Consider the following 144,179-nt stretch of genomic DNA (forward strand, 5'->3'; position numbering starts at 1 on the left):
ACGGACGCCCTAACCACTGGGCCAAAGTCCGTTTCCCCATTCTTTTTTTTTTTAAGATTTATTTATTTCTCCTTTCCCCCTCATTGTTTGTGCTTGCTGTCTGCTCTTTGTATGTTTGTTGTGTGCTCATCTTCTTTTTTTAAGGAGGCACTGGGAACCAAACGTAGGACCTCCCATGTAGGAGGGAGGTGCCCAATTGCTTGAGCCACCTCTGCTCCTTACTTGTTGTGTCTCTTATTGTGTCTCCTCATTGGGTCATCTTGTTGAGCTCCCCATACCAGCCTGTCGAGTCAGCTTGCTGTCTTTTTTATTTTTAAGATTTTTTTTTTAAGATTTATTTATTTAGTTAATTAATTCCCCCCCTCCCCCGGTTGTCTGTTCTCTGTGTCTATTTGCTGCGTCTTGTTTCTTTGTCCGCTTCTGTTGTCGTCAGCAGCACAGAAGTGTGGGCGGCGCCATTCCTGGGCAGGCTGCACTTTCTTTTGTGCTGGGCGGCTCTCCTTACAGGGTGCACTCCTTGCGCGTGGGGCTGCCCTACGCGGGGGACACCCCTGCGTGGCAGGGCACTCCTTGCGCGCATCAGCACTGCGCATGGGCCAGCTCCACACGAGTCAAGGAGGCCCGGGGTTTGAACCACGGACCTCCCATGTGGTAGACGGACGCCCTAACCACTGGGCCAAGTCCGTTTCCAAGCTTGCTGTCTTGCTCATCTTCTTTTAGGAGGTAAAAGGAACCGAATCCGGGGCCTCCCGTGTGGTAGGCAGGTGCCCAACTGCTTGAGCCACATCTGCTTCCCTCATCATCATTCCTGCGCCAGCTGTCACCCACCTGCTCTATTTGCCTTGGTTCTGTCTGCTTCATGGCCCTTCCATCCACAGATCTCATGCAGCTTGTAGAGTTATTTTTTTACTATCCCTACAGGAATTGTGGTTTCTACCATGATGGCTATTCATCAGTTTGCTTCCATAATTACTATAATCATTGATGAAAATTGGAGGCATAATTTTCCTTAAAAGTTTGATCCCTTCCCAACATCCACTTCCTCCCTTTATCTCAAGTAAAACAAAGATTCCAATTTTAGACTAATAAAGAATTTTCAGAGAGGGTGTGGAAACCTAAGAGAAATTCTCTCTTAATAGCTATGTTTATAAAGTTTCCCCAAATGCAACTGATAATGTATTTTTTTCCAGTAATGCAAAACATTTGATAGAATAAAAGATACAGACATGTGAAGTTAAAATATGACTATATAATGAACAATAATGAAAATGGTTAAATATTTATTTTGCTCTTAAATTATTATAAAATTAAAAAAATGTAAAAGACACCTAAAAGATGTTCTTTTTCAGATTTTTTTCTCTGAGTTAAATACCTTCCCTGTAAAAATTAAGTCCTTTTTGCAAATGGACTGCTAATGTTACATCCCAATAGGGGGCACTAAAACACTGTTTTTTAATATTATTAAAGTTATTTTTTGCAAGTGGACTTCTAATGTTACATACCAGAGGGGGACAAGAAAATATTGTTTTTAAACATTATTAAAAATACTTGCAACAGAGCAAAAAAGGACTTTTGGGCAACTTTTCTTTTGCCCCTTCACATTTATCAGAAAATGATCAAGAATACTGGTCCATGGAGAGAAACACAGTTCAGTTTGAGGATCAAAACTAACAAACAGTGCCATAATCTAAGTTTGCAGAGGCAGGGATCATTTTCTGTCTAAAAACCCAGCATGCCAGCGATTTTTAGTATTAGTGAATGTCATAGGGACACGAACTTTCAAGCTTGCTCTCTCTGATGCTCCATAACAACAATGGGCAACCATGCACGGAAAGACTTCAAGCGGAAATCAATGGCAACACTCAATTGCATAGGTCTGCTATACATTTTGTTGATCTGGAAAATGTAGTGTCTTTTCTTAAAGATTTTTTTTAATTTCTCCCCACCCCCTCATTGTTTACACTCACTCTGTTCTTTGTTGGTTCTCTATTTCAGGAGACACCAGGACCCAAACCCAGGGCCTCCAATGTGGGAGGGAAACACCTAATCACCTGAGCCTCCTCCACTCTCTGATTTGTTGTGTCTCTCATTATGTTTTCCTCATGTCTGTTGTGTCATCTTGTGTCAGCTTGCTGCACCTGCCTGTTGCATCAGCACCGTCTTGCTTGTCTTCTTCAGAAGGCACCAGGAACTGATCCTGAGACCTCCCATATGGTAGGCAGGAGCTCACTCACTTGAGCCACATTTGCTTTTCACATAATTTTAAAATTCAAGATTGTAGCAACTTTCAGACCAATCACAATTTCAGCATGAACTATTTAGCCATCCCCTTAAGGAGTGGCCAGATGGAGCTCTGTTCCAGGAAGGCCAGCTTAGTGCTCCAGGGAAGCCAGCTCTATGTTCCAGGAAGGCCAGCTCAGTGCACCAGGGAGGCCAGCTCTATACTCCAGGAAAGGTAGCTCAATGTTTCAGGGGAGACAGCTCAGTGCTGCAGAGAAAACAGCTCAGTGGTCCAGGGAAGCCAGCTCTATGTCCCAGGAAGACCAGCTCAATGCTCCAAGGAGGACAGCTCTTTTTTCCAGGAAGGCCAGCTCAGTGCTCCAGGGAAGACAGCTCAGTACTCCAGGGAGGCCAGCTCAGTGCTGCAGGGAGGACAACCATATTTTCCAGGAAGACCCCATCTATACTGCAGGAAGGCCAGTTCAATGCTCCAGAGAAGACAGCTCAGTGCTCCAGGGAAGACGGCTCCATGTTCCAGGAAGACCACATCTATACTCCAGGAAATCCAGTTCAGTGCTCCAGAGAAGACAGCTCAGTGCTCCAGGAAGGCTTGCACAGCTATGGAACATCTTACCCCAGCATGCACCATGGGGAACAGCGAGCTGGACACTGGAATCGCACTACAGGCGGCTGGATGTGGGTGAGGAAATGGCTTTGGTTCTGCAGGCCACATGGGACTGCCACATGCTCTAGCCTATGTCCATCCCCTAATGGGAAGAACCAACTATGGACCATGAATTGGTGATCCTTGCCTTGAATCCTATAAGCTGACTTTCCTGGTTTCAATAGTTCCCCTCAGAGATGCTTCTTCTAAACAGAACCCTCTTTCTAAGCGTGATGTTCCCAAGGGCTCTCCAGAAGCCTCAGGAAGGCTGAAGAGAAGAGCTAGGTGAGGGAAGACCCCCTTCTCCTCCATGCTGTGGTTTACTGAGGCAGGGGACAAGGGGTCTGTGTGGGTTGGTGGCTGGGGGCTGTCACACACTGCAGATACATGGACAAACTGGCAGGGGTGAGGCCCTTGAGGAAGAAGGCTTTGGGGACTCCTAATAGCAAGGCTCCTGACTATCCTAGCAAGGAAGCTTGGCTCCAGAGAGGCCCTTGACAGCCTCAGCACCCGCAGCTGGTCCTGCCTGGGGCCATCTTGATGCAACAATCACACCTGGCCCCAAGAGCACCCTGGGGAGGGGCTGGATAGGGATTTTATCATGCCCATTACCTCCAGGAGGCGAAAGGGGCAGAGCTTGAATTTTACCTTCTGTTCTAGTGCTCCTCCCACCTCTTTGCCCTGAAGTATGTTAGGTTGGTTTGGTGGTTAGCCTACTCATCAGTGAGCTGATTGCATGGATGGACGGTTACGTCTACAATCAACTGAGGAGATTGTCACCAGCCATGAGTGAGATCTCATCCCATCAGCTGAAGGCCTTTAAGGGAAAAGTAGTCTCAGTATTCAGAGAGAGAATTCCCAGCTCTCTGTCTGAGAGCCAGTGTTCTGGGAGCTCATCAAGGACCTGCATGGGAGTCCCTGGCTTGCAGACTGTCCTGCGAAATGTGGACTTGTGCATCCCCACAGTTCCATGAGACAATTTTATAAAATCTCAGACTATTTACAGATATCTCTTGTTGGTTCTGTTTTCCTTAGAAACTCTGACTAATAGAGTTGGTGAGGTAGGGGGTAACAGGTATTTGATCTATTCATTTAAAAAGCAGCAGAAGGAAACGGATGTGGCACAACCAAATGGGTGGCTGTCTACCATACAGGAAGTCCAGGGTTCGATGTCCAGGGCCTCCTGGTGAGGGCAAGCTGGCCCACACAGCGAGCTGGCCCATGCAGAGTGCCGGCCCACGCAGAGTGCTGGCCCACGCAGGAATGCGGCCCCACACAGGAGTGCTGCCCTGCATGGGAATGCCACCCTGCATGGGAAAGCCGCCCCACACTGGAGTGCTGGCCGACACAGAGAGCTGGCACAGCAAGATGATGCAACAAGAGACACAGAGTAGAGAAAATAAGAAGACATAGCAGAACAGGGAGAGGAGGTGGCACAAGAGAGTAATTGCCTCTCTCCTCCTCCAAAAGGTCCCAGGATTGGTTCCCAGAGACAACTAAAGAGAATGCAAGCAGACACCAAAGAACACACAGCAAATGGACACAGAAAGCAGACAACAGGGAGAATGGGGGAGGGTGGGATAAATAAAAATAAATCTTAAAAAATAAAAAATAAAAAAAATTAAAAAGCAGCAAAAGCAGCAGGATTTCCTGTTTGAGAGTGGGGAAAAAAAAACCTCCATAGAACAAATGTAGCTGTGCCATTGGGCAAGTTACTGAGCCTCTGTGTGCTTGGATCTCTTCACCTGTGTCTCTCCCACAGGGTTTAGACAGCAAAGTGCTTAGACTATTACCTGACTCAACTTGAAGCTGCCAGTGCTTTCATAAGCTAAACTTCTGAAATGAGTCTACTAACTTTATTTTTAACTGCTTTTTTAAAAAAGATTTATTTTTTATTTCTCTCCCCTTCCCCCCCCCTCCAGTTGTCTGCTCTCTGTGTCCATTTGCTGTGTGTTCTTTTGTGTCTACTTGTATCAGCGGCACCCAGAGTTCTCGTTTTGTTGCCTCATCTTGCTGCATCAGCTTTCCATGTGTGCGACACCATTCCTGGGTGGGCTGCACTTTTTTTCATGCAGGGCAACTCTCCTTACGGGGCGCACTCCTTGCGTGTGGGGCTCCCCTATGCGGGGACACCCCTACGTGGTATGGTACTCCTTGCGCACATCACCACTGCACGTGGGCCATCTCATCACACTAGTCAGGGGGCCCTGGGTTTGAACCTTGGACCTCCCATGTGGTAGGCGGATGTCCTATCTGTTGGGCCAAATCCACTTCCTTTAACTGCTTTTTAATCACCTACGGAGAGGATCAAAAACAATATCAGGATTTAAAAATTTTTTTTTAGTAACACTTTTTAAAATTAAAGTTAATAGATGACATAGAATATTACATTAGATTTTAAAGTTTTTATAGCACAATTTTGGATATACTTTCAATATCAAAGATATAAAATTCTCACATCACTTCCATGTATTTTGTCTTAAAATTCTTAGTTGCATGGCATGAATAGGCAGTAAACATTCCCGAGATATTGGACCTGTTCTGAACTCTTGTTGTGCAGACAGGTGAAGATCACACACATTATTTCTGAATTCACTGAGGCTGTTTGGACTTTGGCAACCACTATGCAAGACACGTTAACATGAAAAGGCAGCAGCATGAGTTAGCACAAATACCAGAGATTTAGAAATCGTGTGTTTACCTAAATTAGAGTAATTCATATAGCAACAAAATCCTACCCACAAACTTGTACCAATGTCAAAGAAGAAACATTTCATCCCGGTTTCAAAGCACTTTAACCCATTATACTAATCCTCACAATTGCTCTTTGAGGTATGTGGGTGGCAAGTCATACCAAGACACAAACTCAAAATGCAGAATAAATTGAACACCACCTAAGGAATAGAAGAGCAACTTGCGGCTCATGCTTTGTTGGTTTTTGCTTTTCCTGGAGGATCCGTGTGAGGTGTCACTTTGTCCTGTTTGCACGTGGGCCAGCAGCAGGGTGCGTGGTAAAGCGCCTGTGCGCTGAAGGAGGCCCGCACTGTCTGTTTTCCACCCACTTGCGCCCTGGCTGGCGCGACGAGGAGGACGGACACCGGTGCACAACGCGCAGACATTACCTGTCTTTCTCCACTCCACTTTCCCAGGCCTCTGCCAGGCTTCGAATATGACCTTGTCTACAATTACAACTGAAAATCAAGTCAAGTATCAGAAATATCAATGTTTGAAAGAAAAGAGGTATTTTTGGGTGGTTAACTGATCTTGAATTACTTTGGTTATCATGCAAAAGTTGGCATTAACATTGACTAGAGCTCAGGCTAATGTTCCACGGGTCATGGAAACTAGAATATCTCCTGGAGGTGGGAAAGCACCGGGGACTGATTTGCCTTTTGTGATTCATTGGCCATTTAAACTCTTCCTGGCTGAAAGGAAAGGAGCCACAGATAAGCTCTTCCTACCATTGGTAGAGGCCTGCATTTCTTTAGAGTGAGGCCAAAGAAAAGAGAACACAACCTAACTCTTGGTTTTTTATGAAAATAGGAGACACAGGGGCATTATCTCAACCCATTCTCACAGTAGTTTCTCCACAGGTGCTTTAAACGTATTTGTAATATTGCATGCTTTCTTGGTGGGTGTGGCACTTTTCAATTCATTTCGAAGCAGGCTTCAAAATAGGAGCACAAAATTTTTTTATATTCGTTGTGCCTTGTTTTAAATGTTATGTCCTCATGAAAGTAAATCTTATGGTTTTGACCCCCCACAACCCCAGCAAGCCCAGCAGTAGAGCTGGGCTAGTATTATGGGAATCAGGCCCACCATCTGATTTAAACTATTTGTCCTAATTTAACTTTAAGCTTCTGAAACTCTGGTGATGAAAGGCTTTTAGATAAAGAGCCAACGTTAATCACTTTCTTCGGTAGGGACACAGCTCTAAAGGGCTGGTGAACTTAGTCTGAAGCCAGTGTTAGGACAAGGCCTGCTCGGGAAAGGGTCCAGACAAGCCAACCACACCGGAAAGACTAGTTGCTCCTGCGGCAAGTAGTCTGAGCTGGCTGTTCAAGGAAGCAAGTGCTAATGGCTTGAAATCCCCCACCTCATTAGTGTTATACAAATGCTAACAGCAGCATTATTATTGTTATTTATTTCCTCTCAAGGCTTCTCCATTAACATAAACTGATCTAGCTTCAAACAGAGCTGACTGCTGACAATCTAAAAATGCCGAATATCTTGAAAACATTTGAATTATCTCTAGTTAATTTGTAGTATTTTAGAAAAATCCCAACATTTTATGGAGGAAGAAAATGTAGTGTTACCAGGGTGATTAGCTCTGGACTTGGGCGATGGAAGGAAGGTTCAAGTCTGCTCATAATTAGAGAAGATTCTAAGGTAAAATCTTAGCCTTTTGTGCCTCACTTCATTTTCTGTAAAATGTGAATCATAATAACTCTCTGATGTCATTGGGTGGTTTTGAGGATTGATTCAGATAATAGCTGTAAATCGATGGTCCATAGTTATTATTGAAAAAATATCAGTTTTTATTAACCTTGGGGCATAAAGAAAACTCTTACATGTATACCCAGATTCTGTGTAAAAAATAATTACAGTGTAGAATGGAAAAATAGAACATATACACTCATGTGTATATTTATCTATTCATATAACATCTTCAGAAGTGATTTAAGAAGGGAAAACAGAAGGAAGAGATCTCACCAAGGCTAGTCTTGGATTATAGAGAGTTTTTCCAGATTGGAATCTTCTAGAGCTTGGGAATGCAACCTAGCTGTCAAATGTTCTGTTTTCAGTTTGTGCTTCAGAATTAAATTATTTAAATACATATGGCATCATATGAAACAAATCAGTTTATTTCCTCCAGGATTGTATCAGTGATTGGCTAATTAGAAATTTCATTTTAAACGTTAAACATTAGACTACAGAATATTTCAGTGTGTTTTAAAAGCAGTATTTATCATAAAATAGAAAACGGATATCCCAGAGAAGTACTCACTATTCATCTCTGTTTACTTTCTGGCACATCAGACTTTGCATATGGGTGGGCCCTGTGAGTCAGTGAAATCTGAAATTTGATAAACTCCTACCTCCTGTTTTTACACCATAACTGACAGTCAGTGACCACATGTATCATATTAAAAACACATGTACTCTAACTACTCAGTCATTACCTCTTATTATTGATTGTTATCAGCAAACAGTAAGCAACATAGCTAGTTGCTAGAAAATGCTAAGTGCTTTCTCTTCCTTCTTTCTCTACAGTTGTGCATTCTCAGTCACGGTTGGTTTGTGATCCTATCTGACTCCCTTTCCTTACTGCAATGCCATAGAAATAGGGCACTTGGATTTGAAAAAACCAACGGATTATTGTAAAACAGCAATTCTCATTGCTTAACTTAAACATTCCTGCATATTAGTTTTCCAAGTAAATAAGTAGAAAAAAAATGCCTTGTTAAACTTCCTTTCTGCCAAAAATGTACTGCCATCTGTGTTCTAGATGGCAGCACTTTCTTATTTAATACATATGTCCCTCCTTCCTTTGGAAGCATGTTAAGAGCCTTAATATGACATGAAACAGAAATAAAATACTGAAAACACATTGTGTTTCATACATGAATGCAAGATTCAGATTTTTGACACAAAGAAATGGAATTTCATGGGCTATCCATTACTTTTATGGCAATTCTGTAAGTCTTTAATGTAAGAAAAATGTTTAATCATAATATGCAGGGGAATTGAGAGAGTTATTTTATTGTCTCAAAAATAGTAAAGGACCTAGTGTTTGAAAAGGGTTGAAGGGGAGCAGATGTAGCTCAGTGGTTGAGTGCCTGCTTTCCATGTGTGAGGTCCTGAGTTCAATCCCCAGTTCCTCCTAAAAAATTAAAATAAAATTAAATTAAAAAGTTGAAGTTCATCCCATAGTCTGAAAACCTCCAGTTAGAAAAGGCAAATGTCAGTGTCAGGAAAAGCAATGCAGTAAATGGAAAGAACCCTGCGCTGGGAGTGGGCGTTCTGGTCCCTGCGCTTCACTAAACAGCAGCCTCGGGCAAATCGTGGGCTCTCATCTGTTTTCTTACCTGAAAAATGAGGGGTTTGAGTTAGACGAATAATCACCTGCACTGCACATCTGCCACCCAGATATGGCTAAACCTAACATTTTTAGCTGACAGGACTAACTTCCAAACTTTTAAACATTGTATCACCAGCATTTTCCATGTGCCATTATAAACTATTTGTCAACAACTTTAAGTGACTGCATAAGATTCTACCTTATAGAAATGCCATTGTTTACTTAACCATTCCTGTTCTAATGTTGGTTATTTACATTGTCTAAAAATACATTTTCGTATCCCTGCAGGGACCCAAAAGCTGTCATCTTTCACTAGCACTTCAAGTGAAGGAACAGTTTATTGAAACTGACAAACAACTATGGCTCTCTACAGCAGAATTGAAAATGTAAAGCTAGTTCATGACTTTTCTTCCTGTTTTGATTAGTAGGCAGTCTATTTGTGATAGACAAATGATCTGATGTAGTCTCTGCATACTCTACTTTAAAAATTACTATGCTAACATATACACAACATTCACATAAATTCACAAGGCTGTGCCATCATCAACACCATGTTACCAATACTTTTCCATCACCCCAAACAAAAAGCACAGTACCCATTAAGCATCACTTCACCACTCTCCAGGCCCCCCCCCCATAACCTGTACTTGTATAACCTACTTGTGTCCATTTTGAATAAAGAGCGTGTCAAGCCAGAAGCCTTATCCACCACAGCTCACCCTTCCAAAGCATGTGGATGATGCATTTATTTAGCTTTTGTACCACATCTCAGTTTTTTCGAAATGGTGACAATGAGACTTTTGATTTATTCCTTAGCATTCATTTCTAATATCCATCAAATATTTTTGTGTGTCATTCCTCCAAATAAATATTGTCAATATGCATTATTTTTTAACAAATCAATTTAATTGATACATATTATTAAAATATAAATCCATCCAGAGTGTGCATTTGGTACAGTTGCATAGCTGTGCATTCATCACTTCAGGTATTTCTGGAGCATTTTCATTATTGGTAAAAGGTCAGCTTTCAGACCCCAGGTCCTCTTTGTCAAGCAACAAACTGAGGGTTTCCTTAGGTTGACAGCAGGATCCTAATAATTCAGACAAAATATTGGAAATGGACAACGTGGAGAAAGGCAATGTGAGGTCTAAAGCTAAGTGACACGACTGAAAAATAAGTATTCAAGCTTTTCACTTGTTCATTAAATTGGACTTAAATGAACCATTTTGACAAATAAGAATCTAAACCAGGGATTGGTGTGTTGGTGGTGAGAGAGTAAATGGTCCAGAGGAAAGATCCCTTGGCCTTCCTGTGGAGAAGAATGCAGTAGTTACCCCTAAACACCAGGCAGACAAGGACATCAGCTGGATTGTGCAGGTAAATTCCATTTTTATGCTAACTGCCCTTACATGACACAGAACAATTCTTCCCGGTTTGGCCATATGCACTAATATGCAATAATCATTAGAAAAGGCCTTCAAAGCAAACAGCAACCACAAAAAATACTGAAGGAGAAAAGAAATGAACTTTTCTCTCTTAAGCAGAATTAATGTAGCTTAATTACTTTGCTAACTTCCGGAGAGAGAAAACATTTACATTTTCCACTTAAAAAACAAAACCAGTTCTTTTGTAACTTGTTTTCTTTCATTATCTTACTATCATCTTTTTGTGTCTGCTATCTTGATCTTTAAATGAAAATTTTATTCAGTTCAGTGGAGTTCAAGTAACCAAAATTACTACTGTTCTGTGGCCTAACTGGATGGAAATACACCACAAAGTTAAATGGCTATCTATATATTGGAATTACAAGATATTTGTAACTTTATACTTTTATGGATTTTCCTGAATTAGCTACAATAAGCATGATTGCTGTTATCAACAACAAAAAAGTTATTTAAGATTTTTTCTCACATTGGAAGAATAGGAATCTGGTGTGTAGAGACTATTGATGGGAAAGCAAGAAAGAGAAGCTCTAGGCCCACCACCACCACTCTTTGACTGTGATCTTTGCCAAATTTTTAGTCTTGTGCCTCAGTTTCTCCATCCATAAATTAAAGGGGGTCACTAAGACGATTTCTAAGCTTAATTTCAACCTTAACATTTTGGGTCTATGTGTGAAGAAAATTTAGTTTGATACAACCCTTAGAGTGGATAATATGGTAGTATTAGATCTCTCAAAGTTACTGGCTGGCCCAGCAACCCACTTCTGGAAATCTCTCCTAGAGAAATCCTTGCTGAAATGCAAAAGGACAGTTGTACAAGATTCATTACAGAATTGTGTGGCACCTAAAGATTGGAAACAAGCCAAATGCTCACCAAGATGGGCTTCAGGACATCAGTGCATACACAGAATGCAGGCAGCTATATAGAAGAATGAAGCCTTTAATATACATTTTTATTTTTTTGGAAGAACCTTTCAGAGGCATAGGTTCTGTAGGTTCTCTGTGCCTGCTTCAAGTTTTTAAAAGGATCATACAAAGGGAAACAAAGATATTTAAAGGGAAAAAAAAAGGTAAACGTTAGGCAAGCAGCTGAGCTGACTTCAAGGATCTGGGAAAGCGCGTCCCTCCTCCCACGCAGCAGAGTGGGCCGCTAGGGCATGCTCCGCCTGCAGGGCGCGCCAGCGGCCGGGGGGCGGCCGGCGGCCGGGGGCTGCCTCTGCAGGGTCGCGGCAACCGCTGGAGCAGCAGCAGTTCCAGAGCGATTTGGTTTGGCCTCATTATCTGGGTTACAAGTCCCCCAGAGGCTGGCCAAATTTAATAGTGAGCACCAGGGGAGGGGGTGGAGACCACCCCTATCCCCCTTCCATCTCGCTCACCTCCCCCCCCACCACGCCCCTTGCCTTCGGGATGTTCTAAGAAGTGGAGAATGAAGAAATGAGGGCTTGGAACAGGAAGACAGTGAGGCTGTAAAGGAAGGAATAAATGCTATGTATAGCTCTTTAATCCTTTCAACTTTTGTAAACGTTTAGAGGCCACTTTTTCAATTGAAGAATTAGCTATCAGAGGGTATTTAAAAAAAAAAGGATTTTGGGCAAGATATTTTACATTCAGCTATTTTACCTAAGTGTGCCCACCCCTCTAAACGGAAATGCCTTCTCTACCCTTCCTAAAAAAGGAAAAAGCAAAACAAACAACCTGAAGAGAGAGCTGTTTCTCCTGCTTGCTACCAGGGTCCAGAAGGGGAAATCAGGGTAAGGGGAGGGGAGGCCAAACCCGAGCTGGGCTGGGCAGGACGGCGCCCTCGGCCCTGGCCCGCGCTTCCTGAGGTTTACTACTTGGTACCTCATCCCGTCACTCCGTAAGGGGAAGGACATTCAAACTGCACCCTGAAGAGGGGGTCAGGCGTAAAGTCGCGCGGTTCTCGCTAAATGCTCTGCTCTGCGCGCTCCGCCGGCGCCCCGGCCGGACGTCTGCCTCCCGCCCAGAGGCTCGGGAGCTCCGCAGAGAGCAACAGGTCCGGGGAGCGCCAGCAGCGTCGTGCCGAAACCGAGCTCTCCGCTGCGCCGCCCGGCGCCTTTTCCCATTCCCAGGTCTCCACGCCAAGACTGGCGTGACCCCTACTCCAGAATCGCAGTCTCTCGAGGGACGCGCCGGGCGGGCTCTGCTCGCGGCGTGGACGCGCGCAGCCCGCGCAGGGGCCGGAGGACCTAACAGACCGCAGGGAAAGGACCCGGCTTCCCCGCGCCTCGCGGACGGCCCGCGGAAAGCGCCGGGAGCGAGCGGGGCAGGGTGGCCAGGCCGCCCCCGCCCGCCGCGGCGCCCCGCGAGCCAGGGCGTCCCCCGAGCCCTGCGGTCGGCTCCGTAAGCACGCGGGGAGCAGAGGCCGCGGCTTCACGGGTTCCTCTCCCCGGAGTCGCGGCGCTGGACGGCCAGAGGCGCCCCGCCACGCTCGCGAGCAGCCCCGGAGCCCTCAGCCCCGGAGGACGCCAGCAGGGCCCGAGAAAAACAGCCCGCGCCCCGCCCCGCCCCGGAGGCGGCCCGCCCGCCCCGCCCGCGCCCACTGGCTGCCCGGGCGGCGGCGCCGCGCGCCCATTGGCCGGGCGCGCTGTCAGTCGGGCGGGCGCGCGCGCGCAGCGCGGGGGGGGACGCGCGGGCCCGGTCGCCGGCGGCCGCGGAGTCGCCGCATTCAACAGGCGGCAGCGGCCGGAGCGCGGCGAGCTGCGAGCGCCACCTTCCTGCGCGGACGGCCCGGGCAGCGCCCCGGCCCCGGCCCCGGCGCCCCCGCAGCCCGGCCAGTCTCCGCCCGGCGCCCGCGTCGGCTCCCGCCGCCCCCAGCCCGCGCGCGGGCCCCTCGCCGCGCCCGTCCTCGCTCGCCGCGGCCGGGAGGGCGGGGGTCACCATGGCCGAGGCGCCCCCGGCGGTGGAGACCGACCCGGACTTCGAGCCGCTGCCCCGGCCGCGCTCGTGCACCTGGCCGCTGCCCAGGCCGGAGTTCGGCCAGTGCAGCTCGGCCACCTCGAGCCCCGCGCCGACGGGTCCGTCCGCGAACCCCGACGCCGCGCCCGGCCTGCCCGCGGCCGCGGCCGGCGCCGACTTCATGCGCGGCCTGAGCCTGCTGGAAGAGCGCGGGGACTTCCCGCGGGCGCCCGGCGCCGCGGCGGCCCCCGGGGCGCTGTGCGGGGACTTCCCGGGCCCCGAGGCCGGCTGCCTGCGCCCCGCGCCGCCGCCCCCGCCGGGGCCGCTGCCGCCCGCGCCCGGGGCCCCCGCCGCCGCGGCGCCGCTCGCGGGGCAGCCGCGCAAGAGCAGCTCGTCGCGCCGCAACGCGTGGGGCAACCTGTCCTACGCCGACCTCATCACCAAGGCCATCGAGAGCTCGGCGGAGAAGCGGCTCACGCTGTCGCAGATCTACGAGTGGATGGTCAAGAGCGTGCCCTACTTCAAGGACAAGGGCGACAGCAACAGCTCGGCGGGCTGGAAGGTGAGCGCCGCGGGGCGCGGGCGCGCGGAGGGCCGGGGGTGGGCGTGCCCGCGCGGGGCCAGGCTGGGGAACGGAGGGCAGGGGCTCGTCGGGGAGCCGCGCGCGGAGCAAGCGCGCCGAGAAGCGGCCGCGAGAAAGTTCCCTCTGCGCCCGGGGCCCGCGCGCGCTCCGCGCCGGCTTTCTGCTCCCGGCCCCCGGGGGTGGGGGCGGTGCACCCGCCGCTGCGTGGGGCCGCTCGGCGGAGTCGCTTCCGCCGCGCCCGGCGGGGGAAGGCGCTGTGGGGGGCGCGGGGCTGCAGGTGGGGGCGCGGGGAGGCGCGAGCCCCGGGGCCCGCGTGGGGCCAGCCTCGCGGTTTCCGGAGGCCGGTGGGCGTTTGCTGTGCTTTGATTTTGTCTGAGGGGCCCCGAGTGCCGGGGCCACGCGCCGACCTCCAGGTAGCGCCCCCGGCGCGTGCGGAGGGGCGGCCTCGGCGGGGAGCGCGGGCGCAGGAAGCGGGCGGCGTTAAGGGCCAGCGCGTCCGGCCGCGCGCGGCGCGGGGCCCGCGGCCAGCCCTGTGCCACGCAGGGAAGCGTTCCCGGGCTCGCCTCGCCCGCGGGCTGCGGAGAGGCACGGAGGGCTTCGCTCAGCGTCCACGCGACCAGCGCGAGGGTGCGGGTTCCTTCTCGCGTGCCCGCCCAGCGGCGCCCGCGAGCGCAGAGGCACCCACAGAGGCGAGCAGCAGGGGCTGCGTGGCCGGTGGCCGTGGAGGAGGGCGTCACGTGGGGGCGTGGGGACTCCCGCCTCGGGAAAGGCTCGCGGGGGGGCGGGCGCACCCCTCCCCGAAGTGGCGCGGGGCCTGGGGCGGATTTCCTGCGGGTCGCGGCGTGGTGCGGACTCGAGGCTGACGGTTTCTCGCTGCCGCAGGTGGAGGGTCTGATGTAAATAAAGGCTCTCTAGCGGAACCGCGCGCCTTCCTCCGCGCGGGGGAATGGTCTTGGCGCGCTGGTTACGCAGACGTTGTTCTGCATAAACTGCCATCCCTGTGGTTAATGTGTGTCAAAAAGGTCAAGCTACTCACGACGTGTTGAAGTTTTTGAAGAAGGAGCCAGGATTTACTTTTTTCCCATTTAGGAATTTAGGGTAAAGGTACCACATGTCAAAAACCTCACTACTAGGCATTCCATGCAATTTTACCAAGTGTTCCAAAAGTGGTAGTCTCCTTAGTTTAAGTTAGGCATATACTTTAATCTTATAGATCACAAAATCGGGATCCTCTGCCAAATCCAGTGTTACTTACTTTGAATTTAAGCTCTTCACTGACTTGCTCACCTGCCAGTCCTCCTTGAGCTGTTATAAAACATTTACCACTTAAAAACCCTCGCTCCTTTTTTCCTGCCTTTCAAAGTACAGTGTGTTCTCCACCAGCCTTTCACCTCCTTGGAGATGGATGCCGCCTCCTTCGGCTTGCTGGAGGGCCTTTACTTAAAGGTAGAGCAAGGGATGTTTCCTAGGTATTTTTAGTTTGGCCTCTTTAATGGTGTTCTTTGAAATCATGGATGTTCTTTTAAAATTAGGAATATAACTTAAACTTAAAAGTTTAAAAAAAAATAGGTCCTAAGGTCAAAGCTGAAGACCAACCTCACCTCACAGCAGCCTCCCGGCCGTTTTTTGCTTGTTCCTTGCATGTTGTTTTTTCAAATGCGGTTATAATTGTAAGCTTACCTTTTTCTTTCTTTCTTTCTTTTTTTAACCCAGCGCTGGAAGAATTGTTAAGTGTAGAATTGGGAATCGTCTTCCGTGAATTGGAAAACAGTGGGAGCGCGCAGGGGGAGGCTGGGGGAGCTGGGGAGGTAGCCGGCTGCATTTTCAAATGAGTAAAGGTTTCAGGTGTGATCAGTCAGATTACAGCAAGAGCATTTTCAATTTGAGTAAAAGGGTATTTTAAGAAGAAAAGAGAGAATCCGAACGTTGTAACTCATAACTAGTTTTCTGGGTAGTTTTCATAAAAATGAGTTACTTGTTAAAGCCAAGTTTCACTCTCAGATCTGAAAGCGACTGCTGTTCTGAAGACCCATAAAAGGGAGAAACGTTCATGGGACTTTTAACTTAAAAAAAAAATCCAGTTCTAAAACGCAAATTAACCAAACCCAACTGTTTTAGAACTGAGAAGCGACTACTTTGCAACTAAATATTTCCTGTGATTTACTACTGGGAATTGGACAGAATCTTTAATTAAATGTAGTTTCTTGTGATCTACTTTCTGGGTCCTGCCTGAGATGAAAATCATTTGCATAGGACCAAGCAGTTGAAAAGGTGTTAAAGAGCTTGAAAATGTCACCTCTCATTTCAGGGAGCTCTTTGGACAGCTGAAGCGTTGGTTGTGTTTGTGGGGTTGTGTCCAGCCTGTGGGGGTGTGGTCTGCTCTTCACTTGTGTTAGTGTTTGATAGAAGGGTGCTGTGCAAAGTGCAAACGCAGCCTTTTGGAAAACCTGGCATCTTCTAAACAGTACAATATTTATAACAGTGCAACTTCGTTTCCATGCCCTATTTTCTCACATAGAAAGCTTATTATGGCTGCTTCACTTATTTTAGTTGAGTTGGAAGTAGCTGATTTTTATTTTAATGGCAGTTTTGAGCTGGCTGTTTTATTTTGATGCTTTGGAACACTTAATTTATCTTTAAAAGAGTGCTTTGACAGCAAGACTCAACAGTTACTGAAGAAAATTTTATGTTATTTAATCTATGATATAGCTCAGTTATTCTTTATTCTTGGAATGAAGTTTCTTTAATTTGGTCTGTGTACTGGCAATACATTCTTCTCTTGTTTTAAAATTCCCATACATTCAGTCATTTTAAATTGTAGGTGAGTAATTTAGGCAGCCGTAGAGATCCTGTGATGGGAAGATGGCTGTTTTCCTGCTGCATAATAAGTTTGGATTTACCTTGCTCAGGTCCACTAGAGGACCTGAGGCATCTTTCCTACCTCTCTGCTTGTCACTGAAAATTCTCAAGAGGAAAGGAAACCATTTTATAGTCAGGAAAAATTTCAAATTATGTTTTTAGTGAGGGGAGTATGAGGAAAGAAAATTAAAAATGGGTAAGGGGATAATGCAACCAAATATCTTACTCTGCTAAAGGCTGTATGTTAGATTAGTCTTATGTGACCATGTTTTAGGTCTAAAATATTTTTTTCAGAAATTCAAAAATAGGTGCCAAATCTGAGTAATTTAATTAAGACTCATAAGAATTTTATTTTATTTTTACCTATGATTTTTTGGCAAGTCCTTGGGAGGCCTGGATTTTATTTTGAAAGATACTCAGCTTTTCTTTTTTTTAGTGGCAAATGAGTACTGAAAAGAAAGCATTTTAATTCCTGTATAACTTTAAGAACTTAAAGTTGAGACACCGAAACTGTCAGAGGATTTCACATAGCAGCAAATACCACTGGACTTCACCCACTGCATAGGGGCTCTGCCAAGTGGCCTTTGCAGTGGGGACAAGAGGACAAGACACTCAGTGGTCAGTTAGGTCCCTAATAGCCGTGTCTGCTTCTTCATTTGAGCTCCTGGACTGTAATTCTGTATTAGACTTCCTATGGGAGCAGCTGTTTCTGTTTGCTTGGAATTTTTTGAGGAGCCTGAACATAGTTGCATATTTCTACCCTGGCATCCTGGGAATTTGCCTGGCCATTTTTTTGTCTGTCTGTGCCGTAAGTTTGGGGCTTCCTGGAATCTTCTTGGAAAGCTGTATAATACCCACTTTCCAGTTGTACAGAGTGGAGTGTGGGGTCAGTGCCCTGTGGGTCCATCCCTGGCTCCCTGCAGCTCAAGGTTTGTGTGGCCTTCTTAGCAACAACTTGCAGAGACTCGCCCAAACCACCCAGGCACCTCCCTTGGGTCAGATAACTGCCGCTTCTTGGTACATACAAAATTCTGAAGTTGCTACTATTGTTCTTCAGTTGTGAGACAGAGAGGACAAGATGAACTTGAAAAATTTTGTTTTGGTGTCTAGAGGTGAAGGCTTAGCTTACAGTGGATATGCTCTACACAGACATATGTAAGGGAGGAAGAATTCTTTTTCTTTGCTATTTGCTTATAAGAACTAACCAAAATCTCATCTGTGGCACAGAAATTCTTTATGGAGAATTACCGTTTAATTGTGGCCTTCTAAAGAACAGATGAAACATGAAAATGTATTTTTGTACATTGGGAATTTCATATAGTTCAACCTTTCAAAAAGCATTTTTTTTTCATTAATGTCCCAGTTTATTTAATTCACATGATTGTTTGCCTGCTGTTATCAGTTTGGGTTAAGCACTCACTGCACACATGGAGTCTTGGATTCCCTTAGTCTTGCCACTTGGAAGGCATCTGCCCTGCCTTCCTTTCTCTTCCTCATATAATTTAGATATAAGCTAATAAAAGAAAATAAAACTAGTTTTGATTTAAAGCTGGATACAATTAGAAAGCAAAATCTGCAACCCCTTCGCAGCGTAGTATTCAGTGAATTTTCATCTTAAAGCATTATTTAAATACAATATGTGTCCTTTATTTCAGGCGTATTCATTACAGAGAGAAAGGTCAAGTGAGCCAGTCACCCCCATCCTGGTTTTGTTTTGATGGTCCCTGAAGCTGCAGTCCTCAAGGGTGGGGTACTGAGCGCGGCTGCTAGGCCCCGCACTCTGACCTGCCCCTTGGCCACCCCTCCTAGGAGTCCTCCCACCCGGGCCTCTCCCCACTTCCTCTTCTCCCGTTGGGCCACTGTCCCTGCCCCTTCTGTCCTCGGGTAAGTACTCAGGACAGGTTCTTTCCTGGGTGACTTGTCCCCTCTAGTGCCCTGCTCTAGGACCTGCAGGCCATGGGAGACCCACTGTCACCCCCTGCTCTCGACGAGTTCCCATCTTGAGTTTTCTGGCTGGATTTGTGGTCAGTTGGGGACACCTGCATGTCCTTTTGGGCATACTCTCTTCGTTGGGGTTTGGTCTCCCCGAGTCTGTCTTCCTTCTCACGGTCTCTGGAGATGGTCAGGCTGCAGACCTCAGCCATGGCTGAGTTAGCTCTTCAGGACTAGGCCTCTGTCCTCAGGACTCCGCCGTCTTGAGCCCCTGTGCAGACCTTGCTTGGTCTCCAGGCTCAGGTCAGTTCTACCCACTTCCAGTTCTGGTTCCAGTATTGCAAGCATTTTTGCAAAATGAGTGAATTCCTAATAATCCCTTAATTCATGGTACTGGGTATTTTAGCTTAACTTTAGCATATGCATGTTTCAGTTTCTCAGTTAAATTGCAAATGCTTGAGGAGAGAGACTTCAATTTTCTTCTCCATTTCTTCTTATTTGTGAACCTTTCACAGTACTAAATACATATTTCTTTGTAAATGCTTGTTGACTTGAATTTAAACCTGGATCAAAGCTGGTTGCTTTAGTTGCTCTTGGAACTTAATGAGGTTGTTCACTTCAACAAGAGATATGAGTGATAAATGATGGTTTTATAAGAAAAAACACACTGTGAATGAGGAAAAGGAAAATAGATTCATCCATTTATTTATTTTACAAATATTTCAGTGCATGCTCTGTGTGTGTGAAGAAATAGGTGATGGGGCAAAGCACAGTCTCGTCCCGGGTAGTTCTCCGCTGTGTGCCGTGCTCAGAGGAACTGTGTTGGGTAGGTCATCCAGAAGTGGACAGCGAGTGACCGTGGGCCACCAGCCTGTCTGCTCGGACCAGTGTTAGCAGGAGTAAATTTTATGGAGCAGGTTCCCGCAGGTAAAGTTTAGTGTGCTTTTTGATCATATTCCAAGTTCCTCAACATACATTTGGGGGAAAGAATTCTTCCTTGAAACTTGAGTGTTTTGTGTTTCACCTTTCTGTGCGTTGAGAGTTATGGCAGCCTGCATTTTATAAGAATAAGTAGTTGTCTAACTAAAGAACAGTGATTGCTTTATTTTCAGTTGGTGGCCACAATGTTTTCTTCCACTTGTTTATTGAAGGATGACAGTGCTCAAGCTGTGCAGAGGGGTCCAGAAAGGAACACGGTGCTCGGTGCTCTGTGGAAATACGGCGGAGGACCTTAAGATAAATTAAGTTCTGGGTTGGCCTTTGAGCTGGGTCTTAAATGGCATTTATTCCCCCAAGATCTCATTTTGAAATTTTGAAATGTTCAACATTTAAAAGAATTATATATTGAATACCCACATACCTGTTGTCTAGTTTGAGGTCATTTTATTTTATCATTTTATCATGCTAGCTTTAGTTTCCTTTTCATCAGTCCATGTTAGATTTTAAATTATTTTTTTCTTTTTAGGAGGTATCGGGGATTGAACCCAGGTCCTTATATATGGGAACCAGGTGCTCAGCCACTGAGCTATATCCCCTTCTCAGTGAAAATTAGTTTTTTCGTTTGTTTGTTGTTAGGAGGTACTGGGGGTTGAATCCAGGACCTTGGATATGGGAAGCAGGCATTCTTTGGAGTGATGGATGGGTGATTATGAAGGCATGAAGTATAGGATAACATCTGTTTAGCTGACTAAAGAATGTGGAAACACGCAGGAAGTTTGAAAAGTGAACGTAGGAGGGCCTTTGTTGAACTTTATATATATGGTGAGAGACCAGATTTTTCTATTAAATTGTTTCTTTACTTTTATAATATAAGAAATTAGGAAAATAGAATTATATTTAAAAATTTAAAATGCAACTTCTTAGGAACACATTCCTGTATAAATATAGAGGATCATGGGCTGCAGTTTAAAGCCAGTGGATTGCATTTCATTCTGGCTTGCAGTATTGAGTGATGCAGGAACTAGGTAGCGTAGTTAACTTTATGTCAACTACGCATTTACAAAATTTTTAGCTTTTTGCTTTATTTGTTCCATAAAATTAACTTTCTTGCCTAGTATTCTGAGAGTAGAGTGATTCAAAGATAGATCAGTATTAAATATGATTCCTGTTTTTGCAAAAAGTTAAGAAAGGCTGAAGTTGAAGACCGCAACCTTAAAATATACTTAAGGCAAATGGAAAGTTACATTGGCTTAAAAAGATGCTTTAAAATATAAATGTCAGTTCTATTTTGCTTTAGTTAAATATTAGATATCCTAAATAGTTGTCTCATTGTAATATATCTTTATTTTTTTTTCAAAGATTTATTTATTTACCTATTTCCCTTTCCTCCCCCTACCCTCGCCCAGTTGTCTGCTCTGTATCCATTCTGTGTGTGTGCTTCTGTGACTTCTTCTATTCTTATCAGTGACGCTGAGAATCTTTGTCTCTTTTTGTTGCATCATCTTGTTGTGTCAGCTCTCCGTGTGTGTGACACCATTCCTGGGCAGGTTGTACTTTCTTTTGCGCTGGGCGGCTCTCCTTACGGGGTGCACTCCTTGCGCGTGGGGGCTCCTGTAATATATCTTTATACACTAGCTCAAGTATAAGAATAAAGGAAGATCATAATGAGATGTTTCACTGGCTCCAGAGGAAGTTAATTTTGGATAGGCTGAACCCAAAATTGATGCCAAGCAGATAAACATAACTGAATGTGTTCAGAGTACTTGGGGTAAGTCTATCTCATGATGAGCTAAAAGGGTTATGCAATAAAATCTATATTGCGACATATCAAAAGGGGCAAATACAGGTTGAGTCATCAGTCATTTTAGAAGTAACAACTGTTGAAAAACATAGAAAACTATTTTACTGGTTTATACCTATAGTAGTAGATATTATTTTATTTAGAAGAAACCCTGTTACAGGGAGTGGGACACTTAAAAGAAACTGAACAGCCACTACTGTGAGGTTTTATTTACCAATTGTGTAAGTTACCTTCCACATGGGGAAAATCACTTTCAGAGTACACCAGAATATCACACTTGATTTGATGCTACTGTTGCTAGGCTAAAGTAGTCAAACCAACCAGGAAACAATACAGCATTCTGTTCTGATTTTTTCCCCCACCATTAATGTGTGTACATCAGTGAAGTTCAAAATTATGGCTCATCTTTGATCTTTTCAATCCATAATTAGAGAGTTACTGTTTAAAACATCTTCATCCTTCAACTAGTGTCTCATTGAGGTTCTGATTTTGAGGGGGAGAAGGGTAGGGTCTCCTCTCTTGCGCGGAGGGGGCTCAGCTTGTGACATGTGGGGACAGGTCGTTTCTTCTGGGCAGTCCGTCCCTGCTGGCCTCGGTCCAGTCGTGCTTTCATCCCTGGGGCAGGCGTCTTCTCTGCAGCGCTGTGGCTGGTGGCTCTGCGTGGCTCTGTGTGGCTCGCCCCCGGCTGGGCAGCGCTGCTGCCTGTGGGCCACGCACGGGCCTTTTTGTTGTGACTTGTTTCACCATCACTCACTGGCCCTGGCCCCTCCCCTCGGTCGGGTCTCTGGCAGTGTTGTTCTTCGCGGTTTCAGTTGGGGGCTGATCCGAATGGTCCCTCTGGGACTGTCACAGCTGTGGAGGTCCTGCCCACCTCATTTGCAGAAGAGAAGCTGTGATGAGAGAGGGTTGAAAGGAGGGCAGCATCCTTCCATTTGCTCTCTTTTGTTTGATTAAAAACATTTCTTGTATAAACAGGTTTTTTCCAGTTGCCATTCCTCAAATCTGGAAAATGGGTCATGGTCTTGTGACTCTACTTTTATGATGTTAGAGACTTGATAAGCACCAGAGATGAAGAAGGTCTTTGTTGGCAGCTGCAGCCGTCCGGTCTTGAGGCCGTCTGGTGCTGCCCGTGCAGGCTCCGCCGTTTGCGCAGTTGCAGCTTTGGAAGTAGCCGAATGAGCCTGGAGGGGAGCTTGGTGGTTGCAGCTGTAAAACCACCCTAAGTCAGGAGCATGCCTACACTCTTAAGTCTTGTTTTTTTTGTCCTAGGCAAGGGAGGAGGAGGAGGAAAAATTATTTGGATTAAGTGGGAAGATGAAGAAATCTTCCATGTCCTGAAAAGTTAGCTAGATCTTCAGCTTGGCTCCCACTCCTTTCCTATCAGTTTCCTGTTTTGCATCTAGAGAGTTTTTCCTCCACCATCCCCTGCCCCAGAAGCCTGCCTTGCAGCTGGTAAAGGGAGAACCTTCCGATTGTCTGATCTCTGATGGTGGCAAGGGCGAGGATCTACCCCATATTTTAGATCTGAAAGGAAATGCATTTGGATTTGAAGTCCACATTGGAGAGAGAAATTACAATTGGAAATTTTTTTTCAAAGATTTATTTATTTTACCCCACTCCCTCGTTGTTTGCATTTGCTGTGTTTGCTTGCTTGTGTGCTGATCTTCTTTTCAGGAGGCACCAGGAATCGAACCTTGGACCTCCTGTATGGTAGGCGGGAGCCCAATCACTTGAGCCAAATCTGCTTTCCCTAATTGGAAATATTATGTGTCCTTCAAAGCTTAAAAACAAAATTAGACATAAATAGTTGGGGATGGTGCATGTTAGCAAGCATCAGACACCTCAGACAGTGCTTGCTTGGAAGCAAGGTCAAAGGAAATAGTTTGCATATGGTCTCGCTAGAGGCTCTTATTTTGGCAGATTCTTGCGGTTGTCACAGTCAAAATGAGGATTTTGTTGTACTATTTTGATAGGAAAGAGCTTTTTCCCAGCTATTCTTGTATAATCTTAAGTGTAGGGCTACAGAAGTAACTCACCAGGAAAGGTGCTGTGGTGTCCTGACTCTTGGGCCTTCGTTTGTAAACCGCCGCTTTGTCACACCAGTGAGGGTCCAGCTTTGGCTTCCCACGTCTTCATGGGTTTTGTGTGGGAGATGCCGCTCCCTGGGACGACATCCTGGCCTCTCTGTAGGGTTGGTCTGGGGGGCGGGTAGGTGCTTGCGGAGGTGGCTTGTCTGCTGGGTGTGTGAGCTGGTGTGTCTTTTGGTCTGGATGGGTGTGTTTGCAGACCCTCATGAAATTTGCATGTGATGAATGTGAAGGATTCCTGTGGCAGACCCCCAGGGAGTCTTCTGCAGCCTGGGTGACTGGATTGGTCTCTCTCCTAAAGCCTTTAGAATTTAGTTTTCTCTTTAGTGGCCCACGTGGCATTTGCATACACCCAGCGTGGAAGATTCTTACCCTTTCACTACTCCTTACCTATGTGCCTGAATCTCGGTAGATTGAGCTGTATAAACTTTGTGGAATATAATTAAATATGTAGGGTCTAGCTTTAGATTATATGCATTTGCACTAACGTCACATTATGATATAACAGTAATTGTAAGCAGTGTTAGCATCTGATAGCTTTAAAATTTGGAGGAGGCATGGATTTTATTGCCATTTTGTTTTTTCTACCAGGGATGTTTCTTTATGTTTTGAAATGCCATTTTTTGACACCTTTGATCTTAGTTATATCAAAACATAGTAAAAAAAATTAAGTAAAAGCAAGTAAAGCAGAATCCAGATTACTTTTAAAGTTTTACTTATTTATCCCTCCTTCCCCCCATTGTCTGCTCTCTGTGTCCATTCACTGTGTGTTCTTCTGTGTCTGCTTGTCTTCTCTTTAGGTGGCACTGGTAACCAATCCTGGGACCTTCTGGAGGGGGAGAGAGGCAGGTGCTCAGTCTCTTGAGCCACTTCAGCTCCCTGGTCTGTTGTGTCTCTTATTGTCTCTCTGCTGTGTGTTTTTTGTTGTGTCATCTTGCTGTGCCAGCTCCATGTGGGCCAGCACTCCTGCGTGGGCCAGCTCTCTGCTTGGGCCTGCTTGCGTTCACCAGGAGGCCCTGGGAATCGAGCCCTCTACCTCCCATGTGGTAGATGGGAGCCCAGTCGCTTGAGCCACATTCGCTTCCCAGAATCCCAGGTTATTAAAAAAGTTTTTTAAGGCATGACCATCACAAGCCCCCTCCCAGGCTCCTGGAAGGAGTTCCCAGGCCTGCCCTTCCCGGCCGTTGGGCTGAAATGGTTAGTGACGTTGCCTGCCTCAGAAGTAGATTCTCCTAAGTAGCTTTTCTCTGCAGTTGGAGTGCTAAGGGGTGCCCCTTTGGGTGCTCTTCAGACTCCTGAAGGATGCACCTAAATCAGTACTCACCACTTACTGACATACTAAGCTATGTTCTGAGAAAAAATTGGTTAAATAATGATTTTTGTACCACGTGGTGCTATGGAGCTTGGAAGTGGCCTTGGTTGTGTCCAGTGCACAACCTTAACAGGCCCTCCCTGATTTCCTTGGTGATGAAACATGGCCTGATTTTAACCCCAGCGAGCTGTGGATGGTTAGGGCCCTCTGCTGTCTTTCTGTGACAGTGCTAGCTGAGGAGGAGCAGGGAGGAGGAAGGCCAGGGCGACAGAGTGGAACATTTCAGCTCTGTGGGAAGCTTTGGAGGGAGGACACCCTGGGCTTAGAAATGGGACCTGCCCTACAAGCTTGGGGGTGGCTTGCTGAGGCTATTTCAGGGAAATTTGCTGGAAAGACAATGACACTGACTTTGATTAGGTGAACCGTTGGGTGTGACGGCCCTTTGCACCTCAGCTCCCCTCTTGGCAAGGCGCTGTCTCCTGGTGGCTGCCTTTACTCTGGCCACGCACACGCCAGCAGCTGCCGTCCTGCAGACCTGATTGGGGAACACGCCATGAGCACGTGCCTAGGCTTAAAAATCTTCGAAAGTAATGCCCTTTCCATCTTTGATCAGGTTAAAGCTTTGGGATTTATAGTTACTCGTGGGCTATAAATATATTTTATATTGGTTTGGCCAAATATGGGGCATGATCTTTGACATCCTACTTGGCTATGCCTGGGAATTTAGATGGCATTCTCTCATTTTATTTCCTGTGAGAGTGTGCAGAATATATGTTTTGACCCTTTCAACCAGAAGTAGAAGACAGGAAATAAATAAAATTGTAACACACACAAGGTACTGATGATTTTGTTTCTGCTTGGTGTGGTTTGGGTGGTATGTTTTTTATAGAGGTCTGAGCCTGTGCAAAGCACTAAGAAAATGCTGCAGTCATGCTTTATTTTCATTTACTTGCCTTTATTTTTGGTTGGTTTGACATTTCAGGGTCTTTAAATGATTTGTGTTTAAGTACACATGGCGGAAGGCACCGAAATCTCTGTCGTGTCCTTGGGATTCCCTCCATGGCAGAGAAGGATGACAGAGGAGTTGACGCTGGGCCCTCTCCTCTGGCCCTGTGTTGCTGCCTCTGGCCTCTCCTCTGGCCCTGTGTTGCTGCCACCCACGAAGAGTCTGCAGTTCTGTTTCCTGAATGTAATGAGAACCACCAGTAGATAGCCCTTCTGAATTGTTCAAATTCACATAGCCAACCTGAGATGAATTGGAGCGGAATTGTTGAAGCCACAGTTTTAAAGTCACAGAAGTCAAGTTTTGCTCGAAGCTTTTGCTTGAAGTACTCTTTTTTTCAAAGATTTATTTTTATTTATTTTTCTCCCCTTCCCCGCCCCCCCCATTGTCTGTTCTCTGTGTCTATTTGTATCTTCTTTGTCCGCTTCTGTTGTTGTCAGTTGCACGGGAATCTGTGTTTCTTTTTGTTGGCGTCATCTTGTGTCACCTTTCCGTGTGGTGGCTCCATTCCTGGGCAGGCTGCACTTTCTTTTGCACTGGACGGCTCTCCTTAGAGGGTACACTCCTTGTGCGTGGGGTGGGGCTCCCCTACGCGGGGACACCCCTGCGTGGCAGGGCACTCCTTGAGCGCATCAGCACTGCGCATGGGCCAGCTCCACACGGGTCAAGGAGGCCCGGGGTTTGAACCGTGGACCTCCCGTGTGGTAGACGGATGCCCTAACCACTGGGCCAGGCTTCACCTGCCTCCTCAGATTACTAGGCTTACTTTTGGTTCATGAATTTTCTTATTTCCCACCTGAGGCTTATACTTGGGGTAAACTAGTTGAAAATGTATGTTGTAAGAATCTCTCTGCTCTGTTTATTATTACCCACTAAATGAAGAAAGCCTTCTGGGCTTTTGAGGGCACAAATCTAAATGGCTGATATTAAAAGGACACTTCTTATAGATGGCTCCCTTGCCTGTTTTCTCATCGTTTTTTGCTCATTGTTTGCTTGTTGTCTGTCGTCTTCTTCTTCTTCCTCCCCCTCCCCCTCCTCCTCTTCCCTCCCCCCTCCTTTCTTCTTTCTTCTTTCTTTTCTTCCTTCCTTTCTTTCTGTAGGAGGCACAGGGAACTGAATCTCGGTGCTCCCATGTGGGAAGCAGGTGCCCAGCTGTCCAAGCCACATCTGTTCCCAGGGCGCTTCTTTCATATCACCTCCCTACTTTTTCATCTCTTCTCTGCTCTTTCTCATTTTCAGCTCTTAAAATTTCTCCAATCTGTTAATGTAAATTAGTTTATAATTCCCTATAAAGGTCATGGCTGGTTGCTGGTGGTATTTTTATATTCATTACATCTACTCTCATTAAATTACTAATAAGATTAATCCCATTCAGATGTTTCTGCAAGTAGAGGACTTAATATCTAACAGGTTACCTGTGTAGCAGTTCTCTTAGTGTGTTGACATTCCTATTTGTTTTTAAAGTTTTGGGTTTTGGTTCAAGGACTTTTCAGTTTTATTAAACCTTTTGAAAAAGGATGTATAAAAAATCATGGAGTCTTAGTTTGAACAGATTTAAAAACTATCACCTGATACAGGAGCCCTTGCTTGGCTGTGTGAAGATTTTGTGAATCCACTACCTCCCACATTGCTAAAAAGTTGATTTCCATGGTGAGCTTGGAATCAACTCCCCAAGCCACTCTGACTGCCGGGTTTGGCTCTGAATTTGGGAGCTATGCTAAATTACTTTAGCTTAATTTATCTCCCCCTTTGGATACATGAAGCCAACTATATAAGTCTTATTTTCCCTGCTGACTAGCCCTAACTCTTTAAGCACTTCCTCAGAGGACTTAGCTTCCTGTACCTGAGTATCATCGTCAAAATGCAGAACCTCACACTGAGCCTTCTGTTCTCGATGGGGAAGGACAGGCAGAGTCCACAGTGGAGGTGATGGGCCACCACCCTTCTGGTGCCACATGTGGACTCTATGAGAGAGTTAAGGGAGTACAGGGCCTCGGAAGCTCATGTTGATCCTCCTGTTGGCGGGTCGGTGGTGCAGCTGCTCACACCAGGAGAGTGACCGAGGGAGTGAGCTAAATAGAGGCTGTGGTGTAAATTTCATCCTTTTGAGCTAAAAATCCATAAGTACATGTGTGTATCTTGAAAGACTTTTACACTAACTTAAGTATGTACTGGTAAATAGGTCTGTTGAAATGGGCAGGGGAAGGGAAGGAAACGCCTTCTCTGGTGCCAGGTAGTCTGGATGTATAAATGTGAATTTCCACTAAATCTGCCTCTACCAAATCCATCACCATTTTGTGATATATATACCTGTATTTGACTTTCGGGAGGAGAGAACCACTTTTGTGTGGCAAACTTGTGCAAAAACCCCAAGGTGGAGGATAAGTGATGATAGCCATTTTGTGTTGTGTATATTGTCCACTTTTCTCGTTGAGCTGAAAGTGTCTGGGTGGTTTTCAGGAGTGGTGTTGGACTTTGTCACTACCCATGGGCTGGTTTTGCAGATTCTGAACCCTTCCTGCCCCAGCTGTTCTGGTGCCGAGATCCTCAGTTTTGAGATGGTGGTCTTGGCGGACTTCATGTTCTGAAGTTCTTAATTCTGGTTCCTGATCTGAAGGGTCTGAGGTCGTGGCCGGGGGGAAGGAGTCACAGAAAACTCAGAGTTGTTGGGTTTTGTGCTTTTAACGAAGTGGAAGGGAATGCTGAGCCTGTGTTTTGGGTAAATAATTGTTAGTAGACATTTTTTATGTTTACGGCTATGGAGGTCGGACCCATCAAACAGGGCTTGTGTATAAAGACCTCATTTTATTGCACTTTGCACATATTTCATTTTCTTTTGTTTTCTCCCCCTCCCTCACCCCCTGCCCTGCTCTTTTTTTGCTGTCTGTGTCCATTCGCTGTGTGGTCTTCTGTATCTATTTCTCTTTTTTTGTCTCCTCTTCTTGTTTTTCTCTAGGATTCACTGGGTTTTGATCCTGGGGACCTCTGCTGTGGAGAGAGGTCCTGGAACTTGCTCCACTCAGTGCCTGGTTTCTGTTGTGTCTGCCTTGACTCTCCCGTGTCTCTCTTTGTTGTGTCGTCATCTTGCTGCATGACTCCCTTGTGCGGGCACTGGCTCGCCCTGTGGGCACTCATGGGAGCACTCGGCTCGCTGTGCAGGCACTGGCTCACTGCACAGGCAGGCTTTTATTTTTTTAACCAGGAGGCCCCAGGCAGGGATTGAACCTGGGTACTCCCATGTGGTAGGCAGAAGCCCAATCACAAGCCACATCCACTTCCCCACATAATTGAATTTTCAACACGTTGAAGATCTCTGGCAAGCTTATGTCAAGCAAGTCTTCCAGCGCCATTTTTTCCTACAGCATTGGCTCGTGTTACGACTCTGTCACGTTTTGGTAATTATTGCAATATTTCAGACTTTTTCATTTTTATCTCCATTGTTGTGATTGTCATCATTGATGTTACTATTGTAATTGTTCTGGGGCATCACGAACCATGCACACAGAAGATGGCAAACTTTATCAATATGCTTGTTCTGACTCCTGCGCTGACCGATGCGCCCTTGGGCCTCCCTGTTCCCTGGACACAAGGATATTGAAATCAGACTAATTAACCCTACAATGGCCTGTAGGGGCTCGAGCGAATGGAAGAGTCTTCATAAGGCTATAGCAGCCATAGTTAGTGATTCCTCTGATGGATCTGGACAAAATCAATTGATACCTTTTGGAAAGGATTCAGCATTCCAGATGCCAGTGAGAACATTTGTGATTCATGGGAGGATGTCAAAATACCAACATTCACAGAAATTGGAAGTAGTTGATTCCACCTGTCATGGGAGACTTTGAGGGGTTCAAGACTTCAGTGGAGAAAGTAACTTAAGATGGATGTGTTGGAAACTGCAGGAGTACTAGAACTGGAAGTGGAGCCTGAAGATGTGTCTGAAGTGCTGCCATCCCACGTAAGATGGAATGAAGAGTTGCTTCTTAGGGATGAGCAAAGAAAGTGGTTTCTTAAGATGGAATCTACTCCTGGTGAAGATGCTGTGAACATTGTTGAAATGACAAAAAAGGATTTAGAATATTGCATCAATTTAGTTGATAAAGCAGTGTCAAGGTTCGAGAGGACTAACTCCAATTTTGAAAGAAGTTCTACTGTGGCTCGCATGCCATCAAACAGCATCACATGCTACAGAGAAATCTTTTGTGAAAGGAAGAATCCATTGATGTGACAAACTGCATTGCTATCTTATTTTAAGAAATTGCCACGGCCACCCCAATCTTCAGCAACCACTGCCCTGACCAGTCAGCAGCCATAAAGTTGAGGCAAGACCCTCCACCAGCAAAAAGAGTAGGCCTCACTGAAGGCTCAGATGATGGGTGCAACATCTAGCTGGTTGCAGCAGAGTGCAGTGAGATGCGGCATCTACCTTGTGACAGGGTGCTGCATCCAGCTCGTTGCAGTGGAATGCAGTATCCAGCTCTCTGCACTGGTGTGGCGTCTGCTCATCTTGAGGAGGGGCGGACTGAACCTGGGACCACCCATGTGGTAGGCTGCCACCCATCTGGTTGAGCCACATTTGCTTCCCCCAGTAGCCTTTCGAAAAAGCCCTTCAGCCTACAGTGATTCTTTCTTTTTTGAGTTCCTTTTGCACGTGTTGCCGGTATGAAGCGGTAGCATGTTGGCTTGTTCCTAAGCAAGCGGTTCCCACAGATGGACAGGATTTATGCCATTTTAACCTAGGCTATATGGATAGGGTTATTTTTTTTCTTTTTTTTTTAAAAAAAAAAAAAGATTATTTCTTCCCCCCTCCCCCCCATTGCCCCATTGTCTGCTTTCTCTGTCCATTCGCTGTGTGTTCTTCTGTGACTGCTTTTATCTTATCAGCGACACCGGGAATCTGTGTTTCTTTTTGTTGCATCATCTTGTTGTGTCAGCTCTCTGTGTGTGTGGCACCATTCCTGGGCAGGCTGCACTTTCTTTCGTGATAGGCGGCTCTCCTTACGGGGTGTACTCTTTGCGTGTGAGGCTCCCCCACGCGGGGGACACCCCTGCATGGCAGGGCACTCCTTGCGCGCATCAGCACTGTGCATGGGCCAGCTCCACGTGGGTCAGGAGGCCCTGGGTTTGAACCCTGGACCTCCCATGTGGTAGACGGATGCCCTATCCTTTGGGCCAAGTCCATTTCCCTGGAGAGGGTTATTAACAGTCGTATTAAAATGGGATATCTTCCTACTTAAGTGAAAAGGCTCCTTGGGACAGAAATGCCGCGTTCCTTTCTGTCCAGTGAACCTTAAGCATTGTCACCGAAACCATTTGTGCTTGTTGAACTTACCTGGACCTTTGGCAAGTTAACATCTACGTATAGGCTGCTTTACCTGTAAAATGGGATTTCCACTACATGTGGTAGTTGAGGGCTGAGAGAGTGGGGTTGCCACCTAGAAGCTGATAGCACTGCCTCCCGTTCTGGTACCATTTTCCTTACAGAACTTTTTCAGGAAAAAGGGAGAAAGGGAAAAAAGACCAGCTCTTCCACCTATCTTCTGTACAAAGGACCCTAGGCCAGTGGTTCTCAACTGGGGGAGGCGTTGCGCAGACCTTCTGAATGTCAGGAGACATTTTGGTTGTGGCCACCGTGGGAAGAGGCGAGTGTGCGTCAGCTTCCGGAGCAGGAGGCAGAGGCGGATACTGCTCATGCTCGGTAGGGCCCGGTGTCGGCGCCCCGAGGGCCAGGTCCTGCTCTGCGCACAATTGCCCTGTATTTTTCTGCACTAAAATCTTGTTTTTTTGTTATTTACTGAGTTACTTCAACCTCTTGGAAATAGTTGGAACAAACAAGATAGTTCCTCACTTCAGGATTCCTGTTTTCTTTTTAATCTTCCCCCTCGCGGCTTGCTTGCTGTCTGCTCTCTGTGTCCGTTGCTGCGCTCTTCTGCGTTTTTTGCTTGTCTCCCTTTTTGTTGGGTCACCTTGCTGAGTCAGCACTCCGCTGCGCTTGCGGGGCAGACGGCTCTCCGCAGCGTGTGGGCGAGCCTGCCTTCACAAGGGGTCCCTGTCCCAGGGCCTCCCATATGGTAGACGGGAGCCCAGCTGATTGAGCCACAGCCGCTTCCCGGATTCCTGTCTTTTTATACTGCACCTCACAGTCTCTGGGCTCTTGCTCCCTGGGGTCAGCTTGTCAGAAAGGGAAGTTCTCCCCCAGGCTTTCTTTAACCTTCCACAAAATCCTCTTCCCTTTATATCGGGTAAGCAAGCACTCTTCCCCCAGCCCCAGCTGAGAGAAAGCAAGTAGAAAAGTCCCTTTGGAAGTGAGTTTAAGGAAATCTTTTACTGTTTGGAGTTTTTTTTGTATTGCAGGGTTGAATCCTACAAACTTGAGTGACTCTTTGAATGATTTCTCCTCTTCTTTTGTTTCATCTTCTGACCTTGTCCCCTGTGGCCCTGCTGTGCCCACCCACCACTGCAGCCGGCAGCCCCACATTGCTGTGGGTCCTTAAATAGTGTGTGTGTCAGTAATAAACCTTCTGGCAGCAGAATGGCTTCTGCAGTGAGGATTGTGATTTCTGTCCATGAAAGAGCACCTTCGCCCCAGGCTCTTCAGCTGCTCTCTATCAGCCCTCCTCTCCCTTTCTCTCCAGAGACCCTCTTTGGAGGGTCCCTGCCCATTGCCCACCAGTACAGGCCTGCGGCCTGCCCTCCAGCCACATCCTGCCGCCTACTGCCCAAGTGTAGCCCCTCATCCCTCTGGTTCACAGCTAAGCCCCGGGCCCTGGGCCAGCCTGGCTGGAGACAGACCTCTTACCTCAGGACAGCCCCCAGCGGCCGGGGCTGCTCCTCTCTTCTCCTGGGACAGGACTCAGCCTGGACTGGCAGCTCTCAGCCATGTCCTCCCAGCTGAGGGGAGAATCTGTCCTTTGGTTCCTGACACAGGTGCCCCTTCTCATGGGATTTCGCTTTGGTTGACCCCTCACTCCCTTCCTTGCTGGACTTCACTCTCGAGGGCAGAATTCTGCTTGCTTCTCTTTCTAGGTCCTGGAAATGCCTCACACATAATGGGCATGAAACAGGCATTTTGTGTTTGTTGTCTTTACATCACTTTGCTTTTTGGTATTCCTCTGAAAGTCATTCTTCATGCATTATTATTATTTGCCAGAGGAACTCATCTGGCTTGACATTTTTCTAGTGCAACCATTTGAATTACTAGGTTCTTAAACTGTCCGGTTCATGGTTACTATTATACTAAGCCAACCCAAACCCACCCTTGCTCTTTAGAAAGAGAGCGAACCCTCTACAATAATCCATTCTTCTCTGCTACTGAACCATGCCGGCATAAAAAAATTTCAAGAATGTTTTAAATACAGAAAGTTTAATGTGGGCAGATAGGTCATTGTTAACTAACTAGTGGACTCTTGCTGGTAAAATGTGTATCATAACTTGGAAGTGACTCTAAAATGTGGTGCTTGCAGAGTTTTAGCTTCATCTGTAGCTCGTTAGCCGACAGCCTCCTGACCTGCTCCTGCTTGTGGCCAGTGCTCCCACAGGCCACTTGTTGCCGAGTGTAGCAGTTTGATATGGTTAGGAATTTCAAAAATAGGTATTGGATTATGTTTGTAAACTGGTCTGTACCTGGGCCTGATAGAGTTATGATTAGGGCTTGATTGGGCCACGTCATTAGGGCTTGGAGTCCTGGGCCTTGGTGGGTGGGGGCGCACAGATAAAAGGCAAAGGACAGAGTTGAGGGTTCCTAATGTTGGAATTTTGATGTTGGAGTTTGATGCTGATGTCTTAAGTTGGAGCCCCTGGGAAAGAGAGAGAGCAGTTCACCTGATAGCCTACAGCTGACCTTGTGGAGGAAACAGAGGCGCTGAGCCAGAGGAGCCAGGAAGCCTGAGCCCTGCAGACGTCGGCAGCCATCTTGCTCCAGCATGTGGAAACAGACTGTGGTGAGGGAAGTAACTTATGCTTTATGGCCTGGTATCTGTAAGCTCCTACCCCAAATAAATTCCCTTTATAAAAACGAACCAGTTTCTGGTGTTTCGCATCAGCACTCCTCTGGATACACTGAGAAAGAGCGCACTGGATGGCGAAGGTTTGGGGTTTGGCTTCACCACTGCCACGTGGGCCGTCAGCCTCACTGCTGCTGTGTTCTCACCTGAAGATGCAAGCAATTTTACCTTTGTTGTAGGTTGCTGTGAACACAGTAAAGTAGGAAATGTGTGCTAGCATTCGTGTGGGGCATGGGTTATCAGCGGTAGCTGTTCTGTTACGCCCAAGAAGATGGCATGCGGAGAGCAGACGACGGGCTGACTTGGTGGCTTGCGGCCGAGGTGAGAGTGAGGAGGAGGAAGCTCAGGGCTGGGAGTCGGGCGGCAGCGTGGCGCTCTGCTGCCGAGGCGCCTCGACGGCCGCCTGCCGTGCCGGCCGCTTTTGCCTGAGTCTGAGTGCACCTCATTGCTGCGGTTTCCTTGTGGACTAAACGTGGCTAGTCGTGACTGAGGTGGCTGCCTGCAGCTGGTCAGTGTCAGCGCGTGCCTGCCGTCCTGCACTCCGCGCCAGGTACTGTGCTTGCCGTGTTCTGTGGACGCGTGCGTTCACTCTTAGCTACGGGACTTCATGCGCGGTGGGTGTCGGCAGCACCATGCTGTAGGTCAGGAAATGGAGACCTAGAGAGGCAAGAAGCTTGCCAGGGTCGAATAGCCCTTAAAGCAGCAGATGCTGGACCGAGCCCACTTCTTCCATGAAAGTGTGCTGTGAGTCTGTGGCCTGCCTTTGTTGGGCCCCAGGGGAGGGAAAGCAGGCATGGGTTGCAGCATTAAACTATAAGTTAAGCCTTTAAAAGTTGAATTTAGGTGTTAGAGAAACAATTAAAAATTTTTTTCTCAATACTAAAAGAAGTTGCAGATATTTAGTAGCCTACAGAAAATTGTATCATCTTGACTTCATTCTTTATCTTCTTTCTTTCTTCCTGGAGGAACCAGGAGATAGAATGAATGGCAACCAGTACTTTTCTAAACCTTTTAAATTAATGTGGAGGTAGGCCTGATGGCTTCTAGAACTCTCCTGAGGTTCCACTGTTTCCCCTACATCCAGTATGTTGTCTCGGCAGATGGTGCAGGCTTTATGTATTTAATGGCCTGTAAATTGTAGGTGTTGTGAGTTAGATGTCAATGAATGATGGTAAGTTGAAGTGATTTTCTAGAGGTTTTTTTTTAAATGAGAAATTAGGATCAAAGCTACATTTCTTAATAGTATACTTAGAATGATTTGATTTCTCTTCTGGCTTCTTAGGTTTGTATTCATTTTATTGACTGCTTATATCTAAGTGAGATTTGTTAGCTATACAGCAAAGCAGTTATGTTTGCTTGCATGAAGTTAGGCAGATGTGACCTGGTTGGGTTACTCTGGTATGGTACCCAGTCCACAGCAAGGTTTTCTGGTGTCTTCGGGAAGTTCTGACATGGCTTTACTGTGGAGTAAGTATTGCTGTAAAACTACACAGCATTTGAACTGTTAAGTCTTGGTCCCCTATCAGGTACTTATCCCTGAGTAGACAGTCAGTCCTGGGCTGTAAAATTACTGGTTGAGAGAAAGTGGGCGTGAGGCTCCTTGCGAGGAGTTTCCAGCTGTGAGAGTGAGTCCTTTACTTGCTTCATTATTTTGTAACTTTATTTTTAGGACCCTGGGTGCTTGGTAAAAGGTGTACAACTTGCATTCGTGCCAGTGCCGTGGCTCCAGGGCATTGCTGCTGTGGGAGGTTGAGTTCCCGTGGTTGATTACAGGGAGACTTGTGCCTTCCTCCCTTTGCCATTCAGGAAGTGACTGGGTGGGTAACCTTTTATGCATGAAATTGATAAAGATACCACATTCACATTTTTAATACAACTTTATTGAGCTATAATTCACATACCATACAATACCACCTATTTGTGGTGTACAATTCAGCAATTTTGAGTAGATTCAGAATTGTGCAGCCATCACCACAGTCAGTTTTAGAATATTTTCATCATCCACAAATCATACCCATTAGCAGTCATTTCCCATTTGCCCCACAATCCTCACCCAGCCCTAGACAACTGCTAAACTACTTTCTGTCTCTGCATATTTGCCTGTTCTGGACATTTCATATTAATATAAATGGCATCATACAATATGAACTCTTGTGTGACTGGCTTCTTTCACTTAGTATAATGCATTCAAGATTCATCCATGTTGTAGCATGTATCAGTACTTTCTTTCTTTTTGCCAAATGATATTCCATTGTATTGGTATACCACATCTTATTTATGCATTTGTCAGTTGATGGAATTTGGATCGTTTCCACTTTTTGGCTATTAAGCATAATGCTGCTTTGAGCATTCGTGATAAGTTTTTCTTTGGGCCCATGTTTTCATTTCTCTTGTTTGGGTATATACCTAGGAATGGAATTACTGGATTTTATGATAACTCCTGGGTCATATGGAACTACCAAACTATTTTGCCAAGTGGCTGCACCATTTTACATTCCCATTAGCAGTGTATGGGGGCTCCAATTTCTCCATATCCTTGCCAACACATTATTATCTGTATTTTTTATTATATCCATCCTAGTGAGTGTGAAGTATCTCATTGTGGTTTTGTGTTATGTTTTTCTGCTGGCTAATAACAGTGAACATTTTTTGATGTGCTTATTGGCCATTTGTGTATCATCTTTGAAGAAATGTCCTCAGCTCTTTTGCCTATTTTTTCCGTTGGTTTATTTGTCTGGTAATGTTTTAAGAGTTCGGTATATATTCTAGATGCAAGTCCCTTATCAGATCAAGGATTTATAAATATACCATTCTTTGTGTTGTCTTTTCACTTTCTTGATGGTGTTCTTTGAGCATACAAGCTTTTAATTTTGAAGACGTCCAATGTATCTGGTTTTTTTTTCTTTTCTTTCTTGTGCTTTGGTGTCATATCCAAGGTTGTGACGATTTATGCCTTTGTTTTATAGTTTTTAGTTCTAGCTTTTATAGTTCTAGCTCTTATAGAGTTTTATAGTTCTAGCTCTTGCATTTAGGTCATTTTGAGTTACTTTTTCAAAACATTCATGTTTTAGGGTCTGGTAGCTCTAGCACTTGGTTTGGAGAGTTGGCGCGTAAAACCTTTTGGCAAGCAGCCCTTCCTCACTTTGGCCCCACCGACCACAGGAGCCGGTGGCCTTCTTGGCCCTGCAGCGTTGGCAGCTCCAGAGCAGAGACTTCGGCCGTAATTATTTTTATATTCTCTTTGTGTTTCTCTGTTCACCAAAATGGCTTCATTCTTTCTACTGTCCAGCCCCACAACATGAATTCCTGGCACCTGAGTGGGCCTGGCTAGGACGCGGATGTGGAGTCCGCATGGAGCCTTGCTGCTGGCACCAGCAGCCACTTCTCAAGCTCCGAGAGGAATTCGGTGCGGCACCGGAGGACAGCGTGTCTCCCATTTTACGAAATTAGGAAGGATTTAAACAAAGGGAATGGTGGTGTTACCAAAGCATGCAGCCTACACAGTATTGTAATTCAGGGAAAGCACACATAGCTTCTTCTTGTTTGCCAACAGCCTCAATGACAAGTCTTTCCTGGCTTCCCATTGTTGGCAAATTCCTCTTGGTAGGAACAAATGCAAACACAACCCAGATTGTTCAGGAAGATTCCCCCACCACTTGCACGTGTGTAGACTGTACCCGGGTTTTCTACAATCACATTCTCAGTGTATTTCAGCCCCTTGGTGTGTACACAATCAGTACTCGAATTCCTGAACAAAGTGCCTACGTTGTGGCCCTGGCCTCCTGGCTTAGCTAAGAACATTTTAAACCTCCCTGCCTCGGTTTTTTGAGGTAGAGAGATGGGAGATAACAGATGTCTTTAAGTGGTAGTATTATTTTATTTAGTAAATTAAAAATACTACGTGATGTAATTAAGGGTTCTCATCATCCTACGTGTTAATGGGCTTGCATGACAGACACTGCTTTTTGCAGAGCGGCCCCCTCTGCCCCTTGGTCCTGGTCGCAGAGCAGTGGCACAAGCTGAGCATCTCACCGTCTGCAGATGAGCCGCTGCCCCAGGAGGGCCGTGGGAGCCAACACTCCTGCACTTTACGTGTTTTCACAGAAGCCTTGAGCAGCTCAAAAATCACCTGGCTGCACGTCCTCGTTTCCTCGTTGCCGCTTACTGGATGGGCCCTTCCCCATGTGGTCTCATCGCTTGTAGTTGGCTACTTTAGCGAGGTCGACGCTTGTGCCCTTACGATGTGCAGGGCTGGCCACATGAAGGCAGGCACGTGTTGTAAACATGCAGGGGCACGTCTGTGAGTGGAGGCCTAGGAAGAGGGGCTGCCTCGTGCTGTCGGATGCAGGTGGGGAGGCTCTGGGAAGACGGCTGAGCCTCCAAGGCTCTGTGTGTGTGGAGGTAGTGAGCCTCGACCACGCTTGGCATTATTTCACGTCACATGGTACTTTTTGTTTCCCTCTCGTGGAAGCAGCCTCCTGGTTCCACCTGCCTCTGTGTGTCGCGGGGCGTACCCCACCTCCCAGCTGAGGAAGCAGCGTGCACCTGAGTGAGTGGCCAGGTACTGCTGAGATAGGGCAGGTTGTAGGAGTCCAGATTCCACCATTCCATTCTAGGTAGTCGTGGCCAGAGTGCATTCTGGTTTTGTGGGAGAGAAGGGCGGAGAAGGCAGGCCCCACGTGTTACTGTGCGAGCCCGAAAAGGGACTTGGGAAGGCTGAAGCTTTGAAAGTAACTTTTTAGAAAGCTTTTTACTTTGAAATCTTTTTCAAGGAAAAGCTTTAAGAGTAAAACTACTGTATATCCTTTTACCAATTTTTTAACAGTTCACCATGTTTGCTTTCATTCTGTGTTTGTATAGATACTTGCACATTTTCCCAACCCATTCAGGAGCAGCTTGCATATGTAATGCCACTACTTCAGTGTATATTTTCTAAGAACAAAAATAGTCTCTTCTTCACCCAGAGTACAGCTGCCACCTTCAGGAAGTTTATTCGGTTTTGTCTGTCATGTCCTTAATAGCAGTTTTCTTTTTCTCCTGGGATCTTGCATTGCATTTCAGTGTAACCCTTTGGTTTGGAACAGCCTTCCTTCCTCTTTCATGCCCTTGGCACTTTTGGAGAACACAGGCAGCTCTTTTTATTTGAGCCAGTGGGTTGGGTGAATGACCCCTCTGGGCAGGGAAGGTGACAGGGACGATGGGTGGGGCAGGCCTGCTGCTCTGTTGCTGGAGGCCCAGGTGAGTGGATGCTGCAGGGGAGGGCTTGGCTGGGGTGCAGCTGGGGAGAGGTGACAGGTGCGTCTCATACTCCCTCCCCGGGAGGTTAGAGATGCAGAGGAGAGTGACTGGGACCTGGGAGGGGGCAGGCCCTTCTCAGTTCTCCTGGACACCGGGCGCCTCTGGTGGAAGCTCGACTTAGGAGGTTGTCAGTGCTGACTGGCCTTTCGGGAGTTGTGGGGCCTGTGGTAGATGGATGTTTGTCACCTACTTGAGGGCAGGTGCCAGTGAAGGTGGACCTGAGGTCTCCAGCTTCAGGGAGGAACGTTTCCTGGTCATTGGGCGTGGGGGGTGCCTGGTTTGGGGGAGCCCATGGGCTGGTGTCTGTGCGTGGAAACTGGCCTCTTTCCCCAGCTGAGAGAGCATGTGGAGCCTGCCCTTGACGACAGGTTTTGAAAGGGGTGCTTGTAGAATTTATCCATCTTGCTTCTGTGACTGTTGACAGTCTACCAAGGGCAAGTCCTGAATCTTCTATTCAGAGAGTCAAGGAAGAAAAATTGGGGCTTTTAAATATCATGGAAGTATTTTATAACCCATGCAACTCAAATGCATTGATATTTTCTTTTATAAAGCATGTGTTCTTATAGCAAAGAACATTCATTGCAGAACGTGGGACTGGAGATCTCTCACTGATGGAATGGCTGTAAAATGACATTAGATTTTCAGTTTTACACAACATTTGCCACTTGCATGAAATGGCAGTAACTGCCTTAGATCAGTGGTCCTGCTTGGTTCCTTTATACAACGTTTGTGTGAGTTACCTCCTTTTAAGTTCTGCAGTGTTTTAAGAACACGATTAGTTAAAATAGATCCTACTACCAGAATGTCTGCTGGCTATGATTTGTGCTTCTCTTACTCTTTCTCAGTAGAATATGACATTTAGGAGTTACTCTGTAATGCACACATAGGTGTTTAAGTAGAGACTAGGAAGGTGACCAGGCCTTCCACACCAGTTCCTGGTTCCTGGGTGGGTCCATCACTTAGGTTGTAGCATATATAAAGCAGGAATGGTAGTCCACATTGTCCTGGACTGTGGATCTAAGAGCCTTTGTAAACTGCAAATATTTACACAAATATTATCTCTTCATCTTTCTCCCCTCAGTTTCTTTGGGTTTTATCAAAGCACAGGGAAATAGGAGGACAGGGAGAGGCAGCGTAATGCAAGCACTGAAACTTGAAAATGGTTCTGATCCAAAGCAGCCTGCAGCCTGGCTTCTTGTCACCCTGCAGCTGCTGCCTTCAGAGCTTCCCAAAACGGTGCCTCAGCAGCATTCTGGCTCGGCCTCTGCTGCTGCTTCTGCTCCCTTCTTCCTGACCCGTGTCTGCTGCCCTACGTCGTCCAAGCCTCTGGCATAGCTGCGTGGCTCTTGCAGTTTCATTCCTGTAATGAGGGCTCCTCTGTGTTGTCGCCACTGCTTGCCTCCTAGATTCTCTTCTATTTTTAATCAATTTTATTGACTGTGATAAAACACAGTCTATTCACAGTGAACAATCACTGGTATTTAGTATAATCAGAGTTGTGTATTCATCACTTCAACCAATATAGAGCATTTTCATGACTCCAGTAATAATAGTAATAACCAAAAAAACTCTGCCCCTTAATAATCACCTCTCAATCTCTGTCCTTGCCCTTCTGTGCATAGGTGCTGTTCTGTTTCAATCTTTCTAATTTATTTGTGTTTTGCATAGATGGAGTAAAACCATATATATTGCCTTTTGTCTAGTTTCTTTCACTTAGTATATTTCCTTTTTTTTTTAACCCTTAGTGGAAAATTAACATACTACTGTACACATCTGTCCATAGTTTGCTTTGGTTGTGTTTTTGCCTGATATTAACATCTTGTATCATTAACCTGTATTTGTTCAACTTCAAAGAAGAGCAGTAATATATATGCAATATTGCCCATACTCTTATTTCGCGTGAGGTTTTACTGTGCTCTGCAGTCCCATGTTACATTTTTTAGCTTTCCTTCTAGTAATATACATGATCTTAGGCTTTACCTTTCAACCACTGTCATACCCATATATTAGCACTGCTAGTTACAAACACCATGATATGCTTTCACTATTTCTATGCATTTCCAAAGATTAACGAACAACCTTGTTAGCAGTTCCACCAAGGTTAAACCTCACCTTTCTATTCTCTGACCTCATTCTATATTCTGGTGTCCTGTATTTGAGTTATTTACTCCCTGAGTTTACAGTATATTTAGTTCATAGTAGGGCAGTCATACAGTATTTGTTCTTTTGTGTCTGGTTTGTTTCACTCAACATAGTGTCCTCCAGGTACATCTGTGTTGTCATGTGCTTCATGACTTCATCGAGCTGCATGATCTATCATGTATGTACACCTCAGTTTATGCATTCGTCAGATGGACACCTGGGTTGTTTCCAACTTTTATCAATTGTGAATAATGTTGCTGTGAAATCACTGTGTAGATGTCTGTTCATGTCACTCGCAGTTCTTCTGGGTCTATACCCAGTAGTGGTATTGCCAGGTCCTATGTCAAGTTTATATTCAACCTCTTTAGGAACTGCCAAACAGTTCCTCCACAGTGGCTGTACCATTCAACATTCCACCAGTAGTGAATATGTGTTCCTTCTCTTTACATCCTCTCCAACACTTGTAGTTCTGTCTTTTAAATAGTGACCATTCTGATAGTTGTGATATAATATTTCATTGTAGCTTTGATTTGTGTTTCTCTAATCACTAGTGATGCTGAACATTTTTTCATGTATTTTTTCACCCTTTGTATTTTTGTCTATTCAAGCCTTTTGCCCATTTTCAAATCAGGTTGTTTCTTTTTATTGTTGAGTTGTAGATTCTCTTTATAGCTCATGGATATGAAACCGTTATTGGATATGTGGTTTCCAAATATTTTCTCCCATTGCATTGAGTGCCTTTTCACCCTTTTGACAGAGTCCTTATACAGCAAGGCCATATAACCACTCTCCTCTTCTTTGTGCAAAATTACTTTGCTTTTAATTGAATTTAAGCTACTGGAGATTTGAGTGTTACAGAAAGTTCTGTTTTACATCAGAATTTTCTTATGGGCCACCAAAGTATCCATGATTGGAAATTGTGGGCACTTACTGAGCAGTATGCAGACTTTGCTGGGAAGGTAATCCATCAGCAATGGAAGTTGCAAATGGTCTATAATGATACCATGTTTATTTCATTTTCTTTATATGGAAAAGGGATCCATTGAGTTAGAGATATTTTGGATGCATTTAGTATATAATCATTAATATATTTGTACCATGTCAAATTAGTTTAGGTCAGAAGGAACAACTTCTCAATATGCCACATTCATAGTAGTCATGTGTATTAGTCAGCCAAAGGGGTGCTGCTGCGAAATACCAGACATCTGTTTGCTTTATAAAGGGTGGTTGTTTGGGGTAGAAACGTACTGTTATCAGGCCATAAAGTGTGAGTTACTTCCCTCCCCAAAGTCTGTTGCCACATGTTGGAGCAAGATGGCGGGCGACGTCTGCCAGGGTCCAGCCTCCCTCTTCTCTTCAGGCTCCTGGTCCCAGCTTCTTCCCATGTCAGCTGGAGGCTGGGATGAGCCTCGTCTCTTTCCGGGGGCTCGTTCCTCTCCAGGCTCAGCTGCTCCGCTCTCCACAAGCCCAGCTGTAGACTTTCAGGCGAACATCTTGTCTCTTCCCGGGGCCTCTGCCATGTCTGATGGGGCCTTCTCTCCTTCCTCGCGCAGCTGCTTCTCTGTGGGCTTACTTCCCAGGGCTCCAGCTTTCTCCTCTGTCACGTTGTTTTCTCTGTGAGTCCCTGCCCCCTTTGGGCATCCTGCTGATGTGTCCCAATCAAAGCCTTATTCATTATTTAATCAAGTAGAAAATACAGGCTAATACTCCCAGAGGAACAGACTAGTTTATAAACACAATCCAATTTCTATATTTGGAATTCATAAACAATATCATACTGCTATATCATGATAGTGCTTTTCTTTGCTCTTTTTTCTCTTGCTTGAATCCATATAATTTAAAGTACTAATTTGTATTTCTTTCAATTCCATGTGGTAATTCCATTGTTTTAAAGCTTTAACCAGTTTTGTCTTTACTAATAACCCACTTAATCTGTCACGATAAATAGTACTTCTTAATTGTATTGACTTAAGATTTATCCAGTCAAAACTATATATTACTAGATTTTTTTGTTACTTTCAAAGAGTATTTGAAACCGTGTTTTGCAATTGGTTGGCAAAGAGCTTTAGAACATATACACAAATCCTAATACTGAAAACTGGTATTGCTAAATTTTCTACCGAAAGGATTGCGAACATTCTTAGTTATATACATATCTGTATGTATAACTCTTTTTTTTTTCCAGATTCTACTCAATTTACTCATTTTTAAAAAAATATTACATTCAAAAAATATGAGGTCCCCATTCACCCCCACTGCCCCCACTCCACCACTACCCCCACAGTAACACTCCCCCCTATCATCATGACACATCCATTGCATCTGGTGAGTACATCTCTGGGCATCACTGCACCCCATGGCCTGTGGTCCACACCATAGCCCACACTCTCCCACGTTCCATCTAGTGGGCCATAGGAGGACATACAATGTCCAGCAGTTGTCCCTGGAGCACCACCCAGGACAACTCCAAGTCCTGAAAATGCCTCCACATCTCATCTCTTCCTCCCATTCCCCGCACCCAGCAGCCACCATGGCCACTTTTTTCCACACCAATGTCACATTTTCTCGATTATTAACCACAATAGTTCATGAATAGGATATCAGTAAGTCCACTCTAATCCTTACTGTATTCCTCCTTCCTGTGGACCTTGGAATGGTTGTGTTCATTCACATCTATGTCAAGAGGGGGCTTAGATTCCACATGGATACTGGATGCAATCCTCCAGCTTTCAGTTGTAGGCACTCTAGGCTCCATGGTGTGGTGGTTGACATTCTTCAACTCCATGTTAGCTGAGTGGGGTAAGTCCAATAAATCAGAGTGTAGGAGCTGAAGTCTGTTGAGGCTCAGGGCCTGGCTATCATATTGTCAGTCCAGAGATTCAAATCCCCTAGATATATCTTAAACCCCAGTACCAACTACAATTCCAGTAAAGTAGCATGAAAGGCTTGTGAAAAGAGATCCCAACTGAGTCCAGCTCCATCACGCAGAAACACCAGCTCCCAAGAAGGGCCGACTGACTTGGCAGTGAACCCCATCTGCCATGACCATAGAACCTGTGGGTCTCTTTAGCCCTCAAAAGGACCAGTACCTGAGGTTGTATCTTCTTTATCTGTCTCTGAGACTCTGCTCAGGTGTGCATAAGGGCAATCCTTCAGACAATCTCCAGGCTCTTTTTTAGAGACTCATAGCCATATGAACTCATTTGTCCTTTCCATTTCCCCCTTACTTTAGGTCAAACAGCATTTTTAACTCCTGTTATTATATGTAGACAGGGATATTCTGCTGGTCCGTGTTGAACCTTTAATTCAAGGTCATTTTCTAGTTGCATCATCAGCTGGTACTTGGTAGTGATCCCTCGGTGCCAGGGAGGCTCATCCCCAGGTGTCATGTCCCACACTGCGGGGAAGGCATTGCATTTACATGCTGAGTTTGGCTTCGAGACTGGCCACATTTGAGTAACACGGAGGCTGTCAGGAGGGAACTCTTAGGCACAGTGCTGCTCTAGGCCTTGTTCTTATTTCAGGTGTATAGGCTCACAAGCATAGTCATTAGTATCAGGGACTTGCTGTTGGACCCTCATTCCTTCCTGGTCCTTACTGTTGCACCTGGGGGACTGTCGCTGCTCCCCTAGGGACCACGACAGAGATCAATTATTTTGTTGTTGAAATAATTTCATTGAAAGTTGTAAACATATGTTCCATTGCATGTTTACCAAAAAAGTGATAGAATAGGGAAGTGGGTAATTCCATTCACTTGTAAAACTTCCAGAAAATATTTCAGAGTGGTGTTGAAGAGCTTTAGAATGTATTAAAATCATATGTAGTGCTTCCATCCCTGCCCCCATCCCCACTGCCTGGCTAAGCACCATTTGGTTTAGAATGATTGCTTTCTCTGGCTCTGTGATGCCTCCCCACCCTTTTTAGTCAGGGTACAATTTTTATAACAGGATATGAATTTTATAAGTGACGGGGTATTGTTCTCATTTGGCACAATTTTTAGGTGTTATTAATATAAAGCAAAGCATTGCTGTGGGTTCTGGTAAGTTCTCATGGTGCTCCTGTAGTACAGAGGCTGTCAGCTTTATGAACTTTCTGAGTGATCCGGGCTCTGCAGCAGTTGCAGTTAAGTGTTGCTTTCTGTTGATGGCACTGCCAGGTTGTGATGTGACAGCTCACAGGGGCAGGAACTGGAGACTTGAGACTAGGCAGGTATCCTTTATGAGGGGAGGGCCACCTTGCCCCTGGTCATTGTCTGCCGAGGTGGGGGCTTCTTTGTGGCCTTGAGAACTGGCTTCTGGGTAGGCTGCACTTATGTACCAGCGCCTGCCTTAGTATGGTAGTGAAGAGCTCACCCGGCGCACCTGAGGCAATGTGGACAGGTCCGGGCTCCGTGGGACTTGAATTTCCTGTGATCTGGAAATCCTGGTGAGCGCAGCCTAGGACCACAGCAGCCTTTCAGGGTCTACATGGCTCCCATGGGCGGCACGAAGCTTGCCCTCTGCAGAACTTTCTTAGACTCCCAGCACGTTCCCCTGAGTTTCCCACAACATTTTTTTTGTAACTCTATTGAACTTTCCAGTTTATCTTGTTGATTTTAACCCAGGATTCTAACCTGTCAATGTCATTTAATTGTCGATTTTATCGCTTGTCTTATTTTGGTTCTTGTCAAGAGCATGTTTGGTCATGTGATACACACAGACACACAAGCACAGTAAAAAACACTTGTTGATAACAATAATAACTAATACCCTGCATAGTCTGTAGTCATTTTAAAAATCCTTTCTTTGTAGAGTCTTCCCAATGGATTGATTTTCATGATCATATTTTGATAATTGGAGCAGCGCATCTCAGTATAAAAGTTGTTATTTTTCAAAGACCAGTTACTGTTTTTTTGCTTTTTCTATCTGGTTGAGTTATCTTTTTGGTGCATCATTGCGCAGAGGCCTGCACCTCTCTGCGCATGTCTGGGATGCGTTTTTTCTTTTTTTACCAGGAGGTCCTGGGAATAGAACCCGGGTTCTCCATATGTTAACTGGAACAGCTGCTTCCCCCAGTTACTGTTCTTATTGCTCGTCTTCTGTTTTTTACCTATATTTCATCATTTTTTAAACATTCCCATTGGAGGATTATAGGAAAAGTGATTAAAGCAAATTTGGTACCTTTGGGTAAAAGACAGTCTATCAGCTGAGAATTGGCATTACAAATGTGTTACCTTAGAGTTAAACTGAAGGCTGCCTGTTCATCATTTAAATAGAGGCAGACACTGTACTCAGGATCTCCTTCTGTCTGGAGAAGGTGTTTTCCTTAATCAGTAGGTTTCCCTTCTTCCTCCAAGCCTACGTATAGCTCTAGGTTCTTGGAGTATGGGCAAAACGGGAATGAATCAGAAAATTTTTGAAGGATTGACATAGACAATAATATTGATGAATAGCTTTTTTAAAAAAAAATCGTGTTATACCAGACAATTCACATATATTATCTCCTTTATTCATTGCAACAATCCTGGAGGAAACAGCTATTTAATAAGCCCTGTTTTATAGTTGAGAAACCTGGGGCTCAGACATAGTGGAATTGTGTGGAGCGAAAGATTGGGCTGCTTTTGTTTGGATATCTTTGGCTCTGGAAAGACAGATTTGCCTTTTGTCAGAAAGGAAAGGAACTTGTCAGGTGAGATGCTATTCCCCTAGTGATGTCTTAGATGTCCTCTTTTTTTTTAAAGATTTATTTTTTTTAGTTTTTCTCTCCCCCCCCCCCCCCCCAGTTGTCAGCTCTCTGTGTCCATTCGCTGTGTGTTCTTGTGACAGCTTCTGTCCTTATCAGCGGCACCGGAAATATGTGTTTCTTTTTGTTGCGTCATCTTGTTGTGTCAGCTCTCCGTGTGGGCGGCGCCATTCCTGGACAGGCTGCATTTTCTTTCGCGCTGGGCGGCTCTCCCTACGGGGCACACTCCTTGCACATGGGGCTCCCCTACGCAGGGGGGACACCCCTGCGTGGCACAGCACTCCTTGCAGGCATCAGCACTGCGCGTGGGCCAGCTCCACACGGGTCAAGGAGGCCTGGGGTTTGGACCGTGGACCTCCCATGTGGTAGGCTGACGCCGTATCCATTGGGCCAAGTCTGCTTCCCTTAGATGTCCTCTTGAAAGTCAGTTCACTCAAAGTAATTTCTTCTTCCCTCATACATCCTTCCGCCATCCTTTCTCTATACATTTAGGTCTTTCCACAGTTGTGAGATAGTTGCTTGTCTTAATGGAATATAGACTGATAAAGTACATAAGAAGGAATGTCACTTTAATTAGAAGAGATTATGCAAATCTTATATGATACAATATACAAATATTATGTAATGCTGAGGAATAACATTGATCCAGTAAATACATTTTTAGTAGACCCAAACATGGAGACAACCATTCTCAGAGAGCACTTTAGGATTTTAAAGAGTGCTTTTGTGCTGCTTTCTAATGCTCGAATGCCAGCTTAAGACACTTACCTTTTATTGAATAATTATTTTGTGCCAGATATTAAGGGCACAATGATCTAATTTTAAACCTCATTACATCCATATATGGTACACAATGTTGTTGTTCCCTTTTTTTTTTATTGTGGTAACATCTATATAACAAAACCTGCCATTTTAATAATAGTATATAATTCAGGTGGCATTAATTACATCTACAGTGATGTGCTACCATCAACACCATCCATTACCAAAACTTTTCATACTCTAAACAGAAACTCTACCTGTTAAACAGTAATTCTCCTCTACCCCCCCCATCCCCTGGTGACTGCTCATCTACTTCCTGTCTCTATGAATTTGCTTATTTCATATAAGTGAATCATACAATATTTATTTTTGTGTCTGACTTATTTAACCTAGGAAAATATTTTCAAGGTTTATCCATGTTGTAGCATGTATCAGAAAACCAAAATCCTAATTTTTTTTGGTCTGAATAATATCCCTTGTGTGGATAGACCACATTTTGTCTATCCGTTTATCTGTTGAAGGCTTAGATTTTTAAATAGATCACATATTAATAAAGGTACAGCCTGGTCAAATCTAGGTCTGTTTGTCTTAAGGCTCTTAGTAGGTTTCATTATTGCACTGTTCTCGGTTTTGTAACTCTGATGTTCACTAAAATGGCAATTACTCTTCTTTCCTCTTAACCGTCATCATCTACCAGAATGAGATCCTGTAACATGGGAGTTTGGGAGCTTGGAAGTAGGAGGAAGAATGGTTGTCCACACTGGCGATTTTACTATGAATTTTTACTACATTGAAAGTTTTAAAACTCTTCCTCCCAACAAAGAAAAGCCCAAAACCAGATAACTTCACAGGGGAAGTTTATTAGATATTCCAGGAAAAATTGATACCAGTCTTGCTCAAACTCTTCCAAAAAATTGAAGATAAGTGGACACTTTCTAACTTACTTTTCTAGGCAATCATCGTCTTCATACTAAAACTACATAAAGATAACTCAAGAAAAGAAAATTACAGACCAGTGTCTCTTATGAATATAAATGCAGATATCCTCAACAAAATACTAGCAAGCCAAATCCAATAGCACATTGAAAGAATCATACACGATGATCAAATGGGAGTTATCCAGATATGCAAGGTTTGTTCAACATAAGAAAATCAATTAATATACCACATTAACAGAATGAAGGGGAAAAAGCACAAGATCATCTCAATTATGCAGAAAATGTATTTGCCAAAATACAGCACCCCTTCTAGATAAAATAGAACTAGAAATAAATGGAAACATCCTCAGCATAATGAAGGGCTTAGATGTAAAACCGACCACTAACATCATACCTAAGGGTGAAAAACTGAGAACTTCCCCTTTAAGACCAGGAACAAGACAGAGATGCTCACTGTGATGGCTTGGCTCATGTGTCAACTTGGTTAGGTAATGGTGCCCAGGTGTTTTATCAGGCAAGCACTGCCTAATTGTTATTGTGAGGACATTTCATGGACTTAAGTATCATCAGTAAGGTGATTGCAATCTATGGCTCATTACATCTGCAGTCAACTGAGGAGAGTGCCTTCAGCAATGAGGGAAGTTTCATCCAGTCAGTAGAAGGCCTTAAGAAAGAACTGATGATTTCAGCAGTCGGAAGACAAAATTTCCATCTCTGCTTTCAGCCAGCCACCTTCTCCTGGAGAATTCATCAAAGACTTTCATCAGAGTTCCCAGCTTGGAACCTGCCCTATGAAATTAATTCATCCCCACAGTATGCGAGACAATTTCATAAAATCTCGTAATATGTATAGATACCTCCTATAAGTTCTGTTTCCCCAGAGAACCCTAATACATCCACTGTCACCACTATTATTTAACATTGTACTGGACTTTGTAGCCAGAGCAATTAGACAAGAAAAAGAAACAGAAGGCATCCAGATTGGAAAGGAAGAAGTTAAACTTTCCCTACTTGCAGATGACATGATCCTATATGCAAAAAATCTTGAAAAAGTCACAAAAAAGCCACTGCAGCTCATAAATGAACTAATGAAGTGATGGGATACAAGATCAGCATACAAAAATCAGTAGTGTGTCTATACACTAATAGTGAGCGGGTGGAAGAAGAAATGAAGCAATAGCAACTAAAAGAATCAAATATCTAGGAATAAGTCTAACCAAGGAGGTAAAGGACGGAAAACTGCAAAACATTGCTGAAAGAAATCAAAGAAGACCTAAATTAATGGAAGGGCATTCTGTATTCATGGATTGGAAGACTAAATATTAAGATGTCCGTTCTATCCAAGCGATTTGCAGATTCAACAAAACACAATCCCAATAAAAATTCAAATGACCTTCTCTACAGAAATGGAAATCCTAATCATCCAATTTATGTGGAAGGGTAAAGGGCCCCAGGTGGCCAAAGCCATCTTGAAAAAGAACGAAGTTGGTGGACGCTTGCTTTCTGATCTTAAAACTTCTTACAGGGGAATGGATGTGGCTCAAGCAGTTGAGTGCCCACCTCCCACATGGGAGGTGTCCTGGACTTGGTTCCTGGTGCCTGCTAAAGAAAGAACAGACAATGAGCAAAAACCAATGAGCAAAAATAACAAGCAAACAGATGAGAGCACCATCTTGGTGCGGGGAGGAGTTTCTTACAAAGCCACTGTAATCAAGATAGCATGGTACTGGCACAAGACAGACATTGAGACCAATGGAATCAAATTGAGAGCTTAGAATTAAACCCTTACATTTATGGCCAACTAATTTTTTTAATTTTTAAACCAATACTGGAGATTGAACCTGGTATCTCGCACATGGGGATCAGGTGCTCAGCCACTGAGCTACACCTGCTTCCCGTGGCCAACTAATTTTGGACAAAGAAACAAAGACCACTCAGTGAGAAATAATAGTCTCTTCAACAAGTGGTGCTGGGAAAATACGATGTCCATTTGCAAAAGAATGAAAGTGGGCCCCTGCCTCACACTATACAAAAGAATCAACTCAAAATGGACAAAAGATCTAAATATAAGAGCCAGAACTATAAAACTCCTAGAAGAAAATGTAGGGAGACATTTTCAGGATCTTGTGTTAGGAATGGTTTCTTAGATTTTATAACTAAAACACAAGCAACAAAAGAAAAAAATAGGTAACTGTGACCTCATCACATTAAACTTTTGTGCCTCAAAGGATTTTATGGATTTTATTGTGAAAGTAAAAAGACAACCTACAGAATGGGAGAAAATATTTGAGAACCACATATCCAGTAAGGATTTAATATCTAGAATATGTAAAGAATTCCTTCAACTCAACAACAGAAAGACAAAAAACCCATTAAAAAAATGGGAAAAACACTTGAATAGACATTTCTAGTCTATTCAAGATCATGTATTTTTTCCTATCATTCTGTTAATGTAATTTGTATTAATTGATTTTCTTGTGTTGAACCACTGTTGAATATCTGAGATAACTCCCACTTGATCATGAACATGCTGTTCATTTGGTTTTTTAGTGTTTTGCTGAAATGTTTATTGTTTTAGAGTTTAGAGTCCAGCTCTAAGCATGAGAGAAGTGGTGCTGGGTCATTGAGGCTTGTGTAATGTGGTTCTTTTTATTATTATTATTTCTTTTTTTTTTTTTTAAGATACATAGATCACACAAAATGTTACGACCATTGACTATGGGGTGCAGTGATGCTCAGAGATGAACTTACCAGGTGCAATGGATGTGTCATGATGATGGGAGAGAGTGTTGCTGTGGGGGGAGTGGGGGGCGGGGGCGGTGGGGTTGAATGGGACCTCATATTTTTTTAAATGTAAATTAAAAAATAAATAAATAAATAATTTAAAAAAATGTAAAAGGTTCCCATATACCCCACTCACCACCCCCACCCCACTCCTCCCACATCAACAACTTCTTTCATCAGTGTGGCACAGTCATTGCATTTGATGAATACATTTTGGAGCACTGCTGCACAGCATGGATTATAGTTTACATTGTAGTTTATACTCTTCCCCAGTCCATTCAGTGGGTTATGGCAGGATATATAATGCCCTGCATCTGTCTCTGCAATATCATTCAGGACAACTCCAAGTAACAAAAATGCCCCCATATCACACTTCTCTCTCCCTGCCCTTCAGCACCTCCAGTGGCCATTGTCTCCATATCAGTGATACACGTTCTTCCATTGCTAGAGTCACAATAGTTCTATAGTAGAATACCAGTAAGTCCACTCTAGTCCATATTTTGTTCCTTCATCCTGAGGACCCTGGGATGGCAATGTCCACTCCATCTCTAAATCGATAAAGGGCTTAGATCCCACGTGGCTGATGTATGGCATTCTCCTGCTTGCAGGAGACTCTTGGTCTCTGGTGTGGTGGTTTACCATCCCCACCTCCCTGTTAGCTGATCTCGGTAAGTCCAATGAACTGGAGAGTAAGTGCTACAACTCTGCTGAGGTTCAGGGCCCAGCTGGCACATGGACAGTCCAGAGTGTAATGTGGTTCTTGTTGGATACAGCTGAAATCTATGTCTGGCCCTTGGTGCTGGGGACAAGTTATCTGCTCTTCTCCTTTCTCTCAGAAGAACCTGAGCTCTGATACGATGTCTGCCCTTTCTCTCTCTCTAGGTGGTAAGCACTGATAGTGACTTCATCCTTCTTGCTCCTAGGTTCTTCAGGGATTGAGTGCTCTCTAAACAGTTCATTTCCCACCTGTCCCATTTGGGTTGCATACAGAGATGAATATTGTTTGTCTAGTATATAAAAATGTCTTTTCATTTATTTTAACTTAAAGTGACTTGGATTCAGCAGGGTATGGTTGGGTCTTTGTATGTTTGCAGGGGTTCTAGAGCAGACGGAATTTCACTTGGAAAAAGCACCATCAAACCTTGGGAAGTGTCTAGTATTTCCTCTAAGAATAGACCACTGCTAATTATTTGCATTACAGCCTTAATACCTGATTCCTCATGATTTTCTTCATCTCCCTCTCCCCTCACCCAGTTTAGGTTATCATGTAGTGCCAGTTCATTCTCTTCATTCCTTGCTTCTACTTTAGACCTTCATTTTAGTGTGCCTCCCTCCCTCCCCACCCTCTATGTCCATTTTAGCTTCACTGATCATCTTTGTCCTAAGCACAAAAACAGAATTTCACTCCCTTCTATAGTTGTCTTTTTTTTTTTCTTTCCCCATATTAAGTAAGTTAACTTTAATGGAAACAGAAATTTAATATACAGAGTAGTGTTACTTCAAAGAATCAAAGAGATCTTTGAATAGTATACCTTTTAGACAACTAGAGCTCCATAATATACACGGAGATGTCAAAAGATTGGCCTTTATTTTTTAACATTTTACATAGAATTAACAATTAAATTTAAAAAGATCAAGCAAATCTTCACCAAATTTGGTAAATAAAAATAAAGGGCTGGTGGAGAAATTAGTTGAATTCTATACACAAGGATGAATCAGAAGTAAACCTCTGATAGGCAAATGAATTTAGTAACATATTAGCAATAGTCTCACTTTCAGTTATGAACTTAATGATACTTTACTCTTTGCCTGTAAGCAATGTGTTATTTAAGCAATGCTTTTAATAAATATAAAGCAAGTATGATAAATATGTTATTTGAAATTCAAACAATATAACTTTATTTGGTGAACATGAGAGTATACCTGGATATAAATGTTAAATAGAAAATAGTTTGAGTGACTATTTCCTCTACTCTTGAATTAAGTCATTGAATCCTGAAACTCATACCTCTCTAGAGATTTTCCCTGGAAATTACACCATTAAAGCCATGCTACTAAGAAATAGCATCGAGGACAATTGTTGTGAAGCAACAGAAGCACAAGAAATACTGGAATCAGAACACAGAGGCTGGGAGAACGCGCAGAGGCCAGCTGCTGCTTGGATCCTGCTCCTGCCCCTTGGCGCGGCGAAACGGCGCCCACTGCCTGGGTCTCGGCCCTTCCGGCCTTTCCTTCCAGGCAGCTTTCTCCCCGGGCTCTCAGCTCTGGGTGCTGAGGCGCAAGGCAGGTGCTTCTCTTCAGCTTGGAGCAGCTCGCTCGTGGGTGACCTCACGGCCTCTTCCTGTGCCTCTGCTCTGCTGATCGCAGCCTCGGCCCTCATTCCCCCCGGCCCTCCGCTTCTGGCTGAGCACTCCCAGGTGTCGTGTCGCTTGGACGGTGTCTTTTCAGCACGGCCATCTGCTCTGCTGATAATAGCAACCCCAGCATGTGCCAGCTGTCTCCCCTTGGCTTTATTTATCTTCACGGTATTTGCTGCACTCTGACCTATGGCATTCACCTTGCCTGCCCCCCCACCAGAGCACAAGCTCCTGAGGCGAGCGTTTCTTTTCTGCTTTGCTCGTTCCTTTGCGCAGAGGCCTTTGCATTGTGAATGCACTTTTCACATGCTTCTGTCATTGGTTATGTGCTTTCCTGCCTTGCTGGGCACACCCTTTTCCCCTGCTGCTGGTGGTGCAGAGCCTTTGGAGCTGTTGAAACTCCTCACCTCTGTGTGTCGAGCTCTGTGATGGCGTGATGTTTTGGACCCTAGAAAAATCTTGTTCCTAAAGCTAATCCATTCCGTGGGTGTGGACCCATTGTCAGGGACTTTTAATCAAGGTTATTTTCAGGAAGGTTCAGTTGGCATGTGCCCCAGGGTGGGTCATAACCCTCTCACTGGAGTCCTAAGTAAACGGGGTGAATAGGTGGTGGGGTGGGGGGATGAGCCATGGAAGCAAAAAGCTAAAGTGGTGAAGGGACCAGCCAACACTGCCGTGTGACAGGAGCCCAGGACCGCTGGCAGCCAGTCTTCAGGAAGACGGCATTGCCTGGTGATGTCTTGGTTTGGACATTTTCCCGGCCTCGGTACTGTAAGGCGATGAAGTTCCATTGTACAAGCCAGCCTGTTTCTGGTGTAGTGCTTTCGGCAGCCTGGCAGACGACAGCAGGCTCCTTGGAGATGATCTTCAAGCTGAGAAGAAGCTGCATTCAGAGTTGGTTAAAGAACTGGCTTTTCTGAATAGGCTCTGTGTGCTGTAGATAAGTATCTGCTTTGATTATTTTCTTTCTGCCCCAACTTTCTGTTCAATAAATCAGAATGCTCTCTGCTGAAGGTGCTGGAAGGCTGACCACCAGGTAAGGCATGGCGCTCCTTGAACTTTCTCCTTATTGTCCTTCTGGGTTGTCCACTAACTACAGCACCAAAGAAATTTCAGTATAGTTCTCAGCAACCAAATCCTTAAATAAAGGTCCATCCTCTCTCTTCTTTAGTTTTCCTATTTGTAAAATGAGATGACTGACTTATTTTCAAGGCTGTGAAAACTGCAGTGACCGCCCTTTCTGGGAGGCATTTTCAGAAGAATTGAAATGCCCTGAAGGATCATGTTTGAAACGGAGGATTGTACCCCCAGCAGTGCTCTTGCCTCTTTAAAGTGCTCAAGGTCAGTGCGTCCTGGTGATTAAACTATCTGGCCTCAAAGTTTCCAGCTGTCGGAGGAGATGGGAATAGTGGGAGCCAGGCATGGGTCATGGGCTGGTTTTTCGAAACCTTGCATGGCCGGGTCAGGTTAGTTCCCTGGGACTTTGTCAACTTGTGTGTTTGTGTTGAATTTTGTTCATATTCCTGAGACAGTGTGGCCACTGAAATCAGGAACTGCTGGAACATACCTCTGGGTATGTTTTCCTCCTGAAAGATGCTCTGGTTTACCCGTGACCCTGACTGTTAAAGCTCTTAATAGGCTCTTAGAAAATGAGCCTGGGAGCAGCCCCTGGAGGTCCTGGCCATGGAGCCCTAATGCAGAGGCAGCTGAGCAGGTGGGGCTGTGGGCAGCCCGAGGTCAGGCTAGCGAAGAGCCTTGATGTGCCCTGAACGTGCTTCCTCTGTGAGGACCTGCTCTAAGTATAGATGCAAATGCCCCGTAGTCATGTGCCAGGCTCAGCCCAGTGAGAGTCAGGAAATTCAGATTTGTAGTGCCGGGACTTGGCCGCCTCACTCCTCTCACCTTAAATCAGAGACCACCAGAGCAACGCGCAGTGGGAGCTGCGGCGTTGAGGTTCCAGGCCTGGATGTGGTTGAAGTCCCTCTCTGTGTACTGATGTTTTTTTTAAAACACCAAACTGAAAATAAAATTGATTTAGATTGGGGGTGGATTGTAGAAGCAGAAATGGAGGAAGCCTGTTGCAAACCACACCTCTGTCTTTCTAGCCCTTCCTCAACCAGGCCTTTCCCCCGACTCACACCCCCACCCCCTCCCCAAGAAGAAACATTTCTCTTTGCTGTGTTCTAGTGATCTTGTGACGATCCTGATGGAAAAATAAGGCTTTACATGCACCAGGTATTCTTTTTTACCAAGACCCCAGGTTCAAATACTTGGGATCACCTGGGAACTTCCTTAAAATTGGGGCTGGTGAAAGTTTAATTCGGACAGTGCTCTCCTCCTCAACCGTGTTTCTGTCTGGCTGATGAAAGGAATGTGGGGAAGGGGAGAGCAGAGTTATGGGTCATTGCCTCTTTAAAAAGTTGTCTTTTGAGTTGTACATCAGTTGATACACTAGTAATGGCACTGACTTAAAAACAACAGCCAAGAAATGTTGTGCTGGGACTTTAAATTCCTTGGGCACAGAAATTGTAGGGCCAACTTGGCTTTATGAAAGAAATCTCCTTAGGTATGTGTTTGTGTATGTAAGAACCCCTCCTGTTTTCTTCTTTAAGGTCGAAAACCTGAGGTATATAATCTTTCAAATTCTTGGAGTCCCTGTAATCTGCACATTTTCGTTCTCATGCTCTCTTGTGTCTGTGGTGTGCATTTAGGCTTTCTAGAACACTGTGACATAGACAGGAAGTCCAGAGCTCATCCGTGAGCCTCGGTGTCAGGGCCTCACGTTGAGCAGGGGAAGGTCGATGGTCGGAACTCGAGTCCAGTGCCTCTTCCGAGACCTCAAGCCGTTGGCAGTGCCTGCCAAGGGGCAGGGGGCGCAGCCTCCAGTGCTTTTGGCTTTAGGTGTTTCTGTGGGGAGCGCATGGCTGTGGTGGGTTTGGGAGCGCGTGGGGCCTCTGCCTTTGGGTGCACGCCCACACAAGCACAGAGGAGCACAGTGTGCCCAGCCCGTGTTTTACCCGCTGCCAGTTCACGGTCATGGGCATGAGTCTGGGAAGGAGGGGGTGGGCAGGTTGGCGCTGGGGAACTCTTGGCAGGTTTCCCACCCACTTCGCACCCTCTGAAGGAGAATGGGATGATTCCGAAGGGGCTTAGCTCTTTCAGTGGAACAGATCTGCATTTGCTGTGGGATTCTTTTGTCTTCCAAAATATATTGCACACTGAGCACCTTATTTCTACATTTCTTGGTTATATCCTGAAGTGTATACACTGTATGTACCTAATACTGGCTGCAGTGACACTGTCTTATTCTATTTTTAACATACTGAACCTTCTCCAGCACAATTTTGGATTAACAAGGTTGTGTTCTGAAATTGTGTCATGACCTGGGGGAGTGTGTTTAAATAACAGCACGAAGTAAATGCCTTATTCTAGAGGATACTGCTTGCTTGTTTCACGCATGCTGGTTTTTTCAGTCTGTACATAGCATATGTTATCAAGTAGGCACTCAGTTTTGGTGAGATTTGACTTTTCCCCTAACATTTGGTTGAGAAGTGGGGATTGGGTTCTAGAGTTATGTGTGTGTTTGTGTGTACCTATGTGTAGTTTTAGAAAACCTGGGCGACCCTAACAAATGGTGGTGAAAAGTTTTGGTCATCTTTTAACAGGATGACCATGTGGTTCACAATTTAAATAAGCAACACTTCGTTTAACTTGGTGAAGTGAATGCATTTAATTGGTTATCTTGGGAAATCAAGGTATTTTTTGGTCATACACTTAATTTTCTTTCTGTGTGTTTATATTATATTTCTGGCTAGATGTTTATGAGATATTATTTTTTTACCCTATATTGAAAACATGCTTTTTCTTTTTAAAATTGATTGCAGTATAGAGCTTTGTTAATTAAAATAAAAAAGGTAAGGCAGAATGAGTTAGTTATTTTTATATTTTCCTGTAAAAACAGCCTCAGTTAAGTGAGCCACAATGAGCCATGGTGTATTTCCTCCATCAGGATGGAAAATAAGCCATTTATTATTTCAGCTCTGACTCACAGTGAACCTGCTGACACTGGGATGTTTGAAATCATAATCATAAGGAACAGGTTAGGGCAGGAACTGGGACACTGGGTCTAGGATTACCTGCTTATTACTGTGTTTTACGGCTCAAATGCTTTGGGTTTTCTGGCACAACATTCTAAACTTCACACACTAAACACCCCCTTGTTGTACAATTATTGCTTGCCGGTTTTAGATGGTGCCAAATAGACAGATGCCTCATCATAATTACCGTTTTTTAATTCCACTGTTACAGACGTGTACATCTATCTACCTAAAGATAGATACATGCAAAAAAGGTTGGTGCCTTCCTCTCCCTGCTCACGGCACACCCATCTTCCTCCCCACAAAAAGCCTCCAGGTTATTCTTGGGTCCCTGGACTGGGTGGCTGTCGGGCGAGGTGCGTGATGGAGCAGCACGCTCGTGTGAGGTGCCTGCGATCGCAGGAGGAGCAGGTGCATTGAGCTGCAGTTGTCAGAGTTGTCATGGCGCTAGGTGTGCTTCTTTATCAGTAATTGAAGAACACTCTTCAGTGGCAGGTCGCCACTGAGGAGTCAGCTATTTTTTGAATTTTGGCAGTGACTGTAATGTGATGATCCTGGATTCCTGTGGTGTAGAAGTCACCTGTGCTGCTGCTGCTCGCTGTGATGTGTTGTCTGCACTCATAATCAAAAGAAATGCTGAGTTTCGCTGGGAGGTTAGTAAAATTAGAAAGGTGGGTGTTTTCCCCTCTCCAGCACTGTCTACTGAGTGATATTCATGGACTCCGGACTGAGAACTCCGGGCCTACGGTGATTTTGTTTCTTTCTGAGAATTTCTCTTTTAGTCTGCTGGGCTGCTGAAAGCAATATACCAGAGATGGGTTGGCTTCTGCAGTGGGCATTTACTAGCTTACAAGTGTACAGTTTCTGAGGTTGAGATAAATGTCCAAACCAAGGCATCATCAGGCGATGCTCCCTGCCTGGAGACCGGCTGCCGGCTGTCCTGGGCTCCTCTGTCAAAGGCAGGGCACGCTGCGGCATCGGCCGGGCTCTTCCTTTTCTCCAGGGCTCGTTGCTCTCAGCTTCCTGCTGTCACGGCTTTCTCTGTTCACCTGAATTCCATTCTCTTATGAAGGACTCCAGTAAGAACATTAAGATCCACCCTGGGCCACGCCTTAACTGAAGTCACCTAATCCAAAGGTCCCTCCCACAGTAGGTTCCTCCTGTGGGAATGGGCCAGATTTATGGGGTACGTTCTGTCTCAAATCACCATGATTTTGTCAGACATAGGTTTGGTTATCACAAATCCAGTCTTCCTTGAAAGCAGTGCCATTGTGGTTTTGTTTGAAAACCAGGGAGGGATGTTTAACCCTCTTGTCCAGGTAAAATTCTGATTTAAAATCTACAGCCCAGAACGGAAGAATTAGCTTTCATTTTCCTAAGAAAATCACTCACTCCTTTGGGATCAAAACATAGATCCCCTCAGACCTGTATTTTCTGTGGTGTTGGGTAAATGGAGTTTTATGTATAGGTCCTCATGCATAATTCTACATATACCAGACAAAGTGCTGTGGGTACGGACACATATAATGTGGAGGTACATCCTTGCCAAGGAAGTTTGTTTTCCTCAATTTAAAAGACAGAAAGAAGAATAAAGAAAGGAAACGAGTTAACCTTGTCATGGCAAGCAAAAGGAAAAATAATCAGTAGGTTCCAGTGTTTGATTCTGCCCTCCAAATGACTTTATTTCAAATGTGTTTTGTCTTGTAAATGTGATTTTTATTTCCAGTCTACTGAGCTCCAGAAATTACAATGGTAATGATAATTAAATTTGAATAGTTTTAACAAGATTGACCTATGTCCTAGAATAAGAAAATATAAAAATCAAAGGACTTTTATCTTAAATTTATATTAGATGTCATTGTTTAATGTTATTCTGGATTAGAAGCCCATAAAATATTAAAATTCAGTGTGTTTTTAATATTTATGCCAGCTGAGGGTTTTTTAAGCAGCCTTTTAAAAATCTTTAATATTTGCCATGAAAGATGCATCTTCTCCCTTCTCACTTATCTTTGAGGTTCCGTCATGTGAGCTGAAAATTATCTTTAGCAATATAAGTGATTGTGACAAACCTTCTTTAATAGAAGAGGGAGGTACTTCATGAAGGGGATACTGAAAGGAAACATTTTTTTTCCCCACCCTTTTATGTAATACCTCAAAAATCAGTGAAACATTTGGAGATGACATTTTAATTTGAAGACATGTTCTTTTTTGTTGAATAAAAGGTGGTTCAGAGAAATTAATAAAATGTAAATAAAAAAGAATAAGATGATTACTACTTTGTTTAATAGTAAGTAATGCTCTGTTGGGTAATAACCGTGACAGCTGCCCTGAAGTATGCATTTTTTTACTGGGAGGGTAAGTTGTATCAGTCAGCTTTTGCTGCATAACGGCCTCAAAATCTCAGTAGCATTTGTTTCTTGCTGACGTGTGAGGTTGCTGGTGGCAACTCTTTCCTTTTGTCTCACTTTGAGGCCCCGGCTGGCAGGGGGTTCTGCTTGTGGTGATGTCAGGCTTGGGAGACGGTGGCCTTACACTGCCGGCGTCGGCTCTGCTAGCACCCTGCTAGCCTGAATGAGTCAGGAGACCAAGGTCAAAAGGAAGGTGTAGGGAAGTCGCCTCGTCCACTAGGCCCTGGAGGTGCGGCGACGGGACTGGAGAGCTGGGAGCCAAGGACGCGGGCAGCTGAGGCGAGTGCTGGCTGGGTCCTTGCCTTGCCCCAGCCCGTGTGGACGCTGACCACTCTGAACACCTCCAGGAGGCGCGGGCAGGGGGAGCGAGCGTGTTGGCTCGGGCGTTGTGGCTCGAGGGGGCTCCGCTGCATGCCTGACCTGAGGCCGGCCTGAAGCACCCCGATTCTCTCAGCCCTGGCCTCCGTGCCCTGCAAGCCAGTTTCCAGCTTCCTTCTGCCGTGAGGATCGCAGTTTGGTCCCGTCTCCGAGTCTCCGAGGCGGGTTTCGTTTGTGCGCTCCCTGACCCCACGTTCTGTGCCAGGCATCGGGGGGTGTAAAACCCTGGGAAGAGCCCAGGCCACGGCAGCCAGTGGCTTTCCTGGGTGAGGACGAGCGTCCGGGCCTGGCTGTGCTCCAGTCCCCTGCTGTAGTGCGGGCGCTCCACCGAGGCTGTGGGCCTGGCAGCTCTCGAGAGCAGTCTGATCCGAGTGTTGCCAGGTGCCTGAGCCCAAGGACAGACGGAGGGAAATTAGCCAAGGCGGTGCTGTGGCCTCAAGCTTTTCAGCCCTGACTGGACAAGAGTCTTCAAGGGGGATGCTGCTTTAGAGGGTAGGTGGGCTGCAGTCTGCTCCCGGAGGTCGTGAGGTCGTGCTCTCTGACCCTGCCATGCCCCAGGCATCATGCTGGGGACGACGCCTCCCGTTTCCTTCCCTGCAGCTGGGGGACAGGCCTATCAGGGGCAGGGGCAGGGGTAGGTGGGTCTGGTCGGGAGGGTGAGGAGGCCCCCCTGGAAGAGAAGGGGCCAGGCAGAGGGCAACCAGAACGCCTTCCAGGAGCGCAAAGGGAGAAGCGGGTGGTGGGACAGGGCGGCGGTGCAGGGTCGGGCAGGGCAGTGGCCGTGACTCCACTGCTGGGAAGCCTGGAGGACCCGCAGGTCCTGGTGGAGAGGCGGCTCGGGGGGAGGGCGAGCTGAGACGAGGCTGGGGCACCCCCCGCCGTCCCCAGAGGAGAGAGCATGACGTGCAGTCATTCCACCAACCCGTAAGAGCTGAACTGCGCGTACTACTTTCCCCTAAAACGCTGCTTTAAGCTGGTGGCCTGGGCCCTGGAGGGTGACGCTGGAACCTCTGTGTGGCGAGTCGTCAGCTCGGCGTGTCGAAACCTCTGCGGTCCCGTAATGACGCATGTTTGCCGGGCTCCCAGTGTTCGCTTTAGCCTCCTCCTGCTCGTGCGTGTCTGGAGAGCGTGCTTTATGGGGTTTTGGCTGCGTAGCGCCCACCTCTCGGTACCGTGGTTACTGTGTCGTGATAGCATAGCTTTTCTGTTGTGCCGGACTTGCTGCTTTTTTTATTGCTCAATCCGTGTCTGTCTTCTAGATTACTAGCTTTGAAGTTATTTGTCAGCTGATAGTAAGAGGCAGCTCTTAGTGGCCGTTTTGGTGGTTTTGTTGGCATAATTTGTGGCGTCCTTCCCTGGTTGATCACCAGAGAGAGGGCCTCTTCCTTGGTGTGGAGGCGGCTGAAGAAGCCAGAGTGTCACAGCACTCGTGGCCATGGGGAGGTGCGCCCAGGAAGCGAGCGGCTCGGCTCAGACTGGCAGGGCCGCGAGAGCCATGGGCCCCCATGTGCTAAGCCCTGTGGCTGGCGTGGTGTCCGGGGTGAAGGTTGGGGCTGGGCTGGGCCGAGGGAGGCTTGGGGGGCATCAGAACCAGCAGGGGGTGCCCAGAGAAGTCAGCGGGGCCAGGCCCCACGTGGGGTGTGGGTGTGGGGTCTCTTTGCCGAGCAGCGCAGCTCTGGGCCTGTCGCGACACTGCCCGCTGCACTCAGCCTCTATGAGGAGCTGGGCAGGCCAGTGGCTGCAGCTTTGTTCCTCCATCGGGACAAAACAGGATCTTGAGTGAGTTCTAAGAGCTGTCTTCCTGTGGGCGTTTCCTGGTAACTGTGTTTTAGATGTTATTCTGCGGTTTTGGATTTGATCACTAAAATGTGAGGACTGGGTGGCAGACAGTAGGTGACTTATCTGTATGTACTCAATCATTTTGGAAGCTTTATCAGTTTGGTCTAGCTAAAAGCATATCAGAGAACTTTAACATAACTAAGGACAATCACTTTTCCTAGGAGTGCCTCTTCCTTCACAATTACAAACTGGAGTGTAAGTTTCAAAGTTTTCAATGTTTAATTACTTTTTTTAATGAATGAAGAATCTCCACCACCCAGTTTTGTTTGTTTGATTTCTAGTAAACTAAGAAATATATACTAGTTTTAAATTCTGGAAGCAAAGACTTCAGGTTTTCATGGCATAAAACAGATGTGATAATTCATAGTAAAAACTGCGTTCCTGAGGCCGTTGAAGAGCTGGGGAGGGGGTGTTGTGTCTAATAGGAACCAATTGGAACTTAGAAAGGAGGAATGTGGCTGTTCTACTCTCTAAAATATTGAATCAGTGCAGTGTGGCTTCTGTCTGGAAACGCCAGTCCCTTCCTAACCAGTGGAGCGTGGCTTGCTCTTACACAGAGGGCCGTTTTTGGAGATAGCCACGGCTTTACAGTGATGTGAGAACCCACGCGGCGGCGGGTGCTTGATGTGGCATTTTCAAGGAAGAGCACTCCCAGCAGAGAAGAGCTGTTGGCGATTGGGCCCTGCCTGGCCTTTCAGCCGTCTGCAGGAGGGCTGTGGGTACCCTGCCTTTTGTTGGATGCTGGCTGCTTGGGATCTTTCCCTGCGTGACACTGGGCAGAAGGCGTTTGAGTCCATTTACACACACGCACACCCAAAAACAAACGAGAAGATGAACATGCTAGGAGAACCACGTGCAAACCATACCATGTGTTTCAGAGCCAAGGAGAATTTTTAAACAGTACCTGGCATCACACTAATTATGAGATTATTGGAAGTCATGTGCAGTGACGTGTGCATGTTAACTAACGTGTGTACATACACATACATATCCGGTATCACTATTCAGATTTCCCAAAAGAAGTAGCATTCAGTTCTTACATATTTAAAGTTTTAATATTAATACTTCTTGGGTGGGTCTTTTTTTTTCTTTTTTCTTTTCTTTAAAACTAGGCCAGTAGTTTATTAAGAAACTGAGAAAAGATAAAGAAGTAACAGATTTTGGGTCCCTGGTATAGTTGTGAGCTGGTCCAGATAGAGAGAGGGAAAAAAGGCAAAAAAGGGTAAAAAAGACTGATTTACAGACTACAAGTCCCAATTACAGATTACAGGTTCCCAGGTCTACTTGCAGCTTGTCCAGGCAGGGAGAGAAACGGCTCATTTAGCCGCTGCACGTGCCTTTTTTTTTTTTTTGAGATTTATTTTATTAACTTATTTCTCCACACCCCCACATTGCTTGCATCTGCTGTGTCTGTTTGCTGTGTACTGGTCTTCTTTATTTATTAGAAGGCACCAGGAACTGGACCTGGGACCTCCCATGTGGGAGGAAGGCACCTGATCGTTTGAGCCACCTCCACCCCCTGCTTTGTTGTGTCTCTCATTATGTTTTCTTTGGATTGTCTCTTGTTGCATCATCTTCTTGCATCAGCTTGCCACGCCAGCCTATCACATCAGCGTGCTGTCTTGCTCGTCTTCTCTGGGTGGCATCGGGAACCAAGCCCAGACCGCTATGTGATAGGCGGGAGCTCAGCCGCTTGAGCCACATCCGCTTCTCTGTGCGTGTTTTTAAATATATTTTTTATTGAAGTATATCATTCATACATGAGCATGCATAAACAATAAGCGTATATTAAAGATTGTGAACTTACAAAATAAACATACATAACATCACACATTGGTCTCATACATCACCCCTCCACCGACACTTTGCATTGTTGTGAAAAATTTGTTACAAACTATGCAAGAGCATCATTAAACTATTACTAACAACTATAGTCCTCATCTTATATTTGGTGTATTTTCCCCCAAACCCACACTCTGTTTTAAAAATATATATTTTTTTGTTAAATGTAGTAAACTTGCAAAACAGTCATACAGATGTGTAGATTTCCCATACAGCACCACACCATGGCGGAACATCTGTTATAGATAATGAGATATCATCAGACTGTTACCTCCACCATGCTCCATAGCGTACATTTGGTACCCTTTTCCATACACCTTCATTATCAACACAGTACAGCTTTGGCATTGATGCAAGAATATTATAGTATAACCACAGTCTGTAGGTCACACCAGTTATAATTGCCCCATGCTTCTCCATCTTCCCATCACCCTGCAATAATGATGTACATCTCCTCTAGCTCACAGAAGGACTCTCTTGTATTCGTACCCTCAACCATAATCCTCATCCACCGCTGGGGTCACTGTGTTATTCAGTCCCTAGATTATTCTTTAGCTTTCTATTGATTTATTTCCCCAGACTACCTTTTTCAGCCACAATCCCATTTATAAACCGGTTGCTACTCACTATAATGTGTTACTATCAACTCTATCCATCTCCACACTTTTACAGTCAAGTTAATTAAAACTTCTACATACAGAAGCATCTCAACCCTCTTATCTCCTAACAACCTATACTCTGGGTTTTAATTCCATGTGTTTATTATTCCTATTTAGTTCATATTAATGAGACCATGCAATATGTGTCCTTTTCTGTCTGGCTTACTTCTTTTAGTATAATGTCTTCAAGATTCATCCATGTTTAAAAGGGGGAAATGGAAAGGACAAATGAGTTTATATGGCTTTGAGTCTCCAAAAAAGAGTCGGGAGGTCATCAGAGGGGTAACGTTTACACACACCTCAGCAGGGTACCAGAGACAGCCAAAATAGATACAGCCCCCAGGTACTGGTTCTCCTGAGGGCTACAGAGACACACAGGTTCTATGGTCATGACAGATGACTCTGGATTTCAGTGCCATGTCATTTGGCCCTACTTTGGAGTTTGTGTTCCTGAGTGTGATGAAGTTGGGCTCAGATATGACCTTTCTACACATGCCTCTTCTGTTACTTTTACCAGACCTGTGGTTGGCATTGGGGTTGGTGTATACTCAGGAGACCTGAATCTCTGGACTGTCCATGTGATAACCAGGCCCTGAGCCTCAGCAGACTTGCAACTCCTACCCTCTGGCTTATTGGCTTTACCCTGGCCAGCTAACAGGGAGGTGAAGAAGGTCAACCACCACACCAGGGAGCCAAGAGTGCCTACAACTGCAAGCAGGAGAATTGCATCCATCATCCATGTGGAATCTAAGCCCCCTCTTGATGTAGAGGGGGACTGGACATAACCATATATGTCCACAGGATGGAGGAATAGAGTATGGATTAGAGTGGACTTACTGGTGTTCTTCTGTGGAACTATTGTGATTAGTAATGGAGGAAATTGTAGCATTGATGTGGAGAAAATGGCCATGGTAGCTGCTGATGATAGGGAGAGGGAAGAAGAGATATGATGTGGGGGCATTTTCAGGATTTGGAGTTGTCCTGGGTGGTGCTGCAGGGACAGATGCTGAACATTGTGTGTCCTGCCATGGCCCACTGGGTAGATTGGGGGAGAGTGTAGACTACAATGTAGACCACTGTCCATGTGCTGCAGTTGTGCTCCAAAATGTATTCACCAGGTGCAGTGAATGTGCCACGATGATGGAAGAGGTGGTTGATGTGGGAGGAGTGGGATGAGGGAGGTGGGGGATATACGGGGACCTCATATTTTTTTAATGTAACATTTAAAAAAAATAAAGAAGGAAAAAAAAAGATTCATCCATGTTATCACGTGTCCCAATTTCATTTCTTCTTGCAACATAGTATTCCATCATATGTATATGCCACATTTTGTTTATCCATTCAATGGTGGGTAGACACTTGGGTTGTTTCCATCTTTTGGCAATTGTGAACAACGCCACTTTGAACACTGGTGTGCAGATGTCTGTTCGTGTCATAGTTTTTAGTTCTTCTGAATGTATTCCTAGTAGAGGAATTGCTGGATCATATGGCAGTTCTATATTTAGTTTGCTGAGGAACTGCCACACTGCCTTCCACAGAGGTTGTACCATTTTACACTCCCACCAACAGTGAAGGAGTGTTCCTCTTTCTCCACATCCTCTCCAGTACTTATTTGTTGTCTGGTTTTTAAATAATGGCCATCCTGTGTGGTGTTAGATGATATCTCATTGTTGTTTTAACTTGCATTTCTCTAATAGCTAGTGGTATGGAAAATTTTTTAATGTGCTTTTGGCCATTTGTATGTCCTCTTTGGAGAAATGTCTATTTAAATCTTTTGCCTATTTTTTAATTGGATTGCTTACTCTTCTACTGTTGAGTTGCATGATCTCTTTATATAGAATGGAAATCAAACCCTAATTGTTTAAGTGGTTTCCAAATATTTTCTTCCATTGACTGGGCTGCCTTTTCACCTTCTTGATGAAGTCCTTTGAATCACAGAAGTGTTTAAGTTTGAGGAGGTACCATTTATCCATGTTTTCTTCCATTGCTCGTGCTTTTGGTGTAAGGTTTAAGAATCCACCACCTACCACCAGGTCTTGAAGATGTTTCCCTGCATTTTCTTCTAGGAGCTTTATTGTACTTTCCTTTTATATTTAGGTCTTTGATCCTTTTGAGTTAATTTTTGTATAAGGTGTAAGAGAGGGGTCTTCTTTCTTTCTTTTGGCTATGGATATGCAGTTCTCCCAACACCATTTGTTGAATAAGTTGTTCTGCCCCAACTGGGTGGGCTTGACAGGCTTGTCAAAAATCACTTGGCCTTAGATGTTAGAGTCTGTTTCTGAGCCATCAATTTGGTTCCATTGGTCCATCTATCTTTATGGCAATACCATGCTGTTTTTACCACTGTAGCAAGGTAATATGATTAAAGTTTAAAAGTGAAAGTCCTCCAACTTCACTTTTCATTTTTAAGATGTTTCTGGCTATTTGGGGCCTCTTACTCTTTCAAATAAATTTGATAATTGTGTTTTCCATTTGCTTAAAAAATGCTGGTGGAACTTTTATTGGGATTGCATTGATTCTATATATCAAACTGGGTAGGATTGACATCTTAATAATATTTAGTCTCCCAATCCTTGAGCATGGAAGGTTCTTCCAGTTATTTAGGTATTTTTGATTTCCTTTAGCAATGAGTTACAGTTTTCTGAATACAAGTGCTTTGCATCCTTGGTTAAGTTTACTCCTAAATATTTGATTCTTTTAATTGCTATTGTAGATGGAATTTTTCCCTGACCCCTCAGATGGTGTATTAATGTATAGAAACACCACTGATTTTTGCATGTTGATCTTGTATCCTGATGCTCTACTGAAATGATTGATTAGCTCTAGCAGCTTTGTTATAGATATTTGGGGGACTTTCTAGATATACAATCACATAATCTGCAAATAGTGAAAGTTTTAATTCTTTCTGTCTACTTTGGATGCCTTTGTTTCTTCATCTTGCCTGATTGCTCAAGCTGGAACCTCTCGCACTATATTGAACAACAGTGGTGGCAACAGGCATCCTTGTCTTGTTCCTCATCTCAATGGGAAAGCTTTCAGTTGTTCACCATTGAGAACAGTGTTAGCTGTGGGTTTTTCCTATGTGGCCTTTATCATCTTGAGAAAGTTTCCTTCAATTCCTGTTTTTTGTAGTATTTTGATCAATAAAGGATGCTTTATTTTGTCAAATGCCTTTTGTGCATCAATTGATAAGACCATGTGGTTTTTCTTCTTTGATTTATTAATGTGGCTTATTATGCTGATTGATTTTCTTGTGTTGAACCAGCCTTCCATGCCTGGTATAAAACCCACTTGATCATGATGGATAGTTCTTTTAATGTGTTGTTGGATTTGACTAGCAAGTATTTTATTGAGGATTTTTACATCTGTATTCATTAGAGAAATGGGTCTATAATTTTCTTTTTTTGTAATATCTTTAGCTTTGGTATTGGGGTGATACTGGCTTCATAGAATGAGTTTGGTAGTGTTCCTTCTTCAATTTTTTGTAAGAGCTTTGAGTAAGATTGGTATTAAATCTTCTTTGAAAGCTTGATGGAACTTACCTGTGAAACCATTTGGTCCTGGGCTTTTCATTTTGGGGAGCTGTTTGATGACTGTTTCAGTCTCTTACCTTGTAATTGGTTTGTTGAGGCCTTCTCTTTCTTCTAGCATCAGAGTAGGTTGGTTGTGCATTGTTAGGAATGTTTCCATTTCATCTACATTATCTAATTTTTTAGTATAAAGTTGTTCATAGTATCCTCTTAGGATCTCTCTTATTTCTGTGGGGTCAGTAGTAATATTCCCCTTTTCGTTTTTTATTTCGTTTATTTGCGTCTTCTCTTTTTTTCTTAGTCTAGCTAAGGGTTTGTCGATTTTGTTAATCTTCTTGTAGAACCAACTTTTGGTTTTGTTAATTCTATTTTTTTTCCTCCATTTCACTTATTTCTGCTCTAACCTTTGTTGTTTCATTCCTTGTACTTGCTTTGGGATTAGTTTGCTGTTCTTTTTCTAGTTCCTCCAGCTGTGTAGTTAGGTCATTGATTTTAGCTCTTCTTTTTTAATGTCAGCATTGAGGGCTATAAATTTTCCTTTCAACACTGCTTTCACAGCATCCCATAGGTTCTGATATGTGGTATTCTCATTGTCATTCATCTTGAGATATTTATTGATTTCTCTTGAAATTTCTTCTTTGACCCACTGATAATGTGTTGTTTATTCTCCATATATATGTGAATTTTCCCTTTTTTGCCGCTTGTTGATTTCTAACTTTATTCCATTATGATCAGAGAAAGTGCTTTGTATAATTTAGATTTTGTTGAATTTATTGAGATCTGCTTTGTGACCCAACATATGGTCTGTTCCGGAGAAAGATGCATGAGCACTTGAAAAGAATGTATATCCTGCTGTTGTGGGGTGCAGTGTACTGTATATGTCTATTAGGTTTAGTCCCTTTATCATATTATTCAAGCTCTCCGTTTATTGATAGTCTGCCAAGATGTTGTGTCCAATACTGAGAGTTGTGTATTGAAGTCTCCAGCTATTATTGTAGAGATGTCTAATTCTCCCTTCATTTTTGCCAGTGTTTGCATCATGTATCTTGGGGCATCCTGATTAGGTATATATACATTTATGATTGTTATTTCTTCCTGGTGAATCATTCCTTTTATTAATATTTCCTTGCTTGTCTCTAATAACAGTTTTGCTTTTAAAGTCTGCATCAGAAAGCGGACTTGGCCCAGTGGACAGGGCATCCGTCTACCACATGGGAGGTCTGCGGTTCAAACCCCGGGCCTCCTTGTCCCATGTGGAGCTGGTCCATGTGCAGTGCTGATGCACTCAAGGAGTGCCGTGCCATGCAGGGGTGACCCCCGCTTAGGGGAGCCCCATGCGCAAGGAGTGCGCCCCATAAGGAGAGCCGCCCAGTGCGAAAGAAAGTGCAGCCTGCCCAGGAATGACGCTGCACACACGGAGAGCTGACGCAGCAAGATGATGCAACAAAAAGAAACACAGATTCCCGTACCGCTTACAACAACAGAAGCGAACAAAAAGAAGAACATGCAGCAAATGGACACAGAGAACAGACAACTGGGGCGGGGGGAGGGGAAGGGGAGAGAAATAAATTTAAAAATCTTAAAAAAAAAAATAAATTCTATATCATCTGATATAAGTATAGCTACCCCAGCTTTTTTTTGGTCACTGCATGTGTGGAATATCTTTTTCCAGCCTTTCACTTTCAATTTATTGGAATCCTTGGGTCTAAGGTGAGTCTCTTGCAGACAACATATAAATGGCTTATATTTTCTTACCTGTTCAGGCAGTCTGTGTCTTTTGGTTGGGGAGTTTAATCCATTAACATTCAATGTTATTACTGTAAAGGCAGTTCTTATTTCATCCATTTTGACCTTTGCATTTTATCTGTCATTTTATTTTTGACACTTTTAGTTACTGTTACTGATATAGTTGTCATTTCTAGACTGTCTTCCAGGCCTCTCTCTTCTGTCTTTTCAGGCTGTAACACTCCCTTTAGTATTTCCTGCAAAGCTGGTCTTCTTGTTATAAAAGTAGGAGTTGAAAGAATTCAGGCTTAATTCTGTTACATTCTACAAAAATTACACGTTTTAAAAACCAGCTTACAGACCTTTTTACTTGTAGTGGTCCATTAGTGTGAGGTTGTTTCTGTTCTTTGCCCAGCCTCTGCCGTTGTCACTCTCAGCTGACTTCATGTTACTCGCTCACCAGAGTAACTCTTACTCTTGATTCTGTCAAGAGAACTTTTGCCTGCCCCAGTTGAATGTAGCAAGTTGGCTTTTTGAGCCACCCTTTAGAATACCATAGTTGAGTTTCATTTTTTGGAAGTCAGTTGAGGCTTTTCAGATGTTTAAATAGTTGTACTTCATTTTGTAATTCATAAGAATTAAATATTAAATGAATCAATTAAATCTGAATGTGAAAATAATTATTTTTGGGAAACTAAATTCAAGCTTTAGGGAGACTTAAATTGCTGACAAATTAGGCGTGGTTGGGAGTCCATTGAGGATTAAGGGCAACGCCTTGAGTTCTGTAGTCAGATTGCTGTGCAGGGTCAAGTGGATTCTCCCTCCGCTCTGAAGAAACCACAGTTGGGGATCCTCTGTGATTCCTTTTTGTAGGTGTGTCAGGCAAGACTGCCACATTCCAAGTGGAGGGACTTGGCTAGAGGAGAGCCTCAACTCCAACAAGGTTACTTGTACATTTTAAAAGTAAATATGTAGGACATTTATAACATTTAAGAGAAAATTCTGTCATTTCGCTTGCCTTTTTTTGACCCATGGACCGACTAGAGGTTTGATCTGGGTTGGGTTGGATTGGACTGAAGAACAGATGTGTTTCTGATCTAAAGACCATTATCCCACTTTGTTTGGGCTACATCTGTTTCCCAGTCATCTGATAAGGAAATGGTAAGCTTACTTAAGCATTTACCGAGAGAATCCTGGAATACAGATGGAAGCACAGGCGTGGTGAGAAGTTGAGACAGGCCTCATGGTTCTTGCTGCTGCCCTGGATTAACACTGAGGCCTGCTGCGTGCGGGCGCTTCCTCGTCCTGAGCACGTCCACGTGCCTCCTGTGCCACCCACAGTCGGCGTGCGGTGGGCCTCGAGCTTCGGGACCAGGCTAGCCGTAGAGCGTCATGCAGGAGACGCTTGGCCGGGGGGGCTTCTTGTTAGGGGCCACCTTTACATGTGTCAGCTACAGAGGATGCTGCTAATCTGCATCCACATCCTTGGCACAGGTCCTGGAAAAAACGTGAAATGGTTGGCACTTAGCCCAAGAGTGGTGTGTTTGGGCTGAGTTGTACTGAGAGAGTGGTCTGGTGTAGAACGAGAGCAGTGCTAGCAAGTAAAGATGTGTATCTCCTTTTTATTTCTGATGGGAATTTCACTCCCTCTTAAGCTGAACAAGTGCCTTGACTATGCATCTGCGCACACATGCCTCAGCTGGCTTAGTGAGGTTTATGCTTTGAACTTAACATTTTTCTTGTCCTCAGAAGTGAGACTGGAGAGAAAGAAGAGAAGCTCTTCAAATTTCCTTTGAAGGCTTTGCTTATCTTTTGTGTCTGTTCCTTTAGAAAATTTCTCCTGATGGTAGATGTGAGTTGCCATCACCCTCCAGGTGCTGGTTCTGGTTCATTGTGCTGATAACTTAGTGGGTGGAGCTCAGGTGGACCAAGGACCTTGTCTGAGCTGGGGTCAGCTTCCAGGTGCCGTTTTGTTTTGTTTGTATTGTTCATTTTTACATGCCAGAGTACCATCTGTCCCTTGGTTCTTCTGTCCCACATCCTTCTGTTAAATTCACCTTTGAAAGGGAGGCTGGGGAGTACAATATGCTACCCACAGCTAAGGTATATGTTGGTTAATTTATAGTAAAACAACTTTTTAAACTTCATTTAATATGTTCTAGTCATGATGGGCTAAAAATAAATTAGAAAGAAACCAGAATGCTTGTTTTTGCCTTAATGATGGACAAGGTTGCTGGGAACTCTCCTTGGCGTCGCGTGGTGGCTCTCGTGGCCACGCTCTGCCTGGAAGTGCGTCACTGCTAACCTTCATGCCCGTGCCTCTGGAGCCTCACTCACTGATGTTGTCACTCCGCAGTGTTTGAAAAACAGATGACTATCCCATTGATGTTTCTTTTTTTCTTTAAAATCACTACTTATTTCATAATTTTGTTACATTATTTTCTATCTGAATATGGATCTCTTGCATTTGTTAAGTACAGCCTTATTTATAGCAGAATCTAATATATTTGTAACTAAATAATTTTCATTTTGGTATTTAACTGACTTTTTTTTAGCTTAATAGGTCTGAATAGAGGGCCTTTGGTGATATTTCCATTTTAAATGATCAAATCAAGTTGTTTATGATAAAATTGTACAAAGATACGTTTAATTATTGCTCTGTTATCTTTTTTTCAAAAGAATAGCAAAGCAAGAAGAAATCTTTTACAAACATGATCTGAAAAAGTTCCAACCTGTAAAATGACCATTTAACCACTGAAAGTTTTAATAATTCAAAATTTTATTATATGGAAGAATCAATGTTCACAAGTGTTAGGCAGTTCAGCAGACTGATTTTTTTTTCAGGTTTGCTTGAGAACTTGAGAAATTTGGTTTTAAATTTTTATTTCATCATTTAAGAAATATTGAAATTTGAAAGACAAGGTGAAATCAGCTGTAACCAGTTAAATGCAACTACTAATTTTTTTTTTTCCTATGCATTGTCTTTTAAAGGTCATTGCTGAATGCTGTGTATCAAGGCTGCATAGTTGATGTTCATTCCAGGTCATAATGAAAAGTATGATCATTGGTAACATACCTGCAAGTGACTTGACCAGTAAAAATGAGCTTCAAGTCAAAAGTTGAATTCTCCTTTTTGTTTTATCTAATATCATCACTTAGAGAAAAGACACACGCCTTACCTTCAGGATTTTAATTTAATATTCCATGGAGACTGGGCTTTAACAAACAAGTTTGTTACTTGCCATTTGGTGGAGGTTTTATATTCTAGTGAAGGGGAAAGATGACAACAAAGAAGGGGAAATGGGAATTGGATTGTAATTTGTAGGACTACAGATTATTTATGATAGTCTCTGTGATAAGTATATACCCAGGTTGGACATATGGCAGGCTCATTTCTCCACAAACATACCATAATTGTGCAAACATTGACCTCAGGTTTTCTGACTTTACATCTTTTTTCAGCTTTTATTTTTAGTAGCTTCCTTGAGGAAGCTACTTCTGGTCGTTCCATTGTTAATCATCTGAAATGTAGATGATTAGGAAGTCTAAATAAACTAGTATGAGATCCAATTTGGACAGAAATTTGAATGCTCAATTAAGTGGATTGCTTTTAAATAGTATTGGTAAAATGCAGCTTGAGTCTGCCCTGATTCTCAAGAGCATCTTAAGAGAATGTTAGACCCAGTAATAACCCTTTGTAAGCATGAGGTTACCACTTAGTCTATCCAAACAATAATTTACTAAGTTTAGAGTACCCAGGCAGTAATTTGCACAGTAGTATCTTGAAGATTCTGGAAAGAGTTAATGAAGGTTCTGAAATACCTGATATTTTCTGGGAGAATCTGGCTTAGCGTTTCAGTGTTTAGTTTTGAGAAAAACTGTCTTTAGACTGAATGCCTATTTGGCAGGAATTGTAGCTAAATGCATTCTCTGATATTACGGTTTTTATCCTGCTTACTTTTCCCAGATTCGTGTAACTAGTAACTGGTAGGGTTTTCTAGTTAATGGAGATACATCCATGAATGAAATTTTTAGAAGGTGTATCACAGTTCAGCGTAAGGGAGACTGTCTTAGCAGAGCTGCTTGTACAGGACTTGCCTGGGAACCTTGTCAGGTGTAGATTGTGACTCCCCGGGGTTGAAGCCTGAGATTCTAGTGCCCCAAGAACAGTGTGCGGGCCTGAGCAGCAGTGACGTGCGAGTGTGGAGATGAGATAGTGACTTTATGACGGGCAGCTCAAGCCTATGGAAGCCACGCTGCAAGTTTGGGCACCCAGTGACTGTGAATACTCCTAGAAGAATCCCCTCAAGAAAGTATTAGTTCTTCTTAAGTTTTGGTGCTATGTAATTTTTTCATTGTTTTATGCTAGTGGGAAAGATTGGTTGATTTCATTAGTTTTGTTTTTCTTCCCTCTTACAAATAATGCTATATAAATGATCATGAATTAAATTGGAATATTTCGGGGAAGAAATTTAGATGTAACCCAGACTTATCTGTGAATGCTCCTCCTTTAAAAAAAACTGACACTAAAAAATACCAGCGAGAGACTGTCCTTCCCCATTTGTCACAGTGTCATCGTGCTGTTTGCCACTTCAAGAACCAGTTTCACTACTTATGTTCCCCCTGTGCTGCGGTGGATTCGTGCCCCCGTCTCTGAACTGGGACCTCTTTATTCATTTCCCTTCCGCGTGTGATGTTCTTGGCTCAGTCGAGGAAGGTTCGGCACTCTGTGGTGTTGTGCATCTAACCTCTGTCCTTGTATGTCTTGAAATGGAGACCTGGACCCCTGGGGGGGGGGCTTGTCCTCGGAGCGGTGCCTGCCAGAGCAGCTGGCGGGACGGACGTGGCCTCTGCGAAGCAGCAGACACGCACAGTCACTAAAACGCACGCCTGGAGGAGAAGGGTTGCAGGCAGCAAGGGAGCGTTCCCAAGATGTCCCTCTGGGTCTGTGAGTGCCCCACGCCAGTTACGGAGCTGGAGGGAGGCTCTCCATAGGGCAGGGCCCTTCGCTGCAGACCTTGTCATGCCCTCACATCCTGACGCATGAGACCTCCTCTGAGGGGGCGTCAGCCTCCAGGTGCTGGTTCTGGTTCTGGTTCTTCATGCTGATGACAAGGAGGGTGAAGCTCTGGTGGACCAGAGTGGCCTCATGATCGGTCAGAAATGTACATGGGTTATTTCCATTGCTGGCTCAGGACACGGTGATGTTTGCACATCTTCGCCATCTTCTTACTGGGCCGACCCTGCTTAGAGGAGGGTCTAGGACCGTGGGCTCACCCTGTACCTCCCGCTCTGTGATGGTGATGACACAGCAGCTGCTCTCAGTCCTTCGTGGGGCTACTCTGTGGTTAATTGGGATATTTTGTAGGGAGGGATTGGGTTTTTAAAATGTTAATCCCATGCAATTATTTACACATCACAGGCTTCCAGGCATGTTGTGGTCAGTACAGAGCCTTCCCAGGCCATGAGAACTGAGCCCGCAGGACAGGTGGTCCATTCCTCCTCAGCCGGCTTGAGCTGAGCTGCTCTTGGTTGAAGCAGGCTTTGTGGGGACAGGGCTGAGGGCTCAGGCCCTCTCCCCTCCTCCCCTAGGGGCTGTGCCGGTTGCCTCCTTGTGAGGTCTTGAGAGTGGATTGGGAGGGGAAGGAAGGTGCGTTAAGGCAAGTAATCAGATGGCATTGGGGAAAGGAGACTGGTCTGTGCACGATGGCAATCTCTCTTTCCTGAACGCCTCACAGCTCAGACGAGGACCTGGGTGGAGGTCAAGGGGTATCGGGATGTTTGAGAAGGGGATGTTTCCTTGCTGGGGGCATTTGGAGTTGGGCCCTGGCCACACTCACATGAAGCCTGTGGCCTCACTCGGAGCCTGTTTTGGAGCTGAGAAAACAGCCTTAGGAAGTGTAAGTAATTTGCCCAAGGTCATGTTATGAGCATGTGGCGGGGATTTGAGGCTCCAAAGCCCAGTTTTTAAAGTTTTATTCTTCCAGTGTGGAGTAACCCCCAAACCCTGAGAGGTGGTCCTGAGAAAGCCTGCCTTCTTCCTTGGCAGGCAGTGGGGTCACGCTCGTCAGATGACAAAAGGACCCCCCTAAACGGAGCCAGTTCTGTTGTGTTAAATAACCGCAGCGGGCTTGTGCTTGTTTACTGGGTGTAAAGAAGTGGTGCTCACGTGTGTGCTGGGCCTGTCACAGTTTTGTGGCTGCAAACCAACCCCCTTGGAGCTGAGGAGCCTGCTGGACTCTGGGTCCAGAACTGCAGTGGCTCCTCGGCACTCCCAGAGCCAGGGGCCCTGGTTCTGAAGTCACTCGCCTCCCGGCCCCAACACAGTCGGTCGTGCAGATCACTGAATGGAAGCTTTTTTCTTCTCTACAAAGCCTCCTTCGAGGATGAAATTTTAGTTTTTAGAGCTAGGCCCTAAAGAACAGAAGCCTCATATACAGCTGTTTAGCGTCCGGGATCATTTTACCTATTTCTAGCAAATTAATCACAGCATCTCAGTTTTATCCATTTATATAAACAGGCTACTATGGTGTTTTTTATTTTGGGAGGGGGCTAATCTTGGTGTAACCGAATTCCAAATGTGTAGGCTCCCGTGTGGGTGCCCGAGGGAGTGGCGGCCCACTGCCCGCCTGCCCCCCTGCACACCTCTCCCCTGCTGGCCTTTCTGGGAGGGGTGTGGAGTGGGCGTGGACGGTCCCTGTGAGCTTTCTGTGCAGCCCCCCTGGCTTGGTGGCTTCCCCTCCGAGCTCAGCTCTTGAGCCCAGGAGTGCAGGAATTGGCCAGCGAGCCCCACGGCGCCTCCAGCAGGCTCTTCAGCTCCCCGGCCTCTCCCGTGCGCGGTCCCCTTGTACTACAGACAGCACCGACATGGTCGGCGCAGATGCTCTGTTTACAATCCAGAGCTGTTCAGGGAGGAGGGAGGCTCCGTTTTCAGCAACTCAGTTGTAAAGACGTGAATTTGTGTGAATTTATATTACCATTTCCTTAATAATTGTATGGCTGTCTTGGAGCCTCAACAGAAAACACGTCTTTATAAAACATTGCCTCCCCCTTTTCCTCCATTGTTTGGAGGGAGTCACATAATCCTTTTCAAACGCAGAGAAATTAGAAACTTTTGGTCAATTTGGAATTAACTAAAGGTGGTTGTTGTCAAGTCAGCCATTGCCTCTTTAGCTTTAGAATGATGTGACTGTGTCACTTACACTGTCTAAGTAAATGTAAATTGTTAGAACAAATAGTCGAGCATCCCTGAGACATTACGGGGCAAAAAGGGATATTGGAAGATGTAGCAGTCTGGCATTGTGTATGGAATTCCAAAAACAGATATTGGATTATGTTTGTAAACTGTTCCCCTGAGTGTATTAAATTGTATTGAGGTAAGAGGTTTCACTTTTTTGATAAAATTAGGGCTTTGATTTAGGCCACATCGGTAGGACGTTGAGTCAGAGTAAAGAGTGAGTTTTGATGCTGGAGCCCCAGGAAGGAAATACCCAGAGAAGAGCACAGGGAGGAGGGGCTGCAGTGGACATGGGAGGGGCCTGGGAAGAGAGACCGCGTTGGGTTCACCTGGAGTCTACAGCTGGCCTTGTGGAGAGCAGAGAGGCTGGGCCCTGCTGCCCCGACCCGGCGGCCGTCTTGCTCCAACGCGCGGCTGCAGCCTTTGGTGGGGGAAGTAACTCTCTCTTCTTCTCTCTCTTCACTGTAAGCTTCTACCCCAAATAAATACCCTTTATCCAAGCCAACCGATTTCTGGTACTTTTCATCAGCATCCCTTTGGTTGACTAGTACGGAAGTTTCCTAAGTCTTGGATTTTTGTTATATTATATTGGAGGAGATAATACCAGAAGTCAGAGGATTCTTTATATAATAAACAGCCATCTGAAAAATAGTCAAAATATTGATTTCCCCTTTTTCTTTATCTGTGATGAAAATATGACCAGCTTATAGGTTAGGATGTCCAGTTGTTTGTATTACTTATTTACCAGAGTTCAAATCTGACATGGAATGTTTCTGAAGTATACACAGTGGCAATAATTTTTTCTTTGCAGTATACATAATTATGTTGCTCAAGCTTTTTGAATCCCCTTTTATATTAAACTGACTTTTAGATTTGTTAGTGAAATTGTCAAAATATATTAAATAAGCAACTACTATGTAAATCTGTCCTAAGTGCTGCTCTTGAGTATTAATCACTGTAAATTTTTATACCTGCATCAACAAATGTTCTAGCAGGTAAGTGGGTGGATAGTCCACAAGAAATTTAATTACTGGTTCCTGGTAGCTTAATAACAAAAGTCTCGCTTATTGTTTAACAAATAAGAGACTTGCTACGGTTTTTACCATTACCTACGTAGGAAACAGCAACATTTGGCATGATTGTTAACTGGTTGTTGAGACCCTGGACTTGAACTGTTTGCTCATTTGCTGAGTATCAGTACTGCTCTGAGTCAGTACTTAAGCAGTCTGGTTCAGAATGTCTCCTTCTCTTCTTGAGACGTGGTTGATACTTTAGCAGTGTTGGTTTTAGAAGGATGGTAGTTTTCTTGCTAGGCTGTAACCTGATTGCTTAACATCATAAGCCGTGCACCTTTCATTGCAGCTAAGAACGGGGGACCCAGCAATGTCCCCTCTGCTCCTCTAATACTTTGTGGCAAGTAACGGGCCAGATTAGCAAAACCATTTAAGGGATTGAAAAGTAGGAACTGGGATTATTGAAATTGGGATAACAGGATGTGTAACTTGAATTATTTCAGCTAGTGAACGTGTGGTTTTCTGAGCTGTGCTAAGTACTGTAGAAAAGCGAGAGTGTAAGACAAAGTTTCTGTCCCCCCATGCGGCCTCGAGGACGGTGTGTCTTTCTTCGGGAAGTTCCCCGGAGTGTGCTGGCCGGGCATCCTCGGGTGTGGGCGGTCTCCTTACTGTGGCCTGCTGCCCAGGAGGAGCGCTTTCTTCACGCTGGGCCTTGGAGGGGCAGACTGGCTGTGGCTTTCTAAGGTCTGAGGCAGCTCCCTGAAGCACCTGGTGGGCCTGCTGTGTGAGGCGCCGCGCAGGGGGCCGACGCGCCACGCAGGGGGCCGACGCGCCCCGTCCGAGTCCCAGCTTGTTTAATGGCCCTCAGTTTAGTGTCTGGAGTTTAGTGATTTGAGAGCTGTTGGGAGAGGAAATGAGAGTAGTATCAGGATTAAATGAGGGGATTGCCTATGATGCATTACCCAGTTGGCTGAGTGAAGTATAATAGTGCAAAATTGATGGGCCACAGTTTGTGGGAATTCGGCACACCGTAAGATTTTTATTTCATTTAACCTACTTGGAAAGCTTTCTATTAGTCTGCCGAAGGGGTACTGATGCAAAATACCAGAAATTGGTTGGTTTTTATAAAGGGTATTTATTTGGGGAAGGAGCTTACAGATTCCAGGCCATAAAGCATAAGTTACTTCCCTCACCAAAGTCTTTTCACATGCTGGAGCAAGACGGCTGCCGACAGCTGTGCGAGTTCAGGCTTCCTGGGTTGCTCTCTTCCCCGTCTTGCTTCTCTCAGTGTTCAAGGTTCCTTTCTTCCCAGGGCTTGCTTCTTCCCGGGCTTGCTTGCATTCCTCTCTTCCTGGGGCTGGCTTCTCTTTCCTCCGTGAGCTTACCTCCCAGGGCTCCGGTTTAAGGCTTCAGCATCACACTCCAACATCAAAACTCCAACATCAAAAGCCCTCAACTCTGTCCTTTGTCATGCCTTTTATCTGTAAGTCCCTATGCCCTAATGACGTGGCCCGATCAAAGCTCTAGTCATAACTTAATCATGCCCAGGTACAGACAGATTACAAATAGAATCTAGTATATATTTTTGGAATTCATAACTATATTGAACTACTACATTGAGCAATAGAAACCAAAAATTTCTCATACTTTCTGCCATAGCTTTAGAGGTTATGTGCTGTCCGCAGGGAATAACATACAACTAACTAGCTCATAGGGAAGGTGTGAGCAAGAGTTACAGAGAAGTTGAGCAACCCCAGGTGGTGCTGCTGTTTTCTGCGTAGCCTCTTGCTGATTGAAAATTTAAAATCTCTTCAACAGAAGACCTTGCTAAAGAAAAAGCATTTACAAAGATGGTGCAGTCACACCTTCAGATACCTATGATGATTTTGGCTTAAGGTAAAAATGTGCTTTGGAACCTCGTATCAAAGTAGGATTTCTCAAATGTTACTTGTTATGGGTTGAATTGCATTTCCTCCAAAAGCTGTGTGGAAGTCCAAGTCCCCAGTGCCTCAGGATATTACCTTGTTTGGAAAGGGTCATTGCTGCAGTAGGGGAGAGCCGTGTGAGGGGCGCTGGGGCTGCCACCACCAGGAGCTAGGAGAGGCATGGGAGGAGCACTGTGGAGTCAGTCCTCACGCCTCGTTTGTGGTGCTTTGTTCCAGCAGACAGGAGGCGCCAGCATTGCGGAGTGGCCGGGGGGTCCCTGTGACTCCAGTGTGTTTGGAGAAAAGCCATGTTTCTTTTGGCACTCTTGAAGAGATCAGTATTGATAATCTAGGATGAAAAATATTTTAAGTGTCAACATGAACTTCTGCAAAAGCAGCCATGTCAAGCGTATGCAGAGACTTCTCAGTGCCGCCTTTCTGTTCATGCGTGAATGTGACCAAATCTGGCATGTACCCTCTTCCCCCAGTCTGGGGTAGAAAGCCCCCTGCCCATGCAGAGTTGATGGCCCCAGTAGTTTACCTGAGAAAACAGGTAAACCAGAAGGTGTGATGTGGAGACATGTGCCAGGGTTCCAGAGTTCAAGGGTGGCCTCGCTGGATCTCATTCAAGCAAAACCCTGAGAAGGGGAGCTCCTGAGTCCTGGAATCTAGTGCCACATCCTTCAGAACTAAACACTACAGAAAAGAACATTGAGCACAGGTCACCTTGGCCCACATCAAACCTGAAGACATCAGAGAGGCTGAATGTTGGTGGAAGGAGCTGTGCCTAAGCACGTGCTAGCTTCATTTGCTTCACACAAGGTGGACAGATAGATGGACACCTGTTGCCCAAGCTCAGTGGCTTAACGCAGTGCAGCTGGGACTCCGTGGTCCTGAGCAGAGCTTGCGCAGGGCCCGGGCCCCATGCGCAGCCCTCTTTCTCTCCAGGACTCCACGGAACAGCCAGGAACAGCCGCAGTTCTTCCTTCCCGCTTCCTGATTTTTTCTATCCAGTTTTGGGACAAAATAAAACAGCCACTGCAGGAAAACAGGGATTATTGAAACGCGAGTACCTGGCCGCAGACCGCGGGCTTTCCCTGTCTGCTGGCTGGGCCTGGCCGTGGCCGGTGGCGCTGGGCAGCCGGTGGCGCTGGGCAGCCGGCCCCGCCGGGCGAGCCTCCGAAAGCCCCGGCTTCTGCGGCTGGACATTCGCCCCACGCCACCCCAGTCCAGCTTGGCTGACGCTCGTGGGTGGTGCTGTGCCTGCCTCTCAGGAGGCCTGGCTCCCCTGTCCACCTGCCCGCTGGGCACTGGGTGGTCAGAAGGTGGCTGCTGTCTAGTGCACGGTCTTTCCGAGCTTTTGTCCCCTGTGGGACTTCTCACTAATCTCCCCACAGCCCCTGAATTTTTACTTTCTGGCAGGAAGGGCCCCTTTCTTGGTTGGTTTGTGGAGCAGGACTGGCGGTAGCATCATGGCCAGACTGCTGCCCTTCCGGGCCCACCAACCCCCACTCACACTCCCCTGCCCCCACTCCCCCTCACCCCCACCACCACCCCTCCCACTCACGCCTGTCCTGCCCCTCCCATCCCACCCCGCCCCCTCCCACTCATGCCCCCGCCCGCTCATGCCCCCGCCCTGCCCCCACTCCCCCTTTCGCCTGGCCCACCCCTCCCACTCCCCTTGCCCCCCACTTATGCCCCACCCTCTTCCACTTCCCCAAGCCCTGCCCTCCCAGTCATGTTCCCCTGACCCCCTTCCTCTCCCCCTCTCACTCATGCTCCCCTGCCTGCATCCCCCAAATACTACTGTGCCAGGCGAAGTGTTTACTTTAAAATGATGTCATCATCCCTGTGCCATTTGAATTTTTTAACAAGATAAAAGCTGCACGTAAGTGTCAGGCAGCTGTGTTCCTTAGCCTGGACTGCACTTCAGAGTATCTTGTCCCACCACCGCTTCCCCTGACAGCAGAGCTGCGCTGAGTAGCAAGCTCTGGTGGAGACCACCAGCTCTCCCTGTGCCATGGGGACGCAGCCACGCTTCCCCGATCTGGCCGTTTGGGCTCGTCTTGGGTGTTCTTAGCTCTGGCTCTGGGGCTGGTATTCTGGTTCTTATGTGAGCTGAGTGAAGCAGTCGCCATCGGTGTGGAGACATACCCGAAGTCCCTCTGCTTCCTCGCGCTCGGGCGATGACCACGGGAGGGTCTCATGTCCTGAGGAGGCGCTCGTCCCAGAGCGACAGAAGGCTGCCAGCTGCCCTGTGTGCCCACACGTCTCTTCAGCTTGAGGTTCTTTACCTTGGAAGGGGGTCATTTGGAAAAAGAGTTTTCTGGAAAGGCCATCTTAGGGGACAGTGGCTGCCTGGAGTCGTTACGGAAAAAGGGACTCAGGTCTCAGCAAGGAGGGCATTTCTCTCTGCAGAATTCGTGGTGCTAGGACGTGGCATAAATTCATGTTCTGTTTTTGCATCATTTGGTTTAGATGTTTTTAGATGTTACTGGTCTAATTCAGCTCCTTGTTTTGTGAAAATCATTGTCTGGTTTGAGTGGACCTTTCTTTGTCCCTTTGCAGGACTGTTCGTTCTGTGACAGAAATGATGGCCTTTTCATCCGTGGGTGACATTTCAGGATGTTTTAGGGGTTGTACGGTGACACCATCCTGGCCTTGGATAGAGGCTGTGCTAACGCTGGACTTCTGCCCCGACCAGGCAAGCCCTTGCTGGAGACGGGCTCCTCCGTCGCTGCCCAGACCCCTTGGGCGCCTGCCCTGTCTCAGTGCCCACTCCAGAAGGAGGGTGGTCCTGAGGCTCCTGGAAACTGCTCTTCCAGGAAGAGTGGCTGTGCTGCCTGGAATTGTGCGCTGAAGCAAAACTCAAAGGTTTCTCTTAATTGATTCTGATTCATGTAGGAGGCAGCAATGCAGGACATTTGACTTTGTCAGTGGCTAATTAATCACACTAGAATATGCTTCCTTTTTACACATGGAATGCTAAGACAGTACAAAGAACAAATATTTTACAACATGGATCCTTGAGTTTGATTCCAAAGCTTTATATTTTATTTTCCAGCAACTTCCGGTTTTAGTGATACTTCTGTTTCTATGTGTGTAAGTTTTGAATTTTAAAGAAATTAAAAGTTGTTTCTAAAATAATACAGGCTGTGCTTATATGTGGGATTTTTTTACTCCGTGTAATTGTTGGTGAGGAAGACCTTGCAGGGGGAGAAAATGTAAAATTTCATGCCAGTCTCTTGTTTAGAATTGATGAAAATTGGATTAGTTACATTAAACTGTTTGAGAATAGATAGAAATGTTTGATGTTTCGTCCCCCACCCTTGTTTTAGTTGATTTTTTATAAAATTTTATTGTGGTAACATGTGACATAAAATTTGCCATTCTAACCATTTTTATCCGTACAGTTCAGTGTTCTTCATATTCACAGTTTAGGACTACCAACCCTCCATTTCCAGGACTCTCATCACCCCCAAGCAGAAACTTGGTTCCCTTGAGCCATAACCACCCCTTGGTGACCCTGGTACTTCCGATCTCTGAATTTTTTGCTTATACTGGGCGGTTTCTCTCAGATGACCAGCTCCCCTCTGGCACCGCGAATCCCTTGTGTTGGGAGAACCTGTATTCCGCCAAGGAAAGCTGCTCAGATTCCCGTACCTGCACATTCTAAATTCTCTATAAAAGGCGTGGTTGAGGATTGCTGTGATTAGGCTGATGCCTCCGACCAGTGTGAAAAAACGTGCTCCTTATTTTCAAAGGGATTAGATGGACAGCAGGGAAATCCAGCCCATTTCTTCATTGTGACCACCCCTCCCCCCAAATCTTGCACATTCAGATTGAATTTAAAGATGAAGATGTATTCCAAAGTAAACTATGTTTGTCATAGTGGATGTAGGCTCAGTGGTTGAACACCTGCTTCGCATGTCCAAGATCCCAGATCCTGGGTTCAATCCATGGTACCCCTTTAAAAAAATATATACACACAGACACACACACACATATGTGTGTGTGTGCATATTTTTTTTCCTGGACTTTGAAACTGCACACATTTACTAGCTTCTGTTAGTGTCAGCTGTGGGGGATTTGAACCCTTATTTCCCTAGATTTTTAGCTAGTCATTGGAAAAGGTGGGGAAGGAATTAGGTCACTTCAGAGACATCACGCGGCCTCTTGCAATTCAGGTGACCGGGCTAGAGCGGTGCCGTGGACACTCGGGGGGAGAGGGACGAGAGCAGGCGCCTGATGCAGGAGACGCGGAGATTGGACACAGAACATTGCTCTGCCCTGTTAGTCGTTCAGGATGGGAGGCTGTCTCTGTGGGCGTCTGTCTGGGGGCGCAGGGGCAGTGGCTGTTCCCATGACCGGCCTCCGGATGACCTTTGGCCCTGTCGTGGTGCAGGCTAGCGCCTGGCTGTGGTGGAGGCTAGCCCCCGGCCTCTTGTGCCTTTGTCCCCGTGCCCGCTGCCTGTGGATGACCACTGGGTGAGGAACCCCTCACCATGGTCTGCTTCCGCTCTCCTCTTTTTCTGAGCTCTTCTCTGGCGGATGAGGCCAGGCAGGTACACATGCCTTTGGGAAGGAGGTGGAGGAAGAAAGGAATGATGAGCCGACCTTGGACTCCGCCGTTTGTGTTCGCAGTTCACGGTTCACTTTGGTGCAGTAGATGGAGTTACTTCTGGAGCCCCAGTTTGAAGATTGCTGTGCTGACGCCCTTCTGTGCTGCTGGTTGACATTTCTGGTGCAAATAGTTGTCATTTGCTCTTGAGGCAATCTGCTATTTCAGTCCTAGATGCAGTTTTGTAATGTGCTGAGCAAACTAGCGAAGAAAAGTACGTTAAGTGGCATACTCCTGCCTGTGCTGCTTGCCGTGACCGTGAGCTGAACACTTTTTTTCCTTTGTGCTTACTCTGCAGCTACCAAGAGGGAAGGTGGAAGGGACTTGTCCAGATAGAAGGTGTAAATCATAGCTTTCCTGCACAGTGCACCCTGTGAAGGATACCATGCCACTTGCATTCTGTTAACTAGAAAATGAGTGATATGTGCACAAGCAACCTGGCTACGAACTCTACCCTCTCTCCGCAGGGGGACTCCCTTGCCTTGTGCTGCTGGCAGCTCCCCTCATGGTGGGGAGTGGTGAGGAGTTTCTGGGGTATCTGCATGAACTTGGGGGATGCTACTGACTTATTGGGACTTTGTCATGATGCCATTCTGGAGGAGGAGAGCATGTTCTTCAGGAAGAAGGGCATGTCCTTCTGGCTGGTGGCCGGCCCATTGTAGAATCCGTTCTTCAGTGTGCATCCATGTACATGCACTCACAGCGGAAATGTTTCCAAAAGTAGTGCTTGTTCATTAATTTCAGAAAAAACCTCTGGTCTCAACTGATTTCACTGCTTTACAGATTATAGTCTTGAGTTTTTTGAAACAGTGCTTGAACTGAGTGTGGCAGTGGGTGTCCCAGAGTCTTAGCCTTCAGGACCTTCCTGTCATGACAGCAGCTTTGAAGGTAAGCAGCCTTAATCCTGGTGTGACACCGTAGCAGGGTAAGCATTGCACTGTCATTTAGGTTTTACATTTTAACGGAGAGACGGGCCCCTGCTAGATTCATGTTTCTGGAGTGTTTCTCAAACTTGCCTGATAACAGGTGTATGAGACACTTAAGAAGAAATACTCTTTAACTTCATCCTTCTGTTGAGTTAGAACTGTAGGTACCTTTGGCAAAGCTAGCTAGGCATGCCCAAAGCGGGGGACCAGCTCCCTGGGCCCCATCCCACAGCTGCCTGTGGCTCTCCAGTGAGGGGCTGACCCCAGCAGTCGTCCAGCTGGACTCCCTCAGGAAAGGGGCTGACCCGGTCACTGGGCTAGTTGGTAGCAGATTAAGGACTCCTGCTCTGCCTGTTGACCCATTCAGGTACCAGTCACGGCTCAGGCACTGACTAAGGAGGTAGTGTGGGAGGTGGGAGTCGAGCCAGCAGGGTCTTCGTGGGGTCTGTGTGTGAGTTGGATTGCCACTCAGTCTTTTGTGAAGGGGTGTCTCTAGAAGCTGCAAGTGGCCAGAAGGCAAGCCCTGCCCGTGCTGCTGGCTCTCCTCAGTTTGCATCCTTCTCTTAAAACTGCGATATTCCAGAGCAGCACAGGGGCCCACAGAGTAGGGCCCACCTGGCACCGCCATCTTCCTGCCTCTCTGGGGGGAACCTGTTGGCTCCACAGTTGGGGTGCTGGGGTGACCCTGTGAAAGGCTGGCCCAATGGCTGGGCTGGCAAGTGCATGTCCCTCAAACCTGTCTAGGGCTTTTTTTTTTTTTTTAACTTTATGTAAAGTTTAATAGAGTTGTCATCCTGCAAGTCGACTCTTTGACTCAACGTTATGTAATTTGACCCGACCTGACTCCGTACTTGACACTGATGTTGGGAAACTAAAGCCAGACAGCTTGAAACCTTCTCAATGGAAACATGCAAGAAGATGTGGGTGGGAGGTAGTTTCTGTTGAATTTTTAGTGTAGAACATTGTAATTTATGGGAAAATAGATTTGAATTATGCACTATTTTATATAGGCTAATATCAGCATAGTTAGAATTAATTGCATTTGCCTGAAAAATTCATTGTTTTTATATATTGTGGATGTAGTTACTGCAGTTTAGTTAAAACAGGTGAAAGTTAAGATTTGTGGCATAAAGCAGGAAGCAGATGGCGGCTAATTAAAGTTCTGTTGATGGTAAAAAGATGGCTGATCAAGAGCAGCTGGTTTCCTAATTTAAACACCATTTGTGCTGTTGTATGAGGGCTACCCTCTGTGCATTTTCTGATTATCTTTCCCAGATGAAAACATGTTTCAGTAGCACATGTGAGGCTATTACGTTGCATTTTTGTTCACCTTGTTGCCTTGAGATAGTGTTTCTTCAGGCTTGTCCAAGAAAAGGTAGCACAGAAGAGGACCAGTGTTTTCACTGGTGGCATCCCCTTAGCCCTCTCATGCCTTGGAGAACTTGCCATGGATGTGCCCAAGCCTTTGGTTTTACTTCGATTTTGCTCTGACTTCTGCCTGCCCCTCAGCTGGTGCCCTGGCCATCACCAGGAAGCCCTTGGCTGCCTGGCCATCGCGCTGGTGGGTGGGAGTGAGGCTGGTGTGCAGTGCCGTGGCCACTTTCCTGGTGCCTCCCCTGTGCTTCCAGGGACTCTGTGCGGTGCAGGGGCTTCTGAGCCCATTGTGCTTGGTTATGCCTGGACACATGCCAGGTGCAGACACTGAGCCCAGGGCCTGGTGTGTGTCTGCCTGAAGGACACACCTGCCCAGCTTCTCCTGGCACTTGTGCAAGGAGGTCAGGTGGGGTTTCCCTGGCCTGGAGCCAGGGACCGGGCGTGGTAAATGTTCTGTGTGATGACCTTATTTTACTGCTTACGGAAGGCCTTTGGGGTAGCAACTTACTATCCCCGTTTTGCAGCTGAGGAAACTGAAAAATGGCAACTCATTCTTCAGTGAGTAACTCATTCAGAGTCACAGATTTGACAAGTGCCAAGACTGAGTCTAGGATCCAGATTTGTCTCTACAAAGCCGTTATATTCTTTTTACAAAACTTTCCCCCTTCCAGCTTGAGGAAAGATCTTTGTTTCCTTGAAAAACAAAAATCTTAGGAAATACTTTATAAACTTTTCAACTTACTTGGTTATGCAAGTAGTTAAATATTTGCATATAAAATATATTTTTACATTAATTGTACTAAACCCTTATGTTTGTGTTCGTGTGCACAATTATTCACACACGCATATCACATAGTACAGGACTTCGAACTTAGTAGAACTTCAGTTTTAATTTTATGAGTGCATGAAAGAGGAATATGCATATTTTTTGTTTCCCAAATGAAAGCTGCTTTATTCTGATTATAATAATTACATATGCTCTTTCTGTAACAGCAGAAAGAAGATAATATACAGAGATAAATTGCAAAGTAAAGGATCCCCATTACATTTATTATTCTGAGGCAGCATCTTTAGATTTTCTTGTAAAAGCACCAATTGGCCATCTAGATCTCTCATAATTGGTAATAAATACCGCTGTTCATTTCTGTAGTGGACACTAGACTCTCCTGAGGCAGTGTTGACATTCATCGTCAAATGGTGCACGTAGTTTTCCAGCCCGAGAGACTCTTTGCCTAATGTGGGTCTTGCTAGATCTGCCACTTGGTCTCGGGGAGGCCCGAGCCCAGGCCCGCAGCCCCAGGCTGGCTCTGCTGTCCTCCACGCTCTGCCTCCTCCCTGGTCGTGGAGGCGTGGTGGCAGCCACAGCAGCCCTCTGGCCCTGGAGGAGTCTAGAGTCTTTCCTTTTCATGCTTTTGTCTTTTAAGTAAGTCAGCCTGAACTACCGCTTTCTTTCCTCCTCTTTTCTTTCCTTTCTCCCACAAAAGCAGTGGGGAGGTTTGGGGGTGAAGGTAAAGTGGCCCACTCAGCCCTGCCTCCTGGGTCTCTGAAGATGCAGATGTTGACTGTGAGATGTGGGTTGGGGTGCTCGGGGCAGGAGGCCCTCTGGCCTGGCCGGGTGCCCATCAGGGGCCAGGGCAGGGCAAGGCCCACAGACCTGGGCCCAGGTCCCTGGGGCTGGGTGTCCTCTGGCAGCTCCCTGGCTTCCAGCCACAGCCAACCTCCCCCTAACCTCTGGAAGCATCGTGCCCACTGTTTAGCCCACTGTGGGGCAGTGGGGGCAGGCGTTATTTCTCCCAGCCGCAGACACCGAGCATGTGCAGCATGTCCGAAGACCCTGCACGAGGGCAGAGCTCTGGTTGCTCTTGGCCCGTCCAGCCACAAGGCCAATGTCAAGCGTGTGCCGCTGGGCCCTGTAAAGGCCTTGGACAGAGGAATGAGGGGTGTGCATGCTATTCCAGCCACAAAACAAAACTTGGTGTGTGTGTTAGAGTGACCTCAGTGTATTTAAAGCTCTGGAAAATCTTGCAGTTAGGAATCCTGTTTTTAAATCTGTGGGGCCAGAGTGTCCCAAGATGAATTCCGTCATTGAACTCCCCTCACCCTAAAGGGCACGTTGGAAAACGTTGCCTGGAGGAGGTACCTGCCCCCACCTTGTCTGGAAGAGCTCTGTGGTTAGAGGAAAACCTGATCCTTGGGAAGCTGGAGGAGGAGCCTGGGATGCTGTCACTGGGAAGTGCTTGGAGATGTTGGGAATAAAGACTCCGTGCGCCCTGAGGATCTTGGTGGGAGCTTTCCCCTGCCTCAGTTTGACCTTGCAGATTCCATGAGCAAGGTCATCTGCATCCCACCCCAGGCTTCTTTTAAGGCTTTGTTCAGCCATTAAGTAGACTGGCTGACTGGGTGGGAGACGGGGCAGATTCCACAGGTCTCCTGATCAGCTCTCCTACTTCCTTCAGCGGGAACAGAGCTTCTCAACAAAACCCTTTTCTCTTCAAGTAAATTGTTCCCAGGCGGGAATGATAGGTTAATTTGGATTGAAATCTCAAACCAAGGAAGCAAGTCCAACGTCTTAGACTGATCTTGGCTCTTGGTGTGCTTTCTCTTTGCTGTTTTTTAGGATCAGAAGGCCCTCCCCACGTTGGTCCTTGCCCAGGCGTGGCTCACGGGTTCCCCTGCAGGCTGTGAGTCAAGAATGGAGTGGCTCCTGATAAATGGGGGCGTTTGGGCTGGTTTGGCAGGGTTATAATAGCAGCTAAATTTTTGGGCACTTTTTATACATGAGCCTTTACTGCTCACAGCATTGTAGTAAGATAACTACGGTCAGTAGGGGAGCCAGGACCCCCGAGTGCGACCCCTGCCCCTGACCGCTCAAGCAGCACAGTGTGTTGTCACTGGATCCAGGTCTACCTGGGTTTAGCACAGGCGTTCCCAGCCTCACAGCAGGGGAGGGCCGGGAGAGGGTGCTAAGAAACGGATCCCAGGCATTAGGGTGCAGCTTGGTGCTCGCAGCCGTCCCCTGCAGCGAATGGGCCCAGTGCTGGGCCGCGGACCCAGGCTTTAGTTGAACCGTCTGCTAACGCTTCTCCGTCAGTGCCTTCGTGGCTCTCAGACCTGGCTGTGAGCTGCACGTTGCTAAGGAGAGGACGCACAGCACGTGCCTCCGGTCACGTTCTGGCTGGGCCCTTGGCCGTGGAAGAGCCGGTCTCCAAGTTAGTCCTTGCCCTCGTGTGTGCTGGGGGCAGCTTTCACGGCAGCGGCTGGTTTGTGGGGTTACTGGGGAACAAGCCACACAGCGAGTGATGTGCTGCGGCTTTACCCGTGCTGGCGATGGCACTGTGGGCACCCTTTCCTGTCCAAAACAACCTGAAGACCTTATGGTCGAGCCTAGACAGCGACTTTAAGCAACAGAAATACGCCTTTCAAAACGTAGAACTCAGTGCGTATGCCAAATGTTGTGAGTGGTGGGTGAGATGGGTAAAAACACACTAGACTTATTCTCCAAGGGAAATTTAAAAATTGTTTCCAAAACAAATGGGCCCTGCACCAGTATCCTGGCCTCCCCAGCTATGAAAAACTCAGACACAAAAGCAAGTGTCATTCAGGTCGTGAGGTGGAAGGCAGCAGCTTTGATATAAAACCGCCATCTTCAGAGGGAGAGCTGCCGGGAAAGGAGGCACTGCTTTGCAGGTGGAGAACAGCCAAGCCAGAACAGCGGCGTCTCCTGAGGCCGCTGCTTCTGCTCAGAGGCCACGAGGCCATGAGCACATGCTCTTGATCCCCTGGACAGCCAAGTGCCAGGACATGGACACCCCTGCACAGCATGTCTGCATGCGAGGACGGGCCCTTTCCAGGCTCCTGCTCGCACGTGGAGGATGTGCAGACCCTAGCTTGTTTTTAAGCCCGTGCCCAGCAGCTTACCTTCAAGGTCTGGGCTCATGCGCAGCCAGACTCACCTCTCCTTTCTTCCCCAGATAGGCTTTGCTTGTGCTTTAAAAGTTTTTCATGACAAGTAATAGCAGCTAAATTTTTGGGCACTTTTTATACATGAGCCTTTACTGCTCACAGCATTGTAGTAAGATAACTACGGTCAGTAGGGGAGCCAGGACCCATGAGTGTGACCCCTGCCCCTGACCGCTCAAGCAGCACAGTGTGTTGTCACTGGATCCAGGTTTACCTCGGTCTAGCACATGTGTTCTCAGCCTCACAGTCGGTCTGCTTGGGCCCACGTTTGTCCGCTTGGACACATACCTGCACGTCTGTCTGCTTGGACCCATGTCCATTCGCTGGTACCCACATCTTCCTGGGCCTGGCGCACGAGCTCTCAGGACGAATGTTGACTTACCTTTTGCCTTCAGGCAAGCATTCCCTTCTTCCATCTGGCAATGCAAAGCCTGCCTCTCCCTCACACCAGATCCCACTTACAGCTTCTCCTTCCTTGCTTTGTGCACCTGCCGCCCGATGGTGGTGTGACAGGTCTCCTGGGCATGCCCGGTTATTCTTCAGCATTCCTTCTCAGACCTTGGAGGCCAGGAAGAGCCTTATGCTTCCTTGTTGTTTCCAAGGTACCTGGAAATACTTGTTGGATGAAAATTACATTGGTCACTGTGCATTTGCCTGAATCGAGAGACCCTACTTTATGGTATTAAAATGTGATAGAGGGAAGCAGACGTGGCTCAACTGATAAGAGCGTCCACCTACCACATAGGAGGACCAGGCTTCAAACCCAGGGCTCCTGGCCCATGTGGTGAGCTGGCTCACGTGCAGTGCTGATGCACTTTAGGAGTGCCCTGCCACACAGGGGTGTCCCCCGCGTAGGGGAGCCCCACATGCAAGGAGTGCGCCCCGTAAGGAGAGCCGCCTGGCACGAGAAAAGCACAGCCTGCCCAGGAGTGGCGCAGCACACACAGAGAGCTGACGCAGCAAGATGACGCAACCAAAAAGAGACACAGATTCTTGGTGCCGCTGAGAATATAAGTGGACACAGAAGAACACACAACAACGGGGGGGGGGGGTTAAATTAATCTTTTAAAAAATGTGATAAAAAAATATTTTCTGAAATTGTCAGTGATTTTAAGTAGTTTGCATTAGATTTTTATTAATTTTGAAAGATATTTCAATGATAAAAATTGAAGGTGAAAGTTTATCTTTTCAGTGTATTCCCAGTGAAAATAACGGACCCAGGCCTGTCCTGTATACCTTTCCTCCTTGGACCAATCCCTCTGAGAACCCTTTAACCCCAGGAAAAACAAAACAGTGCTGTGCTGATGGGTTAGGCACTGGAGGTCCCTGTTCCAGCCCCAGTTATCCACACGGCCCTTTTGGAGCAAGCTGTATACAATTAAACAACTAACTCTTCCCAGAAAATTCTTTTAAAGTAGGTTCTGTTCTAAAATTGTTTGCTACTCCTTGCTTGATTGTAGCTACTTTGAGGACTAACATGGTTATCCAATATTTTGATGTCATCTTTAAGAATCATTTGATAAACAAATGTTAAGATGAATTTTAAAATGGTCAAAATGTAAAATATCTGATCTTTTTGGATTATTTTAAACTTTGTTCCACCACCGACAGAGGTTATAAACCAATTCTAAACTATTCATGATAGTCCAAACTAGGTTGTCAGAATTTGAGTTACTTTTCTCAATAATAAAAACTGGAGTAAATAAAATGAAATTGTAAACATGTACCAAAGATGCCATTTTGGTTTGGAGGAAAGTGAGGGGAAGTTGAAACACGATGTGGTCAGGCAGCTCTCGCTGCTCATCTCTTAGTAGTTGAAGTATCTGTGGCGGTGCAGACCGAAGAAAACCTTGCTTTTTATTCTAAAATATTCACATATTTCTAGAATTCTTGTAATATGCTCAACATCTTCGGTAAGAAGGTCACATGCATGTGTGTGGACAGGCTCTCGTCTGGCCCCCGCTGCGCAGTCTGAGGGCGCACAGCCGTGCCTTGCAGGTCCCTGCCTGCTGAGTAGTAGTGACAGACTTATAATTTCAAGGAGAGTGAGAACAGACGCCCCGGGCACTAACGCAGGGCCTGTGAGTGCAGGGGCGGACGGAGCCTTGGTCAGCACTCCAGCCTCCGTGATTGCCGCTCCAGATCCTTGTGGGGGAAGCAGAGTGCAACGAGGGCCAGAGCCCGAGAGGAGTTTGGTCACTAGGAATTGACTGTGTTGAGAAGTTCTGATTTTCCACTGGTGGAATTATCTAAAGAAACGGTTCATTTGATCCTCCAGTCATTTTTCCTTTCATGGTTTCCCTCCAGTATTTGAGGTCAGGTTGGCCGTACAGAATTCTCTGTTTTTCAACCAAAAACAGCAAACGTGTTGTGTGTAGCTGGTGTACCTCCCTAAAAAATGGGAGTAACAGCCAAAGGCAGCTGTAAAGCCTTTGCTTTGGAGATCTTTAAAGAGGGTCTTGTACGTTTAATGCACATCTCTGTCTCTGAGTCCATGTACAGTTTCTACAGAGGACGTGGGTTCACGCTGAATGGGAGAGTTTTCCTTGTAGGGTCGGTTAATCGCTCAGGTGGTTCTGGAATCTTCTGTCTTCCCTTCCCTTTTCTCTTCCCTCTGAAAGGTGAACCAGACCAGTCCTGGGGCTGAGCTTTCAAACGAAGATCCAGTGCTGCTCAGAGTACAGCTCCTTATATCAGGGTGGGGGCAAGTGGTTTGGCAAGTATTGGATCAGCCCTTGCAGCTTTTGTTTGTAAAATTTTGTTCATTTTTTTTAGGAGGCACAGGGTTTTGAACCAGGGACCTGGTACGTGGGAAACAGGTGCTCAAACCACTGAGCTACATCTACTCCCTGAGTTTTGAAAACTATTTAACTTGGGACAGATCTTGAGAATTTTGGGGAAGTAGCCTCAAAATATGTGTACTTAGCAGTCCCAAGTCATTGTTGCATTAGGGTTTCCAACTAGAATAATGGGCAAGGTGGTTTCAAGATTCTGTCTCCAAGAAAACTCTACTTTGCAGATAAGGTGTGATTTAAGACTGTTAACGCTTTATTGCAGTATGCCTTTCTTTTTGTGATTGGGTTTATTGTATCTAGGTCCCCAGTTAGGAAAAAAAACACATAAACCTGGACTTTGTACTTTATTTATTACTGTTAACTAAGTATAGTAGTTCCTGATAAATTAAGCATTTAAATGGATTAATTTCTCCAGATTGTCTCCGGACAATAAACGTATTTAGGATAAAAACAATTGTAAGGAATACATACTATAGAGGGAATATTATCCTAGAGATTTTATCTGTCACATTTTCAGTCTTATGCCTCTGAATTTATATCCATTCATTAAGTTTGTCATTGGCTTTTTTGAACAGTTTGGGCACACACCCTGAACAAAACACTTACCTAGCAAGAGCGAGTTTAATGGACTTATGACCAACTGACAAACAGGTTAAAATTCACTGTGTCCACTAATAACTTTAGAAAACTTTAAAATGGATCAAACTGTTGCTATGTTATACTTTATTCTGTGCCTAATTTGGTTACATTTTTTCATCAGGAGAATAGAGCCTAATGTGTGCTTTGTTTTTTATTTTTGTTTTGTCTCATTCTGGTAACAAAATAGATAAGGTATTAATTGCACTGTGTAATGGTGCAGCCTATAAAGTAGACTAAAAAGTTTCTTTAGGAAGTGGCAGAATCACTTCAGCTGCAGAGGAGTTTCCCCTGTGTGTGGGAGAGTCATTAGGCAGCAGAGTCGGTGCTGCGGTTGTTGACTGAGTCCACGTTTCCAGGACAGCTTCCTTTACGCCCAGGCGCAGGGTGGGTGGTAGTCGGTGTTAACCCAGGAAAGGCGCACGCTGCAGCTGCAGCCCATGGAGGCCTAGAGAGCAGGGCCCTTCCGGGACGTCGGCTAAGCAGGCGTGGGTCCGCCTGCTGCGGCCCTGAGTCCCCGGGACCGTGACAGCCCCTGGACAGCCGCACCCGCGTGTGACCCTGCCGGCGTGCCCCTGCGTTCCTGGGCAGGAGCCCCTGCGTGCGGGGTGAGCACCTTGTGACCTGGAGGGAAGGGGGAGGCGCCTGCTGGCGCTGCCTGGGTCATCTGGGGCCTCTGTGGGCCAGGAGTGCGCGTCCTCGAGGGGCAGCGGAGGCATCCACCCACGTCCTGTCGCGAGGCTGTAGCTTCCCTTGGCCCTGGATTAGACTCCAGCTGCTTCTCTTAAATCACCGCTTTCTGAAAAGCAAACGCCTTCATGTTATGAAGTAAAGTTTCTGCTTTATCCGCAAAGGCTTTTTAAAAATCCAGACGCATGAGGTTATGGTCAGCAGTGTCTTCCCGCAGCGCCCGTGGCTGACACGGGGTCATGATCAGCCGACCGCAGGCCCTGCTCTCCAGTGCCAGGTCTCCCTGCCCTCCCCTCAGATCTCCCCTGCCCTCCCCTCAGGTCCCCCCCGCCCTCCCCTCAGTTCTCCCCCCGCCCTCCCCTCAGGTCCCCTGCCCTCTCCTCAGGTCTCCGCCACCCTCCTCTCAGCCCTTAGGTCCCCCCCCGCCCTCCCCTCAGGTCCCCCCCGCCCTCCCCTCAGGCCTCCCCCGCCCTCTCCTCAGGTCCCGCCCTCCCCTCAGGCCTCCCCCGCCCTCTCCTCAGATCCCCCCCCCGCCCTCCCCTCAGGCCCCCCCCCGCCCTCCCCTCAGGTCTCCCCCACCCTCCCCTCAGGTCTCCCCCACCCTCTTCTCAGCCCTCAGGTCCCCCCCGCCCTCCCCTCAGGTCTCCCCCACCCTCTTCTCAGCCCTCAGGTCCCCCTCGCCCTCCCCTCAGGTCTCCCCCGCCCTCCCCTCAGCCCTCAGGTCTCCCCCGCCCTCCCCTCAGGCCTCCCCCACCCTCTTCTCAGCCCTCAGGTCTCCCCCGCCCTCCCCTCAGCCCTCAGGTCTCCCCCGCCCTCCCCTCAGGCCTCCCCCGCCCTCCTCTCATGTCTCCCCCGCCCTCCTCTCAGGTCCCCCCCCCCCCCCGCCCTCCCCTCAGGTCTCCCCCACCCTCTTCTCAGCCCTCAGGTCCCCCCCGCCCTCCCCTCAGGCCTCCCTCACCCTCCTCTCAGGTCCCCCCCGCCCTCCCCTCAGGCCCCCCCCCGCCCTCAGGGCCCCCCCCCCTCTCCCCTCAAGCCTCCCCTGCCCTCCTCTCAGGTCTCCCCCGCCCTCCCCACAGGCCTCCCCCACCCTCCTCTCAGGTCCCCCCCCCACCCTCTCCTCAGGTCTCCCCCGCCCTCCCCTCAGCCCTCAGGCCCCCCCCCTCCCCTCAGCCCTCAGGCCCCCCCCCTCCCCTCAGGCCTCCCCCGCCCTCCCCTCAGGTCTCCCCCCGCCCTCCCCTCAGGCCTCCCCGTGCCCTCCCCTCTGCTTCCCTCTCTGTTTCTTAACAGAGTTGCTCGCTCTGCGTGTCACTCATTTTGTCGGTAGAGTGCTCTGAACTTGTGGGCGCCCCAGGGCTTTCCTCTGAACTAAAGGTGCATTGAACAGTTAGCTGCAGCCCTTCGGCTTTGGGTCCCTTCAGCAGCTGTGGGCGCAGAGTGTCCTGGCAGAGACCCAGGAAGAGAGCCAGCAGCCAGCAGAGAGGTAGTGTCCTGCAGGGAGAAGGCACAGTTCTGTGAACGGTGATTGCAGCAGCTCAGCCGTGACGACCTGGACATAGCCTGGCTTTTACTCCAGTTGTAACCGTTCATGGTGGCTTAAAAACACCTGTTTATATATACCTCATGTCCTGTCACAGAAAAGCCAACATTTATTGCCTGTCTTCGTGCCAGCCCCTTGTGGAGCTCACGACTGCTCCTTGACATGCTTTCTCAGCATCACCCCACAGCGAGTCTGGCTTCAGAGCCTGGTCCTTGGGCGCCTCACCACGCCCCCCAAATATGTGAAGCTCCTCACAGCGCCCATGAATTCCTAGGTTTTTTGGTGCTGTTTTACATCAGAGCATCACCTGTTTTTAGCAGAGGCTGCTTTAATGCAGTCATATGCTCTTTCCTTGGGAATCACTTGAGTCAGAGAGAAAGCCGTGCGGAGCTGACGGCGTGCCTGGTGAGGTGGGGATGTGTAGCTGAGGACGGTGTGCCCGGGGTAGGGCAGTGTGCACTCTGGCACTTGTCTGACATTTCTTCGAGGACTGAAGCTCCAGGGGTCTCACTTTCTTTTCTTTTAATGAGCATCTATAGGCTTTCCGCCTGCATTCAACCTCTCTCCTTGGAGCAGGGATGTTGGTTGCCCTCACCTGCCAGTCCTCCAGCCACAGCCCCGGCTTCCGAGTCCTCGGGCAGGTGGACGGGAGCCGCTGGGGCGATCACGTCCTGAAAGGCTGGGCTCAGGTCCCCAGAGCGAGGCCAGCCGTGGAGGACGGCAGCACCGCGGCCTGCGTGGGGGCTCCGGGGGCCCCTGCGGGTGTGTGTGCTGTTGCTTGCGAGGAGTGGTTGGTGAACTGTCATGTTTCCTTCTATTTGTGAGCAAAACGGTGCCTTTTAAAAAGGTGTTGCTTTGTTAGCAACTCGAATAAGAACTCCATGTTCAGGAGAGATTATTCCTACTTCCCTGTAGCTTGTTTTTCACTTTTGGAAGTGCAGGAAGAAACGGTGTAAACCAGGAAGCAGAGGATGGTGAAGGCGCCTGGGGAGGGGCCCGGCGGCCGCAGGCATTGAGAAAGCCCGCAGAAGTCAGGTACAGCGCTCTTGGAAAAATCCAGTAGGTCTAGCCTTTTGAAAGAGCTTCCAGAATTTCCCTACAATGCGTTCATTTAGTTGTGTGTTGCAGTCGTTCTGTTTGGAATCCTCTGGGGACTGCCTGCTCCCTCTCGCAGGGCAGCTGGGAGTCTCCCCGGCCCTTTCTGATTTCCTTGAGCATCCCCAGAGCCCTTTACGAAGCCTTTCCCTGGGGCACTGCTCACATCTGAAGTTCCACTCAACAGCTGTGGTTTCTTGCAGCAAAGAATCACTCATGGGAATAAAAGCAGATCTTTTATTGTAAATGAATCACCTGGTAAGGCCAGAATGAGTTCCCTTCCTTCAGGACGCAGGGGTGGGCCTCAGGCGGAGCGTGCTCGGCTGACCTTGCTCACTATCCCAGGAGCGGGGCGGGTCTGCCCGGCGCAGCCGTGAGGCGGGCCCAGTTGCAGAGCCTCGCGTCACGCTCACGTTGCACAGCTCATTTGGAGCCTCGGTATCCCCGGTTTTTAAACTGGGGCCGTCTCAGAGGTGGACAGCAGCATGTAAACTGTAAAGCCAAGTGCATGTGGGAGCAACAAAGGCCAGGGCTTCATGGGCTGCCCAAGTTGCTGGATTTGTGTTTGTGTTGGTTTTTGATTTAGTTAAACGGGAACCAGAGCGATCTCAGCTCTGCCCAGCAGACCCCGACCTCGCTGGCGGGAAGCACAAAGACTGGACCACAGCAGGGCGGGTCTGCGCCAGCAGTGCAGGGTGAAGGCAGGGGTCAGGAGAGGCCCCCGGGCGGGGAGGGCCAGGGGAGCCTGAGCCAGGCCTCCGGAGCCACAGGGTTCCTGCTGCTGCCAGTCCAGCCAGCCCTGCGACGGCCACGACGGCCAGGAGACCAGTGGGCGGCGCCCTGGCCCTCGTAAAGGAAACAACTCCCTCTCCCCCTTCTCCAGTAATTAACGGGCAGAAGCACGTGTGGATTGCAAAGTGTGATTCAAAGAAATGAGTCTAGTTTTTATAATGTAGGTGAGTTCCTGAAACACAGACATGCTGTGTTACGAATGCAGTTACTCTAGTAATAGCCATCAGTTAATAGACTGGGGTGAGCACAGAACAGAATCCTAAACTGCATTAAATACAGTGTACTTGACCAGTGGAAGGGGGTATCAGGAGATGCTTCCACCAGGAAGAGATGGTTGAACTGAGGCAGAAGGTTGCAAGGCTGGGGGCTGTTGGAGGCAGAGGTGGGCTTGGTCCCGGCAGACGTGTAGCCGCCCGGGCAGGCCCTGTGTGTGACATGATGCCCCCTTGGGCGCTGGTGGCACAGGCTGGCCCACGAGTGGACGGCAAGAGTGTCTGCAGCCTTTTGTGCCTGCAGCCTCAGGTAGCAAGCTTTAATTCGAGACCCTATGCCGAGTCAGGGCGTCAGGTTTGAAGGTGAAAAGCCCCAGGCCGCACCTTAAGGAGCCTGGGAATGCAGGCTGCAGGGCGCAGACAGGACGCACAGGTGGCTGCGTGCAGAGGTGGGCAGGGGCCCTGCCCTTGCTGGGGCAGCCGCAGCCTGAGGCAGCCTCCCAAGCAACGGAGCCCCCCGTGTGCTTCCGGCGGCAGAGGGGCAGGTGGCGCGGAGGCGCTGAGTGACCTGGAGCTTTGTCCGGTGCGGTGCCTCCCTCTGCCCCCCACCCAGCGCTGCCGCCTGCTGTTTGTTCACTATTTAGGAAACGAGACTCTCGGTCCTGAGAAGTGCACGCGCATATCTACCGCAGAGCTCCGGGGTGAAGCTGCACCTTCGTCGAGCCTTGTTCGTGTCTGGCAGAGGTTGGTACACACAAGATGATTAATAGCAACACGTATTATATTTACAAGATTTACCTCTTCAGCACCTCCCTGCCCCCCCAGGTTGGAAACCATTGCTCCTTTAATGTCCTGCTAGCTGTGTGAAAACAGGAATTTGTGTAGGCCCTGCACAGCAAACCTTTTCCTGTTCAGAAAAAAAATTGTTGGCACAGTTGAGGAGACAACTCTGTAACAAAAGAGTGACCTGAAACGTCCTTTTACAGAAATACGTAGTATGTCTTGCTAGGTGATGGACGGCTGTAAGTCCTTAGTGAAGTACAGTGGTCCCAGTCCAGACGTGTCCCAGGGCAGGCCTGTTCTCTAAGGAGGGCTCGGGGCTGCATGAGTGCACGTACCACACGTGTGCAAAGTGTGCTTGTGACGCGTGTGCAAAACCTTCCTGTAGGAGAGCTGGCAGACAGGGCTGTGGGCTTTGCGACTCCAGCGGGGGCGGATCTGTCGGAGGAAAGGAGGGGAACCTTGGAGAGAGACGGCCCTGCAGGGCTCGCATGTCGTGGCCTCTGGCAGAACGTGGTGCGAGGGTCGGGGGGTGTTTTGAAATGTGGGTTTCTCCCTGTGGCTTCTGTACCTCTTTCCAGAAAGCGAGGTGTTTCCTGTGCTCTTCTGAGCCCCCTTGCGGGGCGCGTGACTCGTGGCTCGTGCAGCCGAGGCAGTGGCCTGGCGCCAAGAGGAGCACGTTGAGGAAGGCTCCTCGGGGGTGGCCACGGGTCCAGGCAGAGCCTTTTGTGGCCGGGCAAGGGCCGGGGGCCCAGGGGTGGGGTCCGCCGTGAGCTCGGGCGGTTCACCTGTCTCAGGCCCCTGCTGTATCTGGAGCTGCGGTTCGTGGTAAGTTCCTAAGGTTCCTACTCAGGTGCCGTGGAGTAGGGGGCAGGAAAAGGCTCCTGTGCCCCGAGGGCAGCGGCCAGCACCTCCGCACACCCCGGCTTCTCCGTGCCCAGCTGCTCCGCGTTTCCTGTCTTCCCTGCACTTCATTCGTGGGCCTCCCCAGCGTGTGCGAGGCTCTGAACTGCTGCCTGCGTTGCCCAGTGTGAGAAGCAGGCCACTGTGGTACTCTGTGGAGGTGGATTTTCTTTAGTGGTTGTGGCCTGGGCGTGCATGGCAAGCTTAGCCCAGAGCTGGCCCGGCAGGCCAAACTGCCCACTTCCTGTGCTCTCCATCACCCCTTCCCCTAACCCGTGATGCTGGGTCATCCAGCAATTAGGTCCCGCCTCTGGGGAGGGAGGGGTCTACTTGAATTTAAAACATTATTTTCTGGCAAATCACCTTTCCAAAACCTTTTTAAAAAGGCTCTTTCCTTATAGTCATCTGTATCTGCCTAAGCGGCATTAAAGTGTAAATGAATCTAGGTCTTATTAATTCTTAACTGGGAATGTATCCTGCTTCATTCCTTTCTTTTCTGTAACCCCTTGGGCCCAGTACTATATATCTTTTCACTCTAAGAAGATGTGATCTGAAGAGTGGTTTTAGAGGTAGCACTGAGTGGGGTACCATCTGCTGAGTAAATCTAGGTGTATTTTAAAATGAGTTTCTATGGCTAAGAGTCTTTCAAAAGGAGTGAGGAGGTCATCAGAGGGGTTGCGCTTACACATACCTCGGCTGGGCCCCAGAAAAAGCCAAAGTAGGTACAACCCTAGGTGCTGGTTCTCCTGAAGGCTATGGAGATTCACAGGGTATATGGCCATGGCAGATGGATTTGGAGTTCAGTGCCATGTCAGTTGGCCCTACTTTGGAATTTGTGCTCCTGAGTGTGAGGGAGCTGGAGTCAGATGTGACTTTTCTACACATGCCTCTTCTGTTACTTTAACTGAACCTGTGGTTGGCGCTAGGGATGGTCCATACTCAGGAGACTTGAATCTCTAGACTGCCCATGTGCCAGCTGGGCCCTGAGCCTCAGCAGAGTGGCGACTCCTACTCTCTGGTTCGTTGGACTTACCCAGGTCAGCTAACAGGGAGGTGAAGATGGTCAAACACCACACCAGGGAGCCAAGAGTGCCTACAACTGCAAGTAGGAGAATCACATCCATCATCCATGTGGGATCTAAGCCCCCTCTTGTTCTAGAGGTGGAGAGGACATCACCATCCCAGGTCCACAGGATGGAGGAATAAAATATGGACTAGAGTAGACTTACTGATACTCTACTATAAAACTGTTGTGACGAGTATTAGAAGAAATTATAACATCAAGGTGGAGAAAGTGGCTACAGTAGTTGCTGAGGGCTGTGAGCAGTAGAAGAGATGTGATCTGGGGGACATATTTGGGATTTTGAGTTGTCCTAAATGATATTGCAGCATCAGATGCTGGACTTTATATTCTGCCATAACCCACTGAATGTACTGGGGGAGAGTATGAACTACAGGGTAAACTATTACCTACGTGGTGCAGCAGTGCTCCAGAATGTGTTCACTGAGTGGGATGAGTGTGCTGCAATGATGGAGGAGGTTGGTATGGGAGGAGTGGGGTGGTGGGGTGGGGGGTATATGGAAACCTCTTATATATATATATATATTTTAATTAATTTATTTATTTAATTTCCCCCCCTCCCCTGGTTGTCTGTTCTTGGTGTCTATTTGTTGCGTCTTGTTTCTTTGTCTGCTTTTGTTTCTTTGTCCGCTTCTGTTGTCGTCAGCGGCACAGGAAGTGTGGGCGGCGCCATTCCTGGGCAGGCTGCACTTTCTTTTCACGCTGGGCAGCTTTCCTCACGGGCACACTCCTTGCGCGTGGGGGCTCCCCCACGCGGGGGACACCCCTGCGTGGCATGGCACTCCTTGCACGCATCAGCACTGCGCATGGCCAGCTCCACACGGGTCGAGGAGGCCCGGGGTTTGAACCGCGGACCTCCCATATGGTAGACGGACGCCCTAACCACTGGGCCAAAGTCCGTTTCCCTCTTATATTTTTTAATGTAACCATTTTTTATATGATGTATATATCTTCAAAAAAATACAATTTACAAAAATTTATTATATAATGAAAAAAAATTACTGTCATTTCTCCATAAAACATTCTATAACATAAAGCTGTGTAAACACAGGTGTTTATAGCAATGCATGTCTAATTTTGCACCCCCCCCCCCCAGACAGGCTGGAGCTCTCTGGTTTTGGGGTGCAGAGCCACCATGCGCCTTTGCCTTCCACGAAACGCGTAGCAGTGTGGAGCAGTGTGGTTTTGTGCCTTCCTAACGTGATGTTTTGCTTTCCAGAATTCGATTCGTCATAATCTGTCCCTGCACAGCAAGTTCATTCGTGTGCAGAACGAAGGGACTGGGAAGAGCTCCTGGTGGATGCTCAATCCCGAAGGCGGCAAGAGCGGCAAGTCTCCCAGGAGGAGGGCTGCGTCCATGGACAACAACAGTAAGTTCGCCAAGAGCCGAGGCCGGGCTGCCAAGAAGAAAGCGTCGCTGCAGGCTGGCCCGGAGGCCGCTGGGGACAGCCCCGGGTCCCAGTTTCCCAAGTGGCCAGCGAGCCCTGGCTCTCACAGCAATGATGACTTCGACAGCTGGAGCACCTTCCGCCCTCGAACTAGCTCCAATGCCAGCACTATCAGTGGGAGGCTGTCTCCAATCATGACTGAGCAGGACGACCTGGGAGAGGCGGACGTGCATCCGCTGGTGTACCCGCCGCCTGCCGCCAAGCTGACCTCCACGCTGCCCAGCCTGTCCGAGATCAGCAGCCCCGAGAACATGGAGAACCTCCTCGATAACCTCAACCTTCTGTCATCACCAGCGCCACTCGCGGGCTCGACCCAGTCTTCACCTGGCAGCATGCTGCAGCAGACGCCGCGTTGCTCGTTTGCGCCGCCAAACACCAGTCTGAATGCACCAAGCCCAAACTACCAAAAATACCCGTACAGCCAGTCCAGCCTGGGCCGCCTGCCACAGATGCCTCTGCAGGCCCTTCCGGATGCCAAGCCGAGCTTCGGGGGCTTGAACCAGTACACCTGTGCCCCCGGCCTCCTCAAGGAGCTGCTCACTTCGGACTCACCGCCGCACGGCGACATCCTGGCTCCTGGCGATCCTGGGGTGGCCCAGCCTGGCAGCCGGGTCCTGGGCCCAAATGTGCTGATGGGCCCCAACGCAGTTGTGCCGGCCTATGGCCGCCAGGCGTCCCCTGGGGAGATGATGAGCCCCAGCTCCCACTCCCTCCCAGGACACGCTCCGCAGGCACCTGCGGTCAGCGGGCGTGCCCTGCCCCATGCCGGGAGCCCCATGCCCCACGCCTCGGGCATGAGCCGCTTGACTCCCCTGAAGACAGCTTTGCAAGTGCCTCTGCCCCAGCCCATGCATGCGAGTGCCCTGGGGGGCTACCCCGCGAGCAGCTGTAATGGGTACGGCCGGGGGGGCGGCCTCCACCAGGAGAAGCTGCCCAGCGACCTGGACGGCATGTTCGTGGAGCGCTTGGACTGCGACGTGGAGTCTATCATCCGCAACGACCTCATGGACGGGGACACGCTGGATTTCAACTTCGACAGTGTGCTGCCCAGCCAGGGCTTCCCCCTGGGCGTCAAGACGACGACACACAGCTGGGTTTCTGGCTGAGGGGCGAGCAGCAGGTGAGTCGGACCGCTCCCTGTCCTTGAGGATCCTGGGGACGAGTGCGGCCTCCACGCACCCGGCAGCCCTAGGGCGTCTCAGCAACCCCTCTGCAGCGATGATGCTCCTTTCGAAGCACAAGGGGGCTTCCTTTTAACGTTTGTAGGAGTTTCCTTGACAGTCAGATGGCTACATCTCTTTAGTAGCTGTTCATTAAATGAGTGCATTTGTTTTAACTCAGATATTGAGGTTTCTTTTTTCTTTGGTGGGATTTTCCCCATTGGCTTACTTCAGAGTTGTTTGGGAGAGCTTGAGCCCCCTCCCCTGTATGTCTGTCACTACAGTGTGTTAAATTAAGTTGATTTTAATTTGACTGTTTTCATTGTGTATGTGTGTTTTTCTAGGTCACATTTAAAAGTACTTCAGATTGTCTGGCAGCAGGAACTGTGAGAAGCTGTCCAAAGATGTCCTTCACCCCTCCTTTTAATTTTCTTGATTAAAAAAAAAGAAAAGAAAAAGCATTCCCCTTTTCCCTTCATCAGAATTGGCAGCAAAGACGCTTTTCCTGTACAGGATGTTTGCCCGATGTTTGCAGGTTATGTGCTGCTGGAGATAAGGACTGTGCCATTGGAACTTTCATGACGATGACGTGCCAAACTCACTACGCCGTGTAATTACAGAAAAGACTTTTGACCCAGAGTGCTTTCGACTTTTGTGTATAAGCAGTAGATACAGAATTGTATTCGAGTGTGTTCTTGGTTTTTAAAATACCCACTTGGTTCAAGGGAAGTTGATACTCTTTTTGTAATACTGAGGTGGTCTCATTCCTGGATAAGTTGAACTTCTGTTTGTTCTCCCAAAGCTCTGCTCAACTGATGAATCACCAAGAACCATCATCTTCTTCGGCACCTGGACCTGTTCACATGCCACGTAATTCATGTGAAAACTAAGTAGCCTATTACCAATCTGCTGAATTAACAGACTAGTCTAAACTCCTTTGAAAAGAAATAGATTAAATGCCAGCCTTGTACAGGTCTTTTCTATTGTTTTGTTTGTTAATTTTGTTATTTGCAATTTGTACAAACATTTAAATGGCTCTAATTTCCAGATGAATGATTTTCATGTTATCCTTGGGACTTGAGATCATTTTTGGAATAGATATTGAACTGTAATGTTTTCTGAAAACTAGAGTCAGTCTACTTTGTTATATAGTCTGCTTGTAAATTTGTAGAATCACAGGTATTTGGGGCAGCATTCATAAATTTCATTTTGTATTTCTAACTGGATTACTACTAATTTTATATGTGCTTCACTGGTTTGTACACTTTGGGATGCTACTTGGTTTCTTACTAATCTTAAAACTTAATTAGTACGTATGTACTCAGTGTTCTGGAGCTTTCATTTTTTGTAAGAAAGCAGTGTACAGTTATGAGCACTTTGCATTTCATGTTTAGGAGACTGATTTGTTTTCATGTGTGTGTTTTAAAGACGTTTCCTCTGCTTCTGTTGCCAGTTAACTGCACACTGCACGGTGCTGCAGATTCCGACAGAAGCATGCCTGCCATGTTGTCAGTTATTCCTGGGAGGCCTTGTAATGTTTGTAGCTTGGAAAGCAAGATCTGCATCTAAATCATCGCCCCTTTCTCACGTGCTAGGGGCTTTACTAAACATGGCCTTTTGAGTTGAGCTCCAGCACCAGCTGCCCCTCACAACTCTCTTATTTTGATCTTGGTGGGAGTTGGCCAAATTTGTAACTCTGCTTGGAGAATTCTGTCCACACTCAGCTTATACTCCTTCCCTTTGTCCTGCAGATTGCTTATTGCAGTATGGAAGGTTACGCTGAAGGAGGAAATTTTAAAATGAGACCGATTTGTAGAATGCTTTTTATTCCTAAATACAGATGGCTTTTACTACTCTTCCCAGGTAGAATAGAACTTGTTTAAAAATTGGGGCAATCGATTTGAAAACCAACAAACCAGCTACAGTTTGAATATTTGAATTTATTTTAAAACCTTGGCCTAAGTTAAGAACTTGAGAACTTCTTTAGCCTCTAGCAACCCAATGTATAATTCAGATCGTTATGTTTGAATACTTTCCAATTACCTGAAACTGACAGATGGAGTTTCCTGGCTGCAGGTCCCGTTTAATCCACCAGCATTCCCAAGTTGTGTGGAGTGCTCCTCGTGCCTCCACCCCAGCCCCACTCTGTGTGCTGAGTCCAAAGCACACCTGCGTTGTTTTGCACATCTGCTTCTCTGGCTTGGTGTGACAAGCACACGTAGTGTTCCTGGTGGATTCCTGCAGCAGGCCAGTACTCTGCTGTAAGCGTCCCACTGTAACTTTAGTTGTTTTGAAAACTCATAAACCATCTTCATTGTTAACATGCCGTCCCAAAACTTGGCTGGTTTGGAAACCTTGGCCCCTAAGCAGTGCGTCCTGCTCTGTGAGAGGACGGTGGGTGCCAAAGGCCTTGTTCTCGTTTCTTTTACCCCATTTCCTACTCCTTTACCTCAAAATGACACGTGGACCCCCAGCGCCCCCATTCACTCTTTCAAGAGGGAAACTAAAATCACTGTTTAAATCTTACTACTTTCAGAGCGTGGCTTTAAAAGGGTTGTTTTCTTGAGTCTGTGTGAATATCCGCCCCCTTTCTTTCGGTTGCTATCTGTGAGATACAGTGAAGTCCAACAGAAGGCATTTTGTCTATTTTGGAAGCAAACGTTATATGGCCTGGTAATTCTTTTTCTGTAAGAATACTGACTTTCTGGAGTAATTATGTATCAGTTATTGTAAATGATTGCTTTGTGAAATGTGCAAATGATACCACCTATGCAGCCTCCATAGTTTGTTTCCTCTGGTTTGTACTGTTATTAAAAGCGTATTGTATTATAGAACTATTTAGATATTTTAAATATGAAGATGTCTTGTTTCCGTAATATAGATGTCTGGAATATATTTAGATAATAGATTCATTACTTAGAAAGTTCTGCTTTGACAAACTGACAGAGTCTAAATAATTAGCAAATAACGTATTTCGGTAAGCAGCGAATCAGTGGATGTCCCAAGAAGAGGTAAAGACACTTCAGATGGAAACGGTTCTCCAGAGATATGATGTGAACCGGCCCAGCTGCTGGATATGTACCAGTACTCCCCCACTTACTTGAAATTCTTACGTTCAGCTCTTAAGAGTTTTTAATTTATAACTGACTTTAAATGAGAAGCTTTGCTCCTGGTTTTAGTTAGAGAGTGATCAGTAAGTAAAGAAACGCAGGTGGTTCTGCAGACGTAGCTGCCTGGTACTGCAGTCGGTCCTGGCTGTGCTCTGCCTGGAGGAGCCGCGGGCGGTGGGTGTGCAGGCCCCACACACTGTCTCCCTGCTTGAGTTAACGTTCCTGTTTTGATACTCTCTGAGAAGTGCCTGACGACGATGTACTTACAGACACAAGAACAATCTTTGCTATTATTGTATACAGCCATAAATGTACATAAACTATGTTTAAATGGTTCAGTGTCTTTCTTTTCTAATTGTGCAGAATAAGCCCTTGCTGAGGGTTTTTCTGAGAATTTTGTAAAACGTTTAGCTACTCTGAGGTTAACCCTTGTCAGCCACACGGTTTATCCAATGTGGCTTTCCTGGCAGGGAAGAGGGAGCAGCCCTGGCCCTGGAACCCAGCCCGCAGGTGCCTGAACCCATGTCCTGCAGTAGTCCTAGGGCACGGATGAGGTAAAGATACCTGGGGGGGAGGTCGCTGTGGATGGAGTGGAAGGGGCTGCAGAGCACCTGCCACCCCTCCCCTCCTGGCTGAAAGAAGAGGGTCAAATTCGCTTATGTGGCTGTATATTGCAAATTGCCTTTTTTAGAAAATGCCCAGGCAACGAGCTGGGAGTAGACTCAACATGGTTAAGATATATTCTAAAACCAGAATGAAGCCCAGCTTTTCCTTTCTTGGACCCTTTCATCAGGCAAGTGAAAGAATGAGTTTCAGTAGCAAGGAAATGGGTGGTTCTGATGCTTTGTCTCTTTAGACACCAGAAGGCCAGTGGGGCTGTCAGGGCTTTTTCCTTCTGGCAGTGGGAGTCAGAGGCAGTATAGACGGAGGCACTCCCACCCAGGACGCGTGCTCTGGTCCATTGCAAGCTGGTGACCCAGCCCGAATGTGGGAATGGCCTTGGCTGTGCGACTGGAACCCTCAGCGCATGTGCCTGGAGCCGAGCTGTGATGTCATTTCTCGAGCTTAGTTCCCGACAAGGGAGCATTCAGGCTCTGAGCTGGGCTCCTGAGCTGAAGAGACTCGTATCCTTAGGCTTCATCTGGCCCCTGCTGTGACCTGGGAACCAGCACCTGGAGGCCTTGGCCTTGGTGGTTCCTCTCAGGAGTTCCGTGACGGCTGCTGCTCGTTGAGCCCGTGCCGCCCGCATCACGGCATCTCTGAAGGAGCGCGGCACGCACAGGCCGCGTCATGGACCTGCCCCTTCCAGGCCTGCAGGCTGCAGCTGGGCACGAAGGTGGCCTCTAGCTATGTCATGGGAGGGGCGCTCATTAGTTATCAGTTTAGTTTTTGAAATTCAGTCTGCTGACTTACATAGACACGCTCTAGGATGTTTTCAAGTTTAGATCTAAAGAATCACCAAGGAGTTTCTGGGGGGATGGAGGGAGGGTGCCGGGATGAAGCAGCAGGAGAGCAAGCACCCTAGCTGTGGAGCACTGTGGCAGCAGAGCCTGAGGTGGAGGCTGGAGGTGTTGGGATCCTCTGGAGGAAACTTGGAGCCAGCGAGGCTACGGAGTTGGCGAAAACTTGAGTTCCGGAGCTGGCCGGGGAGGCGAGGCCTTCGTGTGGCTGTAGTGCCCGGCCTGGCAGCACAGGGAAGGGCGGCACTCGTGGGGGGAGCCCCTCACACTGGAGGAAGGAGCAGCAAGGTGGACCTGGCGCTCAAGCGTGGCATCCCACCCTCCCTGCCAACTCAAGACGCCTTATGCGTACGCCGAGTCCAGAAGTACATGCCTCTGCGCTAGGAGCCTTGGCGGGAAGCCGTGCACACACAACTGCGAGGGCTTGTTCGTCCCTTACATCTCGTTCCTTCCTGAGTTCCAATTCCTGGACAAGTTGCTTCTAGAATTCCCACAAAACGGCGAGGAGACAGCGGTGTCGGGATGGGTCAGGCTCTTGGAGTGGCTGCAGTTTCCGTAGCACCACCGAGCTGCTGCGCACGTGAGATGAGCCTCCCTGAGAGCCTGGAACAGCCCTAGCCATCCTGACTGGATTGCTTTCCCTGGTGGGTGGGCTGGCGCAGGCCGTGCTGCAGGTCAGCACGCAGTGGGCGAACAGGCCAGAGAGGTCTGCTGCTTAGTCTGTGCTGGAGTTAGACAAGTGTGAGCAGACGGGGAGCTGCTGCTGGCATTAGACACGTGTGCAAACGGGGAGCTGCTGTTGACATTAGACGTGTGCAGATGGAGCTGCTGCTGGCATTAGACACGTGCAGATGGAGCTGCTGCTGACATTAGACGTGCAGATGGAGCTGCTGCTAGTGTTAGACACGTGTGCAAACGGGGAGCTGCTGCTGGCATTAGACACGTGTGCAGACAGAGCTGCTGCTGGCATTAGACACGTGCAGACAGTTGCTGGTGTTAGACACGTGTGTGTGCAGACTGCTGCTGCTGGCATGTGTGCAGATGGAGCTGCTGTTGGTGTTAGATGTGTGCAAATGGGGAGCTGCTGCTGGCATTAGACACGTGTGCAGACGGAGCTGCCGCTGGCATTAGACACGTGTGCAGATAGCGCTGCTGGCATTAGACGTGTGTATGCAGAGGGAGCTGCTGCTGGCATTAGACACTTGTGTGCAGAGGGAGCTGCTGCTGGCGTTAGACGTGTGTGCAGAGAGCTGCTGCTGGCATTAGACACGCATGTATGCAGAGGGAGATGCTGCTGGCGTTACACACGTGTGTGCAGACAGTTGCTGGCGTTAGACACGTGTGCAAACAGCTGCTGCTGGCGTTAGACGTGTGTGCAGACAGAGCTGCTGCTGGCATTAGGCACACGTGTATGCAGAGGGAGCTGCTGCTGGCGTTAGACACGTGTGTGCAGAGGGAGCTGCTGCTGGTGTGATGTGTGGGTGCAGACTGGAAGCTGCCTGATGCCTCAGGGTGGTTTCCGTCCAGTGAGGAAAGGTGAGAATGGCTCTGCTACCTGCCTCACAGGGTGTCTGAAGAGGAGGTGATGTCTGCAAATGGCTGGTCAGGGAGAAAAACCGCACGAGGTCCTGTCAGCTCAGGTAACAGGCCGTGCCATGGGAGAGCAGCTCGACTTGTTTCCAATAGTTTCCTGAATTCCCATTTGTTTATTCACTGCTATGAATAAAGGGGTACTCCAAAAGAGTATGAGAAAAGTACAAGAGCATGTGAGAAACTGAGGCCTCTCATTTCTCAGTAAATCCTCCTAAGTAAATTTAGAGACACTTGGGCTTACTGGACGGTCACTCCCTGCAGGCGTCTTCAACCAGAAAGCCTGGGTGCCTTTTCTTGGGGCTTCATGCATGAGATAAGGAAGTGGGAAGGAGAAAACGAGTTTGTAGTGAGCTGGAACCAGGGCTTACCAGTTCACAAGAGCCGATGGCTCCATTCTTGAGTTTCGTGAACTGTCGTAGAACACAGCCATCATTAAAACCTGAAAGCAAAGGCAGGGAAGCAGATGTGGCTGTAGTGGTAGAGCTTTTGCCTACCATATAGGAGGACCTGGGTTCGGTCCCTGGGCCTCCTGGTGAAAAAGAAGAGAAAGCATGGCCGTGTGGCAAGCCAGTGCCCATGCGAGAGCCTGCGTGGTGAGCGCAAGTGCCCGCATGGGTGAGTCACGCAGCAAGATGATGGTGCAACAAAAGAGAGACAAGGGGAGAGTCAAGGTGAAGCGCAGCAGAGACCAGGAACTGAGGTGGTGCAATTGACAGGGAACCTCTCTCCTCATCAGGAGTCTCCAGGATTGAGTCCTGGTGACTCCTAGAGGAGAGAAAATGAGAAGAGAAGACAACACAGACAGCAAAAACAGCAGGGCAGGAGGAGGGAAAGGGGAAAAATAAGTAAGTAAATAAATAAAAGCAAAGGTAATGAATACTCCAAACACCACCTCCTAATTACCTTACTACATTTTACTCCATAAAACATGAGTGGGTTTTGCAGTCTCTTTCTTGTGGTGGAAAGATGACATGATGGTGAGAAGCAGGAGTTTCAGTCTCATGAATAAAACTTGAATGAGGGTGAAAAATAGTTAAACAGATATATCAGTTACATTTGTTGAGAAAAGAGTGGGTTGGGGAGCAAATCTTGGCTGAACTGCACCTGAATGCAATCTCCAGATGAAAAAGACTGGCCAAGAGCAAGGGAAGTGTCCTGCAGGAGCCACGTGGCTCCTTGGGCTTGTGTGAGGTCAGGGCCTATTCAGTGATGGTTAAATTTTAAGCGCGGGGGACCCCAGTGCCGGTGGCTGAACGTTTACCGCACACACTGGCAGACCATGGGTGTGGTGAAGGCCTCAGGATCGGTGGTTTTGGGGACTTACAGGGGAAGCGCAGACACGGAGGCTGGCAGGGCCCGGGTGGGCCCTGGTAATGTTGAGGGGGAGAGGTAGGCAGGCTGGGGGTGGGAGGGACGCCTGGGGTGTCCACGCTGCATGATGGGGGAGAAAGCAGGTGCAGTGGGTGACTCGGGCAGGTCCACAGTGGAGGAGAGTCGCCCGGGTGGTGGGCGGCTGGAAAAGGAAGTTTGGAGTGCAGGATCTACCTTTGGACTCCCACCGTCTGGGAGTGATCACACCTGCTTATTGGTGTGGCACTGGGAGTTAGGTGCATGACAGTGCCGGCCCAGAGGAAGCACCCATTACAAAGGAAGCGACCACCAAAGTTCATGGTTGCACCAGCACAGCCGTGGACAGCCCATGTCGCTCCGGGACGGTGCCTGTTGGTGACAGGCTGCTGCTTCGCTGCCACGGTAGGTACTGGAGCCTCGGGTCGAGGGATCGTCAGCCGGAAGACGCCTCCTGAGGGACGGGCTTGGTGCCCCTCCAGCGCCCTCTCCACCTGGTGCGTGGGTCAGGCCCGGCGGCCGCTCCCAGAGCTGCAAGGCAATGACGGGGTCGGCCGGGGTCCCCTCCAACCTCCCCTGCCCCCAGGCCTCCCACGCAGGTGCTCTCAGGCGAGCCAGCTTTCTCCGCACCTTTTCCTTTCCTGGTACGAGCCTGTGGCAGTGGTCAGTGTAGCTTCTCCCGTGGTGAGTCCCCTAAAGCCACCTTGTGCCATCCTGCAAGGGCCCAGAGCCAGGCCTGCTGCTCGGGGCCCCGCTGACCACCAAGACAGCCAGCGGCGCAGCTGTGCCCACAGCCCTGCAGCACGTCTCCGCTCACTTCCCTCAGCCAGGGAAGGGCCAAGGCAAGCGGATGTGCCCAGGGAAGAAATGCCCCCAGTCACAAAAGCTTCTCCGTGGGGCTTTTCTCTGGGCTCAGGCGACAGACGTTCTCTCAGCACCTCCAGAACTTGCATTGTCAGACCTGAAGTTTGGCCAAGTCAGGTAGTCTGCTTGTATGAAAAGTGACTTGCCTGTGGACAGCAGCTGTACCGCCCGGAGCAGTGCACCCTCGAGTGAACTGGTGTGGTTTCCACACAGCAGTGCTGTGTCACTGGTTCCCACCTCACGTCAGCCCCACAGGAGTGGATAAAATGCGTGGATTCCGTGTCCCGAAGTTTTAAAATATTACTTTGAAGGAAGGTAATTGATTCTCCTTTCGAAGAAAACCCAAGGTTTCTGTCTGCAAAAACAATGTCCTGGAAAAAAAGGAGAAAATTCCTGAAGTCAGACAATTCTGTTTATAAATAGTTATGGAGTTGTGATAAAACATACCCTGAATAGAAAATTCCATTTTTTCTTGTAAGCACATCTTGTGAGACCACAAAATTTCTTGGAACCCTGTAGGCAATATTTTAAATTAGAATTATCTCTCACTTTCCAGTTCCAGTTCCTTTTTTTTGTGCCTTAAATAATTGGTATTCCATTGAAAGCATGGATTTAATTTTCAAAACCCTGGATAGGACTGGCTGGAAGCTTTAACAACTGTATGGAATCTCATCACACACATGTAACCATCATGTGCCTTTTTTAAGAAACAACAATGTGAGCGATGGTCCTTGTCTTTTGTAAGAAAATCACATGATAAAAAAATAGACTTGCAGTGACTGTCATCACCTGGGTCCTGCAGGAGTAGAGAGGTACAGAAAAATGCGTTTTTGGATCTCTCAGCCACACTGATCTGCAAACCCTCCCAGAGAAAATAAATTTCTTTGTCATCACTGGGTAAATAGAAAAAGGCTTTGGGATGTTCCAGTACTTTCAGAATCTGAGTTACCTTACTTTGCTCAAAAAGCAAATTTTCCAGCCATTTTCCCCCTGCTATATCTAAGTGTCAGAGAAACTGATACTGACTGAATGATTGAAAGTTTGTCATGGACAATACCACTGCCAATGGGATTAGAATTTCCTAATGTATTTGAAGCAAAAAGAAGTCTGACTCAGCTCTGCGTCCCAAAGATGCTACTTTGACCTTACGGGTAAGCATTGGGAAATGAAGCGTGGCCCTGGCGCCAGGTCCGTGCTGTGGCCAGCACCCTGGGCCTGCTGCTCGAGGATGATGCTACCGCACTGTGCAGACGGCCTGCTGTGGCCTTGAGATCCAGATAGGCAGTCCTTGAAAGTAGCCTGGCTGGTCAGTGACCACCACAAAGAAAGTTAGAACTGGGTGTTTCTCTGCAAAATAATCTGATGTGTTTTTCCAGAGCAGTTCAAAGACTTGGAGAGGAAAAACAATTTAAGAAAGTAGATGGGTTATTAGGAAGGACTTTTTATTCCCTGGGTTTTGTGATTTTAATAGCTCTTTGTGTTTGCTATACCATCTTTAAAGGCCACCGAGCACTTCTGCCAATGGCATTTCCTCAGCCATTGGAAGTAAAAGCAGCAGGCCCAGTCGCTGTGAAACAAGGTCCCTGGGCTGGGTTTTGACCCAAACGACTGCCATAAGAGAACTTTATGGGGGACGTTTCTGTGTGCAACAGGATTGTTGGAGAAGACTTGTAAAAATGCAGATTTGACCTTCAGGGTCCGAATGTGGATGGTTCTGTTCAGGCGCCACCACCCACGGAGTTGCTGTGCCCGTTATGCAGGCATTTGGTAGAGCCGAGGGCTTGGCGCAGCCTCACTACTGGATCTCATGATGCATGCAGTCTCCTGATGGCAGGGAGCGCTGATGGAAGGTGCCACGAGGTGTTCTTTAGAAATAGGATGCTTGGATAGTAATAAGATGGCAGTGGAGTAAGGAGCTCCTAGAGTCAGCTCCTGCTACAGGGCAGTTAGTAAACACCCAGAACTCTCTAGAGCTGCTGAAGCACCTGTTTGAGGGCCCCAGGAGACCAGAAGGGCATCCTGCCACATCCTTGAAGGAATGGAAGGAGGAGACTGCCCGTCTGCAGAGAAGACTCATAAGTAGAGGCTCCACGCCATGAAAGCTGGTTCCCATCCTCCACTGGAGGCATGAGCTGCCTCAGGAGCTTTCCGTAGCTGGAATTGAAAGCTCCACTTCCCAAAAGCGGGAGAGGAAGAGACAGTTGGGCACCAACTTCACCTACTGATGAGTAAATTCAGCAAGCTAAAGCATAATCCTGAGAATAGCTAAAGTCTGAGCCTGTCCAAGTCAGAAAGAGGCCAGGAGCCGCCATCTTCACTCCGTGCCTGGCATGAGGGGAAGCAGGTGGACTGAAAGTCCCAGTGCTGGTGGGGACCTGATTCTTTCCGTCCAGAAAACATTGCATCTCTAACCTAGGCCTCAGTGCCACCTCCAGCAGGGAGGAAGCTGCAGGGACCTGCACCAGCCTCTCCAGGAAATTACCAGCCAAGCCGTGGAGGCCAGTGATTGTCCTACTTTGGCAGCACAAGCTGTCCTGGGAGCTATTCTGTGGCTGGAATTGGAAGCTCCATTTCCCAAAAAACAAGAGGAGAAGACACTTGGCCACTGATTTTGGCTACTGATTAATAGACTCGACTGGCTAAGATATAACCCTGGGAATAGCTGGGTATGAATCTGCCCGTCAGAAAGAGGCTGGTAGCCACCATTTTGACTCTGCCCCAGCCTGAGGGGAAGCCAAGACAAAATCACAGTGATGGTAGGAACAGGTTTCTTTCACCCAGACCAACTTGCAGCCCTAGCCTAGGCTTCAGCTCCACCTCTGGCAGGGAGGAGACTGGCAGGCCCTGCACCAGCCTATCCAGTTAACTGCAGGTACCTTTGGCTGGCAGATTAAATAATCAGAAGTCTACTGGGGCAACTGAGGTCATCTTGGGCCCATAATGCATAGATTGCTGCCCACACCTGCAACTCCATCCCTTCCCCAGGCAGGGGAGAAAGGGGCATGAAGCCTCATCAGTCTCTGAGCAAGTACAGTCTAGGCTTGCATGACTTGGATTATTCCACACAGCTATGACTCTGTCCTACCCTGGCAAAGGAGAAAGTTGGGAGAAGGTTCATTGGTACCTAGGGCAGTGAGGGCAGCTTGAGACTCCACAGCTTATAGCACATTCTTGGCTCCTACTGCACAATCAGCAAGGAAGAAAGGGTAGGAAGCCCTAAACTAAAGAGAAAAAGTGCACCCAGAATAAATACTCTAGTAAGCCAGATGCAAAGACACCAACCAAAAATTACAATCCACACCAAGAAACAGGAAGCTATGGCCCAGTTAAAGGAATAAGATAAGCCTCTAGAGGACATAAAGGAGATGAGACAACTAATTATAGATGTTCAAACAAATTGCCTTAATAAATTCAATGAGTTGGCTAAAGAGATTGAGGATATTAAGAAGAAGACATTGGATGAGCACAAAGAAGAATTGGAAAGCATACATAGAAAAATAACATGGGAATGAAAGCACAATAAATGAAATTAAAAAAAGATTGGAATCATGTAATAGCAGATTTGAGGAGGCAGAAGAAAGGATTGGTGATCTTGAAGAAATGGCCTCTGAAAGTGAACATACAAAAGAACAGATGAAGAATGGAAAAAATTGAACAAGGTCTCAGGGAACTTAAAGACAGCAAAAGATGGCAAACATACATGTGATAGGTGTCCCAGAAGGAGAAGAGAAGGGAAAAGGGGTAGAAGAAATATTTGAAGAAATAATGGTAGAAAATTTCCCAACCCTATTGAAGGACATAGATATCCATGTCCAAGAAGCACAGTATACTCCCATCCAAAAAGATCAGAATAGACCAACTCCAAGACACATACTAATCAGAATGTGAAATACCAAAGACAGAATTCTGAGAACAGCAAGAGAAAAACAATGCCTAACATATAAAAGATACCCAATGAGATTGTGTTGATTTCTCACCAAAATCCATGGAGGCAAGAAGAGAGTGGTATGATATATTTTAAGATGCTACAAGAAAAAAACTTCCAGCCAAGAATCTTATATCTGGCAAGACTGTCTTTCAAAAATGAGGGTGAGATTAGAATATTCACAGATAAACAGAAACAGAGAATTTCTAACCACGAGACCAGATTTTCAGGAAATGCTAAAGGATGTGCTAGAGCCTGAAAGAAAAGACAGGAGAGAAAGGCCTGAAAGAGAGTCTGGAAATGAAGATTATATCAATAAAAGTAACCAAAAGTGTCAAAAGAGTGGGGAAAATAAAATATGACAGATAAAACCCAAATAGGAATAAACTTAACCAAAGATGTAAAGCACATGTATTCAGAAAACTGCAACTCAATGTTAAAAGAAATTTTAAAAAGGTCTAAATGGGGACTTGAATCTCAGGACTGCCCATGTGCCAGCTGGGTCTTGAGCCTCAGCAGAGTTGCAACTCCTACTCTCTGGTTCATTGGACTTACCCAGGTCAACTAACAGGGAGGTGAAGATGGTCAAACACCACACCAGGGAGCCAAGAGCGCCTACAACTGCAAGTAGGAGAATCACATCCATCATCCATATGGAATTTAAGCCCCCTCTTGATCCAGAGGTGGAGAAGACATCACCATTCCAGGGTCCACAGAATGGAGGAATAAAATATGGATTAGAATGGACTTACTGATATTCAACTATAGAACTATTGTGATGAGTAATAGAAGAAATTATAGCATTGAGGTGGAGAAAGTGGCCACAGTAGTTGCTGAGGGCAGGGAGAGGGAAGAAGAGATGTGATGAGGGGGCATTTTTGGGACCTTGAGCTGTCCTAAATGATATTGCAAGGTCAGATGCTGGACTTTATCTATCCTGCCATAACCCACTGAATGTACTGAGGGTGAGTGCGAACACATGGTAAACTATTATCTATATGTGGTGCAGCAGTGCTCCAGAATGTATTCACTGAGTGCGATGAGTGTACCACAATGATGGAGGAGGTTGTTGGTGTGGGAGGAATAGGGTGGTGGGGTGGGGGGTATATGGGAACCTCTTATATTTTTTAATGTAACTTTTTTTGTGTGATGTATGTATCTTCAAAAAAATACAATTTACAAAAATGATGGGGTGAGGGGTAAGGAGTGGAATATATGGGAACCTCTTGTGTTTTTTATGTTTTTTAATGTAACATCCTTGTGATCTATTAACTTGAATTTAAAAAGTGTATAAAAATTTAAAAAAAAATTTTTTTAAGTCTAAATGAAGACCATTCCATGATCATGGCTTGGAAGACTGAATATCATAAAGACATCAGTTATTCTTAAATCAATATACGGATTCAATGCAATTCCGATAAAAACTCCACCAGTGTTTTTTTTTAAATTGAAAACGTGATTATCAAATTTATTTGGAAGGGTAAGAGGTCCTGAATAGCCAGAGACATCTTAAAAAGGAAAAGCAAATTCTCATCTCCAGACAAATTATATTACCTAGCTATAGTGGTAAAAACAGCATGGTACTGACCTAAAAACAGACACATGGACCAATGGAAACAAATTGATGGTTCAGAAACAGACCCTCATGTGTATGGTTAAGTGATTTTTTACTAGCCTGTCAAACCCACACAGCTAGGGCAGAACAGTCCATTCAACAAATGGTGCTGAAATAACTGGATATCTATAGCCAAAAGAAGGAAAGAGGACCCCTATCTCACACCTATCCAAAAATTAACTCAAAATGGATAAAAAACCTAAATATAAAAGTAAGAAACATACAGCTTCTGGAAGAAATTGTAGGAAAATATCTTCAAACCCTGGTGGTAGGTGATGGGTTCTTAAAGGAGATAAGAAGAGGACTGAGATGGACTACTGATGTTTCATTTATGTAGAAGTTTTAATTAGCTTTAATGTAAAAGTATGCAAATGTATAGAATGGATGGTGACAAATAGCGATTAACTGCTATTTTATAAATAGGGATGTGACTGAAAATGGTAGTATAGGTATATAAATGTCAACTGACAGAATGCTAGAGAATAATCTAGGAACTTAATAGTACAGTAAACCAAAAGGTGGATGAGAATTGTGGTTGATGGTACAGATGCAAGAGTGTCCTTTGTGAGCTAGAGCAAATGTACATCACTACTGCAGGGTGTTGGGAATGTGGAGAAGCATGGGAAAAATACAACTGGAGTGACCTATGGGCTGTGGTTAGCAGTAATAATATAATATTCTTGCATCTATGCCAAAGATGTACTGTGTTGATAACAGGGCAGTATGGAGAATGTGTGCCAAATATATATACTATGTATGTGGTAACAATCAGATGATATTATTTATCTGTAACAAATGTTCCACCACAGTGTGGTGTGTTGATAGACGGATGTTGTTTGGGAATTCTGCACATGTGCATGATTGTTTCATAAGTTTACAACTTCTGTCATAAAAAATATATTTTAAAAATTATAATAGGATGGGTTGGGGAAAAATACACCAAATGTAAGATTAGGGACTATGATTAGTAGTAAGATTTTGATGATACTCTTTCATAATCTGTAACAAAAGTCTCATGACAATGCAAGGTGTTGGTGTAGGGTTGATGTATGGGACCCCTGTATGATGTTATACATGTTTGCTTTGTAAGTCCACATCTTTTACTATATGCTTATTGTTTATGTATGTTCATATATAAATGATATAAAGATAATAATAGGGTGGATTGGGGAAAAATACTTTGGTTAGTAGTAATTTTGACCATGCTTTTTAATCATTAGTTTCAAATGTTTAACAACAATGCAAGGTATTGGTGGTAGGATCAGTTATGAGAGTCCTGTACAATGCTATGTATGTTTGTTTTGTAAGTTCACAACTATTTTTTTTAAAGATTTGTTTTTATTTATTTCTTTCCCCTTTCCCCCCCATTGTCTGCTCTCTGTCCATTTGCTGTGTGTTCTTCTTTGTCCCCTTGCATTTTTGTTAGCGACACCAGGAATCTGTGTCTCTTTTTGTTGTGTCATCTTGCTGCATCAGCTCTCCGTGTGTGTGATGCCACTCCTGGGCAGGCTGCACTTTTTTCATGCGGGGCGGCTCTCCTTGAGGGGTGCACTCCTTGCTTGTGGGGCTCCCCTACACCAGGGACACCCCTGCGTGGCATGGCACTGCTTGTGTGCATCAGCACTGTGTTTGGGCCAGCTCCACATGGGTCAGGAGGGCCTGGGTTTGAACCCTGGACCTCCTATGTGGTAGGTGGATGCTCTCTTGGTTGAGCCAAATCCACTTTCCCACAAATCTTATTATACACTTACTGTTTATGTATGTTTATGAGTGATATACTTAATAAATTTTTTTAAAATTAAAAAAATATAGAATGCTTGGACTAAACTGGCCTCCTGCCCTCCAGGTGCTCGTGACCCAAGGCCTGGTCTGGCCTCTCGTTTACGCCAGCACAGCAGGCCCGTCCCTTGGCACTGGAGGGACGTCTGAGCAGTGTGCACCAAGAGGCTGCCTGGAAGGGCCTCCTCCGGCTGGGCTGGTGCTGCTTGCTCCCTGGCCACACTGCGGCTCCAGGGCGGGAAGTCTTTCCAAACCGGGAGAAGCAGAGCCCAAGTCTGAGCTGCCCAGGGCTCGGGGAGGATAACACCTGAGTGCTGCCTCCAGGCCCAGCTCCAGGCCACACGACGGAACGTTCAGGATCACTCGAAGTCACCACTCCTGGGGCTGCTTGGACTTTACCTACTTGGTGTGTAAAGTGTTTCCAAGAGTACGACATAAATCTCTGTTGCAAAAAAACTGTATCCAGCGCAACATGACCTGTTCTGATGGCTCAAGGTCATCATTGGGAGCGTCCCTGGTGGCACTGAAGTGGGACAGCGACGTGCGAGGGCTGCCACGGCCAGTCCTGTCCTCCAGCTGCACTGGCTTCCTCCGCATCCCTGCCTCCCTCCCTCGCCTTTCTTTCGTCTTTCCGTTACTCCCTATCCTTTCTGTCCCTTCTTCCCTCCTTCCCTTCTTTCGCTCCTTCCTTTCTTCCTTTCTTTTTCTTCCTCTCTTTCATGCCTCCTACATTCATCTCCCAGCTTGAATAATTATCAACTCATCCAAAATTGTTTCATATTTACTCACCCTCAACACTGGATTATTTTGAAGAAAATCCTAGATATCAAATAATTTTGTCTGTATTTCAATATATGTCTCTAATAGATGAGAATTCTTTTTAAACTTTTTTAGAAATTTAAATTGAGGAATAATTTGCAAACTACAAATTGCCCAGATTAATGTACCATTTAATTAATGTGACTGCTGTGTATCAAGTTACATGGCATTTTTATTGTCCCGTTCCTTTGTGTACCTTCTCAGCTCCCTGTGCTGAGAAGCAACCATTGATCTGAGTTTTATTGACATCAGTTACTTTTGATTCTAGATTCACATATGAATGGTATTGTATCTATACAATGTGCTCTTGGATTCTGCCACTCAGAATAATATTTTTGACATTCATTCATGTTACCTGTATATATCTGTAGTTTGATCCTTTTTATTTCTGAGTCATCTTTCATTGTATACATATAGCAGTTTTTGACCTATTCTTATGTTGATGGACATTTGGGTTGTTTCTAGTTTTTTATTATTAAGAATAAGCTTGCTATTAATATGAACATTCTTGCACAAGGTTTTTTTAAGACATCATTTTTGTTTCTTTTGTGTCAACATCTACAAGTAGATTGCTAGATCATAGCCAATGTATATTTTACTTTTTAAGAAACTGGCAAGCATTTTCCAAAGTGTTTGTACCATTTTACACAATATAGAGTTCTGATTGTTCTACATCCTTTCCACAATGTGGTATTTTTAATCCTTTAAAATTTGTCCATTCTAGTGTGTGTAGTGGTATTTCATCACGATCTCAATTTGTGTTTCCATGGTGATTAAGGATGCTGAGCATTCCATCACTAATGATGTTTCCATCTGCCGAGTGGGAGCTGAGGCTTCACTTGGACAGGGTTTCCATGTAAGCTGATGGTAAAGGTGTGGAAGTGGAGGTGGTGATGGTAGCACATTGCTGTGAGTATAGTCCACTGCACTGCTCTATATGGGGGAATGTGGGTACAAAGAGATCTTTAGGGTGTATGTGTTATTAGAATAAAAATTGAAGGATTACACTAAAACAAGGTGTTAAGAATAGGGTGTGTATTAGTCAGTCAAAGGGGTGCTGATGCAAAATACCAGAAATCTGTTGGATTTTATAAAGGGTATTTATTTGGGGTAGAAGCTTACAGTTACCAGGCCATTAAGCATAAGTTACTTCCCTCAGTAAAGTCTGTGGCCACGTGTTGGAGCAAGATGACTGCTGACTTCTGCAAGGGTTCAGGCTTCCTGGGTTCCTCTTTTCCTGGGGCTTATTTCTCTCTGGGCTCAGCTGCTCTGCTCTCTCCACAAGGTCAGCTGTAGACTATCAGGTGAATGGCTCTGTCTCTCTCCCCGGGGCTTCTGCCATGTCTAAGGAGCCTTCTCTTTTCCTCTGTGTTCTTCTCCTGTGTATTCACTTCCTGGATTCCAGCTCAAAAATCCCAACTCTGTCCTTTGCCATGTCTTCTGTGTGTGAGTCCTGACCCCTTGGTGGATGAGGACTCAATGCACTACTGACATGGCCCAGTCAAAGCCCTAATCATAATTTAATCAATTAAAAATGATACCTCTGACAGACCAGTTTTCAAACATAATGCAATAACTATTTTTGGAATTCATAAACAATGTCAAGCTGCTACAGGGTGATATATAGAAAAATACACATAATGTAAACTATTGGTGATAGTTCATAGTACAATTATTTCAAAAGTGTTATCAGTGTAACAAATGTTCCACACCAATGCAAAGTTGTTATGGGGTATGGGAATCCTGTATTTTAAGCATGATTGTTCTGTAAGCCCACAGCTTCTCTAATTAAAAAATTAAATTAAAAAGACACTGGCAAGAAAATAAATAGGTAACAGACGGGGAGAACAGATGCCCCACACCTACATCTGACAAAGGGCTTATGTCCAGAATATATAAAGTCCTCCTACAACTCAATAATAAAAAGACACAACCAATTTTTAAAGGAGCAAAAGACTTTAGGAGATATTTCACAAAAGAAGACATAAAATGGCCAATAAACACATGGAAATGTGTTCAACATCATTAATCACCATGGAAACACAAAGTGAAATCATGATGAAATACCACTACACACATTAGAATGGATAAACTTTAAAAGATTAAAAATGCCACATTGTGGAAATGATGTAAAATAGAACTCTATATCGTGTAAAATGGTACAAACACTTTGGAAGATTGTTTGGCAGTTTCTTAAAAAGTTAAATATACATTTATGATCCAGCAATCTCCCAGGTATTTATGCAAAAGAAACTAATCATACAGTGTTTGCCCTTTTGTGTCTGGCTTGTTTCACTCAATATAATGTCTTAGAGGTTCATCCGTGTTGTCACATACATCAGGACTTCATTCCTTTTCATAGCTGAGTAATATTCCATCGTATGTATATACCACATTTTGTTTATCCATTCTTAAGTTGCTGGACACCTGGGTTGCTTCCTCTTTTGGCAATTGTGAATAATGCCACTATGAACATCAGTGTGCAAATATCTGTTTGAGTCCCTGGTTATATACCTAGTAGCTGGATTGCCGGATCATATGGTAATTCTATACTTAGCTTCCAGAGGACCTGCCGAACTGTTTTCCACACTGGCTGCTTACCAGTGTCTTTTGATGCATGGTAGTTTTTTATTTCAAGGAAGTCCAATTTATCCATTTTTTTCATTTATGGTTAGTCTTTCCATACTACCTATAAGAAATCTTTGCCTAACCATAGGTCCCCTTAGGTTCGCTTGATGCTTGTTGTTTAAGTGCATATGTTTAGGTCTGTGTCCGTTTTAAGGGGTCTTTGTGTATGGTTGCTTGAATACCACCGGCTTTCCCACTGGGCTGCTTTGACACTTGTGTCAAAAGTCATTTAATTCAATACATGGGGATCAAGAATTAAAACAACCATCAAAATGTTCAGGTTTCAACAAAATATTACAAAACATACAAAGAAAAAGAAGTGATGGCCCAGGCAAAAGCAAAGATTAAAGCATTAGAAACCATCAATGAGGTGAACTTGACCTCAGGCATTAAAGACTTTGAAAAGTGGTCATAAAATATGCTCAAAGAGCTGAGGGAAAGCATGGGCAAAGAACTAGAGAAAAACAGGAAAACGGTAGATGAACAGACATACCAGTAGAGAGATGGAAATTATAAAAAGGAACCAAACAAAGCTGAAGGCCACAGCAACAGAAATTTAAAATTCCTTGGAGGGTTCAGCAGTAGATTGGAACTGGCAGAAGAAAGAACCAGTGAACCTAAGGATAAGACAGTTGAAATCATCCGGTCTGAGGAACAGAAAGAGGAAAGATTGAAGCACAGTGAGCAGAGACTGAGAAAGCTCAGGACACCACCAAGTGTACCAGTACAGGTATGTGGTAGTCCCAGAAGGAGAAGGAAGGGCAGAGAGAATATTCAAAGAAATAATGGCTGAAAATACCCCAAATTTAATGAAAGAATGAATATACACATACAAGATGTTCAGTGAATTCAAAACAAGATAAACCCACACTGCACCATATTCAAATCAAATGGTCAAATGCCAAGGATAGAGAACTCTGAAAGCCTCCAGAGGGAAGCAGCATGTCACACACGAGGGAGCCTCCGTCAGATTAAGTGCTGCTTTCTCATTGGAAGCCATGGAGGCCAGAAGGCAGTGGGAAGGCAGATTTGAAGCGCTGAATACAAGAGTTCTGCATCTGGCAAATTGTCTTTTAAAAATGAGGAAGGAATTAAGACATTCTCAGGTAAAAGAAAAGCTGAGGGACTTCCTCACCACAATCCAGCCATACAACAGACACTAACGGGAGCTCTGCAGGTCGAGAGGAAAGGACATTAGGTAACATATTGAAGCCACAAAAAGAAATAAAGCTCTCCAATAAAGACATGACATGGTAAATATGACCATCAGCCTACTGTATCTTTTATTTGTAGCTCCACTTTTTATTTCCTACAGGATCTAAAATACAGTGCATACAGTGTAATGATAAATCAGTGGTTTGGGGCTCATAGTGTATAAATATGTAATTTGTGACAAGAACTGTATAACAATGAGGGGAGGGAGGGGAATAGGAACATATTGAATTTACTAAGTTGATATCAAAGCAAAGGAGCTTATCGAATTAGGATGTTAAATTTAAGATCCATGAAAACCCAAAAAAAAAAAGATAAAGAATATGCAAACTCACAGAGACAGGTTACCAAGGGTGGGGGGCGGGGCAAAGGGGAAGTCATGCAGAATGAATGTAGGGTTTCTGTTTGGGGTGAAGGGAAAGTGATAGAAATGGGCAGTGGCGAGGCCACAACGTTGTGAGTGTGAGTAATCCCACTGAAGGATGTGCTTGCGAGTGGTTGTGATGGGAAGATACATGTTTCCACAATTAAAAACAAAAGAAAAGAAGAGAAGCTAAAGAGATAATGATGACTAAATGCAGTACATGATACTGAGTGCGATTTAAGAATGGAGAAGAAAAGACTCCAAAGGACATAAAACTGGAGTATAGAATATAAACTTTATATAAACATTAAATTTCTTGAACCTGATAACTGCACTATGGTGACTATGTAAGTGAATATCCTTGTTGGAAATGTACATTGAAGGAAATGTGTGTTCAGGGAGTATGATATGTGCAACCTGCTCTCATGCTCAGAAAAGAGATAGCTAGCTAGCTAGATGATAGGTGATAAATATATGATAGGTAGAATGATATGGACAAAGTGGCAAAATGTTAAAATTCTTAGATCTGGGTATCTGAGGGGGTGAGGATATGTTGGAATTCTCTGTATGGGGTTTGCATTATTTTTTAACTGTCCTTTAATTTTGAAATTATTTCAAAGTAAAAAGTTAAAACAACAGCAAAACTTAGCCACAATATTACATATAAAGAACAAAATTTATTTGCATATTATTTAATATCTAGTCAGTAATGTTCCCATTTTCCCAATCATTTCCTAACTTTTCCTTAGTTTGTTTATTCAAATTAGAACTCAAATAATGTTTATATAGTGCAACATATTACAATTGTTGATATACCTCTCAAAGGTCTCAATCTGTAACTCCTTTCTACCTTTTTAAAAAACTTTTTTGAAGAAACTAGGTCATTTATCCGTAGAGTGTCCCACAGTCTGGATTTTGCTAATTCATCTTCATCGTGCCATTTATATGTCTCTGCCCCTGTATATCCTGAAAACTAGAAGTTAGGTCAGAGGCTTGGTCATATTTAGTTTCAGTTTTTGACAAGAATACTTCATAGTGCTCTGTGAGTAAGAAGCATAGAATATCTGTCTTTTTTAATGATATTATCAATCATTAACGATTGTTGCTATATTTATTATTTCATTAGTGTTATAACTTGGTGATACTCTGATTCTGCCATTCCTTCTTAATGTAGTAGCTGAAAACTTCTGTGAAGAGATGCTTCCCTGAAATAACTATTTGGTTGCCCTTTGGACTCTATCTCTATTCTAGGCATCCCAATATTTTTTTGAGTTTTTAACCTGCTTCATTTAACTAGTTTTAAGTTTGTCCCACAATGTTAGACTGTACCTGTTGCTTAATGTTTATGACAATGACAACAATAATCACCATATACTGAACACTTTCTTCAGCAGATTCTAATTTAAGCACTCAACATATTTCATTCATCAGATCCTCTATGATGGAAAATATTACTCAGAGAACCTCATGACTTTCACAGGAAGATAATGGATTTTTTTCATGATCTCTTCATTTTCTGCATGAGTTTCCCCCAGACCATTGTCTCAACTTTGGATATGTGGAAGACTTCCCTCCCCCCTAACATTTTAAGTTTGAAAGTGTTTATACCATTAAATGTATTTCCCTGAGTGAAATAATATAATCCCAGGATAAACACTCAAATAATAAAGTGTTGACTAGTGGGAATTATGTATTCCCATTAAAGTTGAAAGAGATGGGCAGTGGTTGCAGCATGAGTAATCCCAACTCAAGCCAGAAATTTAAACAGATCATTTATTCCTCACAAAGGTTGCTTCTTTCTTTGTAGAATGGGAAAAAAATAATGCTGGGTCATGCCTTTGTGCCAAAGATATGCTTCCCACTGTGGACCAGCTGGAGGCAGCTCTTGTAGATGGTGGGGGTTCCAGATACATAGAGGAGAGCAACATCCCAGAGAATATACCTTCCCTGGTGAAGAGTTCCATTTTACTTTTTCAGGGCTTAGTGTCTTTTAAGAGGAAATGAGCTAAGTGATTAGATGTTTGAAGAAATTACTCAAAAGAATACTTAAAATTGACTTTGACTTGAAAAACTAATGAATCAATGCTACATAACAGCTCCTTTTAAAGGGACACCCACCATTGCAAGTTTAACTCGGCCTTAAGATAGTCTATTTTCCCTCAAAACCTCACTGAAGATTGCTGGTGGCTTTTCTGAAGATATAAATATTTTTAGAGAATGTTTACCAATCCCCGCCATTTTAAGCCGTGTGCATCGTGGGATCACACATCTTAGCTTGCCTGCGACAGCCCCAGTTATGTGTATTTACCCACTGTGGTTATTAATAGTGTCTGTGATAAAGTTCATGTGTCAGCTTGGCCGGTCATGGTCTCCTGTTGTGACTCAAGAAAGCACTGGCCTGATTGTGAGGGTATTTCATGGACTTAAATCATCAGTCAGTTGATTGCATCTATGGCTGAATGCATCTACAATCAATTGAGGAGATCACCTTCAGCAATGAGAGAAGTCTCATCCAATCAGTTGAAGGCCTTAAAAGGAGAACTTTTGAAAAATTAATGATTACGGCCTTGTAAAGAATTTCCATCTCTACTTCAACCAGCCAGCTTCTCCTGGGAAATCCATCAAAACTCTCATTGGAGCTCCCAGCTTGCAGCCTTGCCCTACAGAATTCAGCCTTTACAATCCCCACAGCCACACCAGCTCATTGCTATAATAAATCTCATAGTCTTTGCATAATAAAAAGTGTACTGGTTTGAATGAATAAACTAGTATACTTTTTATTATGTGGAGTGGAATGAATTGTACCTGCCACTATACTTTCTGTCAGAGAACTCCTTGGAAAGACCAGACATGGAAATGGTGCATGCAAGCTCCAGAGAAGATCAAAGAATAGAGCCAGCAGGTATACCAGAAGGTTTGTGGGCTCCCCTGGATGATCCCTGGCTGTCCTCTGATATGGACCAACACACACAGAATGCCTCCTATTATTTTCCAGCCTGTTCCTTTTGATAACTATGGAACATTGCTTTTCATCCAGGGCCACTCCAAACCAACGAGGATGCAGCCCCTTCCAAATCATTTTAGCAAGAATATAGTACCCAACCTTTCCACGGGCTGTCAAGGGCAGTCCTGCAGAATGAGGCCAGAAATTCACATCTGGATACAACACTCCAGAAGCTTTTGCCCGACCAACAGTAGAAAGAGCATGTGATGGCAAGGATTCTCTTTGAGAGAGTGTCCCTGCCTGTGCTGGTGTGTAGTCACTAGTAAGTCGGCATAGTCCAAGACTAGAGGAGCAGTGTGGAAAACTCATCTTGAGTCGAAGAGCACTCATCCAACCCAAATCAGCAAAACTAAAAACAATTTACCATCTTACACAAAATTAGCCTGCACTGTGTTAGAGCTGACATAACCAAATGTCTTGCCTGACAGTAGCTCTAGGCTCAAATAAGGGAAGGCAGATAAAGAATTGAGATCCTAAATCTATTCAATTTAGGGACCTCCTTGGGATATATATGGAAAAAATTCATGCATTATTCCATAATTATTCACTTATATATTCTTTTAAGAATGTAAAAATCAAGACAGTTGATCTGAAAATATTTTAAAAACCATAAAATATATCAATATATTCATGAAATTGTGTTATAGACAGGACAATAAAACCAGTAAGTCATGGTTCTTATTTTCAAAAAGTTTTAATCTAGTGAAAGCAATTGCAGCAACCTGAAAGCACCCCCAGTGGCCAAAGCTAAACCATCTGGGGGGAAAAATTATATATATAGTGGTAGTATTGGATTATAAGCCGAAGAACAAAATAAATATCCTTTAGTATATACTGATATATATAAATGACTGAATGACATGATAATTTACCATGTCAATTTCTTGGTTTTGACTATTTTACTATGATATAATTTGCTAACAGGAGGAGAAGCTGGGAGAAAGGTATATGAAAACTCTCTGTTCTACTTTCACACTCTTCTGTAAGTCTTCACAATAAAAAGTGAAAAAAGGTGAAAAAGAATATGTGCCCAATAGCTGAAAGTGAAATTCACTGTCCCTAGAGTTTGAAAGTGAAGTTGAGGGAGAAAATTCATTCCACCTCGGGAAGTGGGCGGGAGTGGAATGGAGCTCCTGGGAACGGGAGCTGTTCTGGGTAGGGAGCCCTGGGCCGGACTGGTCTCTGAGGCTGGGTAGAATTTCCATTTATGGGCTTGGGTGTGGAGGGGAATCATGGGGCATGACCTTTTTTCTTTTTTTTTTTTAGGAGGTAAGGGGGATTGAGCCCAGGACCTCATATATGGGCAGTGGGTGCTCAACCACTGAACTACATCCGCTTCCCCTGGGATGGCTTTCTAAAGGCCTGGATGAAAGCACAGTCAGGAAGGGCAGGAAAGAGGAAGTGGGCGAGTTTGGCTGGAAGACAAAGGTCTCAAAGGGGTATGGAGGAGACGAGGCTGGAGTGTGGGGGCTGGAGTGCCAGGGGGCTTGCTGGGAACACCCACAGCTGCTCAGCAAGGATTTAGTCACTGAAGTAATCTGTCCTCATCTCAAGAGCAGCCAAAAACCTGAGGGAGCAAACCATGCTTTTAGGGCCTATGTAGCAGTTCAGGCACATTTGGGGAATGTCCCGGAGACCACCAAGTGCAGACAGAAGCCTACCCCACAGGGTGAGTATTCTGGGCCTACGGGGTCCCAGCCTTTGCTGCCACCTGCCCAGTGGCTCTCTTGTGGCATAAGGAGGATTCTTGTTTAGAGAGAAAATGGTCTCCTTGTTTGACTCCTTCACTTCCTGGGAACCAGCTTGCTGACCCACCAGGGCCTCTGGTCCCACGGCAGCCCCAGGTGTGCATTGCCTGGTCCCACGGCAGCCCCAGGTGTGCATTGCCTGTCTGTAGCAACCCCCCAGCAGTGTGCTGCTTGGCCTGGTGGAAATGCTGTGTCTGGAGCTCCCCCCAGGCATTTGCAAAGCAGGCTGGGACTTGGGGTGGTCCTCTAAAAACACCCAGTTTTTGTGATCCCTATGTCATGGCTGGACAACTCCTGCTCGTTGCCTTCCCTTCCCCTCTGCTTCTGAGTGGTGTTAGGAGATAGGGGAGGGAGGCTTCTGACTCATCTTAGCAAGACTTGATGAAAAGCCCTGTCTCAGGGGAGGAGGCAAATGAAACCCAGGTAGGTGCAGCCTGCCACACGGTTCACTGGGATGACAAGCTCAGACAGAACTTTATGGCCAGTGTGATGGAAACCATAACACATGACTCTTGGGGCAGGCCAGTGCAGGTCAGTGATCTGTTTGTATCTGCACAGTCTGACAACAGCTATAAAGCTTAGCAACTGTGCAGCAAAAATCAGGTACTGGAGGACTTTTGGACTTAGGTTAAGCCTGGGATCTTGGGGCTAGAACTTCAGCTTTCAAGAATCTAAGTAATGAGGCTGGACTTGCTTTGAAAAGTAAACTCTTAAGCTGGCTATATATTTAAGTCTGGAGACTTGGTTGATAGTCACCCTCCAGGTAACTAATTTTCTAAAGAAATGGGCTCTAGGTGTAGTACCATATTTCTTCTTCCAATGAGTTGGCCCCTAGATGCCTTGTAATTATCCCCTTAATCTTCTGGAAGGCTAACGTTTTTTCTTGGTCTTCGTGTACACAGTGGAGCTGAGTCCTTCAAGGAAAGTTAGTAGCCAACCTAGGGAGCAGCCTGGCCAGGTCTCTGCTGCCCCCTCCTCTCTGGACAGTGGTGAGGATTCAGGAAGCCATGTCCTGCATGGCTGCACCTTCTGGACTTCCTGCGAGGGTGGCTGCTAAGAGGCCGGGGACAGGTGGAATCTGGGCTCAGACTGACTTTCAAATCCTGGCTCTGCCACTTCATGGTTACGCAGCCTTGGACAAATTCCTCTACCAAGCTGAGCTTCTTTCCTTATTGGCAAAATGGGATAATAAACCCTCTTTTCAGAACTGTTATGGGAATGAAGTAGTGCAGTGTCTGTAAGCTGTCAGCACAGAGCAGGGCCCGAGCCTTCATCAGCATTAGCTTCTGCAATCCCTCTGCTGGGCTCCTTTTGACCTTCTTAACAAGTACATATGACCGTCTTCCCTCACAGGTTAAGGAGCTGGGCGGAGGCTGCGATGGCAAGTGGTAGAATGGACCCAGAGCAAGGCTGTTGGGCTGCAGAGCCTGGCTCTTTCCATTACCCCACACTGGCTCCAGGCAGCAAGGCCAGACTGTGGGCTTGGAAAGATTACCGCAGTTCTTTGAAGCTCTTTTAAACATCTTCACCATTTCAGAACCATCACTGGAAAATTGTGTTAGTCAGAAATGTGCCCTGCCAGGTCAACCAGCAGCCCAAGTGTTTTTGCTTTTTGGTTGTTTTTTTTTTTTACTTTTCTTTGGCATTGGAACAGCTGCAAGGTCCATCTCCAGTTTAAGCTCATGCAAGTCTTGGTGCTGTTAAGAATAAGAGCGACTGGTTTGGGTTAAAATTTCCGTGTGCCAGGCATGGGTAAAGGCTTTACCTGCGTGAGCGCATCCGGTTGTTGCTGACATCAGCACTTGAGAAGGCATTTTTACTCCTCTTTGCCTGATGTGGATGTGAGGATTAGAGAGGCTCAGAAGCTACAGAGGCTTGTCGGATGCCACCTGTCCAGCTCCAAAGGCCCTGTTTTCTACCACCGGGCCATGTTGCCTAACTCATATATATCCAGATAAAATGGTCATCTGCCTTCTTTAACTATGTGTCTGGGGCAAGGGACTAGAAGGATACCCCTGGTCAGAAATGGGGAAATATGTTAAAACCTGACAAGTGTGAACAGTGTGGTCCATGACGTAGGACGCTCCGTGGAGTTGAAGACTATTTGATATGCTAACACTATCGGGGGTCGAATGGCATCTCTCAGCTGCTTTCTGGAATGGATGATTCTGAAACAAGAAATCCAGGGTTTTAAAAAGGGAGTGGGGTGGGGTGGAATGTTGGACATGAAAAAAAAATGCTTAAGTCAAGAAGCAGCCATTACGTGGAGAGCAGCAAGATAGATCTTTAGTTTTTGCAGGGCTAAATTTGCCAGGAAAACTTCCACTCCAAATCCTGCTCTAATGTTATTCATGCATGTGCAAGCTCTGACTTTTTCAGCAATGTTAAGTATTTTTCTTTAAAAAGATGCCATTTTATAGGTCTGGGGACTTTTCCTCACTGGTGTGACCATAGTAAATGATCTGATGCTGAGGCAGAGTCTGCAGCACTGGCGCATGCCTAAACCATGAGACATGCTCAATCACTGCTGAGCAGTTGGGCTACCACTGGTGGGGCCAGGTCCATGTGCTGGTGCACAACCTTAAACCATGACCTAAGACATGCTCTGATCCTTGCTTAGCAGTTGGGCTACCACTGGTGGGGCCAGGTCCATGTGCTGGTGCACAACCTTAAACCATGACCTAAGACACGCTCTGATCCTTGCTGAGCAGTTGGGCTACCACTGGTGGGGCCAGGTCCATGTGCTGGTGCACAACCTTAAACCATGACCTAAGACACGCTCTGATCCTTGCTGAGCAGTTGGGCTACCACTGGTGGGGCCAGGTCCATGTGCTGGTGGTGGTTGCCATTTTCATTGTAACATCCCAGGGATAGGAGCCACTCAGCAGGGTTCTGCAGAGGTGGAACCTGGAGTTATAGTGTTATTATTTATATGCCATCTCTTTCCACAAAGCCTTTGCTTTAATATTAAAGGTGAAAATATAAGAACTAAATAAGGGAGAAAGAACTGATTCATTATGGGATTTTCTCTTCCTTACTGTTTCTCTTCAATAGTTTTACTGCCTCACTCTTTTTCTATTATGGAAAATTTGAAACATGCTCAAATGTACAGTAGTGAAATGACCCCCAAGTGCTCACTGCCCTGCTTCACCATCTGTACCCACCATGTACCCGGTGTCACAGTGTTTAGAAGCAAATGGAGTCAGTGCCCTGCCAGTGGGCCCTCTTTGGAGTTTGTGCTCCTGAGTGTGATGGAGTTGGGCTCAGATGTGACCTTGCTACACATGCCTCTTCTGTCATTTTACTGGACCTGTGGTTGGCGCTAGGGTTGGTGTATACTCAGGAGACCAGAATCTCTGGACTGTCCATGTGACAGCCGGGCCCTGAGCCTCAGTAGACTTGCAACTCCTACCCTCTGGTTTATTGGACTTACCCTGGCCAGCTAACAGGGGATGAAGAAGGTCAACCACCACACCAGGGAGCCAAGAGTGCCTACAACTGCAAGCAGGAGAATTGCATCCAGCATCCATGTGGAATCTAAGCCCTCTCTTGATATAGAGGTGGAGTGGACATACCATATTATCTGTAAATAAATTTAAACACTACAGGATTTATCTTTAACAGATAAGGGCTCTATTTTTTTTTAACTGTAGTATGACTATCATCCCTAAAAAACAATTATTCTTTATTATCCATTAGCATTCATATTTCCTGATAGTCTTACATTTTTCTGCTTCACTCAGGTATAATTTATTAATGCAATGCTATGAAACCTTACCCATTATAAATATACCCTTTGAGATTTCATGAAATTATACATTTATGCAACTATAACCACAATGCTGTTTCATAACACAGTTTGTTTGTACCATGATTTTATTGGAACTCACATTTTGCAATTGGTTGATGTCTTTTAAGACTCTTTTAATCTATGCATTACCCTCTATCTCTGCTTTTCTTGCAGTTTCTTTTTTTAATGACAAAATGAGTCATTTGTCTTTAGAGTTGCCCAAAATCTAGATTTTATCATCTTCATCATCGTGGTGTCATTTAACAAGTCCCTTTTTCTCTGTATATCCTTAGTTATTATTTAGAGATTCAATATATCCACATGCAGTTTTGGGGTTTTTTTGCAAGATTATGTAATGGTGTAATGTACTCCTTATAGGTGTGTGATTGTCTTTCTGTGATGTTAGCAACCTTCAATGACTAATGTCCAAATTCGTTATTACATTAGGGGTTGCAAAATGATGACTTTCTAATTTATCTTTCCTTCCTTTATTAATTGGAATACTTCTCCAAAAATAAACTTCTCCTAAGTCATTTGGATATCCTAAGAGTCAATTCATTTACAAAAGACAAGATCATTGCTTAATTTTTTTCCTTTATTTACCATTTTTCAAAATGATAAGTTGGTGCCTTACATCCTCTAAAGGCAACCAGTGAGTTTTGTTTTATATTCTGCTGTTACTATAAAGTCATAATTTAAATATATTTAATGTGTTTCTGTCTGTTGTGGTTTATCCTTTTTGATGCTCTAATTGTTCCGTCTTTGGCCAGTGATAATCTAGTTAAGGTGGCTTGTCAGTTCTTTTGGACAGAGCTCTGATAGTCTTTGACAGCTTTTCTTCTTTGTGGCTAGCAAAACATTTCCAGGATCATCTGGTGCATTTTGTGCCATATCTTGAATCAGTCCTTTCCTCCAAGAGCACTGATTCCTTTCCATGGAAAATTGTTTTTACATACAGTCTCGTTGCTAGGGGCTCATCAGTACTGAGTAGGTAGCTTTTCACTAGGGTTTCTAGTGGACAAAGCTAGAGAAAAATTAAGATAAAATGCATGTTCTCTTTGCAGTGTCTTGAAGAGCAGAAGTTTTAAATTTTAATAAAGGCCAATTTATCATTTTTCTTTCTGGATTGTGGCTTTAGTGTTGCATCTAAAATGTCTTCATGAAACCCCCCACCTAGACTTTCTCCTCTGTTTTCTTTTACAAATTTTATGGTTTTGTATTTTAAATTTAGGTCTGTGATCCATGTTTAGATAACTTTTTGTGAAACATGTAAGGACTCTGTTTAAGCTCATTTTTCTGGATATGGACATCCAGTTCTTTCAGTATCATGTGTTGAAAATACTGTCCTTTTTCCATTGAGTATCCTTCGCGCCTTTATCAAAGATTAGTTGACTATATTTGTATTGCTCTGTTTCTGGACTCTCTATTTTGTTCCATTGATCATTATGTCTATTCTTTCATGCTGTCTTCATTACTGTAGCTTTATAGGATGTCTTGAAATCAGGTAGTGTGAGTACTCCAACTTTGTTCTTGTGCTGGCTAGCATAGATCTTTGTTTATATCTACAAAATAACTTGCTGGGGTTTGATTGGGATTGTGTTGAATCCATAGATAAAGTTTAGAAGAATTGACATCTTAACAATATAGAGTATTTTGATCTGTGAACATGAATATCACTCCATTTACTTTGGTCTTTGATTTCTTTCGTCACAGTTTTGTAGATTTCCTCATATAGATCTTGTAAGATATTTTGTTAGATTTTAACCTCAGTATATCTTTTCTTTGTTGTAGCTATCATAAATGATGTTGTTTTTTAAATTCCAAAATGCAGTTTCTCATTGCTGGCCCATAGTAAAATAATTGACATTTGTTTAAGGGACTTGTATCCTCTGACCTTGCTATATTTTCTTATTAGTGCTAGGGGTTTTTTTTGTTTGTTTATTCTTTGAAATTTCCTATAATCATTTCATCTGTGAAAAAAGTTTTATTTCTTCCTTCCATATATATATATGTATGTGTATATATATATATATATACACACACACCCTTATTTCCTTTTCTTGTCTTATTGCACTAGTTAAGACTTTTACTAGACATTTTTTGGGAGTAGTGAGAGAGGACATCTTTATCTTTTTCCTGATTTTAGGGGGAAAGTATCCACATCACCATTAAGTACAATGGTGCCGTAGGTTTTTTGTAAATGTTCTTTATCTAGTTGAGGATGTTTTCTTCTATTCCTAGTTTGCTGAGAGTTTTTGCCATGGATGGGTGTTGGATTTTGTCAAATGCTTTTTTTCTATCAATTGCTGTGATCATGTGATTTTTTGTCTTTAGCCTATTGATGTAGTGGATCACATTGATTGCTTTTTAAATTTGGAACCTGTCTTGCATACCTAGAATAAATGTCACTTGGCTATGATGTGTAATTATTTTTCTACATTGTTCCATACAATCTCTAATATTTTATTGTGGAATTTTACATCTCTGGTCATGAGAGATATTGGTCTGTAGTTTTCATTCTGGTAATGTGTTTATCTGATTTTGCTATTAGAGTAATGCTGGCCTCATAGAATGAATTAGGAAGTGTTACCACTGAATTTTTTTTTTTGGAAAAGATTGTGAAAAATTGATATTTTTTCTTCCTTAAATGTTTGTTAAAATTTACCAGTGAAGCCATATGGGCCTGGTGCTTTCTTTTTTGTAAACTTATTAATTATGGATTCAATTTATTTAATAGGTATCAGCCTATTCAGATGGTCTGTGTTTCATTGTGTGTTTTGAGAGTTTGTGTCTATATAAAACACATTAAAATCATTTTAACCATTTTAAGTGGACAATTCTTTGACATTAAGTGCATTGACAGCTGCATAAATTTTACCACTACCCATTTAGAGGCGATTTTCATTGTCCCAGCAAAAAAAAAAAGTGTATTTAGCAATGACTACCCACAAAAGTTTTTAATTTTGGTGAAGTCCATTTTATCTCTCTTTTCTTTTGTTGCTTGTGCTTTTGATGTAAAATCTAAAAAACCATTGCAATTGCTCCCTTACTGTCTTTTTCTTTTATTTATTTGCTTTTTCATACTGTAACATATTGATTCTCTTCTTCTTTACTTTTCTCTATATTTTTAAGTTATTTTTTTAGTGGTTATCTTTGTAATTTTAATTATTTTTTAAAACCAATAATAACCTAATTCAACTAGTACCAACCTAGTTTCAGTAGTATACAAACTCTCCACTCCTATATATTTCCTTTTCTCCCCCTTTGCATTATTATCATCTCAGATTACATCTTATAAGTTATATGCCAATTAACATAGATTTAAAATGTTATTTTACACATTTCCATTTAAGTCATAAAGGGAGTGTAAAAAGCAAATATAAATCAAAAGTACAATAATACAGGATTATTTATTGACCTATATAGTTGCCTTTCCCAGTGTTCTTTATTTATTTTTATGACTTCAAGTTATTGTCTGGCATCCTTTTATTTCAGCCTGAAGAACTCCCTTTAACATGTCTTGGAGGGCAGGTCTTCTGGTAATGAATTCTCTCAGCTTTTTTTTTACCTGGAAATATTTTAATTTCTCCTTCAATATGGAATCCTTGGTTGACAGCTTTTTCTCTAAAACTTTCAATATGCCATCTGGCCTCCAAGGTTTCTGATGAGAAATCTGCTGTTAATCATATTATGGAACCCCTTGTATATGACAAGTTGGTTCTTGCTGCTTTAAAATCCTCTCCTTGTCTTTGGATTTGGACAATTTCACCATAATGTGTCTTGGTGTTAATTTTAGAATCTATCCTGCTTGGAGTTTGTGGAGCATCTTTCATGTATATCTTCATGTCTTTCATCAGATTTGGAAAGTTACCGGTCACTATTTCTTCAAATACTCTTTCTGCCCCTTTCTCTCTCATCCTTCTGGGGGTACAGTGATGCGTATATTTATACACACGATGGTATCCCATGGGTTCCTCGGGCTCTGTTCATTTTTCTTCATTATTTTTTCTTTCTGTTCTTCATCCTGGATAATTTCAATCATTTTGTCTTCAACTTTGTAAAAACTTTTCCTGCCTGTTCACATCTACTACTGACCCAGTCTAATAAGTTTTTCATTTCAATGACTGCAATTTTCAGCTCTTAAATTTCTGCTTGGTTCCTACTTATAATTTTCCTTTCTTTATTTGGTCCATGAATATTTTCCTAATTTCCTTTAGTTCTTTGTATATGGATTCCTTTAACTCATTGAACATATTTAAGACAATTTATTTAAATCAACTTAGGGATGGTTTCTATGAAACACTTTTTTTTCCCTATGAATGGGCCATACTTTCCTGCTTCTTTATGTGCCTTGTGTGTCTTGTAATTTTTTGTTGCAAACTGAACATTCTGAGTATTAGGTTGTTATCACACCTGGAGATCACACTCCACTGGGGTTGCTAGTTTTGTTGTTGTTGAGGGCTGGAGCTATCAATTTGTGACTTTTCCAGACTACTTTGGTCCCACTCAGGGAATGAAAAGGGAAAGAGAGAGAAGAAAAGGATTCCTCTTTGAGACTTCTCTGCCTCTTTTGCCTGAGGGGAGTTGGAACAATGGCCACCCTCAGACCTAGCCCCAGAAATCTGAAGTAGCTGATCAGCAGTCGGATCACACCCCTGAATTTTGGGATTTGGGAGGGCTGGGTCCTTACAGCCCACCCTGGCACTTGCAGCCTGCAGCAGAGGCCTGGGCTGTAGCCCCCACTCCTCCACTCCTGCCTGCCACGTGGAGGAGGGAGAGTTGTCACCACTGCACAGACAGTGAAATTCATCAATATTACCAGCCTTTTCCTTCAGCTTTTCCCTGGATGTTACACAGTGTTCTGCTAGACTTCGGAGTTGATTCAGATAGTTCCTTCCGGTTAAATAGTTGTTTGGGTAGAGTAACTGATTCCTGGAATTTCTGACTCTGCCATCTTCCCACAGTCTTCTGTGTACATAAAGTTTTACATACTATTTATTTATTATCTTTTTAGTATCTGTGATGGTTTGAATGTTGTGAATTGCAGAAAGGATTATTCTTGAAGTAATTCATTCCTGTGGGTGTGGGGCCCTTTGATTGCCTTAAATTCAGTTAAGGGGACTGATTAAATCACTTTCAGTTAGACACCTTTAGGGCTTTTCTTTTTAAGATTTTATTTACTTATTTATTTACCCCCCCCCCCCCCCCACTGTCTGCTCTCTGTGTTCATTTGCTGTGTTCTTCTGTGTCTGCTTGTCTTCTTATTAGGCACCTCTAGGAACCTTTCTTAGGACCTTCTGGAGAGGGAGAAAGGTGCTCAATCACTTGTGCTTCCTCAGCTCATAGTCTGCTGCATCTCTTACTATCTCTATCTCTCCTCTGTGTTTCTTTTTGTTATGTCATCTTGCTGCATCAGCTCTCTATGTGGGCCAGTCCTCCTGCACAGGGCAGCGCTCCTGCACGGGGCAGCACTGCACATGGACCAGCACTCCTCATAGGCCAGCTTGCCACATGGGCCAGCTTGCCTTCACCAGGAGGCCCTGGGCATCGACCTGGACCTCCTATATGGTAGAGGGGAGCCCAAGTGCTTGAGCCACATCTGCTTCCCCCTTTAGGGCTTTTGGTTAGACTGTGTCATTGAAGCATGGCCCAGGTTGGGTCTCCACCTTCTTGCTGGGTCTGATATAAACTGAGAACGCACAGAGAGAAAGACACACAGAAAAGGGAGCTCTGCCATTTTGACCCTGCCATGTGAGAGAGAGGACTCCAGGTTTGCCTGCAGCTGTGGAAAGCCCTGAAAGGCTCAAGAAGGCGAGACCCAGGGAGAGATGCCTGATCGCCCACAGCTGAGCTCCAGGAGGAAGGAGAGAGACTGGCAGCCCGGCCGTTTTGCCTCACCTTGTGGCAGAACTCCAGGATCTGCTAACAACTGACCTTTGGTGAGAAAGCATCTCTTATGATTACCTGATTTGGACATTTTCGCAACCTTAGAACTGTAAGCTTTTACCCCAAATAAATCCCCTTTATAAAAGCAACCCCTTTCTGGTATTTTTTGCAGTGGCAGCCTTAAGCGGACTAAAACAATATCCATAGGATCAGTACGGATGATTAGCACCCATTTTTAAATTTACTTCTAAATTTTCTTAACATAATTAGTTAATTATAAAGGGTATAACTTCCTGTATGCTGATTGCTGGTGAAAAATAGAGCTATTATATCACTTCTTAAAATGTATCTAGTGGGATCTAAATACCATATCAATTTGGTATCTACCATCATCCATTTAAAAATGCATAAACAAGCTCATCTTGAACAGTTATAAATATTAAATGCTTCTTTTTGTCCTTCAACTTGAATTTCCATTCCATTCCTCCTACAAAATTTTATCTTAATGTAACACACTTTTTGTTTGAAAGTCTTAACACTTTCTTATAACATAAAAAGCAAAATTTTATTGGAATTGCCTTTCGTTATGAAATGAATATGATCTCCTTTATAAAAAATCACAATTAGTGCAAATATCTATGAATAAATATGCCTACTTACTTGAATTATTCAAAGTTCAATAGCAGTTCTATTACTGCTTTTGGTTTTTATAAATGTAAGTACTAAGACATTTTGTCTGCATACCTAAGTTGACAGGAGTGGAATAGTTCTGTTAGAACAATGTCACTCAATTCTCTGAACTCCTTCTGAGTTAAATGCCAAAAATTACTTGGTGATCTTTAATCAAAAATTAATTTTAGAGATTTATATTGTATAACTCAATTACAGTCTATTCCATTTGTTGAAAGCAATGAATTAGAAACCACTTGAATTGCAAGAAGAAATTTTATTTAGTAATAGAGCCATGTACTGTGTGAAAACTACACTCAACATTTTGATTTGACCCTTTGCTTAGCACCCTGGAGAATTTGCATGGGCAATCAATGCATTCTCACAAGATTTGGGATGAGAGAGAGGTAATCTCTCTTTCATAAGGAAAGAAAGTAGGCTATTGTGAAAACGGAGGTTAGGAGAAGAAACTTTCAAGATCCCTAGAACCCAGATAAACTGAAGTCAACAAAGTTTAGGCGGGAATGCAAGTAGAAGTTGAGGCTCTGAATGCTATTTCCCTTAAAACTGTCTGGGCATCCAGGGGAGAACTTTTGTGTACCTGGGACCATGTACCCTGTTTTTAAGACCTTCTGTAGAATAGGCTAAAGGCATCCAGAACAAGATGCATTTTGTTGAGAGACCCAGGGCAGTGCGGGGCAGAACCCTGTGACTGGGAAGAGCACGCAGACCCTGTGCCGAGGCAGGGACGGGAGGGGAATGCTCCTGGATCCACAAGGGAAGGCGGTGCCAGCGTTGCCAGGGAGTAAGGAGAGGGCTATGAGCAGAGAGGACGTCAGTGTCAGGTCCTCTTGTCCAAGGTGGGAATTGGGGATTATATTCTCGTTAGATGAGAAGAGTGGCTTCCAACTGGGGAGCGATGTGATCTGAGTTTGTTTTAAAAGGCTCGCTTTGGCTGCTGTGCTGGTTATTACGTGGAAATAGTGTTGCTATGATCATTTCCAGATAGTTTTGCTAACTGCTGTTTCTGGGTTCACAACTGTGGCTGGTGGTTCTAACTGCACAGGATTATGATAATAATTTGATCCCTGAACTTGGGCTGCCAGACTTCCCTGGGTGTGGTTCTCAGCTTTACCGGCCTCAGAACTTGGGTATTCCTTCCTGGCTGCTGCCCCTTCGCACTTGACCAACAAACTTTGGGGATTGGGAGTCAGATAAGTGCACTTGGCTCCCAGCCATGAGGGTGGAGAGGCAGATCACGGAATCATGATGTCCCTGCAGCTCAGTTCCTGGGAAGCCTCCAAAATCAGATATGCAAGCAGGAAGTTTACTGGGGAGAGCCCTTGGGGACATCTGTAGTAAGGGGAGAGGAAAGTCGGAGGGAGCAGGAGATCCAGGGCTGTGCCGCATTTGCAACAGAGCCTTCAACTAATGCTAGACTGCGGCTTCCGCATGAACTCGTCAGTGGTTTGGTCTGCCCCTAGAGAGGAGGCAAGGCCAGGGGTAAGTTCTCCACTGTGGGCCACCTGCAGCCGGCGCTCCCAGGAGCCTGGAAGATCCTCGTGTCACACCACTGCAGCTTAGAGGGCGTCACCACTGCCCTAAGTTCTGCCATTTTGAAGCTAAAGGAACTGAGGCTAGAGGGGGTACAAGCATGCTTACCTGTTACTCATCTTCTCTTTGTTAATTGTAAAACTCAGAAATGACCTGGACTCCTGTGCTTTGTTTTCTATAGCAGGCAGGAGTTAAAACTTATTCTTGATTTTAAAAAGTATTTGCATATTTCAACTGACAGTTTTCACTTATTGTTTGTGCTGCACATGTATTTTTATATTTTAGAAATAGTTCTTTTGCTTCAAAACAACCACATGGATTGTTGAGGTGTTTGCAGAGTTCACTTCTCACTGGTTGCATCTTCTGTTTCTCTCTCTGATCCACACATTTTTCATTATAATGAAATTCCACTCTGTGCCTGAAGCAGTGGCAGGAATCAATTCACAACACTGAAATAATTCCAGCCAACGTGAGGCACACTGCTTGGATAATGTGGCTCGCTTTGCTTGGGTGATTCTGCCTTCCTGAGTTCATTATGAAAGAAACGAAAGAAACATCTTTGACCACCCAGCAATAATGTTCCCTTAATTATAAGATTTTTCTTTTCCCAAAAAAGGAATTGTATAGAACAGAAACAACCAGATTTTGTAATATGTGGACCTGATTCAACAAACCAACTACAAAAAGACATTTTGGAGACAACTGGGGAAAGTTGAATATATTAAGGAATAATATTAAGAAATTATTATTCCTTTTCCTTCAGAGTGATAATGGATTTGTAGCCATGTTAAACTTGTCTTTAGTTATGAGGATTGTATTAGTCAGCCACAGGGGTGTTGATGCAAAGTACCAGAAATCTGTTGGTTTTTAAAAGGATATGTAGGGAAACGGACTTGGCCCAGTGGTTAGGGCGTCCGTCTACCACATGGGAGGTCCGAGGTTCAAATCCCGCGCCTCCTTGACCCACGTGGAGCTGGGCCATGCGCAGTGCTAATGCATGCAAGGAGTGCCCTGCCACACAGGGGTGTCCCCCCCGTAGGGGAACCCCACGCTCAAGGAGTGCGCCCCGTAAGGAGAGCCGCCTAGCGCGAAAGAGAGTGCAGCCTGCCCAGGAATGGCGCCGCCCACACTTCCCGTGCCGCTGATGACAACAGAAGCGGACAAAGAAATAAGATGCAGTAAATAGACACTAAGAACAGACAACCGGGGGAGGGGAGAGGAATTAAATAAATAAATCTTTAAAAAAAAAAAGGATATGTATTTGGGATAAAAACTTACAGTTACCCGGGCTGAAGAGTCCAACTCAAGGCTGCCTTCTCACCAAAGTCAGCTGCCACGTGTTGAAGCAAGATAGCGGACGATCTCTGCCTGGTCTCTCCCTCCTTCTTCCTCTTAAGGCTGGGTGGGCCCAGATTCTTCTGATCTCAGCTGTAGTTGGCATGGGGCTTGTCTCTCAGGACTTCCAATATCAGTCCGCATAGGGTTTGTTTCTTTCCAGTCTTTCTCAGCTCCTCCTAAGGCTCCAGGATCAAAACTGGCAAAGCGCTCTCTCTCTTCTTGTGTCTTCTGTGTGTGTCCGTTTATGTTAGCCCACCAAGGGTGCGAGGACTTAACCTGAGTCACACCCTACTGACTGGTCAAATCAAAAGCACGAAATTGATTTAATTAATTAAATTTAAGACCTTTGAATTTAATACAAAGGGTATCACACCCAGAAGAACAGACCAGTTTAAAAACATAATCCTTCTCTTTCCGGGATTCATAAATAATATCAAATTGCCACAAGGATCAATAATTAAATATTTGCAGGTAAAATGATATGAGGCCTGGGATGGCTTAAAAATATTCCTGAAAATAAAGGGAGCAGATGTGGCTCAAATGGCTGAGTGCCTGCTTCCCATGTACAAGGTCCTGAGTTCGATCCCTGGTACCTCCTAAAAACAACAAACATTCCACAGTGGAAACAAGAATGGTAAAACATTGGTAACCATTGAAGCCAGTTGGTTGGTGGGTACAGGGGGATTAATTTTTACTACTTTCTTAACTTTTGTGTGTGTTTGAAATTTTCTGTAATAAAATGTTTTTAAAAACAGATTTTTTCATGTTTGGTTTTAAAATTTTCTTCTTTCTGGATCAAAGTAAAATAAGGGGCTGTTGAATTCAATATTGGACTTACGGTTTAGGGAAGAGACATGGCCTGGCCCAGCCTGCAAAAATGCCTGGTGGGCCGTCTACCAGCACTCAGCCCCCACGGTGGGCAGTGCCAGCCCTCGGGGCATGAGTGGCCTCCAGCCTGTGAGA

The 144,179-nt window shown here is 45.7% G+C and overlaps 1 protein-coding gene across 1 annotated transcript; it reads left to right on the forward strand.

Annotated features, from left to right (window-relative positions):
* Positions 1-13,144: 13,144 nt before the first annotated feature.
* On the forward strand, positions 13,145-107,956 carry FOXO1 (forkhead box O1). Its single transcript, XM_058276912.2, has 3 exons — positions 13,145-13,889; positions 103,123-104,471; positions 104,856-107,956. Exons 1-2 carry the CDS (start codon positions 13,311-13,313, stop codon positions 104,455-104,457), a joined length of 1,914 nt encoding a protein of 637 aa, XP_058132895.1. The 5' UTR covers positions 13,145-13,310; the 3' UTR covers positions 104,458-104,471; positions 104,856-107,956.
* The last annotated feature ends 36,223 nt before the right edge of the window (positions 107,957-144,179 follow it).

Source organism: Dasypus novemcinctus, chromosome 15 (genome assembly GCF_030445035.2).
Source record: "Dasypus novemcinctus isolate mDasNov1 chromosome 15, mDasNov1.1.hap2, whole genome shotgun sequence".
Classification (NCBI taxonomy): domain Eukaryota; kingdom Metazoa; phylum Chordata; class Mammalia; order Cingulata; family Dasypodidae; genus Dasypus; species Dasypus novemcinctus.

Bases quoted from the DNA above. Each gene is read 5' to 3' on its own strand.
- FOXO1 (XM_058276912.2), top strand. From the start codon at position 13,311: ATGGCCGAGGCGCCCCCGGCGGTGGAGACCGACCCGGACTTCGAGCCG. The intron at 13,890-103,122 runs GTGAGCGCCGCG...TTTGCTTTCCAG, and splicing joins ACAGCTCGGCGGGCTGGAAG to AATTCGATTCGTCATAATCT.